Source organism: Anabas testudineus, chromosome 10 (assembly GCF_900324465.2).
Source record: "Anabas testudineus chromosome 10, fAnaTes1.2, whole genome shotgun sequence".
Lineage (NCBI taxonomy): Eukaryota > Metazoa > Chordata > Actinopteri > Anabantiformes > Anabantidae > Anabas > Anabas testudineus.
The window spans coordinates 4,249,120-4,371,015 of NC_046619.1; the positions used below are offsets into that span (position 1 = coordinate 4,249,120).

General features: G+C 40.9%; 13 protein-coding genes and 2 non-coding genes across 19 annotated transcripts in view; 7 read left to right on the forward strand and 8 right to left on the reverse strand.

The window, feature by feature from the left end:
* Positions 1 to 2,494, reverse strand: part of irf2 (interferon regulatory factor 2) — a 10,756-nt gene extending 8,262 nt beyond the window's left edge. Inside the window, exons 1-3 of one of the 2 annotated variants that reach the window (XM_026358602.1) lie at positions 2,261 to 2,494; positions 356 to 448; positions 173 to 272 (exon numbers count right to left, since the gene is read on the reverse strand). In XM_026358602.1, coding sequence (XP_026214387.1) covers positions 173 to 272; positions 356 to 442 — 187 coding nt within the window. In that variant the 5' untranslated portion in view covers positions 443 to 448; positions 2,261 to 2,494. Of the gene's footprint in view, positions 1 to 172; positions 273 to 355; positions 449 to 2,120; positions 2,225 to 2,260 lie in introns of those variants that run through there. The other variant, XM_026358604.1, reaches the window with a different exon arrangement.
* Positions 2,495 to 5,184: 2,690 nt separating this feature from the next.
* Positions 5,185 to 10,373, reverse strand: LOC113161088 (caspase-3-like). The gene is made up of 7 exons (XM_026358605.1): positions 10,265 to 10,373; positions 7,966 to 8,042; positions 7,182 to 7,354; positions 6,418 to 6,546; positions 5,881 to 6,056; positions 5,684 to 5,798; positions 5,185 to 5,551 (listed from the first exon to the last, which is right to left on the reverse strand). The coding sequence occupies exons 2-7, from the start codon at positions 8,028 to 8,030 to the stop codon at positions 5,325 to 5,327; spliced, it is 885 nt and encodes a 294-aa protein (XP_026214390.1). The 5' UTR covers positions 8,031 to 8,042; positions 10,265 to 10,373; the 3' UTR covers positions 5,185 to 5,324.
* Positions 10,374 to 10,591: 218 nt separating this feature from the next.
* Positions 10,592 to 15,166, reverse strand: cenpu (centromere protein U). Its single transcript, XM_026358600.1, has 14 exons — positions 15,060 to 15,166; positions 14,736 to 14,790; positions 14,511 to 14,583; positions 14,053 to 14,278; positions 13,735 to 13,932; positions 13,529 to 13,619; positions 13,351 to 13,434; positions 13,141 to 13,225; positions 12,658 to 12,784; positions 12,402 to 12,480; positions 11,804 to 11,851; positions 11,378 to 11,439; positions 11,055 to 11,211; positions 10,592 to 10,941 (listed from the first exon to the last, which is right to left on the reverse strand). Exons 1-14 carry the CDS (start codon positions 15,062 to 15,064, stop codon positions 10,852 to 10,854), a joined length of 1,380 nt encoding a protein of 459 aa, XP_026214385.1. The 5' UTR covers positions 15,065 to 15,166; the 3' UTR covers positions 10,592 to 10,851.
* Positions 15,167 to 16,304: 1,138 nt separating this feature from the next.
* LOC113161081 (long-chain-fatty-acid--CoA ligase 1-like) lies at positions 16,305 to 29,083 on the reverse strand. 2 transcript variants are annotated; one of them, XM_026358593.1, is made up of 21 exons: positions 29,048 to 29,083; positions 24,037 to 24,304; positions 23,553 to 23,667; positions 23,029 to 23,093; positions 22,207 to 22,308; positions 21,608 to 21,707; positions 21,339 to 21,514; positions 20,950 to 20,982; positions 20,690 to 20,741; positions 20,505 to 20,578; positions 19,716 to 19,793; positions 19,443 to 19,577; positions 19,197 to 19,331; positions 18,796 to 18,891; positions 18,541 to 18,613; positions 18,318 to 18,406; positions 18,101 to 18,217; positions 17,775 to 17,918; positions 17,584 to 17,688; positions 17,340 to 17,411; positions 16,305 to 17,214 (listed from the first exon to the last, which is right to left on the reverse strand). In XM_026358593.1, exons 2-21 carry the CDS (start codon positions 24,229 to 24,231, stop codon positions 17,074 to 17,076), a joined length of 2,097 nt encoding a protein of 698 aa, XP_026214378.1. In that variant the 5' UTR covers positions 24,232 to 24,304; positions 29,048 to 29,083; the 3' UTR covers positions 16,305 to 17,073. The 2 variants fall into 2 exon arrangements, with proteins under 2 accessions (XP_026214378.1, XP_026214379.1); XM_026358594.1 differs by lacking the exon at positions 29,048 to 29,083 and adding an exon at positions 26,151 to 26,172.
* Positions 29,084 to 29,183: 100 nt separating this feature from the next.
* st3gal5 (ST3 beta-galactoside alpha-2,3-sialyltransferase 5) lies at positions 29,184 to 42,242 on the reverse strand. Its single transcript, XM_026358601.1, has 8 exons — positions 42,026 to 42,242; positions 40,763 to 40,876; positions 37,393 to 37,513; positions 35,537 to 35,746; positions 34,505 to 34,638; positions 34,122 to 34,308; positions 33,188 to 33,346; positions 29,184 to 31,353 (listed from the first exon to the last, which is right to left on the reverse strand). Exons 1-8 carry the CDS (start codon positions 42,031 to 42,033, stop codon positions 31,096 to 31,098), a joined length of 1,191 nt encoding a protein of 396 aa, XP_026214386.1. The 5' UTR covers positions 42,034 to 42,242; the 3' UTR covers positions 29,184 to 31,095.
* A 326-nt stretch (positions 42,243 to 42,568) lies between these two features.
* Positions 42,569 to 57,667, reverse strand: polr1a (RNA polymerase I subunit A). The gene is made up of 37 exons (XM_026358589.1): positions 57,591 to 57,667; positions 57,076 to 57,184; positions 56,814 to 56,909; positions 56,432 to 56,581; positions 56,177 to 56,287; positions 55,950 to 56,035; positions 55,616 to 55,704; positions 55,440 to 55,517; positions 55,068 to 55,185; positions 54,669 to 54,810; positions 54,366 to 54,527; positions 54,038 to 54,160; positions 53,711 to 53,938; positions 53,504 to 53,611; positions 53,277 to 53,423; positions 52,951 to 53,142; positions 52,693 to 52,842; positions 52,306 to 52,489; positions 52,133 to 52,215; positions 51,523 to 51,681; positions 51,079 to 51,177; positions 50,785 to 50,937; positions 50,553 to 50,635; positions 50,169 to 50,334; positions 49,198 to 49,321; positions 48,827 to 48,915; positions 48,523 to 48,722; positions 48,075 to 48,242; positions 47,194 to 47,329; positions 46,718 to 46,872; positions 46,476 to 46,602; positions 46,235 to 46,342; positions 44,670 to 44,945; positions 43,969 to 44,169; positions 43,590 to 43,707; positions 43,351 to 43,515; positions 42,569 to 42,986 (listed from the first exon to the last, which is right to left on the reverse strand). The coding sequence occupies exons 1-37, from the start codon at positions 57,665 to 57,667 to the stop codon at positions 42,886 to 42,888; spliced, it is 5,061 nt and encodes a 1,686-aa protein (XP_026214374.1). The 3' UTR covers positions 42,569 to 42,885.
* Positions 49,650 to 49,786, reverse strand: LOC113161145. Its single transcript, XR_003298732.1, has one exon. It is a non-coding gene; the product is annotated as a small nucleolar RNA SNORA5 (small nucleolar RNA).
* Positions 51,848 to 51,984, reverse strand: LOC113161144. Its single transcript, XR_003298731.1, has one exon. It is a non-coding gene; the product is annotated as a small nucleolar RNA SNORA5 (small nucleolar RNA).
* Position 57,668: 1 nt separating the features above from the next.
* On the forward strand, positions 57,669 to 65,443 carry ptcd3 (pentatricopeptide repeat domain 3). Its single transcript, XM_026358596.1, has 24 exons — positions 57,669 to 57,796; positions 57,989 to 58,098; positions 58,510 to 58,562; positions 58,782 to 58,821; positions 58,956 to 59,001; positions 59,095 to 59,163; positions 59,416 to 59,520; positions 59,619 to 59,742; positions 59,847 to 59,950; positions 60,100 to 60,264; positions 60,394 to 60,454; positions 60,705 to 60,784; positions 61,762 to 61,906; positions 62,038 to 62,088; positions 62,202 to 62,291; positions 62,432 to 62,460; positions 62,554 to 62,660; positions 62,736 to 62,814; positions 63,083 to 63,173; positions 63,349 to 63,434; positions 63,558 to 63,703; positions 63,815 to 63,856; positions 64,010 to 64,168; positions 65,265 to 65,443. Exons 2-24 carry the CDS (start codon positions 58,010 to 58,012, stop codon positions 65,308 to 65,310), a joined length of 2,007 nt encoding a protein of 668 aa, XP_026214381.1. The 5' UTR covers positions 57,669 to 57,796; positions 57,989 to 58,009; the 3' UTR covers positions 65,311 to 65,443.
* A 4,362-nt stretch (positions 65,444 to 69,805) lies between these two features.
* On the forward strand, positions 69,806 to 78,529 carry LOC113161084 (plastin-2-like). Of its 2 annotated transcripts, none has more exons than XM_026358598.1 (16): positions 69,806 to 69,888; positions 71,954 to 72,024; positions 72,587 to 72,738; positions 73,221 to 73,350; positions 73,487 to 73,619; positions 73,826 to 73,907; positions 74,077 to 74,242; positions 74,462 to 74,601; positions 74,807 to 74,902; positions 75,028 to 75,214; positions 75,307 to 75,385; positions 75,480 to 75,600; positions 75,916 to 76,049; positions 76,356 to 76,479; positions 76,642 to 76,766; positions 77,427 to 78,529. In XM_026358598.1, exons 2-16 carry the CDS (start codon positions 71,964 to 71,966, stop codon positions 77,557 to 77,559), a joined length of 1,863 nt encoding a protein of 620 aa, XP_026214383.1. In that variant the 5' UTR covers positions 69,806 to 69,888; positions 71,954 to 71,963; the 3' UTR covers positions 77,560 to 78,529. The 2 variants fall into 2 exon arrangements, with proteins under 2 accessions (XP_026214383.1, XP_026214384.1); XM_026358599.1 differs by lacking the exon at positions 69,806 to 69,888 and adding an exon at positions 69,903 to 69,970.
* Positions 78,530 to 79,969: 1,440 nt separating this feature from the next.
* On the forward strand, positions 79,970 to 84,600 carry LOC113161083 (cyclic nucleotide-gated cation channel-like). Its single transcript, XM_026358597.1, has 10 exons — positions 79,970 to 80,058; positions 80,587 to 80,697; positions 80,860 to 81,051; positions 81,131 to 81,241; positions 81,460 to 81,566; positions 81,678 to 82,165; positions 82,241 to 82,519; positions 82,613 to 82,711; positions 83,209 to 83,586; positions 83,686 to 84,600. Exons 1-10 carry the CDS (start codon positions 79,970 to 79,972, stop codon positions 83,869 to 83,871), a joined length of 2,040 nt encoding a protein of 679 aa, XP_026214382.1. The 3' UTR covers positions 83,872 to 84,600.
* A 222-nt stretch (positions 84,601 to 84,822) lies between these two features.
* Positions 84,823 to 86,921, forward strand: LOC113161089 (calmegin-like). Its single transcript, XM_026358606.1, has 6 exons — positions 84,823 to 84,871; positions 85,303 to 85,376; positions 86,049 to 86,168; positions 86,295 to 86,397; positions 86,562 to 86,635; positions 86,734 to 86,921. The coding sequence occupies exons 2-6, from the start codon at positions 85,305 to 85,307 to the stop codon at positions 86,740 to 86,742; spliced, it is 378 nt and encodes a 125-aa protein (XP_026214391.1). The 5' UTR covers positions 84,823 to 84,871; positions 85,303 to 85,304; the 3' UTR covers positions 86,743 to 86,921.
* Positions 86,922 to 87,980: 1,059 nt separating this feature from the next.
* On the forward strand, positions 87,981 to 90,624 carry fgl1 (fibrinogen-like 1). The gene is made up of 7 exons (XM_026358350.1): positions 87,981 to 88,046; positions 88,455 to 88,623; positions 88,767 to 88,926; positions 89,003 to 89,100; positions 89,661 to 89,749; positions 90,110 to 90,297; positions 90,423 to 90,624. The coding sequence occupies exons 1-7, from the start codon at positions 87,981 to 87,983 to the stop codon at positions 90,619 to 90,621; spliced, it is 969 nt and encodes a 322-aa protein (XP_026214135.1). The 3' UTR covers positions 90,622 to 90,624.
* A 1,099-nt stretch (positions 90,625 to 91,723) lies between these two features.
* snx25 (sorting nexin 25) lies at positions 91,724 to 105,192 on the forward strand. Of its 2 annotated transcripts, XR_003298725.1 has the most exons (23): positions 91,724 to 91,932; positions 92,206 to 92,946; positions 93,739 to 93,823; positions 95,875 to 96,091; positions 96,868 to 97,040; positions 97,687 to 97,873; positions 98,280 to 98,350; positions 99,305 to 99,495; positions 99,713 to 99,844; positions 100,149 to 100,298; positions 100,424 to 100,549; positions 100,690 to 100,854; positions 101,089 to 101,220; positions 101,502 to 101,642; positions 102,052 to 102,165; positions 102,605 to 102,682; positions 102,960 to 103,043; positions 103,154 to 103,271; positions 103,405 to 103,471; positions 103,650 to 103,831; positions 103,935 to 104,035; positions 104,133 to 104,578; positions 104,770 to 105,192. XR_003298725.1 is itself a non-coding variant. In XM_026358592.1 (22 exons), exons 2-22 carry the CDS (start codon positions 92,596 to 92,598, stop codon positions 104,196 to 104,198), a joined length of 2,931 nt encoding a protein of 976 aa, XP_026214377.1. In that variant the 5' UTR covers positions 91,724 to 91,932; positions 92,206 to 92,595; the 3' UTR covers positions 104,199 to 105,192. The 2 variants fall into 2 exon arrangements, 1 of the variants encoding a protein (XP_026214377.1); XM_026358592.1 differs by having other exon boundaries at positions 104,133 to 105,192.
* A 1,400-nt stretch (positions 105,193 to 106,592) lies between these two features.
* LOC113161078 (centrosome and spindle pole associated protein 1-like) lies at positions 106,593 to 118,710 on the forward strand. The gene is made up of 28 exons (XM_026358590.1): positions 106,593 to 106,706; positions 107,397 to 107,529; positions 107,613 to 107,685; positions 107,899 to 108,002; positions 108,309 to 108,374; positions 108,570 to 108,880; positions 108,971 to 109,071; positions 109,236 to 109,332; positions 109,497 to 109,554; positions 109,880 to 110,160; positions 110,345 to 110,463; positions 110,613 to 110,754; positions 111,102 to 111,213; positions 113,253 to 113,400; positions 113,489 to 113,665; positions 113,994 to 114,106; positions 114,411 to 114,560; positions 114,697 to 114,840; positions 115,060 to 115,173; positions 115,382 to 115,448; positions 115,690 to 115,816; positions 115,978 to 116,117; positions 116,208 to 116,336; positions 116,452 to 116,495; positions 116,606 to 116,666; positions 117,510 to 117,619; positions 117,739 to 117,895; positions 118,325 to 118,710. The coding sequence occupies exons 2-28, from the start codon at positions 107,425 to 107,427 to the stop codon at positions 118,495 to 118,497; spliced, it is 3,423 nt and encodes a 1,140-aa protein (XP_026214375.1). The 5' UTR covers positions 106,593 to 106,706; positions 107,397 to 107,424; the 3' UTR covers positions 118,498 to 118,710.
* The last annotated feature ends 3,186 nt before the right edge of the window (positions 118,711 to 121,896 follow it).

Consider the following 121,896-nt stretch of genomic DNA (forward strand, 5'->3'; position numbering starts at 1 on the left):
CTGACTGAATGGGACATTCCTACAGGTTGAGAATTATTTCTTACCAGGAAATATGAAGCAATCAGAAGTTTATCTAATTTCAGACAGAACTGGTTTGGTAGATTAGAAAATAAAAGCCCTTGAAAAAGAGAACCAGTGAGTATAAACTCAAACAGTGGAATCTGTGTATTACCAGTATGTATGGCCCATCTCATGAAGAGCGGAGCATCTTTCTCCAGGTCCCAGCCATGGCGTGCAGCATGCATCCATGGGATCTGGAAGATTCGCTTTTCCTGGAAAAAATTACATTATTGTCAGATCTTGATTTATGCTACACCTGTGTGTGGGTCTGTGTATGTGCATTAGTATTTCCTACTTTGTTAACCCATTTGAGTCCAGGTATCTGACAGGAGTTGATCTGTTCCTCCAGCCACGGGCGCATCCTCATTCTCTCTACTGGCATTGTTGCCTGTGGACACACAAAACTATAAGTAATAACACATACAGCAAAATATGTCTGGATGATGACTGCAGTAAGGCTTATTTTAAGTGATATAAACATACTGTTATAATAAAAAAGCTGGGATGGTAACTAGTACAGGCAACAATGAAAATACCAAAACATAATAGTTCATGGTTTACACAGCCAACCATTGTGAGCGGACGCGAACGCTTTTCCCATTGAAACAATTAACCTTGGTGAGCCTGACGACAACAAGGAAACAGTGGAATTAATTTTGTCTGTGGTTGTAAAGATAAAAGTCCCTTTCGTCTCTCGCTGCTTGATTTGTGTTTTAAGGACCATGTGTCATAATCCTGTTCTAAAAACTGCCAAATCATGTCTGCAACTGCAGCCATGTAGCCCACTCCCATCCACAACCTCAAGCTGACCTTCTTTGTTCACCAAAATGTTACTGAGATACTTGAGAGGAGCTGAGGGAGAACATCCAAAAGACAGAAAGATAATGAATACAGCATGTTTATTTAAAAAACACAGAGAGCAAACTTTACCCACCCCACTTGATTTAAGAGCAGGGTTATGATCCTTGCAGTGTGATGTGATAAAAGTCCGATAGGCCAGAGCAGCCCATGAGGCTGACACTCCCCGCGCACATTACAGCACGCCCGACAACAAAGAGAATAAGTTCCCTAACAGGTCAAACAAGGTGACATGGCACAGAATCAAATACAAAATATCAGCCCTTTTTCATACAGGCACAGGACTCAAACGTTCAGCTGCATCCACCTTGTAAAACACACACACACACACAGCATATGACGGAGGAACAGCATGCTCCACAATACTATGACAAATAAATAAATAAACAATCACTTCAAAATTTAGTTTTGTGTCACTGCCTCAAAATAAACTAAACTAGTTTCAGACCAACTCTGCCAGTTGTTATCCTGTGAGGCAATGTGTTTGTGTGCCTGATTGCCCAATGAGGCACATTTACTATCCTTAACCAAAAAAAAAAAAAGAAAGAAAAAGGAGGCAAACTGCACTGGTAGCCAGGATGTCCAAGTTAGGAAAGGTTTTTAGATGGGAAAGGTGCTAGAAAAAGTGCTTACAATGTCTGTGGATTACAATGAATACTTAGGATGTCTAAAAGGTACATTTGTAGATGTAAAATGATCCGAGTTTCAGTAACATTTTGAAGAGTTTCAACATGACTCGTTGGCTCTGTTCACTGAACCTAAGCAAAGATCCAGCCTGTTTCTACTGTCTGAATGACTCCAAAACAAGTCACCTGTGAAGCAGCTCTACTAGCAGACTGCTTACTGTACTGCCACCTACAAAATCATGCACACAGAAGTGATTTTACAAGTTAACTAGCTCATTTAACCTTTTCCAGCAAAACACAATAGCGACAGTGTTTTCATATCTATATATTTCACTATAATCATGTAATATTACCCCAGAACAGTCCTTTGATAACAGTCCTAAATAATAACAGCATGATCCCGACATATTAGCTCCGGGTATCAGCTAATGTTACTGACAGGTAAACTAAGTTTCAACCAGCACTGGTGGCTATGTCAAAAGTTAAACACGGTGTGTTGGGCTGTCTGTCTGTCTTCTGTCCCCCGGCGCGATGCCCCACAAACAACAGAGCCAAAAGTGAAAATAAATACCAAACCTAGTCAACAAACGCGGAGAAAACTGCGGTGCTACTTTCACTTAGCGAGCTGTGGACCCGTCATGTCGTCCTGTAGGAAGTCGGTGCTGCCGCTGTTACTGCTAAGTCTGCGGCGTTCATATGCGGAAATAAAAGCTTACCTGCTCAGTCAGGACGCCCTGTAGCTTCACAGTCCCGCAGTCAGAACAGAGACAGAACGCGACCGGAGTTGGCGAGTTGGCGTATTTGTGGTTTAACGTGGTAAAAGGAAAGTGTGTCCGTCGTCTATTTCTGTTTCTGTGTCCAGACCGAAAGCAAAACAACGGCTGCTCCGGGAAGTGGGGCTCGCGCTGGAAATCCCCCTCCTGCTGGACGCGCTCGCGCTCTGGGTGGATCTCGTGCGCCGTCGCGGAAGTGTCTTAGCCGCGTGCGCGCTCCTCGCAGCAGTCACAGGAGATGAGGAGGTCTCACTCTGCTCTGATTTGTGGTGCCATCAAAGTCAGCATGAGCGTATTCCTTTTTTTTTTTTTTTTTTTTAATTTGTATTCTTTCTTTCTTAATAAGAGCGAGTTACTGAATATCAAACACTACCGAACTTGATGCTGTTGATATGAATGTACCAGTCCAGATTCGTTTTGTGTATGTGTATGAAATATGCTCTGATGCTTGTTAAGTTTAATTCAGCAGAGAACCACTTTAAAAACAATATGTATATTAAACTCATTTCACATTTGTGCTCTAAACTGCAAATAAGCATTGAAATGTGAAAAATATGGAAAAAAAACATTAGCATAACACATTATAGTATTGTGAGTACGAAGGTACCGGCTTGATCTTGTAGTTCTGGTTCAGTACTGTAGTTAGTCCATTCAGTTCCTTGGCTTGTTTGTTTTTGGATTTATGTGATTTGGCTGCTGGATCAACACAGTTGTCTATGGCCTTCTGTGAACATAGACGATCTTTGCGCTGAGGTTCGGTTTCACTTCCTCTCTCAGCTCCTCCCCCTCCCCCCCCCCCACCCCCCCACCCGTCCCTTTCTCTTCTGCTGCTGCTGGAAACGAAACTGGAAACTGAGCAAAGCGTGTTGGTGCAGCCATCAAACAGCCATCAAACAGTCAGCAAACAGTCAGCAAACAGCCAGCAAACAGTCAGCAAGCAGCCAGCAAACAGCCATCAAACAGTCAGCAAGCAGCCAGCAAACAGTCAGCAAACAGTCAGCAAGCAGCCAGCAAACAGCCATCAAACAGCCAGCAAACAGTCAGCAAGCAGCCATCAAACAGCCATCAAACAGTCAGCAAGCAGCCCACCTGCAGACAGCGGATCTTCATGTTTCTGAAGAAAATGTGCACCTGATTACAAATGCAACTGAATCTTATTACTAATTATGCACATGTGTTTATTTGTGTTAGGCTATTCTGGTGTTGTTAAACGCACAGTTACATTAAACTGATAGTGGAAGATTAAAATAGATCAAGCTGCAGATGAAATTCGTTTCTGTCCCCCCCCCCCCCCATACGTTGGACTCTTTCTGTTTAGACTAAAACACAAACGAGACTGAGAAAAAAGGGAAACGAAAATGTGATGTTTGAAAAGTCATTGCCTATTTGCTGAAAGTTGTGTCGGGGGTCAGGGGGGCAGTTATCGCTCTCTGACACACATGTGCATGCAGCTGAGACTGGGGAGGGGTGTGATGACTAGAAAGGTCACAACCTACAAAAACACTAATGGGAGTTTAAGCTGGGAGTGAAGCAGTGCGATGCACACAACAAACCCGACACCTGGCTGTCTTTGCAGACCCAGATGATGGTTCCTGTGTATTGGGACAGTAGATGAGCAGTCTGATGTGTGCCATCATGGCTGTTCCAGGAACAGCGCATCCTCCAAGGACTGCTGATTCACTGAAGGCCCACAGCTGCTACACTCCACTGTCTCTCTGGCTTCCTCTAGTGGCTGCACTCACGTACAGCAAACAAGCTCTCAAACTGTTAATCATTCATAAAAATAAAAAAAAAACCTGCTTTTGACAATATTCCAAACCAAAGTACACAACAGGTTCAGTAACAGACTGGTTATTGCTGCTGACTGTTGCAGTCAGTCAGTCGCTCCTGCAGAAATATAACTGTTTCTTCCAGATTGTGCACACAGTGCATGAAAAGATACAATAAGTGATACTAATTTCCCTACAAATCGTAACTCATGTGCACACACAGTATAATACTAAGCCATAGACCTATTTTACCCCTTTCAATACACAATAGTTAAAGTTTAGCTTAGTTTAGACCAAACCATTCTTTTCTAGCTCCCAGAACAGCAGAAATGTGCAACTAGTCTCAGCTCCAGCAGTCAGTGCTGCTGCATGTTTTAACCATATTCCTGACTTGAAATCACGAAGAAAAGATCAGACTGAGACACGGTCACCAAAAAGACTTCACTGACTGTGCCACCTCCTGTCTAAAGCGGAGGGAGATGAGGTAAATACCACTAATCCAGGTTAGCAAGCATATGGACGACCAGTTTAAATGTAGTTACATGATGCTGGCAGCAAACCAAAGCATGGTGCGTTGACAAAGTGCAGAGTCCACCCTAAAGAGGGCTGCAGTTCACTGAACTATAATGCTACTTCAATGGATGTAACAGGTTAAGAAGTCCACCACAGTTCTTTTCACACAGGATCTCAATGAAAGAGGAAATCAGTCAGTGGGTTTAAAAAAAGACTGTAGCAAGTAAAGAGGTGATCTTTTTTCTTTGTTAAAAAAACACAATGGGTCCTTACACAACAATCTACAGTGAAAGAGTATTTATTAATATCACACAAAGATAACTTTGAGAGTAGGTACAAAGAGCTGTTTTTAAATGGTGATTTCATTTAGTAGGGGAAAGAAGCTGTTCAAAATCGCCTGGCCCTGTGTGAGAAAGTAATTACCCCCCAAAACCTCCAGCCTGTTGAAGGTCGTACCACAGCATCTCAATTGAATTAAAGTCCAGATTTTGACTAGATCAAGTCTAGTGAGGGCGAGTGAGGTCTGCGGTTCTTTGAGTTTTGTTGGTGTGTATGTGTTTCACACATTGGTAAGAAGCAGGACAGTTAGATTGTACAAGGTAATGTCATAGTTTATTCAAAGCTGGAAATGTACATTTAATAAGTCAAATTAAAATTTGTACAGTAATCCCATAAAGAGTTGTAAACACATCTCTGGAAACTGAGATTTCCTTGTTTTTTATCTATTAAGGAAAGTAGACATCTTTGGTCAACATTGATATGATGCAGGGGATCTGCTTCTTGCCGCTGAATCCAGGAATAGTGGAGGAAGACTCAAAGTGTCGCGACACCTTGTGGTTCACTCGGGTCATGATCTGCATCAGCTCCAGCTCCCCACTGTAACGCTGCAACATCTCGGAGAGCGACTGTATGAACCAGGAGCCATTGTATGTGTTTCTCCATGAGTAGTAGCCTGCACAACAGGCGACTAATTAGTATTAGGTTTCTACACAGTGTCAGACAGTCATTCATGTGCCATTATGAATATAATGCAGGGAAAATACATCAGCTGTACATTAAGGGCTTTTCTACCACTGCCATTTACCTGGAGCAGTAGAAAAAGCATACAGGAAATCTGCCTCCAAAGGAATCCTCTGCGCTTTTTCATCCTCTACACTGTCTGTCTCAATCCCACCATCCAGCTCTGTACCTCGGCATGCCTTTAAAAAAACAAAGAATAAAAATGCAGGGATGTGTACAACAACCGTGCTGGAGTTGACAGTAAGAGAAAGAGTTACTAACCTGTATGAAAAAGAGCTTTGGTTTCCCCAGCAGACTTCTGCACTGATTTCCTTTCAAATACTTAGTCAGGTTTTCAAACTTTTCAAAGCCGTCTGTGCCGTATATCACCCCATCATCACCGTGAGACAGAAAGACGCACACAAAGGATGCACTGTTACTGTGGTCCTCCTTGGATACTACAGACAAACATGGGAAGAGAGAGAAAGAACAGATACAAATACTTTTTGCCTTCTCATTTAATTGGTGCATGGCACAGAACCAGGTCTTGATAGTAGTGGACACTACTGATATTTTAGTGTTTACTGCAGTTCTTGGCATGGATGGTAAATTTATTACATACATTAATTTTTTTTTCACAATTTCATTTGAATTACAGTAGTTTCTATCAACTTTTGTGACTGATGCATGTACTGCAGTCTACACTAAAAACAACATGCAGCACACACAGACATTGTAGACACTTGATAGTTGCTTATGAAAATAGGATTCTGCATAATGACGTAAACTAGAGTAATGAAAAAGTGTAGTTTCTGTTACCAGCTAACAGAAGGTTTTTCATCTGTTGCACAGTCATGTTGTTGAACACCTTAGTCTTATAACCAAGTTTACCGAAGGTCTCCGAGACAGATGCAGCATCAACATCAGTCCCATTGCGTTCACTCATATCTAGACACACAAGTAGAAACATACACACACACGCATATTCATTGTCAGCATCTTCACATGTGTGTAACTTCTCTGCATCAATGCTAGAGGTACAAAAAAGCAAATCTCTCTAGGTGGATCTCTCCCATATGAAAGTAATCTGAATAACTGGTGTGATCAGTGTGTGTGTAAGTGCACATACTATAATAGTAGTTAACAGTCTTTGTGTTTGTTTGTTTTTTCATAGTGGCTTCTCTGAACTTGAACTGGTTAAATGAGTGTGTATGAGATCAATAAAATATAGTATTTGTATGTCAACATGTGGCTATGTAGCAGAATTCCCCAACGTTCCTGTTGCACAGGCCTATGTGACATTGTCTACAGCAAGAATTCATGTACCAGGTTATGACACACCTTGTGACTTGTACAACAGGAAAAGCACTATTGTTAGTCAACAATGGTTATGTTCTATCCAACTGGACCAGTTTTCAAGTGTGTGTTCTTGAGAACTTGATTTCAACCACACTCCTCCGAGGCCACTTGGCGTTACGCATATCATCAGTGCAGCAAAGCACGAAATGAAGAAGGAAATGAAAAAGACAGGAATGAGAGGTGTGTGAGTCAGTGCAGATTAATTGGTGTGTGTGTGTATTTACTTGTGCTTTTGTGGAACATCCTATTGTTGATAATAACACAGGTTCCCAGACAAGGGTAGTCCATCTTGTAGCGGTAAATGTCAGAGCCTTGTTCTTTTGTGCTACCTCTGCTGCTGGGAACCTGGTCCGTTTTCTCAGTCATCTTTTTGCTGCCTGCAGGTGCTACGACTACCCTGGAAATGTACACGCACATGCATAAACTCAACAAGTCTGTTTGAAATGATTAAAAGCTTTAAGGAATGTGTTTACCATCACCCATAAACAGGTTTTGACAAATCAGTCGCGACTAAACACGTTTCTCCACAATCAATCTCACATCACACACACAGTTCCTGAGATTTTCTGGAATATGTCAAGTTATCTTAACAAAGCAGTAGTAGTGATATGCAATGTTCTCCCGTTTATTTGTTAACGTTTATTGAGTGTCTTGCAGGCTTTAAACTCTGAACTAAATTCTAATACAAAAAGAAAACACAAAACTCAAACACTTGAAGACATAAATGTTCCACGTGATATTTCGAAATGCCCTGCCCAACTGTGATACACTCACACAGTCATCTCCCATCTTACTCCTCACTTTCTTGTACTAAGCATTACTGCTGCTGGAAGGGTCATAGAAACAACCCTATTTTATGAGCGTATAGGGTCCCTTGACCTCATTTGAAGCCAAGCATAGCACCTGCCCCCCTTTAACCTGAGCAGAGGTCTAACAAGCCCAGTATACAGGTATAGGTACCTAATTTTTGTATGGCTATTCAGATAGTCACTCATGCACAGTAGTTACCTCATTCCAAATGCATCCACAGTGTCCCCTCCACTCTGCCTGTCACAATCATGAGACTCTGCCATGTTCCTGCAGACCTGAGTACAAAAGAGAAACTGATTGAAAAATCTGAAAACCAAGGAGTTGTGGGTTTATAAATAGTTATGTGCACATATATGCTAATTGTTTTCTTCTGAACTGCCTTTAGTTAAAAAAATAATGTGATTCAAGACTGTAAAAACTTTATTAATCCCAGAGGAACATTGTTTTGCCTTATTAATTTTTTTTCTCAACACAGAGAGAAAAAAATGGGACAGGGTAGGTAGGAATTGTAAAGATTGATGGTCACAGGTGGAAAGGATCTCCTGTGGTGCTCTGCGGAACACTTAATGTTGATCAGTCTCTGGCTGAACGTGCTCCTCTGTCCACCCAACACACTGTGCAGTGGGTGGGAGGGATGGTCCAGGATTGAGAGGAGTTTGGACAGCGTCCTCCTCTAAGCTACAACATGTAGATCAGGGGTGTCAAACTCAAATGCGCAGTCGGCCAAAATTAAAAACTGGGACGAAGTCGTGGGCCAAACTCAGTATTTATTAAAAAATTGACTGCAATTGTACATGTTTTCTTATCTCTCCAGATATGTAATGTTCAACCTTTTTATATGGAAACAAACTTTAGTTTTGCATAAACACTGAATCTGAAGGAAGCAAAGCTTAATATTATAAACAAATGAGAAATTCAATTTGAAATAAAACACACATCAGTGGTATTCATTTCCTATTATGTCTCTATCTGTAGTCTTTTGAGTTCCTTTCCACGTCAACTGCAAACAGATTCCTGAGCAGTTCAAATCTGCATTTCTGGGCTTCAAAGTCTGCAAATTGCCGGGTAAACTCGGTGCGGAGCAAGCTTAATTTTTAAGCGAATTGGAATCTTCCGTTTGGCCATTTTTGGGGAGGGGTGGATTAAGTTTGTCTGATGATTAATTGCATGGATGCTTATGATTGTCAACAGAAAAGGAGGGGGCATACACATTTGATATGCGGGCCTGACTTTGACACCTCTGATATAGAGGGTCCAGCTCCACCCCAGAGCTGTTTTCCTTGCTTGATTCATGCCAATACTTGGACCCTACTGAAACAGATGAACAAACTTTTACATGATCACAGGATGTGTCTTCGACATAGTTGTTTAAGAAATGAGAAGCTACTTAGTGCATCAGTTAGGGTTCAATAAATGATTGCCAGCTGAAACATTATCATCCATGCAGTAATCATTACCTATTACCTATCAGCTTAGTTTAATCCTGGTGTTAGTCATCTCCTGTAAGCCACCACAATCACATGGTTTTTCATCTCATGATCGACTGACTAATATCTACTTTCACTTAACCAACATAGTTCTAATATTCAGATGTAGTTTGTGTTGACAGGATTTGTCGTTACTGCCTCCCTGTATGATTTTTTTAATGTGTTGATCATCTGACTGGCAGGTTAAAGTTAGATTTGAACCGAAACTCACCCTGCCACACAAATGCAAACCACCATGGGTTCAAAGTGGCCACAAAACCAGAGTCTTCCAGGAAATATTACTCTGTAATATTAATAAGACTCTGGACTGTAAAGAAAGGTTATGAACACCACATAAGACATCATCTATGCGTTATTACACATTGCGCAACATGTGTAATACCACAATGCAAAGGTATTATTTATGACCCAGTGTTAAAGCTCATAGTGAAAGTACAGCAAGGAAATCATGAAGCTGTTTTTAGCAGGAGCTTCCGGTTTGGTCAGCGAAAGCGAAAATGACTGTAACACGTTTTGAATTGAGCCACAGCTAGCCCCCAATTAACCAGCAGTCTTGCTCTTCAATTGGCCCCCACATGCAGCACAATGTAGTACAGCCTTTATAGAAATAAAATGCACTGGGTAGCGGCATTTATCTATCTTTGTTTCCATTTGAATAAAAGTGAGGATATGTAGTAAAAGTGCGGAGTCATCTGTGACGGGTGGAAACGGTCAACGATAACCAGGGATGCTACTAGCTAACTGTGATGGTAAGGTTACATAAGGTATTCGCTGGTTAAAAGTGACGTGAACCCGAAACAGTAGCTTGTAACATAAGAGCAACAACTTGTTATAGAGCTGCACTTAGTTTGAAACATGTTATGAATATGAAACTGAGCAGCTCGAGAAGACTTGTCAGGTGTTGCCTTCAGCTTAGGTTCAACTATCAACTACCAGTGACTTGTAACAGACAGTCCTACTTATACAACTCAATCATTTCAATAACAATATTTAAATAAAAACAAATGTACCTTTTGTGTGAAGCAGCTGTAAAAATAGTTGCTACCAGCAGACTGTCTTCAGATTAACTAATAACTACAAGGAACTGTCAAACTGTTTAAGAAGAAACTTCCAGCCAATCAGAAAGGTGGGCGGGGAGAAACGTCAAACATGACAGCACACCTTGATGACAGCCTGAGAGCTTCACCTGAGAACACATGTACAGAAGAAGGTCCACATCTGTCAAACCACTTTATCACTTTATTTTACACAAGGTAAACGGGAACCCTAAGTCCAGTCTTCTCTTTCTTCAAGGATTTTACATCACCTCACACCACAATACTTTTTTTGTCAAGGGAAAGAAATATTATGCATCCTTCCTGGACAGTTTAAAAGCGCACAAAAAGAAACCATGCTCTGACTATTTTGATTTCTACATACAATATTATATCTCTTTCCACAACAATCCACGTTTTATGCTTACAATGTGAGTGGGAGAATGCTGCTAGATATGAAATCTGAACTATACGTAACATAAAGTACACAAGAATGTAAAGCAGCATCCGGGCTTAAATAACATGCAAACTTCAGTCTGTATATATGTTGTTGGACAGTATTTTCAAGTGCCATCATTCTTCAGTTGCTGATGCTCTGCTCTCTGCATATGCTTTGCCTCCAAGTGCAGAGCTGGTAAGCTGGATGACCCATACTGGACAAGAGGAGAAGAGCATCATCAAGCATTCACTAAAACACTGAAAAAACAAGGATAAAGATGAGCAAGATCCACAAAATGTGTTTATTATCAGTGTTGTGAGTTTGTACCGTCTCTTCCTCTTTGGGGTGTTTGTCTCTGTAGTCCAGGTACTGTCGGTTGACTTCTTGGAAGTCACGGAGGAATGCATGACCCCGTCTAAGATCAGCTAATCGGAGTTTAAGTTCAGCTTTGTTCTTTTGCAGCAACCACACCTGTCTTTCTGCCCTGGTTGAGCAAACACGCACACACAGTGTAAAGGTAATTACGAATACTTTACACTTTACTTTCACTTTTGGGGAAAGTTAATTATACACCTAGTTTAGAAAGGACACAGACACAGAAACCCTAGTCATGACACTAAGAAATAGAAAACAACTTAACTGCTTCTCACCTCATCAGTTCATTCTTGGCATCCAGCAGTCTCTGTGTCTTTCTACGGATCAAGGAATCTACCTGAGACACACACGTACAAGTTATACCACACTATAAGTGAGCTAAATGGTAATATGCTCACAAAGACAGAGCTAACATGTTGTTAGCATACCAACATGTTGTGTAGCACATAGTACAAATGGAAACATCATTGCTTTTTCTAGGTTGGGGGTACATTGGACCACAGGTGGGACCCCTTCTGAAATGCCACACTCTGTCTGCTTGACAAGAAAGGCCAGCAGATCAGCAGAGAAAGTTGGATACATTATCTGAAAACCAAGAACATCTTTCTGACGCTTTGTTCCAGTCCATCCAGTGGGTGCTGAATTATTACACATGTTCACACTTGTTTCTAGCATGGTTAAACACTGGTTGCCATACCTACCTTGGCATTTTCTCTTTTTAAAATCCTGAGCTCCTTGTAGGAAGAGATCTGCAAGAAACAAATGATATCACACTGTTTACACCAATATTAAAATTCTGCTAAAAGTCAGCATGTTAACATTGATACAGTAGATGAGTTCATCAAGCTGTGAATAGGTAGACATGTTTGCAATAGTCTAATTCAAACTGGGACAGGACATAAACAGATTACTGCTATTAGACATTAGGCTTATACAGTAGTCCTTAACTTTAACCTGCTCAAGAAGATTCATGCTGGCATGGTACCTTGTATAAAAACAGTGAGGCAGCGTGTTGGTGCAGCTCACATGACTTGAATAGGCCGTGTAAAAGCAGCTTATGATGACAAGTAAGTACAAAATTGTTCTTCTGTGGCTTATTTTAGAAAGTGAGTTGTGATGTGGTGCTAGTTCCATACTGAGGTCTATATGCTAAACAAATGCATCTTCTGGAAGCTTCTGATAAGGTTGCAATTAAGCATTGTATCTGTTGGTGGAGGTATAGTGTACCATAAAATAGCAGGTGATCATTTAATTCAACCTCTCGGTGTGATAACAGAAGCACTACTCTGAAAGTCTGACCTTTTCCAAGAGTTGCTCTTTCACATTGTTGGAGAAACAATCAATAGACTGTTTGACTGCTTTAGACTCCACAGACTCCCTAAAAACAACCATATATACACAAATTATGAAACCATCTGTGATTGGAAACATTGCAACAATAATGATTAAAATCATAAATGTAAGGAGCTGCTGTATGTGTGAAGGAAACGAGCTGGATTATAAGTTACAGACCAAAATGTATGTGATGATCAGTTGCTCAGATATGGTAATTTACCTGTACTGTCCACAGAAATCAAGCAAGGCATCCAGGACCACCTCTAAGTCTGTTCTTCCCTGGTGAGCTTGCCTCTTCTTCCTCTGTCCAGAGACGCTGGCCTTATCTGCTTCTTCAGATGCACTGCCTTCAGGAGAAAGAACTGGGCTGAAAAGTCTTATCACAATAATTCTAATATGTTGTACATATGTTATTTGTGTGATTATGTTAAGACGGACTGGTAGGCAGATTCTGTCACCAGGTGACAGAGGTAAAGTTAGTGGTTTCAACACCATCCACTGCTTTCTTTGAGCATTGTGATTAGATTACTGTATACTATGTTAATCATCGCCTAGCTCCTTCATGGGGGCTTTTTTTGGTCAAACTTTCAAAGTAGTCTTTTAAAATGGGATGAAACATAGAATGTGAGATCAAGTTTTTGCTATTTGACTTTAGAGCTCACCAAGAACTCATAACTGATGACAATCTCTTGCTTTCACTTACCTGACTTTTTAGATTTGGTTCTATCAGACGAGGACCTTCTAGTTGTGCTTAAACTATACATCTTAGCCTTCTTCGGACTTGGGTTCTAAATAAATGATACATAAAAAAGAGGGATGAAAACAAGCAAAGAGCTAAGTCAAGACATAGGCCACAAGTGGCTGCTAGACTCATACAGCATGGACTCAGCATGTTTTAAAAGTTAGTACATACCCAACTGGTGTCCTCGTCCACCTCTTCCTCAGAGGACAGGACTTTCTTACGTCTCTGTTGTGCAGTGGCAGACTTACATTCCTCCTGGACAAACACAAGAAAGAGAAGTAGTAGTTTCTTCTAGTCTTGCTGTCGTCATGATATCTTTACTACTACTAAAAACAAACTACAGACTTACCTGCGACTCACTGTGAGAATGACTAGACCTTCCATTACTTGATTTATTCTTTCTCTTCATCTCTTTTTCCACCTGCTTATTTTTCACAGGCCTGATTTTGGAGGAGAAGAGCAGAGGACAGAGGCATCAATTTATCATTATACAGAGCAGACATACACGTTTCCCACTATTTCTTTAGAGTACTGCGTCATGTTTCATGATCTCACCTCACTGCAGACTTCTGTGCAGCACTCCTCTTCTTTGCCGGTTTCTTCCCCACCAACTGTTTGTGACTGTTGGCTGCTGGGGCAGGCTCATCACTCTTCTGGGGGCTGGTGCTTGCGGCCGACTCATTCGACTCTGACTCTGCTCTTTCTTCTCCAGTTTCTCCTTTCTTCTTCTTTGCTACTCTTCGTTTTATAGACCTATTCAATTGTAGACAGAGGAAATTAAGTTAGTGAAAATAACTTACCTCACGTTCACATCATAATACCATTGTATTTATGTGGACAGTAACAGCAGAAAAGAAATTCCTTTGACCTTACCTGCCTTTGTCCGTCTCTACAGTACTTCTACTTTGCTTCCCCCTCTCCTCTTTTGTGTCATTCTCTCCACCCGTCTCTGTCTGCTTCCTCTTCACTGCAGCTCCACGCTGTTTCTGGGTGGGCTTCATTGTCTGGGGAACATTTCTCCCAAGTTTTCCTTCATCCATCTGTTCCTCATCTAAGATGTCTAAATCTTCCTCTACTGCGGTACTGTGCAGAGGGTTACCTAGGCAACACAGGAGTTCTCTAGTGAGCAAAAAGGTTGGTGGTTTGACATTATGCTAGACAAACTGTAACATAAGATCACAAAAAGAACAAAGAAGTCAATACGTTATTAATGCAATTGTAATGCTATTGTCTTTGCTTATGTATTGTGTTTCTTTAACCTCATAAGGACCCACAGATGCTGAGTGAAATACACAGAAACTGTGAGATGTACATGGTCATAAAAAACTCACCATCATTCTTCTGCAGGCCCTCCAGGAAGCTAGCTTTGTCTATTGTGGACAGGGTGAAAACCTCTGAGTGATTCTGGATTTGGACACAACAGATCATGTAAATGCATAATATATCCCCTATGGTCACTCGAGATCTCTTTAACGAGGTGTAATAGGGAAATTACTGACATGAACAATGGGCATGATCAGTGGTGCAAACGCGAAATTGACCATTAATGAACTCACTTGACTCTCATCTTGTTGCATGGTGAGCACTTTAGCTCCTCTGCCCTTTTTGGAGCTGAAAACAAAGAAGAGAGGAGCCCTACATTACGATTTAATTTACAATAACCCTAAGTACAGTAACTAAAGGGAGTTCATGAATCATTTCTTAAAATTGTGCTGCCGTAGCAGCCCCACAGTAGCGACTAACTACCTTTGCTAGCAAACGTTAACCAAGTCGAGTGTAAGGTCATTACAGTTGTCACTGAACATACAGTGTTCATTATCAGTTTTCAAATATGATGCTTACTATAAATATCGGAAAATCTCAGAATTCTTATTTCTCACCCCATTTTCCAGAAAACAGCCACAACTAAATAGTTTAGTAAACACTCGGTTGCTCCTGAGACGCTTCCCGCAAATAATTCAAGTTCCGGACTGTACCATTGCACACATGCAGGGGTGGAAGGTGAAGCAAATTTAACAAACGACAAACTAACGTATCATATTGAGAGTTTATAAATATCAAACAACCATCACTTGGATCTAATATTACAGTGATACAGTATGGTCAAAGTTTATTCAATAAACTTAACTTCATAAAACAAACAAAAACATATCTTCCCCAATCAAATGCGCTCACATTTCTGTCCTACGGAAAGCGAAAGGGTTCCTATCAACTGCACTCCCCTGTGTGATCATGCGGTTTGCAAAAATAATATTAGTGAAAACATGTTTGTTTTTTGTGTATCTGTTTATGCACATTTTAAAAATATAAATATATACTGATTAAAACAGGGATCAAATGTCTTTGGACCTGTGAATAAAATATATAAAGGGTTCAATAAATCTGCACTAAAATTAATTGCCAAATGAATTGATGCATGCCATGTTTTTGGCATTAAGCAAACTAAATACATCTAAGGAGATTGATGAAACTACTAAAACTGAGTTAGGAACTGTCCAATGTTAGAAGGTCATGTGATCTGATGAGTCCAGATTTACCCTGTTCCAAAGTCATGAGAGCATCAGGTTAAGAAGAGAGGAGGGTGAAGCGATGCACCCATCATGCCTAGTGCCTAACATACAAGCCTGTGGCGGCAGTGCTATGATCTGGGGTTGCTGCAGTTGGTCAGGTCTAGGTTCAGCAACGTTATGTGTCCAAAGAATGAGGTCAACTGAATATACTGAATGACCACGGTATTATATCAATGCATTTTTTCTCTCTGACACACACGAGCATATTCCAAGATGACAATGTCAGGATTCATTAGGCTTAAATTGTGAGTGGTTGAGGGAGAAAGAAACATCATTTTAACACATGGATTGGCCACCACAAGGTCCAGACTTTAATCACATTGAGAATCTTTAAGATGCACTGGAGAAGACCTTGTGCAGTGGTCCGACTCTCCTATCATCAAAACAAGATCGAGGCAAAAAAATGAATGAAACTGGAAGGGAATAAATGTGGAGACACTGCAGAAGCTTACTGAAACAATGCCACAGTGAATGTGTGCTGTAATCAAAGCCATCACACTATTGTTTTGATGATTTATTGAAAATGTTTACAAAATAAATCTGAGATGACAACATATTGCAAGACCACAGTTAAAAGTACTTCCATGAAATTAAAACCATAAACATTCAAGAGCATGTTACTATGCTTTCCCTTTCTGTCAACATCATAAATAACTTAAAACACTGACACAGCTATGTCCTGATTGGTCATTAGTACCCAAATCTCCCATGAACAGCTAGATTTGTATGGGGTTGTCTTGAATATGGCGCCCTCTGATGGTCCCAGTGGTCCTAGAATAAGCTTGGACTCATTCAGAAAAAAAGGTCCCAACAGAAACAATCCTGTTATCCACTTGTTATTCACTGTGGATTTTATCTTCTCTTGGACAATTCAAGTATTTAAAAAAAAACAAAAAACACATGTCATCTAACAAAATCTCATCACTGGTCTGAGTGTCCCCTCTTGATCATTTCAGTTAAAAAAAGTGGGTGTGGGAGGTAGTGTGTGTGAATTCCTGAGAAACTTAACGCTACAGAGCAGAAATAATTCCTTAAGATCACTAAATAACTGAATTAACGCATTACTACACACTTTGTACGCAGCTTAGGTAAAACGATTTCATCAATGGACATATTTATTGTCCATTACTAGGTTAGTGATCTTGTTCCAAATGCTCTGAATGCATTAAAAGCAATTGTACATGGCTTACTGTTCCTGGCCCTGATCGGTTTGATCTCATTTGATGTAATTTGTTCATTTGCTTCCCAGTGTGAGCCTGAGATCGTTCTTTTTCTTGATAGACCTCTTGTGTGTCTTCTATCACTTTGCTCTCCTGCTCTTCTTCTACATTGTGATGCCAGCGTACAGCTCGTCTATCTGGGGCCTGAAGTGTTGTCGTATTTCGTTCCTCTTGGCCTTCATTGTTGGAGTGAGCAGGCCGTTTTCGACTGAGAACAGCTCTGTGTTGATGTGGATGGCCTTTACCTGAAAGTTGCATTAAAGAAAAAATAATTAGCTTTCACTTACAGGAAAAACATCTTATGTCTGAAAACAATTAAGAGCAGAGCTACTTATTGATTTAGAGACGAAGATACGAGAAAGTGTCATACCTGCTCAAAGGACTTGAGGCCCCCTTCCTTGCCGAGCCGTAGCATGTCTTCCAAGATGGCTGCCTTGACATCCTGTACAGGGGGAAGAAAGAAAAGAGAAATACTTCAGAAGAGCTCTTTTAACTACAATGACTTGTTTAAATCAAGTCATTAACTTTATTCTTTCCAACAGAAAAATATCTTTGTGTGGGTGCAAGCAGTGTGTGTTCACTTTCTACTGCAGCTAAACTGTGTAAAGTATTACCGCTCTGCCACATAGTTCCTGGTAGCTGCCCTGGAGTCTCAGAGTCCTCTTGGTCCAGTCACAAAGAAAGTCAGGATCAGGAACCACAATTGCTACCAGACATGCCTGGACATTAACACAGTACAAACAAGGTCAACTTATGTATTACAAAATGCAACCTGCTGAAGGAATCAAGAATTTGCTCCACCTACCTGCAGACTGTCTCCGTGCACAAATACCTGTGCCAGTGCATCGCTCCTCAAGTACACTCCCTCAATCTTTTCAGGAGCAATGTACTCGCCCTGTGCCAGCTTAAAGATGTGCTTCTTCCTATCCACTATCTTCAGCGTGCCATTCTGTGTACCCAAACAGAAACACGATTCATTTTCTCAACAGTAAGATAAAACATCAGCAGGCTGTCATAGATCTAGCAATGTGTAATTAACTTCAGACTTAAATAAATGTGTGAGGTTAAGCTGAATGAAGTCGGGCTGATATAAAAGATGTGTGCTGTTGAACTCCAGGAACAAGACTGTACCGGGAGCCATTTTCCAATGTCTCCAGTATGAACCCATCCGTCTGCATCAATAGCTTCTGCTGTCTTCTCCGGGTCCTTCAGATAGCCCTGGAACACGTTAGCACCCTTCACACACACCTAATAACAAAACAGCAAACACACACATATGAATGAATAAAAAAATACATTATCATAAAACATATATAAGAGATAAGGTCTGCGGGTGTTTGTGTTTCACCTCTCCCTCTCCGTTCACAGCCAGGTAGTTCATCTCAGAAACATCCACCAGTTTCACTGAGTTACAGGGCAGAGGAGCTCCGACGTGACCTGGTAACATGAGGTGAAGTTTGAGTTTTATTGAGTTTAATCTGTCAGGTATCACGTGTACAAGGCTACAAACCAGAAACAGAAGTATTAGTTGATTAAAATTAGCTAAATGAAGCAGTTTTATTATTTATTACCTGCAGTCCAGTCCCCAGACATGGTCAGTGTGCATCCAGCAGTACACTCTGTCTGACCATAGCCTTCATAGAACTGAGACAAAGAAAACAGGATTATTATTATTACAGCAGGAGGATAGATGAAAAAAATATCAAGGCTACAGATAAAGACAGTAGCATTTCCACATGTTATATACAATTCAGAATTACAGGCAACACATGAGAGACATAATAATGTGGGAATTAAGGGTTAAACGTGGTGTGTGTGTGTGTTACCTGGCAGCCAATGGCAGCTCTGAGGAAGGTAAGAACAGCAGGAGAGATGGGAGCAGCTCCCGTTATCATGAGACGCACACGACCACCAAGGCTGCTCTGCAGGAGGAAGCACAACACATCATTCACTTTATTTACGCTAATTAATGTTCAAACTCAGTCAGCCTGATGGCATGAACCCTAAAACACCACCTACATTCTCCAGCCTTACTACTTCAGCCTTCTGAATCACTGTGAATAAGGCTGCTTGATGATGAGAATGCTGTTTATATTAGATCCTGAATATTTATTATATTTTTCTAGTGTGGAGGTGCAGCACAGGTAAGCTCGTCTGGCCATGCAACACTAAACTATACAGAGACACACAGTAAGAGGAGTTTTGACTGCGCTGGCTGTGCCTGTACCTGGACCTTCCTGAAGATGAATCGATCCCAGATACTGTCTCTCCTCACAATGCCTTTCTTTATCTCTGCCTCCTTCCTCCTGTAGGCAAATCCCAGGAACCAGCGCTTTAAAGGGGTGTTGGCCTGCCCGAAGATCTACAGAAACACACACCTTGATTAAAAGGATCATCACCATCACTTATGACTAAGATCAGAATATGAGCTTAGTTTGCCGTTTATAAGGCTGCCACCAGCTTGCCCACCTACCTTATCATAAATTCTGTTTAGGAGCCGAGGCACCACAGGGAATACAGTAGGTCTCAGTGTGCTCAGGTCGTCTGACAGCAGGCGAATGTCTCCCTGGAAATAGCCGATCCTGGCTCCATGCACCATAATCACTCCCTGTCAGCAATGTTTCAGAAAGATGATGCAGAAGGGAAGGGTTAAGTTTGCGAAATTAAAAGGCAGGTGACACACAACAGAACGGTAATATATCAGTCAGCGTTTAACAAAGGATGACTACGGGAGGAAAGTACGTACCTGTACTACTCTCTCAAACATATGAGCCAGGGGGAGGAAGGAAATATGGATATCACTGGGCATCAGCGGGCAGCTTTGCTAAAACACATACACGTAGACAGACAGGAAGCCCAACACACAGAGGCACACAAACATATGGAAACACAGACGGAGACGAGGAGGGACAGCAGTCAGCGATAATGTCTGTACCTCCACCACCCTCTCAAACATGTGGGCCAGAGGCAGAAAGGACAGCATGACATCCTCTGAGGTTGTCTGAGTGCAAGACTGGAGACAAGAGGAAAACATTTATTGATGCCCCTCACTGTTCCTCTTAAAATGTGATTTGAAATGTCAATACAACAGACTAGACACAGGTTATTAAACAAGTAATAAGACCCCTCTCCCTTTTACCTGTTGTCTTTCTAACCTCCCTTTCTCATTTTATCCTTTATTTTTATTTATTATATTTATTTTTATCCTTTCCTACATATCCTACTTTCACTGCAGACTGCACTTTCTCTATGTTTATGTCCACTCTGAGTTGCTAATGGCAATGAAATTAAATCTAACAGGAAAATCCAATAGTTACAACAGGGGATTCATGGCTAGCTGAGCTTCTGGAGATGTGTGCTCAGATGTCAGTCTGCAAAAATGTTTTCTACACGTGTATTTCCAAAGCTATGTAGTTTCTCCCTCGTCCTCCGTGTCCTGATCAAACTACATATAAAAAGATGGAAAAGAAAGTAGGAGGTGAAGAAAAGAAAGAAAGGAAGAGGTAGTGAAGGAAACTTCTTTGCTGTAACTCACAATGGTCATTTTGATGAAGGCTGAGCAGTTGGACACAATATTTTTATGGGTCAACATTGCTCCCTTTGGATCTCCTGAAAGTGCACATACAGTATTTAAAAACAATGTAGCAGATATCTAAAGTGTATTTCACACACTGATGAACATTTATTTTGGATGCACTTTTGTGTGGGGGTGGATCTCACCTGTTGTTCCACTGGTGAAACAGATGACTGCCATGTCTTCAGGTCGTGGAGGCTGGGGGGACGGGAACATCAAAAGTCAAACACTGACACTTAACACTTACTATGACTGACATTTTATACACGTGTGCATCAAAATCTGTCAGTACTGAACATAATATGAACATTATCAAACAGTCTTTGAACAAGCAGAATACAAACATACATAGAAACTGAGTATATTGACCAAGTGAGATAACTAAAAGAGGCCAGTGTTTACTTACCACTGGTTGGTGATGGTTGTCCTTCCCCATAGCCTGTACAAACAGATTTAATTAGCCTTTTACATTAATAAAAAGTCAATAAGGATGGCATAGATGGGTGACAAAGAAAAAAACCCAGCAATATAGACAATTTAAGTAAAAAATAACAGAAAAGAATGTTTTAATACTACACATAAGAACAAAACCACCAAAGACTGATGAATAAAGCAAACATTGTTGAGCAAACTACAACGACAAATATTTCAAACTAGAAAGATTTATCAAAATGTAGTATGCATGTTAGCATGTTAGAATAAAATGAAACTTAAGAAAGCACCCAAAAAAAGAAAGTCTGAGAACTGATTAAATAAGCATTATAATAAAAGCATAGACAAAAGCTGCCTGTTGACCTCCATCTCCTGCAAGCTGAGGATGTGGATTCCTGCCTGTTGCCCCCTGTTGACCAGATCGGCGCTGGGGGTCTCCATTAGAACGATGGTTTTCACTGAGTGTTTCTTGTCCGTAACACATTCCAGGACCAAGTTGACTTTATCGACCACATCACACACTATAGTCGAGATGGAAGCTGCAGAAACAATAAGCAAAGCAGGTCACCACCAGTAATACACCCACACAAACTCCAACACACAGGATAGGTGAATGAATTTTTATGGTTTACCTTTGTCTATAATGTAGGCGATGGCGTCCGTTCCGAGCGTGTCATACAAAGGGACTGACACCAGAGAATAGGTGTAACATGCCAGCTCAGTGATGGTCCACTAGAACCACACACACACAAAACGACAAAACTGTTCAGAATCATATACAAAAGCACCTTATATTTAGGCCATCGGTCGTGATAGCAGTGCTTTCATTTATCACTGTTCCAGACTAAATACAAATCCCATTTCCAGAATTGTTTGCTAAAATGCAATAAAGAACAAAAAAGCATGAGGGATTCCCGTGCAATGCTATCTGAGAGCTCGAAGGTCACTCTCACTCTTCCCTGAAGTCGCTGAATCTTCACAGTCTTACGTACTGCAAATGGTCTAAGTGTGTTGAGAAATCTTCTTTCTGAACTGACAGATAATTCTCAAATCTTTTCTTTGTACTTTTGTCAGATCAATAAAGGTTCGGGGGAACTGACGAATGGCAGATTTGAACTTTTATCGCATTTTCTGGAAATGGATTTTGGGTTTAGTCAAAAACAATAAGATTCAAATACTGGTTCAATGGTTAAATGCACTTCTGCGCTGTTTAAAGTGTGGGTCTCTGTACCTCAGGTCTGTTCTGAGAGAAGATGCCGATGTGTGGGTCAGTGGTCTTAGAGTGTCCTTTGTGGAGAAATGCTGAACCAAGATTCTCTGATCTCTCCAATACCTAGAACACACAAACACAAACACAAACACAAACACAAACACAAACACAAACACACACACCTTAAAAACAATGCTGCACCTACAAACTACCTGGACTGAGCTTTGTCCCACCTCATTATTCTGATTGTGTCATAAAACAAAGATAAGACTGGTTTTATTATTTTTTACTTTCAGCACTTTAGTACTGATTATACGTTACTTTTACAGCCGGTATGTGATTTAATAAGTCAAGAATACCTCAGCACAATGTTGCAACATGCAAGATGTTGAAATGTTTCATTGATATTTTACCAAAAATTAAAAAAGCTGAATTAATGTTTTACTATCAATGACATACAATTAGCAAACCTGTTAAGATACCATGCAAACTGTTGATACCCAGGTCATTTAGGTTTTACAGCCCTGGTTTATAACGCTCACTTTCTATTTGAGATCTGTAGCCAAGGTGACAACGAGTGAACGAGTTCCAAACTTGACTGAACTAAGCTTAGAATAGAAAACTGGTGAAACGCCCCTTTAATTATTTACAGTTCAGGGGGAAGTACAGTACATTCAACAAGCCACTTTTTTCTTTTTTTAAAAAGAAAACTCAAGTAAGTGTACCCACTATTCTGCTGGCTTTACCAATACCACAGCTGTGTGTCAACAGATTGTTATAGTGTCTGCTCTACAGCTGGAGACTATAATGTGTCATAAGGTGAGCTGCTGCTGATGACCTCACCTCTCTGTAGGATATCCATTCATACGGCTGTTTTGGTTTCCTGGAGCCCAGAAAAGAACCATTATCTGTCGGATGAATGAGAAGTGGCACAGGGGGGTAAGCCAGAGTAACACAATAAAAAAAAAAAACACAGAAAAAAAAAGAGATCAAATTTCAAGCAAACAGTATTTCAAGATATACCCATGATCACACACACTTACTGTGCCCTGCTACCCTGTATAAATCCCTGACATGGGTAAACACTTACAGTTACAGTAGTGGCAAGATGCAGTTTAAATAAGTGAAGGATGCTGATTCAATGGTATCCATGGTAACAGGATACAGAAATGTATGCTAAAATACAGTTAGCAAAAATAATCAGCCTCCATGTTAGGTAAACATACCATCAATATCTTACTAAACAGTAGGGGTTTGAGTCTGTTATGGCAGGCTATCAAACCCTGTATATGAGGAAAATCTATACTTTGAATAACTCAACTGAGATGAACAAACAAAAAGAGAAAGACAAACACTCATCGACTCACTCGAGACTCTCATCCCTCTGAGGAAGAACTCATACATTGTTCTGGCATCGTCGTAGAAATATGTTAAGTAACTGTCTCCGTTCTGCAGAACTGATCGGCGTGCAAAATCCCCGCCCTAATGGAACAAACACACGTGTTATCAATTTCTGATCATAAATTACTGATCATAATGGGTTTCCAACATGGGATTCAGTCTCGACAAAGATTTGTATCTAAATGGGAGTGTGTAAAATTATTCTGATGTTATAATGTTTGTAATAACGTTGTGTCACATTAAATGTAAATAGCTTTTTTTGCCCTGAGTTTGCTTAGAAACATCACAGTGTAAATTAGTGTCCTATCATTCTTGCTCACAGGAGTTTGGTCTGCTTTGTAAACTTTGCCTGGTGTTTCATATGTGTCTGTTGTAAGTCTGCAGCATGTCAGACATCCCTCCTTTACTATAGGAATACCAGCAGCTGCATGAAAAGAACACAAAACTCACCGGAATCTCAATCGACTGCATGCGGAGGTCACAGACTGGAGGGAGGGCCTTAGGCCGTGTGGCCACGAAGTAGGTTGTTGCAGCAGCCAATGCGCCCACGCTGACCAACACAGGGGTTGAGACATTCCTGATATACTGACTAACATCATCCAAATCTAGCAACCTCAGCCTCTGAATAAAATCCTGGTTCAGCATAATGACAGCGCTGAGTCCAAGTTGAGAGTGTTCTAGGAAGGAGTGTGTTGAACGGTGCTGACCAGGAGGGAACCTGAAATGAGAAAGAGAAGACAGGTCATTCACTTTCACATTCCCTAGTTATATGTATGTTAACACAATTATAACCTCTAGTCACATGCAGAAAAGAGCTGATCTCAGCACTGAGGCTTGACTTATACGCTGTGTATGAATGAAAACAGGACAATGCTAGTAAAAGTGAGGATGAAGATTCGAGCACACTGCTACCCCCTGTATGTAGCCTGTGCGTTATATTTGTGAACAGCGTTTTTGTGACTCCCTATAATACAATCAAAGTCTTACAAGCCCATTTATTGTATGACGTTATCTCTGTACAAATATTGAAAGTGAAAAGAGGCCAGTTAAACAGCCACGCTGTTGATGTGCAAGTTACCCAAGTTGTGTGCACTAATACACCCCCATACCATCACAGATACTTTTGAACTGTACGCTTACAGCCAGTCAAATGGTCCCTCTCCTCTTTAGCCCCACACAGTCTTTCACAGAGTTCTGAACTTCTCCCGATCCTCATATTTACACAGATCCAGAACTCTTAAAGCTTATCTTCGTCATCAGGACGGGTTGGGTATGGTTTAATTAGACTTCGTTTACACTGGCATCTCCCTCAGGCTAAATAAGCAGAAGCCCAATAGCTGCTTCAACACAGTTTGACAAACAGTGACAAAAGCAAGGACGAGAAAAAGAAACGCACAACGGTTAAGTGAAATAATGATTTTTGAAGCTGTGCATGGCTAAAGGAAAGCACCAGATATCTGAACGCCTCAGTCACATGAGTACATTACATTCAGTTTAACTTGGACACTGTTACCAGTGTTACACTTCATTCCCAGTGTGATTTGCCGTTAAGTGCACTTAATGGTTTTGGCAGGTGCAGGGAGCCACGGCAGCGTGTTCCCGGTGGATTCCTCCAGAGCACATTTAGCTCACTGCTGCTATTACTGCTGAATAATAACAGGTGAGCTCATTCAGCTGTGGCTCGCCCTGCAGTATAATTAGATCATATATCACATATTTAACAGATTCTGTCTCAGCAAGTTCAGCAGGTGTCAGGTGTAAGATTCCCATGGTGTGTTTGTGTTTAGTGGGTGTGGAATACAGTTCTCATTGCTGTAGCAGCCACAAACCTGCATACACACACACACACATGAGCTGACAGATTAGAAGAACAGTATAAAAATAAACAGATTAAACACAGAGTGTGAGGTCTTTAGGTGAGAACAGGCCCACCTCTAAGTGAACTACCAGGACGGTTGTTCCGTCTTATTTATCTAATGGCTACATTTTCATCTTTGCATCTTTTCTTCTTTTTTCACTTGGAATATTTATTTGCTAAATTAATATCATCATTAAAGTGAAGCTTTGCAGAACATCAGCAACTGTGGCCACAAGTGACATGTGATCGTAAAGGTTGTGTTACAGCAGCACAAGCAGACCCTCACAATGACTGAAGCGATTCAGTACTGTCATTTTGAAATCTACTGTATATCATTATTAAACAGGAACGCCTTTCACCGCATTCACAAATCAGACTGCGGCTGAAAATATTTAAAAAACCGTTTCACTTTTGGGGCGTTCACAGGAACACATTCACGCCACTGATTTTAACAACCACAAATACCCTCTGTCGCTGTCACTGTGATATAACTCAAACGAAAACTGCAGGTTTACCACATATATGCTTCAAATGTTACTGGGAAGTACCACACCAACCACAAAGCTTGAAAAACCTGTACAACAAACATGTGGTATTTGAAGCTTTTAACAAACTGGTCACAGGGTGAAAGCTCTGTTTCGCCTTTCATTAAGCATGGTGCAGAGTGACTTCTACCGGCACATAATGCAATGTCTTTCCCACTTACCTGCAACAGAGAGCAGCTAGGTGAGACAGTGACCTTCCTTTTTCAGCTGAGCATCCCCTGGCATTAACCCTGGGAGTGCTGTGTTTACTGCAGCTACAGCAACCGCTACAGTCTGCTCTCACAGGGAGGATGCACTGATATAACAATGGCACGAAAGCCTCACACAAGGTGATGTGTAACCTCCACTAATCTACCTATCAAAGGTCAGGCGGGCTGCAGGAAGGGTTCTGATAGGCTAACTGTGACAAAGGCACAGACTGTAAGGACAAGACAGCACGTCTGTCTGACTCAAAGACTTGATGTAAATAATCAGTGAACTCATCCATATTTAAGATCAATAAGATAGCAACAGATGGGGGGGTGGGGGTGGGGGGGCATATTATTGTGATAGTGGATTTAATTTTTATTGCTAACAAAATAAAATCAGATGTATAGCATTTGTAAAAGCATAAAACAACCGTACAGCACACACAGAATGGAGATGCAACTTTCCTTATAAAGTGCCTCGTAAAAGTCAAACGCTTCAAACTGTTGCTTAGCCCCCTCACCTTTTCCCTGGTGACCTACGACCCTGTGCGGTCAGCTGAGATGATTAGACAGAGGGAGATAAAAGCTGATCAAAGGCAAAACAGGACAGTAAGCGGAGTTGTTTCTCTTACGTTGGTGTGTTTACGAGAGTTTATGAATAGCTCTAGAAAATGTCAAAAAAAATAAAAAAGCTGTAGCATTTCTATTGTTTTGTTTTGGGTCTGAATGCATCCACACATTTAGTCACACTGCACTGACATTTTGTTGAGGCCAGATAGTAACCACCACACGCTTCCTGTCAAACACGGATTTACATGTGTGACCAAGACATACGCCTGTTTCCTGTGCTGTGAAATGCATATCTCAGCTTAATCAGTCACTGACAGATTACTTTAACACAATCAGCTGAGTGAGTGAGAGACAAAGAAAAAAAAAAGATTCAGTTGCCCTTGGCACTGCTTTATCTCAACAAAGGTATACCACCGAGGAACTTTGAACTTTCACGTTCACTCAAGAATTGTACTTAAGTGTTTGAAGTAATTTGTATGAAAAAAGAAATGTTGTACTTCCAGTGCATCACTTCATGTGACAACTACAGCTACTGTGACTTTACACTTTAAGATTTTACATACAGACCATTAGATAAGCCACTTGCAGCGTTTCTACGTGTATATGTATCATGGGTATGTAGACGTGACCAAAGTTGCTGGTGCCCTGACACAAAAACCAAAGAATCTGCTATTTTCTCTGAAATAACTACAGAACAACATTAAAAACACAAATCAGACTGCTTTTTAGTTTTGATTCAGCAGACCCCAGTTCTCTCTCTCTACCTCTCACATGTTTCATTTCTGCCCTCTACTGCCAACATATGAAATAAAGGCTAAAAATGTAACTGGGCACTGGGCTGAATGTTTTGCTCCATAATTCCTTGATATTCATGTGTATTTTCACACATGGATTCAAGGCGTCCAGACACCAGGCGTAGCAGCAAACCATACAGCTGAGTCTGCTCTGTGCTGTACAGTAGGTAGTGTTCTTTCTTTTTTTTTTTTTTATTACATTTTCACAGAGCTGATGTGACTTGGTAAAAAGCTCCAGTCTTGTCTCATCTGTCCAAAAGGACATTCTCAGAGAAACACTGTAGGCTGGCATCATGCATTTTAGTACATTTCATTCTGATTGTAATATTTTGCTTTCAGCAGTGGAGTGGTGCATTTAGGCACTGATGTACCTTGACCTCAGACTTTAGCTCCTATCTCTTTGGATCTTGCCCTTGACTCTTTGCCTACTACTCATGCTAACCTCTGTTCAATCAGGGATCGATTTGCATCTCCTGGTCACATCCTGGGAGGCTACAATCCTAACCCTAAATTATAAATACATGTGAATTGAATAGAAGAGACATTGAGCTGCTTGGAAATGGCCTTAAAGCCTTTTCCATTCCTATTTGTCTACAACTTTCTTTCTGAACTCTCTCCTTTGCGTCTTTTGGCCCATGTGCAACTGCTCTTCTCAGTTTTCTCTCTCTTCCAGGACACACGTTGAAATACCACTATAATCCAGTTATCTAAAGACAGACAAAGTGCGCAAACAAATCAGTGCAGGCCATTTTGATTTAATGTATTACTTAAAATATCAAGTTGAATCAAAGCTCTGAATCAAAGCCTGAATATTTGGTATTCTTTCTTTTATTACTTTTATTACCATCAGTTTTGTCCACGTCTGTTTATACCTCCAGCGCTACACCATGGAGGCGGGACCACGGTGAAGAACCAATCAGCGTGGGGTGGGTTCATAGATGTCAGCCAATCAGAGACAATCACCTTTCACCCCAAAACCTGCACTGTGCAAAGGCTCCACATCCAAAGCACTTCACTACTCAGCGAGCGGACGTCTGCGCTTCGCAGCGTCTGTTTCTGTAGAAGATTTATAGTATTTACTTTTTAAACACACTGAGATAACAGCCAGAGACCAACATGCACATCTAAAGTAAACTACAACTAGTTTACCGTGAAGACTCGACCATGTTAACCTACAGTGACGGAAGGAAACTCGGTATAAGAGTCACAACATACACAAACCAATCATTTCATATATTAAATGTTAACTCCACAATGAAGACAGATCATTTCTAGACAGAAGAGGGTTTTCTGTCCGGCTTACGAGCCGTTCGGCACCAACAAGATGAAGTAATGTTAACTTTGCAGCTCATTGAATGGAGTGCTGCTTAACTTCTCGAAACACCACTCAAGCATATATTTTACACCGCTTACACACACGTGTTTATCGTGGCGACTGAAAACTACACCACCAGCTATCATTAAGTGCAATATTACCAACAAACAACCAACTTTAGTGTGTCCCACCTGTTCGCAGCTGCTGTCCCCGGCTTCTACCACGCGCCCCAAGTTTGCTGTGTAAAACACACATCCGGTAAAAACGTTTCAAAATAAAACCCACGATTTACATAACTTCGATGGGATTAGACAATGGCAACAGTAACACGTGTGAAGTGCATTTAAGCTTTATTTTGTTAAAAAAAGTGGTATCAATTCTAAGTACATTTTTACATCTACAATTCAACGTATTGCCGCAGGGAATGAGACATGACATAAAAACCATGTGCCTGTTAAAGAGACAGAATTGGCTTTAGTGAGCTTTCAAATCAGATTCTCAGACATAAAGTTATCTCTTAAAAAAGCACAAAACATTTTAGATTTCTGCAGAAACATTTATGAAACAAGGAACACATCTGAACAATCAACTCCGGCTCAGTGGGGTTTAAAATACTGTGCTTTCTTTGTGGAAAACGTGGTCCTTTGTGTAGTAAGATGAAGAGCATGTACTGTCTTTTCAAACTGTTTTACTTCTGCCACCTTTGCCAGCCATCATACATTTTATTATCAACATGTCTGCATTTTAGTATAATCAGCAGATCTGGGCCACACTTGTCTTCTGGTTTGCAGTTTTATCAACATAGTCTAGTCAGTGTAATGAGTACCTGGTAATGCAATTGGTAATATTTAACTACAAGTGTTTGGGCTCATGTGCACCCTCCTTACACTTAAAGAAAGAAAAGACATTTACTGACTAAACTGCTTTGCAAAGTGCATGTCACAGTAAAAATGTGAACCATTTGTTAAGTAATTCACATTTTCTAAACCTAAATGCTGAATGAAAGCAGCTACAACTGGAGCTGTGCACTGATGTGAATTGTGGATTTATATATAGATGGCTGATTTAAATTTAATGGTTAACAAATTATGACATAATACATTAATACTTACATTTGAAAAAAGCTATTGGATAATTATTCACATTCCAATATACCACTCAATTACTCCCTGTGTAGTAATTTGCTGAATGTAAATCTGCTTTGTTTTATTCTGATGTCAACTGCAATGGCTATAAAATATAAAAACAAAACAAAACAAAAACAATTATGGATTCTCTCACTAGTTATGGCCACTGGAAGAACAATATGCAGTGATAACTGAGATGGATGTAACATGAAGCTTCAGCTTCAGAAGCACAAACACGTTATCATTTTAAATGTAACAATGCAGGTGTGAGCAGCTGAACAGTTATTCACTCGTTACAGCAGAAAACATAGTTCATAAATAACACCGTTCATTTTCAGCTTTTTATAAGACTGAAAAAATAAGCTTTAAAAAAACTTGAGCATGAACCATGGCCCTAAATCAGAATACAGAATAAAAGTCACTGAAATTGCAATTAACAATGACAACTGAATGTTTTTATAAATAAGATGTCACAACATTTGCCAGTTAAAGGACATTTTTAAAATATCAGCATACAAATATTGTTTCATATCCTTTACCTATTTGACTTCTTTAAAAATGTTCTTCAACTTTAAATAAAGATCCAGTGTACGTTTAATAAATATATACTGTACCATCTCTTTGCATTAAAACCTGTAACTGTCTCATATCGATGATCAAAGGCTCTGTCAATCAATTTGGAAGTGGTACAGCAGAAGAGATAATTTGGCTCAGTCAAAGCCAAATGATGCTACTGTTGGAACTCAGTGTAATCATAATAAGATAATACTGTTTTACTAATTGGAGCACAGGTATGCGAGTTATCCATTTATTAATACTACCAACACAAAAATACTGTTTGGGTTCATAATTGTGGGTGTAGAGTACTGCTGTAATACAATTAGCATCTGATGAGATACTGGTCACTTATGTTAATGCGAACTCTCTGCATTTTATAGGTTGGATTAAAAATCTTAAAAGTGTAATAAAGACACAAAGCCTGGTGGATACTCATTTTCACAGTTACCTTCTTCTTTTTGTTTTTGTTGTTCTTCATGAAGCACTTTGCCATACATGCCCATATATACTTCATTGTTCGCCAGGGTCTTCTATTGCCCGTGCATGTCCGTGGGTCAGCTGTGGCAGAAGGAGCAGTGAATACCCCCTGTCAGATCAGTGATGGCTCCGTTTCTGACGAGGACTTTTAGGAGTTCAGTCTCTCTATCCACATTGTGCATCTTCTGTTGCCACATGGCACTCATGGGCAGCTCTTCATAGTAGTGCAGTGGGGTCCTCTGCTGGGAGAGATTGTAGCCAAAGCCTGCCAGGCTAACCTCATCACACAGCAGGCTGGCTAAATTCAGTGCACACACACCCAAGGTAGGGACATTCTGCCGAAAACAAAGATCCAAAAATTCTTCACCATTAAGCAAAAATCTGAGTTGCTATACTTGTTTCACTAGCTGTTATTTTGTCAATATTTAAAAATGTTTCAACAATAATCTTGTCTGAAATGTTATTAAATTCCAGAATTTACTGAGTGAACAGCATTTGCACTTTAAATTGTTACAAGTGTAATTCACAATTCTAATTCATTACACATTTCATTATATCCAGCAAAATCCTCCTAATGTCCTCTAGTAGTCCTCAGAACATCTTGTGTGGTTGTTTTCAGTTGTGGCTCTCTAAATAGGGGAAAAGACATGCATGCCAAGAGTGCGTGTACTCGTGCACAGCAAAGAGAGATAGACAGAGGGCGCATCCCAATTCCCTTAATTGACCGTTCCTCAATCCTTGCTCGCCCCAAAGTTTTTCCGCGCCTCCATTTCGAAGGATGTCCCAAAGCCTCTTATTTCATTCTGAGGATCAAGGAGCGGGGAACAATGTTTTGGGAGAGTTAAGTGAGGATACACCAAACCACTCTTTGCTCAAGTCTTTTACCAGACTGTCACACTATGCTTTTTCTATTATAATTTGGACAAACGCAGTGGCAAGAAAAAGTATGTGAACTTCAATTTCAAGGTTCTCTGCATTAATTTGTTATAAAATGTGGTCTGATCTTCCTATAAGTCAAGAGTATTAACAAATATAATGTGTCTAAAATAATAAAAGGATTCAGATCTTTCATGTCTTTATTAAGAACAACCATGAAAACCTCATAGATGTAGTGGAAAATGTACGTGAACCCTTGGAATTAATAACTGTCTGACCCCTCGTTGGCAGCAATAACCCCAACCATGCGCCAGGCAGGGTCCTGTATCTGTAAAACTGACCTCGTTCAGGAGGAATTTTTGTTCATTCTGCCTGCAGAACTGCTTTAGCCCTGTCATAATATTTGGACGTCTCATTTGTGTGACTCTCTTAGTTGTTTCATAGCATCTCTATTGGGTTGAGGTCTGGGCTCTGACTTGGCCACTGCATAAGGTGGAGTTTGTTTTTCTGAAACCATTCTGTTGAGGACTTGTTCCAGTGTTTGCTGATTTTCCTGTAGCATCACCCAACCTTTACAGAGTTTCAGCTGACGTACAGGGATTCTTACATTATCCTGAAGAATTTTTTGATACCTTTGGGAATTTAGTGTTAGAATAGAGTGTTAATGTGCTCCTTTGCAAACTTGAGGCATTCAGTAATGTTCTCTTTAGTAAGCACCAGCTTCCTTCACGGTGTCCTTCCATAGACACCCTTCTAGTTCAATGTTTTACCTACTGTAGACTCATGAACACAGATGTTAACCAGTTCCAATGATGCCTAAAAATCTTTGGCAGTCTTCTGGCCCAAAGTCTCTGGTAAATCAACAATTCTTGACAGTAAGGTTCTTTTGGCAAAGCATAGCTCACATAAGCATATTCCTCTTTTGCAGCGCAAACTCATCAAGTGGGTTTGGTCAGTCAACGTTGCTCTAGTCCACACCTCCAAACTAATTTCCTTAAATTATGGAAAGGTCATCACATACTTTTTCCACTAGCACCAGGAGTTTTTTATGGTTGCTCTCAAATCAAATTTTGTTTGTGTTATTATTTTAGGCCAATTTACTATTTATTTTGGTCCACAACTTGTAATATCTTTTAAATAACCTAATGTACCTAAACTAACATAGCCTAACTTGAGCCTGGTTCTAGTAGAGGTTTCTTCATAGGAGTCCTAGGGAGTTTTTCTTCTCCACCGCCGCCTAGTGGTTGCTTAAGAAACATCAGAAACAGACATTGTGGCAGATGTGTCTATTACCTGGTCCCAGCCCCACAGGCGTGATCTGGGTGCAGAGTATTTCAGTAGGTCTAATGCAGCCTCTCTGATCACATGCGGGTTTACAAGTCTGAACCTCTGGGGCTCAAGGGGGATTTGATCAGGAACTTTCTGCCAGAAGAACAGCCAGTCCCACAGGGGCTGCAAGGGAAAGTACAGGTATGTAACAGCTGGGATCTCACAGCGAAGATTTGTTCACAAACTGGTTTCTAAACACCACAGAACACATTTTGATTTGTGAGCATGAAACTGTGCTTTTGACTGCATCAAGATTACAACAGAGCCATAATGAAGTGTAGAGTGACAGCAATCAAGAGGCATGAGGCTGTTCAGCATGACAACTCATTCTGAGCACTAGTAATATGATCACATAAAAAGTTTCACATCAACAGGGGAAGTTCCTGAATCATGTAAAAGAATCTGTGTTGACTGAAGTGGCGTGTCTGGTCTGGTCACATACATTTGAAAGCAACTTAATGTGAAGCCAGTTCTGTCTCCATTTGCCAGTTTTGCATATTATGTTTACAGACTCTTCCTATTTCACGCTACTTTTATATGATTCAAGTGATTTTATTTCTGCTGTTCATGTTCATTTAAATATAAAGAAATGCACTTATTGGCAAATGAATGTTTATTCTTTCCATTAATCTTTAAGTGTGCCCAATAGTTTATCTCAACTTTGTATTATTTCAATTATTTCAAGTTTTTCCAAATACAGATTGGATAGGATTAGGTTTTAATTCTTACTAATCCTGATTTTAGACCGATAAATTAATCTGGATTGTTATGTTTTATTTATCATCAAATTTATTCTTAATTGTTTTTGTTCTCTCCTATTTGATCATCATTAAAGACTGGTTTTATTCAATCGATACAAAACAGACATGTACAAACACACTCATACTTCAATACTCACCACAGTGAGATTGCGGATCATAGCAGACATCCAGCTGATGTCCACGCCTTTATACACCACACCTGCAAACACAGTTTGTGGGACTGTGTCAACCCAGTGCAGCGGTGTGCCCTCTGGGTAACTCATCCTGATGTTGGTTTTACTTCCTACATCAATACTAAACTCTCCCAGAGGACCGCTGTTCAACCTGAATGCGCAGGGACACACACACATTCACAGATCAACTGATTTTAATGTAGTAACTGACTTGTGGCTCTAGACTGTTACAGTGAAACCAAAATTCTAGTTGTACTAGTACTTTTACACATAATTTTTTTTGCCAAGTATGTTTTCCAATGCCAAGGATGAGTACGTCTAAAATAGATCAGATTTCTGCTTCTAACCTAATAATGATGTCAAAACGGTCTATCAGTGAGCCCAGCTCGAGCCCTTTGAGAATTCCTCCATTTCCCACGACCACGCATCGCTGACATTTAGCTGATGTCTTCTCCGGCTGTGGCGTGACAGAGTGCGGGAGCTTTTAAACAAAATACACAGACAGGGTCATGACATTCAACTCAAAAAAGAACTGTAAATATGCAGTTTGTAGAGACAGCAAAAAACACTACTATTAAGTTCCTCCTTTTCTAGTCACAGAAAGATGAACCTTAATAGAGCTCAAAAACAGAAATTAATTAAGAGCTTGGATCTCCCCTTACCTTATCTGATTATCACTCCCCATATCCTTGAGCTTTCACTGAAATGTTCCTTATAGCTTTTACCTCACTCCACCCCACCCTCGTTAAAGTATTATTTATAGATTCCCCAGAGGAAATCCATGTAGATTTATGATTTCTGTTTTTACTAGGCATGAATACTGTTGTTCCTTATACCTCCTGAACTACAGTTGCAAGTTGCAATTGTTTGCAGCTTCTTTCTAATCTTGCCACACAACCACCTCACCCAGCCTAAAATAAGGCAGGTCAAAGTCATAATTGTACATCTCTCATCATTTGTGTTACTATTCCTTGGCGATGACCAGGTACTATTTTGATTTCTGCTTAATTAACAAATGAACACTCTACTGTTAGTACTGTAAACAAATCTCGTCTCCTTTTGAAAAATGTCCCGCGAGTTCGCTCTAGAAACTGGTCACGCCCAATCACCTTTTGTTTGTTAACGGTGTTGATGCGTCTCATTTACGCAAGTATTCATTTCAAGCCCTCAGAACGTGAACAGGTGCATTCTGTTTGCTTTAATTATCTTGTGCCTAGAAACTGATTTGGCTCCACCTGCAGCAAACTGGTTACAGCCCTGAAGGCAGAGACAGTTTCAAGTTAGTTTAGACTCCTTTGGTGTGTTTTGCTATACATGTTGGGATTCTGCAAGGATCCATTAAATGAATATGGTGACAAAAAGAAAGAAGTTGCATTCACCAGCTTTATCAGGTCCTCCACTTTGCCCTGAAGACCTCTGAAGCCAAATGGTGGTGGATACAGGAAAAGGTCATCAGGAAGTGGCTCATCACTCCACAGGAAAGGCTTGGTCTTGAGACTGGAAGCAGGGAGTTGGGATAACAATCTCTGCCTCGTGCTGCCGGAATGACACTGACCCTCCAGAACTCTGTGCACATGCTCATGGACATGCTGCAAGTAAAACAGATATTATGAAAACAAAATATAAGCTCCATGGCAGTATCATATTTACAGTCTAAATGACAGTGAGAAACAGTTTGACTGCAGTCAGCCTTCTAGTTATGATACATAACAATACGCATTGTAGAACCTTTCATATACTTCTATGTTCCCTGAGATGCATAGAAATATGTAAGAATAAGAGTTTTACTGGACATGGAAAATATTATCATACACAAAATGTTTTTGCACATAATATGCTGAAAGTCAACTAAAATCCCATGCCATTTCTCTCACAGTCAAAACAAGTGACAAGTGATTTTCAAGTTAACTGTTAATATTTCTACTTATTGTGTAACATGGTTGTCATCTTAGTTTGGAGTGTTATAGTGAACTCTAACATTAGTACCAAACACTCAGTATAGTTAGGGCTGATGGGATTGCGATTCATGTACTAATAAATTAAACTGTTGACCTGATGTGGCCTCTAAAGTAAATATTAAGGGCTCAACAAAGTTATTAGAGTTGATCCTAAAGGAATTGTGAATTTCTGTACCAAATTTCATGGAAAAAGGGATCAAGATATTTTGCACCAAACTCTACAGTGACTGTCTGTACAAACTGTAGCAATAGGTAGAAATTGAGATAGAGCACTGACGGTGGCAATAGAAAGTCAGATGATCATGGTCATCTAATAGTCAGTGAGATATTTCTGTGGTGAAGTGATGATAAACTAAAAGACATAATTTACATGGGTTGCGTAGTTAATTGTTCTGGAATGATTAGAGGTTGGGGAAGTGTTGTGAGCACAGTCATGCTGACCTTAGTTTCTTTATCATACAAAACCACCAATCATTCTGTTCCCACTGCCATGCTATTCATTTGAAGAAACATTTAATTTAGGAGTATGACTTCATTTAAGTGAACACCAAGTCATTTCAGGTCTCCAGACTGTGAGTGATCAGATGCATTTTGTGTCAAAAATTTGCGGTGTGACTGATTTTTATCAAAGACGTTTTTAAACGGCTGTCCTAAAGTCACTAGACAGCTGTGACAAGCAGAGGAGCAGACTGTCACTCCGTTTTTAGAGGTTTGTCTCCCCATGAGCCATCAAGCAATCAGTCCACAACGCACTTGTGCTGAACAAGATGCAAATGCACGTTGCACTGAAGTGAACACAAAGCCCTCATATGCCACAGCAGGTATGAATAAAACCAACTACTTTTTTTTGGAGACGGCTGCTGCTGAACACAATCCTATGGGAACATTAGAAATGTGTTGGTTGTGCTGATTTTTATCTGTATCAACTGACTTCAAGCACCAAACTTGAAAAGCTGCACTGTTTCAGCATGAGGCACAAATTATGCAGAGACTCCTGCACTGCTGGTAAAGCAGCTCCTCTTCCCTTATTTTTTCTGAGAAAACAGAGCACTGCCCATGCAAGTAAGACAGCTCATTGGTTTCATAGTGAGAAATCACTGCTATGCAACCAATGATGCAACATTATACACAGTGCCACATCAAGAACCCCAGCTTAACATTTTCTCTGCTCTATTCTGTTTTGTAAACTTTTTCACTCCATTATACATATTTCATGACTTGTACTGGCTGCTTTCAGTATTCAGTCAATATTAAGCTCTGCAGTACCTCATGCTCACCCTTTTATGTGTGGGGTTGACCTTCCACTCCAGAGGTTTGCATGGAGTTTTTGGAATTAGTAGAATCCAGAATATCGGTAAAGCCAGGAAACTTAGAAACAGGACCACTGTCAACACACGCCTGGAAAAAAACACACACACATACACACACACACACACACACAAACACGACAGGACAGGACAGAACATCTTTTAGAGTATGAACTAGTATGAAATATGGAGTATGAAATGACTTAAGAAAAAACAAACAAACTAAACAATGCACTAGCATGAGTTGAGTTGAGTTGAGAAGGCATGGTGACAAGTCAGTGATAACATTACCATGGCATAGATTATCAGATCAAATTGCAGTGAGACTGGGTGTGGAGAGTTCTACTACATAACTCTAAAATAGTGACAGTTTTGTATGTATAAGTGATGGACTCTGAAGGCCAAAGCATTTCATGTCCATCCCCTATGGAGAGATGCACAAAAAGCAGTCCAAATGTAAATAATCAACTCCATGTATGAGGAAAATGTTTACATGCACATATATGATACCGTTCAACTGACTACCGGTACCTATTTTAAGGATGCGTGCAAAGCCTTGCAAACTAGACCTGAGAGCCTACCCTAACAGCACCACAAACCACAGCCGTTTCAGAGATGCTTGTTGCTTTGCAGATGCAGGTAAGAATAAATGTGAGACTGTACAGGGTTATATCAGACTAAGTGACCATTCGAGACCTGTTTTAATTTATCAGACATTAAATCGAACAGGAATAAAGACTTTCACGTATCGCAAATGCTGCTCTTGAGTTTCAGAAGGTTAGATGCAATCTGAGTGGAAATTTCTGATGAGAAATGCTTTTTTGTTTTGAAATTGTGTGGGAGGGTTTGTTTTGAAATCCTCCATCAGCTAATGAGAAGTATGCATGAAAGCTATGCAACTTAAATTTCATGAGGGTTTTGAATCAATGCAGGGTGTTTCAATGCAACTCGCAGCCTACACTAAAACAGAAACGGAGATAAAGATAAACTTGCTAAATGATATCGTGTGGTTAGTATCTGCACTACGCTGCACCCTGTTTAACCAGCAAGCATGCGTTAGTGATGATGGCTCACAAAGCAGCTGGTCACCCACATCTGAATATGATTCTGTTGCAGATGGTTCTAAGCACTGCACCAGCTGATCAGTGACACAATGATAAGGATGCAGCAACAAACTCTGTGTATGTCAAGTGTGGATATTAGGAATGGGCTGTTTTCCAGTTTCATGGTATACAAAGGTTTGACAAAAGCCACCATCTTAGAACTGCTAACATTTTCCATCATGCCATTCCTGCATATCAGTTCATCAAAGACAGAAAGTGCTGTCTCCCTCAGGTTGTGTGCAGCGTACAGTATATCATGACCCTTCCCCCTCCTTTTGAAGAGACCAGTCAGTCAGCTATGCATGATGGTCAAAGGAGGTAAACCCACAATCTATCCTGAGACAAAATAGACTGCCACAGCGTTGAAGGGAGGTCATCTCATTCACAAGATGTGTTTGAGAGGAGTATCTGCTATACAAGACATAATTAATAATAATTAAAATATGATTTTACTACTAAAGGAGCACTTCTCATAACTCTTAACAAAATGTTAAGTAGCATGGTCTTGTAATGAACATTTGCAACCAATTACAAGAGTTAACAAGTCTAGTATTGGCTATATTGTTTATATATCTGTTCAGTACCAGTAAATCCAGTACTACATGAAAATGTGAAATTTAATATGAACCTTTCTGTCAGAATGTCATTGCAGCCCATGCCTGGTGCGTACAGGACTATTGTTCCACTAACTACACTCTCTCATTAGTCATAAAGGAAATGTTTCACACAACCCATGACTAGTGATTTAGAAGAGCACATATAGAAGAGCACATATAGAAGAGCACATATTGAAACCACAACTTCTGTGTGCACAAATATAGGACTCTATGACTCAAATCTCTCACTTAACTAGCTTTTGTATTTGAGTCTTTTCAAACTGGTTTTCCACTCAGTCCTTCATACTGATCCAGCTTCACTCAAAAGTAGAAAATGTGCCTTCTGGTCTAGAACAGAATAAACATTTCATGTTTCACACTCCTGGCCTAATCAAACAGCATAATCTAACTTCACCAGTTTGTCATTTGTCAACAGATGCCACTTATTATTTACAACTTTACAACTTTTAATCTTGACAAATTATACCCTGAGGTTAGAGTTCTGGATACTGGATATTGTGTTGTTATAGGAAATTGTCTTATGTGGATAAGACTACTCAGACGTTGCTGATCAGCTCTGTGGGATCCTACAGCACCTATAACCTCAGCCTCAGACAGGAGCGTGTGCCGAAGTTCTAGCAGAGATAGTGTTTCGTGCCACTTCTGAAAAATTTTTGTCTCCAACTATTCTAAATGACCAGTCACCCTCACCTCACACATCATGAAAGTTCTAGAGAGTCTAGTACTGAACCATTTGAAGCCTCTGGATGAAACATCTTTAGACTCACTACAGTTTGCCTATTGTATAAAGTGCCATTTTCTTTGCTGCTGTCTGCTGGGTCAGCAGCATCAGATCCAGGGACAACAACAAACTAAACATACTGCGCAGACGGCTGGCTCTGTGCTGGGGACTTGACTGGAACCCTTGGAGCAGGTTGTTGCTCCAAGAGGATGTCCAACAAGCTGTTGAACATCCTCTTCACAGCCTGATGGTCAAACAGCAGAGCAGCTTTAGACAGAGACCTCTCCAGCTCTTTAATGGCTACTGCAAAACCAGAATTACCTTTCTGGGATTAATAAACTATCTATCCATCTATCACAAATGAATTCATGCTGGAAATTGCTATTTACGTCACTCTTCCACAATGGCTATTCATCAGTGTCAGTTTTTTGTTTTGACACTTTCTGACTTTCCTGTTTCCACAAATAGCATACTGGGTGCAGCAGTAAACAGTTCCCTCAATAAGACACCTTGACATAGACAACGGACCGACTAATATGTCTAACAACCAGCTAACTGTTAAAGACTTACAACGACTTCTTCGTTTGGGCTAGGCTAGTAAAACTAAAGACTTTTTTTCCTGTTTCTCCACTGAGTAAAGTCAAGCAGCATAAAGATCCTGTAACAAAAGAATGTTAATTGTTCTAGTACAGGCCACTAAGCTAGTGAAACCAGGCGATACTTCAAATGATCAAGCCGCTTGTTCAACTGTTTGACGCACATTATTTATTCATCTGTACATCCTGTCGTTTTCTGGCCATGTTTACTCTTAAATCCCGAGTAGACATGTTTATCTACTATCACAACTGTCTGCATCAGAAAACAGCAAATGCCTTTTAGCTGTGTTGTACGAACGTCACCTGTGTGGCGGCCATCGTAGAGGATGCCTCATGTTCTCATTCACATGAGATCTCGGGAGATCTTGTGGTTTCTCTGCTGAAGCCTGAATCCCCCTGGCTCTCAGAGGTCTTGTCCTGGATACACAGGAATAGTAATATAGTAGTAGAATAGATACACTCTTTAGATCATCAGATAACTCATAACTAGCCACAAAATGTTATGTTGCTGAAGAATTAGCTCTCATCTGTATTTTGTGAAATTGTAAAGCTCAGTACCGGTAATACTGGTATGTAGGTTACAGCTAATTCTTTTTTCTTTTAAAACTCTTAACTGGTTTTACTGGGGAACGTATTGTACAGCATATAATTGATTTGCATTGCAGCTAATACCTGCACATCCTTTTATTGTCATGGGTAAAAAAAGAAATTCATTTTTATTAAATAGATGGTGCCTCATTCCTGTTACAAGTAAAACTTGTATTAGAGAAGAGAAAAGCAAACATGTAATAAAACTAAAATGTATTTAACATGTAAAAAGTATGAGTAGCAGTGTGTGGGATGTTGCATCATTGAATTCTTACTGAAGGGAGACTCCGTATTTTAGGTTGGGGGGGGGGGGGGTGATTATGAGATAATTCACAGTTTACAGCAAATATAGCTGCATACACGTTTGCAACAGAAACTGACGTTTATCAGACCTCGTTTTCTTTTTGCCCACCGCATACTGAAGCCGAAATCTGGCATTTCATGTCAACAAGCTGCGGTTAGTTTTAATTTGTTACAGGCCTCCTTCAAACGTGACTACGGTCAGCTGACATCTCCAGCTCACCAGGTATTCGGGTTGTTTATCGGTACATGTTTCACTACACACAGCGGCAGGTTAGTTAACTGTTAACTTGGTCACAACGCAGGCTGCTACACAACCGTTTGGCTAATTTCACAGCAGAGACGCACTAAACTCAGCCTAACTTTAGCTAGTCGACACACTAATTTTTGTAGCTGGAACAATTCGTTGTTGCTCAAATTTTGATTTTTTTATTTTATTTATTTATTTATTTTTACCATTGCGGCATTTTGCCGATTTTAGGAGAACATTAAAGTCGGGTCGGTCACACATATTTCATGTTAACTAGCTTACATGGTCGTGTCACTTTGCTAATAGCTATCGAGTGGTCACCGTTAGCCTGTGTGCGACCACAACCGTTAGCACACGTCGTCCCCCCCACAATTTTTTGTCATTTCAGCTACAGCTTCTTCTCATTATTTATTGTTTAATTTACTTGCCTCTCCATTGGAAGTGCTGCTGTACCATGACGAAGCGTTTCGAGAGGTAAACCCCCCCCCAGGAGAAGGATCAGTCGGTCACTCCGCAGCTGCTCATCCCAGCGCTGTTTCCCAGCCTCCCCACGGACAGACACACAGAGCGGGCACTGGGAGACGGACACAGGGACAGCCAATCAGCGGCCCTCACACACCCATTTCCGCCCCACGTCATAAAGGCCTTCAAGCGCGCGCACACACACACACACAGACACACACACACACACAGACACAGACACACACACAGACACACACACACACACACACAGACACAGACACACACACACACACACAGACACACACACACACACACACACGTATGAGGACTCATGTTCCGTCACCCTGATTATAAATTATTTTTATTTCTGTCATCTGGACTACAACATTTAGAACACTTACTTGCCATTTCTTTTTCTTGCGCCACTCATGGCGTTGGTCACAGCAAATTCACGTTAACCCATTTAAAAAGGAGGTTGTTAAACACTGGTAAATAAAAACGTTGCGAAATAAACTTTTCACAGTTTTGAATTTTATTATGAATTAAATACAAAGAGGATTTTGCAGGTTATCCACCTAAATGTGTTCTCTGTGAATGGCATAGTGTGCTGTAAGCTCCACTAATAGGACATGACATTGCTGGGTTACTTACAGTTCCTTTTTTAATGTCAAACTTAGCCACATGAAGACAGCAACGTCCACAGCGTTAAATTAGTTTGTTTTTTTTATAAGAAGAAGAGTGGTGTAGGAGGCAGCAGAAGTGAAAGCAGACTCTGTAGGCATATCAGGACACTTGAGATTTCCCTCTTGGTCACATTCAGCCACTTCTACTGCAGAGGTTGTTTTAGTTCAAACAGTCCCGTTCCACCTTTCACCACCTTACCAACCACAAGGCAGGCTGAGGGTGACACCAACTGATCATATGATCCTGAAAAAAAAAAAAAAAGAAAAAGGAAAAACAGCCGTGAACAACACGAACAAAAAGATAGACAGTGGCTGGGCAGCTGTAGAAAATGACTCAAGAATAAATTAATTATCAAGCCAATATATAAAACAAACAAACTTGACACCACTCTAAGAAACATGCTCATGAATTGATAATTAACTCCCCTCTCCAATCTTGACACACTATTATACATCTATTGAGAGAGAGTTGTGAATGTCTCTAATCACTTTCAATCATGTAAAAAAAAAAAAAAAAAAAAAAGGTAGATTTTTTTTGCCGTTATCCAATAATAATAATAATATTATTATTATTATTATTATTATTATTATTAGAATCCTTTCCTCACCCAGCATGGTCGCCTGTTTGAGGAATTTGTAGCTGGTCTCAAAGGTCATCTGCTGCAGAGGGGAGGAGTTGGACCTGATGGCGTGCCTGTTCAATGGCTTATATACACCTTCAAAACACATGTAGTCTGCCACCAGCGACAGATGCCTGGGGTCAACCTCAATACCTGGAGACAGAAAAATACAGGTGAAGTTTCTGAAAGCCTTGTGGTCTGCATTTTAATTGTGTATGTGTGTATACCATAGACGGCGAAGACATCTTTGATCTCCTTCTCTATGACCTTCAGAGCCACTTCAATCCCATAGGTGTTAGCCATGGCGTGAACCTCATTGGAGTACAGCCTTTTGATATCCAAGATCTGAAGAAAAACACATATGCATAGACTCAAATTTAAACTGTCTCAGCTTTGGAAGACCTGAATTCACTGACCTGATTTGCATTTGTCATATTATGAATGATGCTATTTTAAGTCTAAGCCAGATCAGATCTGCCAATATAATATTCAACAGCCAAGACTGACTTAGATAGAACCGCTAGTCAAGATCTGTGACACATAGCAACACATCGGTTATCTGTCAACCGGTTTAATACATTTTAGCATGAAGCCAAAGCTGCGTACATCACTGTGCCGGAACATTTCATGCATGTTGATGCCTTCTGTGTTGAGAATCGTCTCTTTTTCTCCCGTCTTTGTTGTAGTTTCACTCAGCAGGCAGCGAGTCAGGCCCTTGGTTTCCATGATGACAGCGTTCTGGGCCAGTGTGGAGAGCACCGAGGTCAGGTCGAAGTGCACCTTGCTCACTGGCAAGACCAGGTCGACCTATAAACAGGGAGACAACATGGGTGGGTGGGAGAAGTAAACCCTGTGAAATGATCTGGCCCAGTGGTTCCTAGAGATCCGATACGGGGCCCAGAGCCAACGCGCTGCGAGTAGGAACTGACGGACTAGTACTAAGCCAGGGTTCACGCAAGGTAAGCTCTGTCAAATTCTTTCTTCCACAGAGAATGCAAATGAAATGTTAAAAATGTCACAAGGTATGATAATATGTAGTGTATCACTTTTTTTGTTTGTTATTTTGTCACAACAGCAGATCATGGTCGGCACATGTAATTGGCCAAGGTGTCAGAATGGATTCATTTCCTGACATAACCCTCCAGGACGTGCACAGCTTTAAGTGGTTTTAACAGTTTATGTATAGCATAGAGGAATACGATATGTGAGACTGTGGCTTCTGTTGTTAGTAGGACTAATCCCTGTTGGTATGAGAGCTATGAATAATCTCTAAATCTCAGTTTTGGTGCCAACACGCATGAACACACCTCACACCAGAGTTCATGCTGGTGATCGTAGCAGTATCTCTCTATCGCTGGGTTGGACTCCAGAACAGAGTTCACTCTCATCTGGCTCAAGGACTCCTCTCCTTGTCCACCTTGTTTTGCTCTCTTCTTTTTCTTCTTCTTCTCCACCATTATTTCTGCAGACTCTGGCAGAGCCTCTTCCACAGTGCTGCTCTCCACTTTCTCCTCGTCTTCTTCCTGACCTTCTTTATCTTCGGCGTCATCACCTACGTCCTCCTCCTCACTCTCATAATCCACCTGCAGCAGAAAAAACACAGACAGGCATTAGTCATCTCATATACTGTATATATCAGTATGTAGCATATGTTGCTGTATATATCATACACTGTACAATCATGATTTAGTAACCAACAACAGAATTCTTAAAGTCATAATCTTGGGCTTAATCTTAGTAAGTGTATTATTTTTTTACACAGTCACTTCCTGGGTTAATGAACCTTTGCAGATTTCTAAGAGAAAAGGGGTAGTGTACACAGTACTCAGAAAGACTAGACGCTGCAAAAGGGGAACTTTAAAAACATGAGGTTAATTTACTGTCTTGCTGGGTTGCATTTATATTAGAGAGTAAATGATGTTAAAGGTATTCAGTGTGCAGTATTTCAATGCATGGCCTCTTGGTCACAGGTATATTCCTAAACTAGAAAGCTTTTATTTAGAGTACAGTTACTAGATAGGTGATTATACCATTAGTTGATATTTAAAAAAAAAAAAAAAACTACACAGGTAGCAGTCATTTCCAAAAGCAGTTAATTGTTTTACTGCTTGTTTGGGGAAAATGCAAGACACATAAATTAAATCTTAGGTTATCTGTGACAAACAGAAACTAATTTTTACCTTGTATTCTGTTTCACTCATAGATAAATGCTTCACAGCTTCAAAAACATATCTGCTTCCTCAACTGGATGATATTGATATTCATACTCGCAAGCTACTGTTTTTCTTATTACAACTGTTAAATACACCAATTCAATTTTCCTCAAAATTTTAAAAACAACATCCCATAATGTTAAAGTGAAAGAAGTTTGTTGAAAATTCTTGCATATTTATATAAAAATAAATAACAATTAAAAATGACATGAATGTGAATCACATCCTGTGAACACTTTCTGGATGGATTTAAGGAACAGTCAAGTATTCCTAGTAAGTTTTGTGATCCCGACTTCCACTCTACATATATTAATACCTCAACACCTAATAAAGGGGAGAGAACTGGCCACCTTTACCCTAAAGGCTCAGGTTGAGGAAGGCTCCAGGATATAGTTCAATAAAGTTCCCGAGTCAAAAAACGAATATATTAGAGCCACAGGGTGAAATGGTAGAACTGTGGCCATTCTTTAACTTTACTTCTAGCATCACCATCAGGCTAAAATTGTGTTTGTGCGTAGCTAAGATATGAATGTTGAGACAAGGCTGTGAAGCCTGACGAACAGGAGATCCATATCTGAGCATTCCTTTTCCAGGGATTCGTCTTTGAAAACATGCCACAGCATAAAACATTCTTTCAGGTAATTAATCTGTCCTCATACCTCCTCTTCCTGTTTCCCTTTTCTCTTGGTGTCTGAAGCGTCAGCGTCTCCTTCGTTCCCCTGGTCATCAACGATCTCTCTCTCCTCTTCTCCTTCCGCATCATCTAACTGAGGAGACACAATGTGACAAAGACAATTCAAATTTGTTTGGTTTATGAGGAGAAAGTTCAAGAAATCAAAAACATTCCTGCTTAAAACGCTCTCGGGGAGACTGCTGAAGACAAGCCAATTAGAAACAGACCCCTGCTGCAGCCGTGCCATCATCATCGGTATCTTTATCTTTGGGCGTGGCCTTCCTTGTCTCCACGGCGATGGAGGCCAGCTTGGCGCTGCGCTTCTTGATGGCTTCGAGGAGGAGACGGAAAAACCTGCAACAGAGGAGGAAAAATGTTATTTCTTAATACAGGGGGTGCAAGCAAGCATATGCATGTGCACGCACGTGCACACACACACACACACACACACACACACACACACACCTACCTTGTTTCCATGTAGTGGAGGATCTGTTGGGGCGACAGCAGCTTATCATCACAGTAGCGGTCATGAGGCAGGAAGTGAAAGGTGACTTTAAATGTCCTTATCTTTTGGTGATGGTCAATCCGCAGAGACTCGACCACATCAACCTTCTGCAGCACCTGCCCTTACACAAGCACACGCACACGCACACACACACACACACACACACACACACACACACACACACACACACACACACACACACACACACAGACAGACAGACAGAGTGGCGAGTGGTGGTCTAGGTCACACTTCCATCAAAAGGTCACTGATGCAAAAGTTTCATTTAAAGCCAACAATCAGAGACCTCTCTGAACCCACAGTGAGGGAATGACTGAGGAAATGACAGGGTGTGGAAAGTAAGTCATAAGAAAGTGGTATGAAAAGAGGACAACAAGGATGACAAAACCCCAAAAACCACAAGAGGAGCTCATCTTTACCTCAGCCAGACACACCCTGGTGAGTTTCTTACGGAGCGTCTTGGCCCTCTTCAAAGCTTTCTTGTTGTTGAGCACTGGAACACTCATCATGGGTGTTTTAATGTTGGAGCTGGCCACCATCAGAATCTCCCTCAGTCTGTGAGACACATGAACACACATGCAGGATTCATCTACAGGTCACAGCATTCGATCGTATTGTTTGTTTGGGCGACGCCAGCAGAGCGACACATCCGCTGAGCGTCTGTTCTCCTGTGTTACTTTAATATGAATCAAAAAGGAGAAGTGCACACAGGTGCAAGCGTGTCACATTTCCTAAAGCATAAGCGAAACAACAAACTGTGACTCAAATACCTCAAGATCTGTCTGCTGTAACAGTGGTTCGTTAAAGGACTCACTATTTCTCGAAAACGCTTCATCAGACATCACTCCCCCGTGCTCCTAATGTCAATTTTATTTCCAGATAAACCACAATGCCACGTCTTTACAATAAAAAAAACTATGGCAGATACAGTTCTCTGTGGTGTGTGGCCACAGACATGAGACACATGCAATTAAATAGTATCTGATGAGGCAAGCAAATGATTCACCACACAAAACTCTAGCGTCACCAAAAAAAAAGAGGATGTGAAAGTTTAATTTAATATAACAACAATATTAAGTACTGATTGTGCATATCTGTGTAAATAACTAGCTGTGAGCAGGAACTTTGTGTTTCACACACACAGTCTCACACACACACACAAACACACACACACACACACACACACAAACACACACAAACAAACACACACGTAGCACTGAACGTTTCCCTACATGTTACCCTCTGCTTATAGTACACAACACATCTAGAGGACTCCCGTAGCTTTAAGGGGTGGTGTTACCGAGGTATTCCCAACGTGACGTTCATCTCCCCTCTGCCAGCAAAGTGGAAGGTGTTGAGGGTCATCTGGGTGGAGGGCTCGCCTATAGACTGGGCTGCCAGCAAACCCACAGCTTCACCTGGATCACACAGTGATCGCTGCCACTTGTAATGCAGCAACTGGCGAAGGCTGCGGACACACACAAAAGAATGATACTCTACAGCACAACCCTCTGAAACACTAAACTAAACATCTGATATCCACAAAGGTCGGGTTTATTAGAGGAATGCATGACCGTTCAGTGAACCCCAACAGCCGGCACAAAAGTACTTGTTTGCTTTTGTGTAAGAGCTCATAGGAAGTCGTGTAAACTGTACTTTCATTCAAAATCACTGATGTGTAATTAGTACATTTACTCTGAAAGACTTCCTAGATCACGTCATTGTCAGTATTTGTAGTAACTCTGTACCTATGGGTGTCCAAGCTGTCTTCACTCGTCTGGCCTCGGCCCTGCAGGTATTTCTCTGTGATGTTGTGGAAGTTTTCGGATACTGATCCGAAACAAATGTCCGGTCTAAACAAGCCCAGAGAGGGCTCTGGGCAAGGCGACGACTTCTTCATGTATTTTGACCTGCTGGCTTCATCCATAGAGCGCCACTGCTGCACGACCTGTGGATGGAGGGTGGTTCCAATTAGTTTAGCCAAGTCAGTTAGTCGGAGATCAGCGACACTAAAACTTTAAATTCCTTTAATAGTTAGGTTTTGTTGTGTACCTGTGTTATTGCGGCGTCTCTGATGTGGACGTCAGACTCTGTTTGTTTCAGTTTGGCTAACTTCTTCTGGGAAAACAACAGGAACGCTCCTGACACACAAAGAACACACATACTGAATGTACCAACACTGAGTGACATCCAGTATATTCACACAGACACGTTAGAGTATGTTCAACAATCTACTGTGTATTCCCTCCATTATCCTAGATTCAATAATCCACTAATGCAATTAAAAATGTGTTTTAACACATGTTCTGACACATGAGAGCACACAGAACCCACAGCAGCACCTCCTCTTACTGATGGTCAGTCTAATGATAATGTCATTGAGCTTGGAGCACTACAGATGTGAGGTCGGTTGCAGTGCGTACCTCTACGTGGACATGCCAGGTCTCTCTTTTCCTTCCAGCGCTGGATGGCTGCAAAGTGTTTAGCAGCAGACTGAGGATCCAAACGTGCCAAAACCTTATCCAGGCCCTGGGACCTCTTGATGACCTATCAGTTGTATGGAAATTAGTGCTGCATTCAAATGCATGAAAGGGCATCATTGTTTGAAGCAGGAAGAGCAAACTGAATGCTGAACTGTAAATACAGGTTATTATGAGCTTTCTGCGAATGAAGGTCCAGTGAAAAGAAAAGGAAGTAGAGGTAAAGAGCTAACATATCTGTGTGCAAAGATAAAAATATCGACCTCCAGAGGGTGTTAGACATTCTGTTAGCCTTATATGCTTTAACTAACAGCTAATGACCATGTGGGCCTTCACACAGACAATCTAACTAGTGGAATCAAAGAATTTATCAATCACAACATCATTTCATTTGTGTTTGTGTGTAGCACGTGTTTATCCCCAGCAGCCATGTTGAAGCACCGTGGGGCCCATGAACTACACCTTCACTGTAGCAGCCATTTTGGCCAGTGGCATCCACCGAGGAGGAAGCACTGAATTTGACAAAGCTGCCATCCTTCATAATACTTATTACTGTGAGCTGCAGACCAGTCAGTAGTAGTTTAGCTGTGCTTTGGGATTCAAGTGCTGACGGGAATAAAAAGAAGCGTCACCTTAAAAGTGAAGCTGTAGTTCACTGTAGGCATATTAAACTTGAGGCCTACCTCACTGACCACACGCCATCATGAGCGTCAAGGCAACGTAAAAGTGTAAGTAAAGTTAACACAATGTCACATTTTCACATTTCTTAAGTTTAAAAAATCAAATCAAATCTGGAGCTGTTTAAAAGAACAAAGTTGTGCTTCAGCTAAAACATGCAACAGTGCAGATGTATTCATTGTTAGCCTGACGATAAGTTAACAGGAACATCATGTTTGCGTGTTGAGACGTGTTACCTCATAGTTCTCCTCTATGAAAGGGAACTGCCTTGGCTGCAGGAACTGAGTCTTGGGGATATCCAGCCCGTCTTCACCGTACAAGAACTGGATGACTGATCCATCGCTGTCCCTCACCGTCAGATCGTACTGTACCACCAAACCCTCCAGATGCTTTATGACACATCTGCAGAGGAGACGTGTGGAAGGACAGGAAGGAATGAGGGACTAGATGACCAGAAGGAGGGGTAGGTGTTGTGCTGTTTGCATTTGAGAAGCTGAGTGCACATGCTGACGTGTGTGTTTCTGTTCCAAATGCAAATCACTAAATGCATATGTAATGCTACCCAAGGATCAGATGACTACAGCCTTTTCTGGTCTATTAAGCAGAAAAGGTTGCATTACCTCTGCAGGTATCCTGATCTAGAGGTTTTCACAGCTGTGTCAACCAGTCCCTCTCTGCCAGCCATACAGTGGAAGAAAAACTCCTACACACAAGCAGAACACAGACAGGAAAAGAATTGGGTCATGAAGTAACAAGAGGCGTCATACCATTGTCGTTCTCATTAAAATGACTCACTAGAGATACAGAAAGCTTTCTTGTGCTCCATTTGGCGCCCCACTTTCTTTTACGTACCTGTGGTTTGATGCCTGTAAGGAACCTCCCAGAGACAAAGCCCCCAGCGCCCAGTGAAGGGTCATATGGCTGGAAGCATGGCAAAAACTTCCCAGAAGGCATTAGGGGGGGCCTACGGCCCTCCAACTCAATCTGACCTAGTAGGCACGAAATCTGAAACACACACACACACACGCACACAAATACAGCCACAGACAGGTCCGGGTGTTTGTCAATTAATGGTTCCAGAGGTTTTATTAAAGTTGGGTGTGAATAGAGAAGGGGTGGGCGTTAGCAGTGATGGAAGTGGGATACCTGCATAGTGTTAACAGTGGATCCCTTGGCTCCCGATTGGACCATCAGCTGGAGGTTGTTGTCTGGGAAGGCAGTGTGGAGTCCAACTGGCATGCACACCTGTGGACACACAAACCAGTATTTAGTAGATAACGACCATGTGGACTGCACTTGTTCAACATGTATTTGTGGAGGACCTGACTCCTTTCTGGGCTGCAGCACAATGGAGAGCTGAGAGAAGATGAGGTCACCTGCCAGTATCTTGTAAGTGATCTACTGCTCCACCAGGATGCCACATGTCTCAAACCTGAATGTAACCAACCCTCTGCCTTGTTGTTTGCTGCTGCTGCTGAATGTATTTACCTCTTGTTAAACCTTGCTTCCTGCTCAGCCCCTACGAGCTGCAGGCTTGCGGTTCTGTGTCTGATCATGACTTATCACTTGAGAGTGTGGCTGATAGGTTACCTTGTTGACTTCATTGTTCACTTGGTTAGCCACTTCTTTGAACTTGTGGTCTGCCATGCTGAAGTCTCTCTGGTCTGGGTTGAGGTGAGCGTCCTGCCAGCGGCTCTGAGCCTCTGCTTGATCAACATTGGGGGGCAGGTTGAATGCTGCCTGTAGAGCCTGAGAGATGGAAACACAGAATAAATGAAATGTTGTTGCCCTCTAGTGGTAGTTTCAATAAACGACAATACAGTGCAAGTCGGTGCTAATAGGGGGTTTTCATGTGTGCAGTGTTCACTGCATTATTTCACAGATTCTCAAATAATGGAGAGGAGATTTGGACAATATCTGTGTGTAGCACGTGTTTATCCCCAGCAGCCATGTTGAAGCACCGTGGGGCCCATGAACTACACTTTCACTGTAGCAGCCATTTTGGCCAGTGGCATCCACTGAGGAGGAAGCACTGAATTTGACAAAGCTGCCATCCTTCTAAATACTCATTTACTGTGAGCTGCCTGTATCTTTTCTAAATTGTAAATTTACTGCTTAAAGCCTCGAAGGCCTTCATCAATAAACCCTATCAGACGGTTTCAGCAGAACAAACTCTGCTACAACTTGTGCTACAACTTACCTTGGTGCCGATCTTCAGTGATTCTTTAATTACTTTCTTCCTCTGTTTATTGGCTCCCGGTTTCACCAGGATGTCCTCTACACCTGGACACAAGATTTAAACCACAGAAAGATCAAGATTCAAGAACAGACATCTGGCCTCATAGTTTGTGTGTTGTATTTCTGGTTTCCTACCCAGAGTAAAGCCTCTGTACAGCTGCAGGTAAGCAGTGAAAAGTCGGGCCAGGCAGCTGAGCAGTTTGCCGCTGGTCTCGCCTCCATACAGCTCGTAGCAGCAGTGGACCAGCCCGTAGGCTGAAGAGCCGTAGTGAGCTTTGTCAAGAACGCCCACCAACAGCTCCCCTTGACGAATCAACACCTGGAAAACAAAGTGAGGACGAAGAAGGAAAGCTAGAGTTGAGATGTTGAATGCTGAGTCACGGACTTCACTTTGTTGTCTCAAGTTTCTTTATTTTCTCCTGAGACAAGCTTCACTGAGCCAAAAAAGGCAAAATAACACAAATCTATGTCATTGTTGACTTGGACTGAGAAGTGAATTGTTGCCGCGGTGTGTGTGTGTACCTGTGAGTCACACATGCTGTCAGGTTTGTATCCCGGAGCTGCACGTGGGGGGACTTGGATCCATGCTTTGCTGGGGATTTTTGATTTGCCAACCAGATTGAGAGGCACAGCTTTCTGTGGGATGACGTTCAGCAGGAGCGTGGACACCACCTACCAGAAACACCAAGATATTAGAGTCAATGAAAGCCCCCCCCCCTTATTTCCTCCTGAGGGAGATCAAGAGCGTTTACTAAAACTAAATTGTGACAGTGCAGTTACCTGTTTTCCTGTCCACAGCTGCTGTGGTTTGAGTACAGCCGGCGGCAGCAGTTTAACTCTGCCTGGTCTGTCAGTCAGTCCTCTGTACACCAGCTCCGTGTACTGGTCCCTGGTGAAGAAACAGCCGCGTATCGTCATCCTCGTTCCTGACACCATGTGATCCTGGATCAGACCTGCTAAAGGTTTTCCATCCTATGCACATAAAGAGAGATATTTTGGATTCAAGCTTCAAGTGTTTGCAGCTATTTATCTAGATTGCTACAGTTCCACACTGTGGCACGCTGTATTCTGTAACAACTGCCCCTCCACAGTGTGTACGTACCCACCTTGGGAACGAGGTATTGCTGGTCGGTGCTGACTAACGTGTAGGCCTCGGCCCTGCCCAGTTCGCTCTGGGGGAAGTGAGCATTCATTTCGTCTCCATCGAAGTCAGCATTGTATGCCTTGCAGTTGGCATAGTGCAGCCTGAGCACCTGTAACATGAAGACAACGTGTAATGTGTCTTGTAAAGTTAAACTCAGTGACAGAGACATGACATTAGATCAAACCTGACCTTCTCTCCTGGTAGGATTCGGGCACAGTGGGCTTGTATGGAGGGTCTGTGCAGAGTTGGTTGTCTGTTGAGTAATAAAACATCTCCATTCTTTATGTGACGATTCACCTAGACACACAAGGAGGAGGAGTGGAAAGTCAATCCACAGGTGGTCAAACGGTTTATGTCTATAACTGGCTCCAACTAGGACTAGGATATATAACTCACAATCTTCATCGGCATCTTATGTGGACCAGGACATGGCGTCAGCAGCTGTTTGGCAACAGCCTCTCGCTGTGTGAAGTTCGTGGCTGATAGGATGGTTTTCCTGCCATCCTCGTTTATCACCATGGATGCGCCAGGGTGGACGTTGGGCCCGTTAAGGACCGCCTGACGCAGCTCCTTCACGTTCCACGGAGTGACAGGCTGAGGGTAGGTCAGCTTGGTGGCAAACACCTGCAAGGAAGCACAACAGTGATAATGACTTTGGTTTATTGGAGAGAGAACTATCGGCCTTTCACATCAATGGGGACCAGAAAGGAGAACCAGACGTACCATTGGGATTCCTATCTCGTTGGTCCCTATGTACATGTCTGGACAGATGACAGAGCGTGCTGCGTAGTCCACTCGTTTGCCCATCATGTGTTTCCGGAACAGTCCGTCCTTCTTCTCCAGGATCTGAAGCAGAAAGAAGACAGTTACAGATGACTAGTGTTCACATCTGAGCTGGTCAGCTGCACTGTTCCATGTAACAGATGTCATACTATCTTTACACTGATGTTGAAGCGATAGCTGAGGGGCAGCTGGAAAAACACAGTCACCCGCAATCCACTCTTAACCCGTGAATATGTTCCGTTACCCTGTGAGGTATCTGATGTCATACCTGTCTAATTCCAGGGTACTTCTCGGTCATCATTTTGTCCATGTCGCTGTCGAAGACGATGTTCACGTGTGTCTGGAGTCGGATCCAGATGTTGTAGAGTTTATCCGTTAATGTCTGCCCGGGTATCATAGACAGAAACGACTGGTCCGTCTGTTCAGGAGCCTGACACACAGTAAGAGAGGACAGGCTGATTCTGTGGTTGATTGTGCTTGTGATTAATAAGATGACTTCACTTGATCTGCCCTGTTGAGCCTTTTTATGCATCAACGTGAACTACAGTTCATCATGTGCACAATATCTTACCTCTTCTTCCTGAGTGCTCTTTTCCCCCGCTATGAGAGCCAGAAGTTTCCTTATGATTGCACAGTCCTTCATGACAGCCTGCATGTTGACTGTCTGACCATTAGTAAACATCTGGTCGCCCAGTCGATTGATTGGTCGATACCTGAGAAAGAGAGAGAGGAAGAGATAACCCTAATCTCACAGCCTTATCTTAATTTCCTTTATGGATTAATATAGTTTATCTTATCTTACCTTACATTAGCTGTCAGCATATGGGTCTTTTCATATTATTAACTACTGTACAATATGGTGCACATTTATTTAACTGTTTGCAACATTAATTCATAGGTTTTACTTCTGATTAAAAATCTAGCTGCAGATGTGAGTATTGCATGCAGATTTATATTTTAGCTCCAGTACCTGCAAGGAGGGACCACCAGCATCTCCAGAAAGAAGAGGTCAGGATAGAAACCCTTCTCCCCCTCCTGCGATGTCGTGACCTCCTCCAGCCCAGAAAAAAGACACTTTAGGAAGACACCTGAAAAAATAAATAAATAAAGAGGGGGAAAGGTGATTTTTCCAAAACTATTGCTTGTCAGAATCACAATAGATGAGGTTTTAGCTTTGTTTTCACTACTCTGCAACTGTATGTCTGTAAAAAAGGACTGATTAAGACTGTTCATCTGCACATGTTCAAACCTGGTGTGACCTGGTTCTCACAAAGCACACTTAAGAAGCAGGTTTATACACTTGGGGTTGATCGTACAGAGGACAGCTGTTCTGTTTGTCTACCTTCGTTCTCCCATAGTTTGTTAGTGTGATCTCTGGCAGTGCTGGCAGTCAGGTACACTCTCTTCCCAGCAATCAGATCTTTTGCAAAGACAGAGAAACAACAAGCACAGATGTAATCACTGCATGCACACACAGTATACACAACAGTAATAATATTCTTTTTTTATAGCACTCACCATCAGTATTGTCGCTTGTCTGTACTCCTGATGGCATTGTGACGATCAGCTTACTGTTGTGTTCGCGGCGCACTGTGAACCTGCCACTCCTGCACACCCACACACACAAACGCCCATTCAGTAAGCTCAATTTAATTATAATCATACATTCAACAAGCCAAGTAAAAACTGTTTTTACAAACATTTACTCCTTGTATTTAATTGTTGAAGTGAAACATAAGGCATAAAGGTGAGAGTAGTGTCTTTGTAAGTACTGCACAGCTAGCTCCATAAGACCAAGTTTGATATAGAAAGCAGTAATTAAGTCCGTTGCATCATCATTGTATCCAGTTACCTGCAGTAAGGACATTTCCTAGTTTTCATGTGGACCTTCCAGAAGTCATTTATCAAACTGCTTTTCTTTTCAACCAGGTGTTTAATCTAAAAAAACACATACAAACACAAATTAAGCCAGTGTGCTTCAACTGAAGCTGCAGGATATGGTTAAAATGGACAATGATCACAATACAGTTTGTATATTTTAGTGCTGATGTGTCTGCATGTACGTTAGAGTGTACTCACTGGTTTTATGTTCTCTGAACCGTCAGCGTCCACTGCAACTACTGTGTTCGTGAATTCCTTAAGCACCTGCTCAATCTCGTCTCCAGTGGCTTTGGGATTCTCCTCCAGATGCTAACACAAACAAACAGAAGGTTCACACAAACTCTCTGATAAAGTGTAACCAGAGAACAAGTCTTTAATCTGCATTAATCAATTATAGCGTCTTTAATTTTGTCTGTGTGATCCTGCCAGAATTAGTCTCCACTGCAAACGCACCTGATTGAGAACGTGCTCGATTTGGTAGACCTCCTGCATTGCTCCATGGTCCACTAGTTTGAGCTGGTTCAGCAGCAGGTGGATAGCAGCTCTGGGACATGTTAACATGTGACATGCCATACAGGAACCACGAATCAACAGGTAGAGTTTCTAATGAAGGAGAGTGGCAAAAAAGAATTAAAGCACTGGTAAAAAAAAAAATAAGCAAAGCAACTAAACTGGAACAAGTTTTAGGAAGAGATTTGGAAGAAGTCAGCAGGGTTTGATCAAACCTTAACTCCTCTGACTGGTTATCAATTTTATACCCAGTATCATTAAATTTAAACACATACATGGTGCATGTGTTAGTACAAGTCTGTAGAGTATTTGTGGACAGGCTTACATCAAAGAACAGTGGGTTGTATACAGGCAGAGGCAGCTCTACATGCCCCAGGTGTCCGGGACAGTTGTTGAAGTCCTGACAGCAGGTTGAACACACCTGGAGAAAGTAACAGCACAAGAAAATGTCATTTGTTTAATATTTGTTTAAAGTAAATGCTGTAAACTTAACAGGATAATACACAAGTCGAGGACAGACACATATATTGCACAGATTACTGTAGAACACACAGAATGAATGTGACGTGATTTCAGTAGAGACGTACCTCTTTGCTGTCTGCTGGTCCCAGGGCCAGATCATACAGGCTGTTTGGGGCCACATTTCCAACGGAATCGAGGAACCTGGAGTTAGTAATGGCCTTCACACTCAACTTCCTGGACAGGAGATGACAGAAATACACTATTATACTGCCTGATTCCCACATTTATTATGGATTCCAAGCTTTTTCATATCTGTGCGTCCTTAGTTGTGTTTACAGTATAATACAGAAAACACAGGTAAAGTATAATTAGATCATATAAACATGTATTTAACTTGTCTTACCTTCAGAGCTGCTGCAGAAGAATTAGGTTTGGTGCAAAAACAGATAAATACTGAAAACTAAGTCATTGCTAACACTGACAGAGCAGCTCTGTTCTTACAATGTGTGTGTGATTTGGTAATAAACCTAACACATTATAAGATTACAGCGTGCTGCCATGAGCATAACGTTGGCTACATGTTTTGAACTGCTTAGCATTAGCATTAAGCCAAAAAAAAAGCTAACAAGCTTTCTCTCACCTTATCTCTTCCGAGGAGTAAATGCCAAACGACATGCCCTCCAGACGTCGCCATGGCACTTCTTTTCCGAACAACATTTTGGAGAACGATCCTGACTTTTTGTGGTTAATGCTCTAACTTCATGGCGAAACATTTGATCCACATGCGACACAAACCTGCTCTGGTTTCACACGTGGGACCGTCTGACCAAGCTTCACTTCAGAGGGGTGACACAAAAACAGATATCAATTCTTTTCTGCAAACACACTCAATGTGTAGCTTTTAAAATATAATATATATTACTCATCATTAGAGTTACCATTATCTAAAGAGAGTGTGAAATCATAATGTTTCGTCAATAGATATTTAGTTCTACTTGTATCCCCCTCTTGCTTGTCTATATGGTTTCTCCCTCCCAGAAGCCCTCAGTTTGTAACAACATGGCGGCGCCCGGGAGGCACGTAGGGCATTACATCCAGAGAAACAGCCGCTTTTTTCTTAACAACCTTGAGCAGTTGTGGGGCCACAGGTACTAAATGTTTGACATTTGTGTTTAATTCAGAATGTCTGTCGGCCGACTTCATAGTCGTGAAATGTTAATTGTTATTTCAGTCTGAAAGCTGCAGCTAGCATCATCTGACAGGAGGTCACTCATTCAGGAGCCAATGCTAGTAAAATATTGACATTTACGTGCTACTGTTTAATGTTTACTTCACCTAAAATGTAGTGTCATATAATGTTTTTAATTAAGGACTTTAACACCTAACTTTGATTAGAGGATAAGTGATGTCTGCCACTGAATATTCTCCTGTAGCTGTTATAATGTTGTTGTGTCGTAATTAGCTTAATCTAACGAACAAGCTATAACAGCGTACTAGAGGAGTGGAATAGCCCTTTACAAACTGCATCTCTCTGTATTCACACTTTCCTTTTTCTCCAGGAGTTTTGGTTGGTCTCCAGCTCTGCGACAACAAGCTGCCCAGGCTAATAAAGGTAAGGCGGAATAAGAGTTTTGGTCATGACTAAAACATTTGTCAATACAAGCAACTGCAATGCGAAAAAATCTATTGTGTCAAGAACTCTTTAAGAAAATAAACATCTGTGGAGATTCTCAGTCACTGAGCAGGAGACAAGAGAGATTTAGGATAAACTGTACTTTGACCAAATCACTTTCCAACAACAGCTACTTTTTTTTCTTCAATTGTGTTGCAGACTCTACAGAAACTATTGTCATACCCAGGAAGAAAACATGGTAGGTGTCCATGTATTACATGAGGTGCCATATAGCCATGTGGCCAACCTCTCTCCTTAAAACTGATTTAACAAGTATTTGCCCTTGAAAAGATCCCAATAATCAGTCTAATAATATTTTTTCTTATGAAATAGGAGCAAAGAGGCTGTTTTGGAGGCTCTGGCTTCAACTGTTAACAGGGTGAGGGTTGTCTCTTTTGTTTCACGTTGTTCTGTCAGTGTGATATGAAACTGTTTGTGACTTATCTAAACCTTTTTTTTCTTAATCTACCAGGACCCTACAGCATATCCATACCAGTTCCAGGATGACCCTTATCTCTCCCCCAGGAACAATAATGAGTTTGTATGTCTTTCACTGTCTTACATCGATATTACTCAACTGCATTTTCATTTGCCTAGTTGTTAGTGTTCCACTTATTGCTGTCCCCATTCTTGTCTATAATGTCTATTCTATGCGTATATATCTACTTATGTAGCATCATTAACACCCACTATGCTTTCATAAAAATACTTTTGTATTCTCAATGGGAATAAAGAGATAGAATGTGTCAGATGTTTTGTATTTTATAAATCACTTTCTCTTTTCTTTCTGCAGAAAATGTACTCACTCTCCCTGGAGTCTGGGAGAGCCGCAGGCAAATTCTTTGTCAATAGCAACCCCAAGTTCTTTGCCAAAGATTTTGCTGAGCCACATATACCAGTAAGATGTGCGCACAGACACACACACATCTGAAAGTATATTTGGACGCAGTGTTGGTTTAAATTTTGAAAAACTTGTGTGTTTTTGTGTGTGTGTAGTGTCTGATGCCTGAGACAGTGTCACCATGTCTTGAGGAGGTGAGTGAGGAAGCACTGAAGGAACGAATCAACCTGAGGAAAGTTACAGCTGCTGTTGACATGTATGATCAGCTGCTCCAAGCCGGTGAGAACACACACACAATACATTTATATATAAATTTATGTTCCCTCTATTACAAATGTTTTTAAATGGAACTTTACTAAATGTCTTTAATTTAATCCATTCAGGCACTGCAGTCTCCATGGAAACAACCCATGACCTGCTAGACCTGATCTGTCTTTACTGTGACAGAAACCCTGTCCAGGAGGGGGGTCCACAGACAGAGAACACAGTGAGTTATCCCTTATCCAAACCTCAGGGTGAATTTCAGTGACTTGACTGAATGTAGAACTACATTGGCCTTGCTCAGATTAGGACTTGTTATTAATGCTTTTATGTATTTATATATTTTATGGACTGTATGACTTTGTGTGTGTTCAGGAGGAGTCAGGAGTGGAGACAAGAAGTTCAAGAGGAAGGGTCCGTCAGGTTTCAGACTTCATGAAAACCACGTGGAAAGAAGGCAACAACGCTGAGAGAATCTTTAACCTCTTGCCAGAGAAAGACACACGGTGTTACTCAGCTCTGATCAGAGGCATGGTGATGGTATGATCAGACTGATGACTGCTGTTAGTTGTTAGTCTTCGTGTTTGTCAAGACAGTACAGTGTACTGCAGTGGCAGAAAAATGCTAGTGGTGATGCATCCCTGTGTTTTTTGTTCTGTTTCTGCTCAGCATGGAGCCTATGCAAAGGCCTTCAGCATGTACACAGATCTGCTTAACAACAGATTGACTGGTGAGTTGCAACAGGAAAAGAAATAAGGTCATTAGTTGGGTAAAAATACACTATGCTGGTTTAAAAGGGTGTATTTTCTGTCATTGATGTTCCTAATAGTAGCACCAGATGGTGCCAAAGAATGAAATACAACCCTCTAAACTCTGCAGACAACCAAATATATAATTGGTGTCTTTGCATTTTTTGTCCATTTCCTCTTGAAGTTTCTGTGTACTGGAAGCAGGATACTAATTGCTCCCTCTGTCTCCAGCTGATGTCCACATCTTCAACGCTCTGATCTCAGCAACTCCAGATGTCAGAGAAAAATACGAGAGATGGGAACTCATCACTGTAAGAGCCTTTACACTGTTTTGCAGAATGTTAAAGTTTTTGTGCCAATAGTACAAATATATCAGCAGGTTGGGTTATTAAAGACATAATAATCAGTGTGGTTAGGACAATTCTCCATATCCACACTTTTTCTTTTTATTTATTTTATTTAATTTTTTGAGGGGGGCACAAATTACCTACACTCAGTACTGTCCATGAACACAGCATATTTGCTGACTTGGTAACTTAACTGACTTAGTGTTACTTTCTTAACTTAAAGCTCACACTCAAAACAAAGAAAAATATCAAATTTCTGGGATATTGTAGTGAATTGATGATAATCCGGGATCATCAGCCAATATTGATTGTTGGTGTTGTGGTTTCAGCCACACTTTTCAAACTAATACATCCCTAATTATCATATCAATATACTGTATAAACATTTGACATCATGATAAAGTCATTAACATACTATAAAAAAGGTATAATGGAAAAAATCTAACTATTAAAACTAAGAAATTTGACATTTTAAACCTAGATTTTAATATTATTTCACAAATAAATGGCTCGTGTTTAAACTGTATTATGTTATTTACCCGTGTGATTTTTCTATACTTTCCATACTAATTTAATCAAGAACTCTTTTGGCCTCTCTTTGCTCTATGGTGACAAAAAAAGTGAAGAACTTCTAAAGAGTTATTATATCAACATTTGAACTAAAAAAGTTTTTTTTGTTGTTGTTGTTGTTGTTTCTTTTAGTGCATTGTTGTTACATACTGATACTCTTCAGTATGTTAGAATATTAACATGCTGTTTGCCTTTTTAATAAGCTGTAGTGTGAAATCTTTCAGCCATGTGTGGCACTAATCTAGTATCATAGTTTTCTTTTCCACAGAGCTGGCACAGCTTCACTGCTGTGTCAGCAACAAATTAAATATTCTTACACTTGGTCACCCAGTAAACCCTTTTTACCACTGTGTCTCTTTCTTTGTCTGCAGGATCTGCTGAACCAGATGAGTCAACAGAAAGTTCAGCCCAACCTGCTGACCTTCAACAGTGTCCTTAAAGCTCTGAGAACCTGTGGCACCTTTCCCAAATCACAAGCTCTGCAAACTCTGAATGAGATGAAGGCTGTAGGAATAGGTACTGTAACTGTGAACACACACACGTGCTACAAACTCATTCTAAAGTGACATTTAAGTGGAATTGCACACCATTATTCATATGTTATTATAATAGTGTTTCATTTGCGCGTGTGTGTTTGTATTTTTTAGCTCCCAGCCTAGCTACCTTCAACCACCTCCTGGCAATCTTTTATAAACCAGGTAAACACAGCAGTAGAGTCTGATGGTACAGTACACTTGAATGATAGATATACAGATTGTGTCACTTTTAGTTTTGTGCTAAATCCTCTTAAGCAAGTGTGTTTTGTCTCCAGGCAACTCTGGGCAAAGCAGTGTTGACATTTTACAGGAAGTGATATCACAGCTGGCTGGATGCAGTCTCACCTGTCAAGACCCTGATGATGGTATGTTTTAGAGTATGTGTATAATGAGTTGATTGTACACATTTCAGAAATATGCCCACTTTAATAAGTTGGATAGTAATATAAAAACATATGAGTAGTTAGAGGTGTGTTTTACTGACTCCCCCTGTTCTTCTCTCCAGTCCGCTTCCTCTCTATTGCAATGAAAATAGTAAGTCATTTAATTACTAGTTTGATAGAAATATAATTGTTATGAATATTTGTTCAGTTTTAATATGTTCTCTGCTCATCTTTGTCATAACAGTGTCTGGACAGTAAAGATCTAGAGCTGGCTTATAAAGTCCAGAGCCTTGTAGAAGTGGGGGAGAACTGGAGGATGCTGGGAGATTCCTACCAGAGCAGTATTTACTAGTAAGTAATGAAAACCAAATAAACTTTAATAAATAAATGTAATCAAAATTTGAATCAGTCCTTTCTTCTCTCCAGTGGTCGCTTCTTCAACCTGTTGTGTTTGATGGAGCACGTTGATGTGGTGTTGAAGTGGTACAGACGGCTCATTCCCTCGGTCAGTAAACCTTTCCACTAAAATCTCTTCAACCTCTCAGTAAAGTGGCAGCTATGGTGACCAGAATATCAGTATAGCTTTACATTTGTTACATCACCTACATTATTAATTGTGTATTGTATTTACACCCAAACTCATACAGAGCACTCTAGTGTAAGTCTTGAGTCACACCAGTGTTTCCTTTGGTGGAGACAGGTATTGGATCTGTTTGTGTAAGTTGCTGTAGTATTAAGTATTGCATGTTTCAAATCTTTTTTTCTGTTTCTAGTTGTACTACCCGAACCCACAGGGACTGAAAGACCTGCTGCAGGCTCTGGACACAGACAGTCGTCTTGATTTACTGCCAACTATATGGAAAGGTGAGTTTTCATGCTGCTACAGTTGTAGGAATGTAATATCACTTCGTACATTATCTCCAGACTGATCTCCAAACACAGTGTAAGACTGGATAAATGAATTACACTGGATAAATCATGAGCAGTCATTTCAGCAGTATCTGTTTTCTGTTCTGAGTCTTGTGCACTGGTTTTCCAGATATACGCTCCCTGGGTCATGATAATAAACTGGATGTTGTGGAGGAGGTGCTCACCCTGATGGCCAGAGAGAAACACAGTCCAGAGGTCTGTGCGACAAACAAGCAGCATTCAATTTTTAAAATATTCTATTAAAAACTATCACTAGTGTTATCTCAGTGTTTTCCTGTTTCTCACACAAAGATATGAAGTTTGTCTGTGTGTCTGCAGGTTCAGGAATCTTTTGCACAGTGTGCTCTGGATGTAAAGAGTGTGTTTGATGGCGAGAGTGGGAGGCCCAGTCTGAATTGGAGCACCTCCGCCCTCTCACACATCACCTCCCTGTTTCTGCGAGCCAACAAGACTCAACAGGCCTGGTGAGAGAGGCACCTGTATATCAGTCACAGGAGATCTTCTACGTAGTCTGACTCATAATGCTCACTGTCAAATGATGTTAAAGTGTCTCCCATCGACTCCTTTCTCTATAGGAAAATGCTACAGCTCTTCAAATCCAACAACAGAGTCCCTCCGTAAGTCTGCCTAAATCTGAACTACAAAAGAAATCTCTATATGTAGTACAAAGTTTTCAAGTGACCACAGAACAGTAGCTTATGACATGTTCATTAATCGTGACATGTTCATTCAAGCTGTTTGTGACTGTCTTTCATGCTGTTGTTCTCCAGTGATTGGCTCATGGATGATTTCCTGTCAGTGTGTCGCACCGATGGTTCTGCCCAGGGAGCAGTGGACCTGGTTCAGCTGTCTGCAGCTTTCTGTCTGCCAGCAACAGCACAGCTGGCAAAGAGAACAGTGGCTGAGTTTGATCTGACTGAAGAGCAAAGGTGAATAGCATAGCTAGACTACAGAAAGACCGCAGTAATCGCATTTGTGCCTAAAGAGCACTGAAAAAGCACTGTTTACCATTGTTAGGTTTTCAGTACTAAACAAATCCATTTGCAGCTAAAAAAAAAATCATGAGCACCAATAACACACAGGGTGAGCAGAAAAGGCTTTGTTCACTCATTGTGCATGTCAGACATTTAGGGACTGTGCAGAGCATAGGTCTGTTGTATTTCAGAAAAGTCCAAAGCCAAATGGCCTATATGGTCTTTCTCTGGGATTATCTGTGAAAGAGCATCTTGTATATTGAGAGAAAGACGAATAACTGTCTACAGTAAGCATGTAAGTAATGGAACGAAGATAAGATAAAAGATAGATTTAATTTCAGATTATGTGTGGGGGGTGTACAGAAGACACATTCAAAAAAAATTAAAAATAAATGCATATCTTTATTCCATTACTTACGAACCGGACTGTAGATTTACAAAATAATGTATCACAAAAATGAAGAAAAGTAATCTGAACTTAAAACAATGAACAAAAGAATTAGCAGACAGATTCAGCATTCATTTCTTACAGGTGAAGCTGTTTCTGTATACAAAGCACCACTTTCATCTTACAAACACAAGATCTACGGTGTTGCGTATTCCTGCCCAGTTTTCTTCAACAGTCCCATCTTTGTTGTTTGGAGATGACAGGTGTGATGGATGAACAAATTAGCAAAAGAAAAATGAACAGGATCAAATCCAATTTAGCTGTTAAAGACGAGAAAACAAAGAGCAGATCAAAGAGAAAAATATCATTGTGTTGGAGATTGAAATCACATTTTGATTGCAGTTATCTAAGCTCTGCACCTTACATGAATCTAGAGTATTTAAATTGAATTTGATCTGCAGAGGAAAGGTTTCTGGTAGAACCTCTTCTAAAAGCAGCAGGGCCATCAGGCGTCTAAGTCTCCTTGATGTCTTAGTGTATCACATGTTTTTATTTTCTGACCCCCCTGTTCACACACACACACACACACACACACACACACACACACACACACACACACACACACACACACACATAACTATCTTGATCTTTGTCTTTATTCAGAGCCACTTTATTGGAACTGGATTCTGCAGGAGAGTCATCTGACTGAATGGATCGACGCTGGGATGCTGACAGGTCTATTAAATAAATGTAAAATCCATGGAGTGAAAAATCAGGCACATTCATAGTTTACTCTTTTGTCTATCTGCATAATAAACATATACAGTAAGTGACAAATACAACCTAAATGTCTCCTGATGTGTATTTTTTGTTTTTTTTTTGTGGGTCAGCTAGAGGTCACTATTTCTCTTTGTTTACGAACTCCTCAAGTTCACAGTAGAGCAGAAAGTGTAATTTTTCACAGGTTCTTTTATACTTTTTATGCATTATATGATTATTTTCAGCTTGACTTTTGTGGAATCCAGACTGCTCATCGTTATAATAAAACAGTTTTTACAAAGCATTATAAGGAGCATCATAAGCCTTTTAAAACCAGTCATTCTGAAATCTTGACTGTGAAATCCTGTGCCAAGACCACACGAGGGGATTAATATTTACTGCAGAATCTATGACTATAAAATATGTGGTCAAGTTGGGAAGACGCAGATGCAAATTATTTTTGGTAATAAACTGACCAATTTCCTGATATCACTGATAAGCTGCTCCTCCAAATGCTGCATGTGTGTCACTTTCAGGGGGCTTGGAATGCTGCTTTCAACTTCTCATTATCTTAGTGTCCATCCTCAATCACCTACAGAGGACAAATACAGGATATTAAGATAGTCTGTGTTTGCAGATGCAGGTATGCACTGTGTGGCTTTTTGCACACTGTTTTATGGACAGCTTGTCTAGACAAGATGGGTGCCTCAGGTGTGTGTGTGTGTGTGTGTGTGTCTGCCTGCTCTCAGATAAAACTAGGACACATTTATTACTTAAAAACATACTTCAACATAATGTAATATTATATTTGCTGCAGTCAAACTTAATAAATATTGAGGAATCATCAATATCATATCTATACCTGTGTGTACACTGTGTGCGTGCACACATAGGTGATGCTGACAGTGGCTGGGCGTGTGTGCAGGCCTGCACAGGTGCGTGTTTCTCAAACAGTTCTTGTCCTCGACCAATCACCAGCCGAGCTGCCAGTGTGACCAAATAAGGACAAGTGGGCTAAAATAAGTGTAGGTGGGGGCACTTTAAGATGGGCGTGGCCTTGTGGGCAGAATGAATTGTTCTCTAGAGAACCTGCCTGAAGCCACGCACGAGTCTACTCTCTGATACACTCATAAACACATGAGTGTTGCCTTTCAGACCTAATGCACAATCTTTTGATTATTGACCTGGGCAAGACAATAAGAAATCACACTCTTACCATCCGTAATACATAATAATATAATCTTACTCTAGGATAATGGGAGTAGTTCAGGAGTTTTGGGACTTGATTTGCTTGGATGAAAAGGCAAATATTTTATAGAACAGTTTGCATTCAGCTTCTATGACACAACACTGGAAGTGGCCAGTCACAAGCATTCCTTTATCCCATTCTCCTTTATGCATCATACCTCTGCTTTAGTAAAGTGGGGGAAGAGGTCAAAGCTGTTCACAAGCAGAGGAAGTGACCATTTCCTGGTGCTGTGAATATCTCTCATACTAGGAGATATGTTCCTTCATTATGAACAACAATAGTAGAACTAAATCCCCTCAGCTGAAAACAGTCCCCAACAAACACAGTTTACATCTGTTTGGGTAACTTTGACCAAATAATACAATGTCCATATATTTTTTAAAATGAAAGCTATTTTTTTTCCTCTTCATAGGAACCAGGAAACAGTAAGCTTATTGCCGGTGAGAGGGATGTTTAAAAGCAGGAGTGGCCAATCCTGGTCCTTCATGTGCCAAAGTCCTGCTGTTTTCCAACTGCATTCCATTTAGGTGTGTAAGTTTTAGGACAGTAGTATTGCTTAACCTAAATTGAAGGAGTCATCAATAATGCTATTGGTGTCATGCTTGACCTGGCATGACAGCAGAAAACCTGTGAAAATGGGTCGATAATGAGAATAAAAAGAAACTGCTGATTGAGTTCACTAAGGGCTTCTGGGTACTTAAGTCCAGTGTGCCAGCTTTAATGTTATGTAAGTCATAACAATTAATTAATTTAAGAAAAGTTATATTTGTTTTTTACACGACATTAAAATTAGTTTTATGCAGTGTCATACAGATGTGATTCTACATGTTGTGTAGTGATTCGGGCCATTGTAATGTAGCTTCAATGTAGTGTTTCAAAGTGCAGTGTAAACAAATATTTATGCAGTTTGATAAAATATTCAAATTCATTCATTCAAATGGATGGTAGTCACACTGCATCATCTCCTAATCTTTGTTTCTGCATGTGTTTGGTTTATGAGTCATACAAGCATGTGCTTAAACCATTTACTGCATCCTGCCAAAAGAGCACAATGTCAGTCTTTCATTGAGTCTGTCAAACTTTCCCTTTCTACCTGTCTGTCTCCCTCATTGGTGCTTGTCTATGGCTCTTTCTGTCTCCATTTCTGTTCCATTAGGAATGACAGTGAATTGACCAACAGTTCACTTAACTTGTTGACATATACAAGTATTATCACATGAGACAGTTTGCAGCCCTGGTTAAGCACCAGGAGGCAAAATCCAGGGTCTTTGTATCACATTCTACATGTAATTATACATTTAACTATATTGTGACTTAGTTTAAAAATACTGAGACAATTTATCAAGCTACAGTAAAGCCAACGTAGTTATTGTTTTGTATGGAGAGAGTGATTTAATCCTTGTATACATATAGGCATTGTACAATGGTGTGAAAAAAGATCATCCCAATAGGAATCTACAGATCTTGTTGTGCATGACACTAACAGAAAGAAAATTAGTTTTGATAAACAGTGTCAGCATGGTTCAGTATGAGTAAAACAAGTTCTGAAACAAAGTGGTCCTAAAATTGAACCCTGGGGGACACCTTATTTGTTCAGTTAGCAGATTTTAAAACCAAAACATTGTTTACTACAGAAAAGTATGCAATTATACTTGGAAATAGTTTAAGGAGGATATCAGGATATTAAGAAGAACCTCATCTTTTTTTTTTACTAATATCTGTTTCTACAGCAGATGTGAAAAAGATTTATAAAAGTATGTGTGTCAACACTTATTCTGTGCTATTCAGTGACATCATTGTCTAGTCCTCTTTTTAACAGGACAGAAAAAGGTGATACACACTATTGGAACTAAAATGTCTCAAATGGAGCATTTCTTTTAACCCTTCATGAATAAATGAAGGTTAGAAAAACTCTTGCATTTAAAATAAATAAAAAAACATCAAACCTGGCAATATATCATATATAACTTAAATTTTATTTCCACCCTTTTTGTGAATACGTATTTGTTCATTACAGCTAGCAGGATCAGTCTTGTTTAGTGAAATTCATGCTTTAAGTGAATAATTATTCTGCGGCTGTGTACTGTGTGATGACAATATTCGACCACTCTTTTGTTTACTGCTACACTGAGGAGACATCTAATGAGACTATATCAAAAGCAAACAGAGCCTTCTGGAAATTTCTCCCTTCTGCCACAGATGAGGAATTTACTCTGACAAGATTCAGCACATCACTCCAGGGAGAAACAGAGAAACACAAGAGGAGAAGGGAGGAAGTGGGATTGGAAGGAAAACTATGACAAGAGTAGAAAAGTGAGGAGGAGGAAGAGAGGAGGAATTCCTGCATGTAGAGACTAGTAGCACCAGCAGGTCTCTGACAGTTCACACACACACTTAAAGTTACACTCACTGACAAGGTCTGTTTGCAGAATGGACAATCAGCAATCTGCTGCAGATTACCGTCCAAAATCACAATCTACCTCACCGTGATACATTTTATAATTATAGGTTACAGTTACAGTAAGACACTTGATATGATGATGCCTTCCTGCTCCAGGCTTTAATGGAGGTATTTGCCGATTAGGTGCTTTTGCTCATTAGGTGGTACATGGGTGAGGCTGATCCTGAGGGACGATGAAGTACATTTAAGTACATTAACAAACATCCCCGCTGCCTATATTCTTGAATCTTCAGTACTTTAAGAAGAAAAAAAAGCATCCCTACAAGTGACAACGTGTTCAGTACAAGAATGCTTGTTGCTTAATATCACACACACTTTGTGGTGTAAAATAGCTGTTTGTTAGTAGATAAAGGCCTTTAGTACCTTTGTCCGTAAAGCAGCTACCATGTGTCCTCCAAAACTCTTCTTTTTAATCAGGTGCATGTTGCATTTTGCTTAATAAGCTGGAGTCTTATACTGTTTTTTATGAAGCAGAACAAATTGCCCTAAAAAGAGCATTTTTAGGAAACTTTACATTTTTCTCTCATCCTTTATCAGTGTATCTTGTTTTATTTGCTGTTTTTTTTTTTTTAACGTGAATCTATCAAATGCCATAAAAAGCCAGTCTTCATTAAACATTTGGGTGTTTTCCCCTGCCACAGCTGATGGGAGGGAGGCGGAGGAGGGTTGGATAGGCACGGGGGGGGCGCCGCGGAGGGGCGGGGCCGTCCTTCTAACCGGGCGGTGTCAGCTGAAGAAAAACGGGGCAGAGCAGCAGGAGCAGCCCGCAGCAGGTACTCCTACCCCCGGGGAGATCTCACCAGAGCAGCGGAGTTCAGGTAAGAAGAGGCGCCGCATCAGGGCGTCTTCTCCGGAGTCACTGAGGGGGGACAGCTGGGAGCTGCACAGGGGTGCACCGAGGTGAAGGCTAATGATCTGAAATGCACCTAGGCTCTTCTAGGTGTATATGTAGCTTTTTCAATTAAAAACCAGATTTAACATGTATTGAATAGGACTGTATTTTAAAGACAAGTTTACATGAATGGTGAGTCACACTTATTTTAAATGAAACTGAATTTCACGTATAACCATTTATTTCAATTCAATTAACAGACTTTCTACTATTTTATAATAATTCTTGGCATCTTCTTTGAGGGACTACTCAGACCACATCAGCCAGGACACATCCGAAATTCCTTCACAATAAAACTCTGCCCCCTCATGGAGGTGGTTAGGAAAAAAAAAGTGGAAATTCTTGTTTCTGGAATCCAACAGTTCTGCAGCAGCTATTAGTGGTAGAAATATATAAGGGTAAATGCAAAACCATGAAACACAGTCATGTCTTTATGAACAGAGCCTGGCTATATTGCATTATGCATGGACTCATCATGGCTCCATGCTTTCTGTGAATCAGTAATCATTGTTTTCAGATTGTTAAAGCTAAAGTGTATATTGCCATGTGTATATTGTGTATAAAGGCCTGTTTTGCATTAAGAAGAATGTTTCTCCATTCCTTATTCAAATAGCCATGTGAATATATAACTGATATTTGTTATGTGCCATCTGACCTCTGGTTTTATTTTCTTACCGACTGAAGCAAACTGTGTTTATTTATTTAGGTGTTTTTGGAGACATTTGTGGCTCTGTGAGGGCCCGCTTACACATTTGTGTGCATCTGGCCTGGCTGCACGGCCGCTCTCTTTGCATGTTTGCCCTGAAGCATAGTCTATTTGTTTACTTCCAAATGTTGCAACATGAGCGTGTCACACGTCAGACATTTGTCAAAGGATGGAGAGAAGGAACCTGCCTGGGACTCAGTGAATCTCACAGCAGATAGCCAGAAGAAAAAACTCCACACAGCTTATTTGTGTGATATTTGGACTTAGGTGACATTGATATCTCAGACTAATAATTCTTGATTTGTCTGAATGGCTTCCAAGTCTTGTATTGATCGTGTAGTGGATGTAATACATCAAGTTGCCATATCTTCTAGTACCAGCCAGCAGGGCTCTGCTCTCTCTGAATAATCTGATTATCTACTCTTACTGGGATTGTATATGGAAGTTAATATTTAGTATGACAGTATTGAACATACTGTGTGATAAATGAAGCTGCCAAGATACTGCTTTTTGCTACTGAAAGCATCATCCTCAGCTAAGACAGTTGATTTGTGACTACATGCTGTAATGACTATATTAAGCTATGTTGCATTAAAGGAGTGGTAAAGGCTCAATTAATATTTGACTCTTCATATTGAGGTCTAAGGAAGACACATTATTTTTAATGTCTGTGGCTGATTTAGTGGCAAACAGCTAGGCTGCTATATCTACATATGCAGATTTGTAAAAACGATATTGTAGTAATCAGTGCTCTGTAAATAGAGCAGCTGGATTATCAGACGTTATCTGCATAATGGCTCTATTACAGAATCATATGTTGTAAGGACAGCTGGGCTTATGTAACTGTAATACTAAATGGTTTTGGGTATAATAGACCCAGCCTCTATCTACTGTAGTTTCCTGACTGAGTTAAAGGAGCTCTGGTGCTTGAGAGCTTCACTGTGCTTCCAGGCCAACTCAGACACGCCACAAATAATGAGATAAGAAGCTGTCTTATCTGATAGAGCATTACTGAACTAACAGAGTCTGGAGCCATAATATTTAACAAATATGTGTTCGTCATTTCCTAAGATCCAAAAATCATTAGTATTCACTAACTGCTGCTCAGTGAAAAGTCATTTTCATGCATTCCTTTCACCTGTACTTTTATGAGTTTTATTTGCCTTAATTATATTAGGATCCGTCAGATCGACATTTACATTTTTCACGGCTAAGCAGATGTTACTAAAATTGTGTTCTAGTACCTAACTGCAGCATTTGCCTGTGTTCTGCTCTGCGATTTTAGAGGTGCCACTATGTCACATAAGGTTGGCGCAGAAGAGATGGAGGAGATCAAGGAGGCCTTCAAGAAAGTGGGTGAGTACAAAGTTATGTGTGTGTGGATATTGCAGTGGGGTGTGTGTGCATTATCTGAGAAATGTTTATTGAGAGAAACAGAAATTTATTGTAATTTTTGTAATTTAATGTATTTTTTTGTATATTTCAAACCAGATAATTATTTAATTAATTTGATTCAGCACATGTCTGGACTCTCACAGTCTGCTGTATTATTTTGTAACAAAACATTGTGGTTGAAGTTGCTGCTGCTTTTCATTTTAAACAGAAAAAAGCAACACAAATGGTGATATCTCAATGCCTAGCTCCTAGTATGGGTTGAGTTCCACAATGCACATCAGGGACATAGTGCATCCTTCTGATAACTGCTCACAACTCTAAATCATCAGATCATCAGGATGAAATCTATCCTAGACTCAAGTATCCCATCACACTCTTTATGTATAGAATAGCAAATGGAGAAGATACTGTGTGAATCCTGATAGTGCAGAAATAGAGAGAAGCTACAGTGCATGGTCTTTGAATAAAACATTGCTCTTTCTCCAAAATCTCTGTCTGTCCTGCCTCCACCCCACCTCTGCAGATATCGATGGTAATGGCTACATCTCCTCCTCTGAACTCAGTAGCCTCTTCCGTGAGGTGGGCTGCCCTTTGCCTGGATATCAGATCAGAGAACTCCTTCAGAAGCTGGACCGAGACAAAGACAGTAACATCAGCCTTGAAGAGTTCACGGCTGTAGGTAACACTAACTAACTAACTAACTAAACAACTAACTAACTTATGTTAAAATGAGTGGTGATAACTGACAACTGACTTAATTCAACTGACAAATCAGCTGCTTGTGAAACTAATTGAAAACTAACATACTAACGTTTTTAATCCACTATCAGGGCTTTTATGCCAACAGAGAACCGGTTGGGTTCTTGTTCACAAACCATGTTTTGAGCATTTCAACCAAAACTAGTTGGGTTCAGAACCTAGAACTCTGGTGTCCAGATCGTAATGGGAACTGTGATAACATCGGCATCACAGGTAGTAATGTACTAAACCTGCAAAAGCAAAAAAAGCTAAATGAAGCTCTCTTCTAACCAGCGTTTGTGTGTTTCAGGATGTTTGCTTCTGCTGTTCACAAACTGTGTCTGTCTCAAAGCTGCTAATCTGCCACCACACTGTGACTGACTTTAAAGCTTAAAGTGCAATTTTGTTTTTCTATGTAGATTTTTCAGGACCTGAAGGATGACCGCATGGCCCAAGGTTTCAAGAAAGCCCTCAACAAGAAAGAAGGCATCGTAGCCATCGGGGGAACGAGCGAGATCTCTAGTGAAGGAACTCAGCATTCGATCTCTGGTTAATAAAGCTGCGTTACTCATCTAATCACTAACACTGACAGTGATCAATAATCTGCCAAAACAATATATCCCTGTTAGATTTTGACTTGCACAGTAAGTGAAGTGACTCTTGTATTGTGTATCCTGTATTTCAGAGCAGGAGCGTATTGCCTTTGCAAACTATATCAACTCTTGTTTGGCAAATGATCCGGACTGTAAACACTTCCTGCCCATCAACCCCAATACTGAAGCTCTGTTTAAAGCTGTGACAGACGGCATCCTGCTTTGGTAAACCTCAAACTTCATTGAAGCACTCAAATTAAATGTTTTTCACCCCCAGTCAATTGTTATGTGTATTTGTCTATTCATTATTTACATTTGTATCTGTTAACACTATTTTTTGTGTAATATATATATCCACTGTAACCATGTCTGGTATTAGGCATTATGTCAGTTCAGTCTGCCAACGTGTTCTGTCTCATGTGTGTGTGCAGTAAACTCATCAACCACTCTGTTCCTGACACCATCGATGAGAGAACCATAAATAAAAAGAAACTCACTCCTTTCACCACTCAGGTTGGTTGGTGGCTTAACTAGATAATCAGATGTGATACAACATTATAACCTAAATCATGATTATCAATTGGGAAAAAGTTGAAGTTACTGTGCATGCTGGGGCTTTTAAAAAAGCATGCACCCATTTGAAATTAATTAATTTTAAAGCACAACTATTTTTCACCAACAGGAGAATCTGAACTTGGCTCTGAACTCAGCCTCAGCCATCGGCTGCCAAGTTGTCAACATTGGAGCTCAAGATCTGAAGGAGGGGAAACCTCACCTGGTGCTTGGTCTCCTGTGGCAGATCATCAAGATTGGACTGTTTGCTGTTATAGAGCTGAGCCGCAATGAAGGTACAGCATGTACAAAGACACACAGTCTAAGAGTCTGAGGTTATAGACCTTTGAAACATGAAAGTGATGTATTTACACATGAAAACATATCACAAAAATACACAAAGCGTTAGCAGTATGACACACTCGCCCTCAGCATTTTTTTACAACTGAGTTTATCCACCGGTCATTCTACCCCCACAACCCACTGTCGTGCTTGTCCTGCCTCCTGTCTTGCAGCGATTGCAGCTTTGCTAGAAGAAGGGGAGAGCCTGGAAGCGTTGATGAAACTCAGTCCTGAGGAGCTGCTCCTGCGCTGGGCCAATTTCCATTTAAAGAAAGCTGGCATGTCCATATCAAACTTTTCTGGAGATGTTAAGGTAACAGAGTGCTCCAGTGATGCCTGAAATTCCTGCTGTAACTGTTCTTGGCCCATGAGCCACCGACCAGCCATCATTCAATATGTCAAAGAATATATTTCTCCTGAAATCGTTATGTAGAGTTAAGCATTGTGTTATTTGAATACTTAATGTGATATGATTTAATGGAATTGAATAAACATTTTTGTTCTTTCTCTTGATGCAGGACTCTAAAGCGTACTTCCATCTGCTGGAGCAGATCGCCCCAGACGGCAGCAAAGAGGATGTTCCTCGGATCGAGATCGATATGACTGGTCTATATGTGAGTTGATAACATTTTTGTGTCTTATCTGAAGGCTCAAACCTATGGGAACTGCATGCTGATAATATGATGTGTACTGATGGGCACATATCAACCGTAGTGTTTGTCTCCCTGTATGTTTCTAGGAGAAGGATCTTACAAAGAGAGCTGAGTGTTTGCTCAAACAGGCCGATCGCCTCGGCTGCCGACAGTTTGTAACTGCCACCGATATTGTGACTGGAAATGCAAAGCTCAACATGGCCTTTGTAGCCACGCTCTTCAACAAACACCCAGCTCTCACCAAACCTGAGAACCAAGACTGGATTCTAGAAAGTGAGCATGGGCGTCTACAATTCCTCTATAAGTCAGACACACTCTCATATGCAGGGAATTAATAACCTCTGTCTCTTCTTGTCTCTATCTAGGTGAGACCAGAGAGGAGAGGACGTTCAGGAACTGGATGAACTCTCTAGGAGTCAATCCACGTGTCCACCATATCTATGGGTCAGTATCTTTCTGTCTGAAATGACTTCCTGTAGTGATTTTATAGTCACAGTTCACTCCTTACATGCGTGCGTGTGTACGTTTACATCTGCAGTGATCTGCAGGATGCCATGGTGATTCTCCAGCTTTATGAAAAGATTAAGGTACCAGTGGACTGGGATCACAGAGTCAACCATCCTCCATTCAAGGGTGTAGGAGGGGGGCATTTAAAAAAGGTAAATATATCCCCTGCTTTCCATACTGCTCCAGTATGTGGATATTTATGAAATATGACTTAATCTTCCCTAAAAAAAGCTGCATGATGCCGCAGACACATGTAGAAACTCTATATATTTCTTTAAGACTTTTAAAGTTTAATTAGAGTACCTTTTTCTGTATCAATGCACAATGTATGTTACTGTATGTAGGAGTTATGATAGAGGAGGACACAATTTCCTATCTTATTTAGAATGCTAGTAAGTTTAAAACATGCTAACTTTGTGTGTGTGTGTGTGTGTGTGTGTGTGTGTGTGTGTGTGTGTGTGTGTCAGGTAGAAAACTGTAACTATGCAGTGGAGCTGGGGAAGAAGAAGGCTGGTTTTTCCCTGGTGGGAATCGCTGGCCAGGATCTCTACGATGGAAATGCAACTCTAACCCTGGCACTGGTGTGGCAGCTGATGAGGAGGTGATTTTCTCTTCTGTTACATCCATTACACAGTAATTTTGAAATGTTGAGAAAACTAGGACGAAAAAAAAAACACTGAGAAGAAAGTCAGCATCTGAAGCTGCTGTACTGCACCGATCAGGTAGAGGGCGCTGTTCTCTGAACTTCTCTTCCTGCCAACAAGTTTATCCCTTTATTGAAGCCATGGAGGAATTACCCAGAAACACGGAGGAAATCAGTGTTCAGCAGTTTATGGGAAATGTAGTTTTAATCAAATTAGCAAAACATCAGTGGTGTAACTGTATATAATATCACATACATATGCAGGTACACACTGAATGTTCTCGAAGACCTTGGACATGGGCATATCGCCGGTGATGATTTGATCATTTCATGGGTCAACAAGACTTTGGCTGAGGCTGGGAAGAGCTCAACTATCAAAAGCTTTAAGGTAAGTGAGTCTCACTTTCACAAACATAAATATGCCTCATAAACTAATCCGTTACACTAATAGATGTGCTTTGAGCAGTTTGCCTTGTGACATTAACAGATAACAGCTGGTTGTGGACCTGTGTGAAAATGTGTATTTATCAGTGTGTGTCTCTCTGTTCAGGACAAAGCCATTAATACCAGCATGCCAGTCCTGGAACTGATTGATTCCATCCAGCCAAGCAGTGTGAAGTTTGAGCTGGTTAAAACAGGAACTCTGTCAGACGAAGACAAACTGAACAATGCCAAGTAATTACATTATATGCTTCTCTTTCAGCTGTATTTCTATTTGTAGTTGTTGGGTATTAGTAGGGTCAATATATTTGTGACTAAAAGTTGGGCGTGCAAGTGTGTGTTGGGACCACTGGAAAGGGATGTTTTGCAAAGAATAAAAAGAATAGTTTAAGCAAAGAAGAATCCAAAATGCAGTCCTATCATTGGTACACTGGTAACCTCTGACAGGGTAAGTCAGTGTTCAAATAGTGAAGCAGTTTAAAGCACTTTACATACTGCAATCACAGAGCAGCATTAGAACTACATTCAAAAACTAACTCTGGCTTTCAGTCCCTGCCCCTTCACTCTCTCATTTTACCAATTCAACTCTCTACAAAATACAGTTTGTATGGTTATAAAATATCTTATTCATGATGAAAATGTCACAAATGTGACTCCATATTTTAGTTTTTCTTCCATATTAGGAGGTAAAATGTAATGAAAGAATTAAATGTCATTAATGGATTTTTAGTAGTAACAGTTGCATCTTTCATAGGCCACAGTCAAGTACATACTGTAAGTGATAAAAGTAAAAGTCAGACAGAAATCAAATGCTTAGACTACGTAATGTGAAACTATTGATCTGATATGTTTACATAGTGACTTTAACTACAGTATGAATTCCTCCTGCACCAGATATGCCATCTCCATGGCCAGGAAGATCGGAGCCAAAGTCTATGCCCTGCCTGAGGACTTGGTGGAGGTCAACCCTAAGATGGTGATGACCATCTTTGCCTGCTTGATGGGGAGAGGCATGAAGAAGGTTTAAAGAAGAAGCAAGCTGACTGTCTTTGCCTGTTTGATGAGACATGAAGAGAGTGAACATTCCAGTAGTTAATATGTCCTGTTTTTTTAAGTGGTTACTCTGTGTTAGCTGAAATAGAAGTGCCTCTGAGGGCTCAAAAGAATTTCTAAGACTTCTATAACAGCTACATGATAGATATTTGGGGTTTGGGTCTTTTTCTGGATTATAGTTTTGCTTTTGCACAAGAGAGGTCACGTTACTGTACATGGATGTATGAGTGTGAATGTGTCTTATGTGGTTCAACACAGGGTCTGACCAGTGCACCAGTGATCCTGAATCAAGGTTCTATTTCTTCATGTAAGGACATGTGAGACATGGGAAACCTTATCATACACTGACCACTCTCTCAGCCCTGTTGAAAGTTTAAAGTAGTGACTTTTCTTAAGCATTTCAGGGTTAAGAAAAGTCTGCACTACTGCTTTCTTTCCAAATACACGTTTGTTTCAGCTGCATTGCCTCAAGGTTTCCCATGTGTCACTGCCTCGTGATGTACAGACTAACTCCTGCTGTGTCTTCCAGTGTGCCAGCTATAGTTCGCAGTGTGAGCATTTATTGTTCTTAAGACATAATATTCTTTACTGAATACCTTTTAGCCTTTTTATTTAGCAATGATTAAGGCTAGATTAAATGTCTTCATGCCACTCATTACAAAATATAAACCTAAAGAGTTTATTTTGTTATTGTTAGCAGCATTTTTATTTCAATATAATGATGCAGACATCTGCAGATGAAACATATCAAATCCGCTGAGTTCATATGATCTTAACAACACAGAAGATGATGTACATTATGTCTGTACTCTAACAAATTCAGAGGCCATTTAAAAATGCTGTCTCAATATTCCCAGACCATTCAGACCACCTGAATTTGATGGCTCTATATTCACATCAGTAATGTTATATAATAATAAATAAATAGAACCTTTTTGCATTTATTGTTCAGTTTCTGTCTTTTTTCTGTCCCACACTGAGTCGTGAGTGCACCACGGAAAACATAATGATGATGTAATTACAGTAACTAGTAAGCATTTCTGAACTAAAATAAAACTCTAAACACTAAATTAGACATGGTTTTCTTTAAAATAAATACATGTAATCATGTCATTGTTTAATTAAGATCCAGTGCACATTATGATTACAATTTTGCTGTTGTTAGTATGAAATCAGTCATTAATACATTAATAGATTAGTTCAGTAAACGCATTTCTTAAATGACTGATTGTGGTGTGGTTAAAGCTGGTGGTGGCCAATCCTGGTCCTTGAGGGCCACTGTGCTGTTTGTTTTTTTCAGCTATCCCTGCACTACCCACTGCTGATTCCGACACCCCCCCCCCCCCCTCAAGGTTAATGGGTACAAATCAAACATAGTCACATTAAAAAAAAGGCAACAGTGGTATCAGGCTGCTGCTGTCAGCGCATCATAATAGTGGTATGGGTGGTTGGAATCAGTGTTGAGAGGCAGCTGTTGAGTGTGCTTGATGCGTCCTGGGTCTAATTCAACCAATCATGTGTGTTACTGAATGTGTTTTCATCTCTGGTGTACTGTACGTGTGTAGCTGCTTCTTTTTAGTCATTTCAGAACAGAGCACATATTAGTCTCGTTGCATTGAACGATTCACTCCACAGCTCAGTCTGATGCTGGATTAGTAGGTATGTTTTTCATTTTGGGTTCAAATCCACTTTGTGCACAGAGGGGAAATGAAAGAGCATGTACATTGACATGCGCAGGTGTGTGCAGAAAAACACTTCTGTCCCTCGGTAATCAGGAGAATGGACACACACGAGGACACACTTGCAGTTCAGAGGCCACTTCAAACAGGGTTCTTGAATTCAGATGAGCTTCACTGGTGAAAAGGAAAACACGCGCACAGACACACAATTTGCAATTGAAACGATGCCTTTGTCGAGTACCATGTGATCGTCCCCTTTTTTTCCATTTACATTTGTTCACTTCAGCCATCCGTCCGTTCATATCAGCATTAGTCTGTCCTTCCTGATTAATAACTTGCTGTGTGAGTAGATATCTAGAGAGATAAACAGCACTGGTGGATTGATGACCTGAACTGGGACCTGAGGACATTTGGAAGGTTTGTGTATCTTTTTTTCTCCATCTGATGATCTGTTGTCATCACTACTACACAGCTTGCTGCTTTGCCATCTGGTTTCCGTGGTGATGCTGATACTGGTACTGGATGACCTGGTGCTGGATGACCGTCCTGTTCAGACTGGTGCATGTGTGTGCTGGTTAGTGGGTTGCGTGCGCGCACGTTTGAGCTGTTCTATCTCTTTAACGTGTTTAAGTTACTGTTTCTAGTGTGTCTGTGTGTGGACTGGTGGTGGTGGTCATATTACTTAATGAACAAATTGTGTGCAGTATGGCAGGTCCAATGCAGGATTCACACAGGCTGTCTGTGAAAACATGGACAGAAGAGGAGAGCGAGCGAGCTGACAGCACACTTAGCAGGTACACACGCGTTTTGTACAGCTACATTTTTCTGATCCACTGAAGTAATGCATTTCCTGGCTCTTTACTCCAACTCTAAGCACTGCAACTAGGTGTCTAAGCACTAACCCTGTCCTAACCCATTACCTCAACTCACAACAGAGTGTGAGTGAGGACTTAATCCTTGATGCAAACTCACTCATTGCCATAGATTCCTCTTACATCCTTGTTACACATAGGCATCAGATGAGTCCCCGACCACCTCAGCAAGAGGTTTGAGTGATCAGATCACAGTCCATCTTTGTGACATGTTTTAAAATCAAGTGCAAATGGTGCTTGGTCAAAAAGATGAGCCTCCAACTTTGTGGAGCTTTCTGTTGCTGGTAAAATTAGTAAAACAAGTTGTAAAGTTTACATGCATAATAATTAATATGAACATGTCTGTGCCTCTGTCACAGCTTTGTTTAATTTAATGAAGAGTATTTGTACTTTCCACTTTGCTGTCTATGAATTGTTCTTGCTTTGTATCGTTGTGGTGTCTGCGTGCAGAGCACAGTCCATGTGTGATGACAGTTCTTCAGAGCTGCAGAGAATGACAGCCGCTGACAGGAGAGACATTAATTCCCAGAATTCCTTTCGAGGGCGAGGCGCTCTGTCCAGGTCTGGTAGCTGATAGTTGATGGTCTGACTAAATCCTTTTAATTTTTTGTATGTATTCATTGTGTAAGTTGTCATTTCAGTAAAAAGAGTTCCCAAATTCTACTTTAATAATATTATTGATGTTGGACTCTGCTGATCTTGACCTAAATGTTATGTTTGCAGGATAGTAAGTATGGTGATGACTCTGAGAGAATGGGCTCAGAAGAGTCTGGCTGAGGAGACAGAGCGCCCCGACTCCTTCTTAGAGCGCTTCAGAGGCCCCGCCCACATGGACATACAAGCCCCACCCAGTCGGTTTAGCCACACCCACACCGGCTCTGATGCTGATAATGAAATCAGACAATCCAGGCGCACGTAAGAAAACACACACATTAAAACACTAGATGGCATCTATATATTAGAAGATAAAACTCTTTTCCTCCCTCTGTGTCAGGAGGAGGAAGTGTAAGATCGTGGTCTTGTGTCCATCTGATGACGCGTACTACCACTGGCTGATGGTGATCGGTACTGCGGTTTTTTATAACTGGACCCTGCTAGTTGTCAGGTTGGGATGCAGTATTTTGAATACTAGTATTAGTGGCTGCAGTACAACTACTATTAATCCTATTGTACCATTTTACCATGATGACTATTGATGCATTTGGCTAAACCTGAGCACAGGTCACAGCTGACTATACTATTTGGCCACAGGGGGTGTATCTCATTTCCATCAGAGGAAAGGTTACCTCTGATGTCTGTTTAAAAGTTTATTTGTTTCCTTAGAGCCTGTTTCGATGAGCTCCAGATGAGCAACGTGCTGGTGTGGCTGGTGCTGGACTATGTCTGTGATGGAGTCTATATTCTGGATATAGCAGTTCGTCTCCACACAGGTCCTGAGAATAATGCCACTCAAATGCTGATGGCACTCTGACTTGTGTATTTGCTTGTACAGAGTTCCTGAACTGAGGCTTTAACTCCCTCATTCATTTATGTTTATAAAGGTTTCTTGGATCAAGGCTTGATGGTAAAAGATGTGCGGCGTCTGAGAGAAACCTACGTCCGAACCTTACAGTGTAAACTCGACATCTGCTCCATCCTCCCAACTGATCTCATATATTTGAGCGTTGGCATTAGCTACACGCCTCTTCTTCGATTCAACCGGCTGCTGCGCCTGTCACGCCTGTTTGAGTTTTTTGAACGTACAGAAACACGGACAGGCTACCCCAACGCTTTCCGTATCTGGAAACTGGTTCTCTACATCCTGGTCATCATTCACTGGAATGCCTGTGGGTACTACAGCTTCTCCAAAGTCCTGGGACTGGGCTCCGATTCTTGGGTTTATCCCAACGCGTCGGATCCTGAGTTCGGCTCCCTGACCAGGAGTTACATATACTGTCTTTACTGGTCCACTTTAACACTGACAACCATTGGAGAGACACCTCCCCCTGTTAGAGATGAGGAATATTTGTTCTTGATATTTGACTTTCTGGTAAGTCACTATGTACTATGTGGATCAGCTGCTCTTAGTCTATCAAAACAGCTCATTCTGGTATGTCCCTCCTAGGTTGGTGTCCTGATTTTTGCGTCCATTGTGGGAAACGTTGGATCCATGATCTCAAATATGAATGCCACAAGAGCAGCCTTTCAGAGTCGCGTGGATGCCCTGAAGCACTACATGCACTTCAGGCATGTTAGCAAGGTGCTGGAGCAGCGCGTCATCCGCTGGTTTGATTATCTCTGGACCAATCAGAAGACGATAGATGAACAGGAAGTGCTGAGGAGCCTGCCTAATAAACTGAGAGCAGAGATTGCGATTAATGTTCACCTGGATACACTGAAGAAGGTAATGTTTGGTTGTATTTCTGGTGTAACTCTCCTCATCTTGTACCATCTTGAGCAGACTTCTTTGTGTTTGTGGGTCTATGTGGGGATATAGGTGCGCATTTTCCAGGACTGTGAGGCTGGCCTCCTTGTGGAGTTGGTTTTAAAACTTCGACCACAGGTTTTCAGTCCTGGAGACTACATCTGTAGAAAGGTCGGTATTACTTTTACTGTTGCAATTCAGGGACATGTTATCAATTGCTACAGCTGTAGCACTCTACGTGTTGAACTAGCAATGGGTTGTCCAAACATAGCAGCCCATTAATTCTAATTAAAGCTGGTCGCACAACACACACCCACGGCCAAGCCTTTCGCTGCGTCTTATATTGCACATTTCTGTCCCAGGATGAACAGTACAGACTGTATATTTAGTGTGTTTCTCTGGTTCCAGCTGCCCACCTGTGTGACCATGAACGACACAGAAGTCATATTTCAGACATTTATTGCATATCACACCACCTTTCTTCCTCTCTGTTTCGTCACTATTAATGAATGCAATAAAAAATGCAGTAATATTAACTATTAACTACTACTACTACATGATTATTGATGCTATAATCGTGCTATTTTCAATTTCTTTTTTCAGCCTTTCTGTTTAAAAGACACTATTGATCTTAGAAGTTCTGACTTCAATGTTCTCTCTGTTTTAAGGGAGACGTAGGTAAGGAGATGTACATTATTAAAGATGGACGACTGGCAGTGGTAGGGGAGGATGGCGTCACCCAGTTAGCTGTTCTGACAGCAGGAAGCTGCTTTGGAGAGATCAGCATCCTGAACATCAGCGGCAGCAAGATGGGGAACAGGCGCACGGCTAATATTCGCAGTCTGGGATACTCTGACCTCTTCTGTCTTTCCAAACAAGACCTAATGGAGGCACTTCAGGAGTTTCCAGATGCAAGGGCTCAGCTGGAACAGAGGGGGCGGGACATCCTGCAGAAGGAGGGACTTCTGGAGGAAGTCAACGTGTCTGCAGGGGAAGATGTCGAGGAGAAGGTGGAGAGGCTGGAAACCAGCCTGGATCGACTGCAGGTCTGTACTGTTAGTTCAGTATTACACACAACTGCAGCTGTTGGTGCTGTTGAAATGTTCCAAACACTCATACAACGATAATGATAACGTTGATTTCAGACATGTTTAGCCCGTCTGCAGAGTGAGTTCAACTCGTCCCAGCTTCGAATAAAACAACGAATCACAGCCCTCGAACACAACATCACCACTGTAGTAACAGGCAGCGGCTTCCTGTCAGACGCCGACGGCAACGAGAGTGTCTCCGGTGGTGAAGGAGCACGCAGTGAAATCAACATCCGGCTCTGATGGAAACATCACAAAGCAGTGTTCATTTCTTCAGAAAAACGACAAAAGACAAGAACGCACCACACTCATCTCATTATGTTCGGTGTTGACTGTTTATTTTGAAGCTGCCTTAATACCTGTCAGTTTAACTTACTACAATAACTAGATCTTAACCAATCAGCTACGGTGGGATCATTGTTAGATTAAAAAACAGTTTGAACAGCTGTACCCAATCATATATTTATCCACTAGGGGGTGTCAAATCTCTGTCAGTGCTGGAACTTGCCTGACTGCTGTAACATGAACTGAACATGGCTGTCAAATGACATTAAATCATCTCTTACTCCATGTGATAGAGAATTTCTGTCAAATCCAGGGGAGTAAAACACACTGTTTCATACTATCACACACCACATACAGTATTTTTTCTTTTCTTGCTTGTCAGAAGATGACTTGTCATTGTCATCCACTCTAATTGAAAAGCCTGGAGAAAGTTTTCACATTGGCTAGAGGGCCTACTGATGATTAGATGCATTGGATTACAGCTTAGAATATGGCTGCAAGTGAACCAATAAAAGCTATTTATAATTACCTGTGTAAAGCATGGATTACATTCATGTGTTTCCTTACCTTAAAGTGGACTAAACTAGAATCCTTAGTGAATCCCTTTTTAAACCCTTCTTTCTTTGTCTATATATTATGTTTCATGTCATTAAACCTTTATATCAACTGCCTGTTATTAAAATACTTCTAAATACTGTGTAAACCCTGACTGTTAATCTTTAACATGACAATGATACTTTGAATACAGCCGTGGGAAAGACTATGAGTGTGTGTGTGTGTGTGTGTGTGTGTGTGTGTGTGTATGGTATTAACTAGTTCATGCTCATCTAATGCGCCCATAGCATGCTCTGCAGCATGTCAGCAAGTTGCTTGGGACCAAAGTCCAACATCACATGACTTAAACTAAGATTTCAGGAAGCGACTTTGTGGTGAACTCGTGGAAAGTCAGTGTTAGAAGGTAGAAACACACTGTCAGGTCTTTTGCTTCCTCTGTTTATTCTCTTACTTTTACTCTCACTTCTTTCTCTTTCTTTTGTTTCTTTGCTCTGTCTCTTTTGTCTCACTCTGCTTCCCCTTTTTTTCGCCGTGCATGCCTCTTTTCTAGCATTGAATTATGTTTACATTATCAGAAGCCTTTTAAATTCTATCCTCTTTCTTTCTGTCTCACAGTTCCAGCCTGATTGTGTGTATAATAAATCTGGAAACGAGGATAACAACAGAAAGCGTGTTTCTTTCTTCACGTCTCAGTCAGTGTCTGTGATTATCGTCTTATCTGTGGACTTATCTCTATGTGTTTCCTGTGTGTCCATGCGTGCAAATACAGCATATTGATCATTACTCTATGTCTGTGCGTGTGTGTGTGTGTGTGCATTAAAGTGTGTGTTTCAGAGATGGGGATCAGCTTTGTGTTGCTGTGTGTGACTCTTATAGTCACTGTGACACCAGTGTCTGCTGCAGCAGAGGTAAGACTGGTGTTTTTCATTTGGAATAAACGTTATCTATGAATCATTGGTAACAAAAGTATTTTCCCTTGTAAAAACCTTTTTGACACTGACACACAGACACAAAACATATTCTTTTATAGTTTTTTTTTTTAAATCTTTATGGCTCTGAAATGTATTGTAACGTTACTAAACTTAATAAATGTATGAACCAGGTTGAGACCTTGACTACTTACTATTCTGTAATATTTCTAAGATCCTTTTTTGACATAAAATGCAAGAGCGTAACCAAAATAGACACCTTTGCTTTTACTATTCTTAATCTTTGAACTCTCCACATAACCATAACCAGGGTCCTACAATTTATCATGGACCAAAATACAACACATCTCTTTACTTTTCTCTCACAATGATCAAACTGCATTTAGAAAAGCATTGGATAGTGTTTATAGTTTCTCCACTGACCGTACTCACACACCACCTAATGCTCAAATGTATAATGCCCACAAACAAATGAAGATGATTTAACTCCGACCATGGAATTTATGGGCTCCCTCCTATGATGCAGACACCTGATTTTTGTTTTTGGTCACCATACTATTTGTTTCGTTGACATTTTTTGTAACTTTGCTGTTTACAAGTAGTTTTATGCTGTGACTACTCAATCATAAAATCTTTGTTTGTGCACTCTAGCCAGGTATCATAGAGAGCCTCCTTCTGGCCACCCAACAGCGCCCTTGGCTCTGGGGTGTCTATGTGTTCACCGTTGGACTTCCTGTAATTCTCTTCATAAGCTTCATGTGGCCTGACAAGGTACAGAAAGTTTGCTCATGTGTGTTTGTATAATTTTCCACAGAACTACATGAGGCGTCAGCTGGTCTCAACCTCTAGTGTGAACCAAATGGTATGAGTGTGTATATTTGTATGAATGTGTTGCAGAGGTTTGGGCCCCCTGATCAACAGTATTACTATAAGAAGTCTGATGATGCTCAACCAGATGATACTGAGTTCTCACCGCTGACACAAGTGGAAGATATCAAAGGTAGTACTTCTTTTTAAATATTCAATTCAATATATGTATCCGTATTAGTGGTACAACATCAGAAGTAGTAATAGCATGGTGGTAACGAGTGTGATGGTATCCGTAGTGCTAGTATTGGCAGCAATTGTTTCAGCTCAGTGATTCATTTTTATTTCTCGGTTTAGAAAATGCAGATAAACCTGTAACAAGGAGGAGAGACGCTCATAATAACCAGAGGAAGTCCGACTTAGACCTTAAGGTGAGACTAAACAATTAGTGTAAAAATAAATGCAAATCTTGATGTACGTGTTAGTGAAATGGTGAGTGAAAATAGATTCTGTATGTTTATGTGTTCAGGTTCTCTGATCACTGCTGCAAACTCAGGAATGGAAGCTCTGCAAGATCACTGCGGATTGTACAAAACCAGATCTTTGGCCTATGACCAATGGTAGCTGCTAAAACCGGAGGAACATACGTCCGTCATTTAGGGCTTCTAAAAGATAACTTTGAAATAAAATAATCATGTTTTTCTCATTAATGTGTTCGGTTGAATTTGTGCATTTGTGTTTATGTTAAGGATTCTACATTTTGTGAAATGTAATTAAATTATTAATAATAGAAAGTAAAATGTTAAACTATATAAAAATTAAAACTAAGTAACTAAGCTAACCTGCTACTTTTGCTGCATACTTATCATATATGAGTAGGAAATAAGTGCATTTCCCAAACTGTACTGTATACTTTATATCACGTGTGACACCTAATGCTCCACATATAACACAATACATGCCTGTCAATATCCAAACCTGTGTCCACCTTGCTATTGAAGCCCGTCTGTCTTTGGCAGGAAGAATATGTGTTGAATAATCAGTTCACAGCCACATGACGCACCTTCCTTTGCGATCCTGCGAGCATAAAATGCCTCTGCCTCGTCCCGCATTGTTCAGACCTGACCTTCAGTGGCATTCAGCTGGTTGCTGATCATTTATCTGAAGCGGCACAATGTCGCTCGTTACAGAATGACTACTCCAGTCTTCAATGGCACTCACTGACAGTGCTGGACATTCAGGCAACGGAAATAATCAAAGAGCTGGCAAGTGGAGAACAGAAGACAGCGATGAATAAAAAGAGGATGAGACAGATGTCAGAACACAGATAGATATGTGAATACAGTGCAAACACTGGAAAATTCCCTTTATGATGTGTCTCCTTTAATAAAATGCATGTTTGCTGAAGAATGTGGTTGGAGTTTTTTTCACATTAAAAACTCTTAACATGAAAAAGTCATACCTATCTCAGTTTTCTTCTATATTGTATTACATAAGCCCATAAAAGGAGTTTAAAAAGAGTGTCTTGTTGGCACATGTGCATCTGTTCTAGACACTCCCTGCATAGTTTAAAAAAATATATTTTATGACTGTAGAGAATCAGGTATTTGGGTGGTTTCTTGTTCTCTTTGGCCACAGCTTTGTTTGCCCCATGTGTGAAGAACAATCTTACAAGGCTGCTGGATAGAAATCAGATAAGACAGACAAAAGTGCACTCGGACATGTAGAAGACTCCTTCGTCTTCCTCAGACTTACAGTGTATAGTGTAGTTAGACAATGGGGAGCCCAGTGCAGCTGCTCGCAGGACTGATGGTCATCACAGCTTGCTCTCAGCCTCTCAGTGTAAGTACCCTGCAACGAGGCTCAGTTAGATTTGATGGTTTACAAAATCATCTCAACTAGACTTTTGCGAATCAGCTCCACAGCAAACGTTTGTGTTTATATCTTAATGTATGGTAGTTTCTATAGATGGTTACATGTGTTTCTATGTGTGTATCGTGAAAGGATTTATGTAGGTTTAATAACCACTGTTGTATATTTAAACAATTCAAGATATAAAACAATGAATTTTGATCCATATTTATCCAAACTGTATGTCTACATTTTCAAATATTCAAATATTTTTCCGGACTTAACATGAGAGCTTCCATTTGTTCACTCTTTGCATTCCCACTGTGTTTCATATCAGTGTGAAAGAATGAATATGAATGAACAAACACTTCACAATAAACTCTGTTTGTACGAGTGTAGGCGTCAGACAGTTGCCAGGAGGAGATTGCTCGTCTGCGGGGACAAGAAAAGCTTCTGATGGACCAGCTTCAGAAGCAAGAACTCGTCCTACACAGATTACAGCTGCTGAACGAACCTGGCAACAAGTACAAAGGCAGAGTTAACCAGAGCCAGGACACCCAGTACTCAGGTCAGCGAGGTCCTCAGCCTCAGGAATGAAAAAACAACATGTGAAAACCAAGTGTAAAATATCTGCTTTTAGGTCTCATATTACTGAAACACAAACCAGACAATGTGGAATATATCGTGTGTTTGTATGTGTATGCTTGTTAGACTGCTCCCAGCTCTTTAAGTCTGGCTCCAACTCAAGTGGTTTCTACAGAATCAGACCCCACGGCAGCTCTTCTCCAGTCAGAGCCTACTGTGATATGAGTGATGGAGGCGGTTGGACCGTCATACAGAGACGGATCAACGGTGTAGAGAGATTTAACAGGTGTGTCTGAAGCCACAGAACGGTGTGTGTAAAATAAATGAAACAAATCGTAATCTATCATTCTATATCTGTGTAGGTCTTGGGTGGAGTATAAGGATGGTTTTGGAGACATGAATGCAGAACTAGGAGAGTTTTGGCTTGGAAATGACAACCTGCATTACATCACCACACAAGGTGATCACAACTTCCAAAAACCATTCGCTGAATGTTGTCCTTTAAAGCTTCACACGTAAATTTCTTATATCGGCTATGGGTGCTTACTAAAGGTCTAAGGCATTTTGTGGAAAGAACGTTTTTTATGCAGTGAAACATGAAATCATCCAGTACTGTATTGGCCAATCATGTTCATCCAAGTGTGCGTTCATGGTGTGTTATCTGATATGGTAATATCATGAAATGTCATATTTCTGCTATGTACAGTACTTTTTCTGTGTCATTCTATTGATAGTCACACTAAAAATAAAACAATTGTCACTGTATTAAGTTGTGAAGTATTACAAACCACTGTGACATGTTTTTCACGTGATGTGCTTTAAAAACACACATCTTAAAGTAACACACCATCACCAACCAACACAACCATTTTCATTGTTTTAATGTGAAGCGAAGGTCTGTCTAAATGCAGCCTAAAATGCTGTAGATTGTCTACATCTGCTCCCCGTGAATAAATGCTTTAAAGAAAACTTGAAAAACACCAAACCAAAATGAATGTAATGGGACCCTTTCTGTTCCAGGAAATTATTCTGTGAGAATCAACCTGGAGGACTTCGATGGTAGCCAGCGCTATGCCGAGTACAAGAACTTTAAAGTGGCGGATGAAAAGGTGAAGTTGACGCTGACTGATCACTACAGTGTAGAAAACGCTCAGATATTAGACTGAATGGTTTGGTTAGGTTGATTTTGCTAAGGCGCCACATGCCTGATAATGCTGAGACAAGTGTCTGATGTATAATAATTACTTGGCACATCTAATGATCCTTGATGATGGTTAGATTGGTGGTTAGACTGGTAGCAGGAAGAAATAGCTAGCTTTTCTCTGTCCAAAAGTAAAATATCCACCTACCGTTGTCTCAATAATAATCAGGATGAACCATTAAAACATGTCTAAAATGTGATTTACCAAAATGTTGAACTATTCCTTTAACATTTTTACTAATGCAGGTTGCTCTTTTTTCCCCTGCAGGATCATTACCGACTTACTTTTGGAGACTATGCGGGCACAGCTGGAGATGCTCTGTCTGGAAATTATTACGTTGGTGTGTCAGAGTGGGCCAGTCACCATGGGATAAAATTCAGCACATATGACCAGGACAACGATAACTACAAAGGAAACTGTGCCGAGGAAGACAAAGGAGGATGGTGGTTCAACAAGTATGGGTTTTTGTAATTAGACAGTCTGCTCTTCCACTAGACAATACACATAGTGTGTTGTGTATGCAAACACATGCAGCCAAATGACCACAGACATTCGTTTCTTCTTCTCTCACTTTATCAAGGTGTCACTTGGCCCATCTCAACGGCATGTACTACCCCAACGGTCACTACAGCGCACTGACAGATAATGGTGTTGTTTGGTACACTTGGAGAGGCTGGTGGTACTCTCTGAAGACCAGCATCATGAAGCTGCGACCCATCGACTTCACAGTGGATCCCATTGATGACCCCAATGCTGTTAATCACAGACCGCATTCCTAGATCGCATTGAGCACATGTCAAATATTTGCTTTTTGGGTTGAAATATTCAGTTCTGGTATGTTATTCATCTTTTTACAATTAAAAACATTTTAAAACACACTGTACATGTAAAGTTATGATGCACTTGTCAGGTTGCACTGAGAGAAACAGTAACCAGACACAGTACATATAACCCAAACCTGCCTCTGAAAGGCTAAATGAAACTGATACATCACCACAATAGTGAATATGTAGCTGACTCATACTTGTTGCTTGTGAAACTTTCCCCTCTGATTTAGAGACATGGATGTTTGAAGGGGAAGTAGCATGCACAATGTGCGTTTTAATGGAAAAAAGGGAAATCTGATGTCAGTGTGTGTACCAGACACAGGCAGAAATGTTAGACTGAAGGCAGTGAAAGGACACGTTATTATGTCATATGGCTGTCAGTAGGACCTTGAGTTAAATCAGCATTTTAATCTATAAACAAATTGTCTATGTATCATGAAGAATTTGAATAGACATCTGATTACTTTGATGCCAACACAAAAACCCTGAGTTATTATTTCTGATTTCAGTAGACTCCATGTCATGTACTTCATGTCACTCTTACAATCTATTAACAACCCAGCTTGTGATTTTACCATTTACCTTTAACTCTGGCTCTTTGCTCTTTGCATCATAACCACAATTCAAGAAATAAAACATAATTACACTGTGATGATTGAATTACTTCATACAAATCTATGCATGTCAAAATGTCCAGGAAAGTCATGTCATTGTGATTATACGGATGATGATGCTTATTGTTGACAACAACAGCAGTTGTTCAGTATATTCTGTTGAATAAAATCATAATAAGAAAGCGATTTTTAATGATCTCTGACATTAAAACACAATCAACAGGAAAAAGCAAACGTCACAGCAGAGAGGCAGATAGGGCTCTGGATTCTTTATCTGGATGTATACTTGATTATACCATGTAACTGTCCAGCTGGGCGGTGTTTCTCCACTATGGCATAGCCACAGCAATGCTGACGCAAACCCCGCCCACACAGACGGTCTCAATAGCTAATACGTGCGCACCATCCCTGGTGAACACCGCCGCTGATTGGCTGACAGCTCTCACGTTAGTCTGAGACCTTTGCAGTCAGCTGGAGCTCGAGCAAAATAACAGTCACTCGTTGTTTGTATTTATTTATTTTTTTTATCTGTCGGGATTTCGGACTTGACACATTTTGTCGCTGCGTGTGTGACAAAGCTTCCGATACAGTTTTTTACACAGGGGGTGGCGACAATGTAGCGTTGTTACCGCACATCCTTTAACGATAGGTAAGTAAGCTAACATTAGCTTATGTTGAATTGGTTACATAGCAAGCAAGCTAGTTAGCTCCTTTTAGCTGTCGTTATGGCAGTGAACTGGCTTTGTAGCCCAACTGTAAGGCTGTTCGAGATTATCTGCTGGCTGTTATTTTGTAGTGTATGCATTTATGTTTTATTTTAACGCAGAAAACACTAGCTTACACTGGTTTCCCGGTTTAGCGAAGCTAGCGCAGTCAATTAGCAACAGTCACTAAGCTACTCTTGCACCCATTTGTCTCCAAGGTGACGGTGATTATTGCTCCATCCATCCCATCACCCCGGGGCGACTCTCTGTCTCCTTTCTGAGCGACTGCCAGCTCCTGACGCCCATTCCAGGACAAGCCCGGTGCTTTGGTCGTTTGCCTGGGGTACCCTGTTGTGAATGAGTAAGCTGCCAGTGCCCCGTGCCTCCGGCTGTCGGGAGTGTCGATGCTAGGAGCGGGGAAAACATAGCCGTGTGTGTCGGTGAGGAGATGTCAGAGCGGGGATGCCTCTTCTTGGAGACAGGGTTGTGATCGAGGGTATACACGAGTGTACACAGTATACCTGCCGCTGTGCCCTGGCATATGGACTAGGAGACCGACTTTTCAGCCTAACTACTAGTGACTCATATATGGATGGTGGGGTCGCAGTATGCTTACCCTTTCTACTACCACTACGCCATTGGCTGGAGGGAGCAGCAGTACCGGAGAGGAAGAGGGGCCCATGCCTGACACCTCCACCTCTTCTGCCAACTCCTCCATCCACTTCGTCCCGGCTTTTTGCCTGGGCGTGGTGGCAGCAGTAGTGTTTCAGCTGTTCTGGGGAGGCCTGACCCTCACCTCATTCTTCTTGAAGTTGTTCATATATGTGTCATTCGCCCTGCTGTGTTTCCTGGCTGGGAGCTTTGTTTTGCTAGTCAGAAAGAGTCCTCTCAAAGTCAGCTGCTTTGACAGAAACAGAAGGCAGTCGGCGGCACAGCTGGAGTTCTTCAACAAGCTCATGGTACGATACTTGTTATCTCCTAGTTCAAACTCACTGCTCATATACAGTTTATCTTTAGTAACACACACTCACACACACTCACTCGCCTAGACCTCTATGATGTCAGAGCCATACTACATTATTAATCATGACCTCACGTTCCAAGTACTGCTGGAATTGCTTAACAGAAAAACATCAGTCGTGTACAATTAAGTGTCACCCAAATCTCTAATGTTGAAAATACTCATTAGAGTTCAGTATTTTTTTCGTTGTTGCATGCCCAGCTGTCTGCCTTTTGCTGCTTCATCCTATTCCCTCTCAACTATTTCGCCCCCCCTCCCCATCTCTCTCCCCTCTTTCATCTCCTCTCCCTGCCCCCGGATCGTCACTGTGTTTTTCTATAATAAATGAGTCGTGCTGCTGGATTTAGACACACTTTAACACACACTAAAACATGTGCACACACACACGCATTTATGGTGATTTATTCTTCACGGAAATCGTTTGTGTGCTTGCAATTGACTGGCAGCTTGCCTTCATAGGCAGGCATAGCCCAGCAGCTCCTGCTGTGCACTGATGACTTATTGATGTTGACAGTGCAGAAATATTGTCACAAGCCCCACCTAGTCGACATGTTGTATGTGCTACAACAAAATTGGTTTGCTTTGTTTTTTAGGATTTTTTTTAGGCTTATTAAACATACTGCTCTTAATCTTTCTACCCTTTGCTGTTGCTGCCCAATATTTCCTGATCTTATGCTGTCATCCCTATCTGTGATGGAGGTGAATTGATTTTGCTCCTGCTGTATTTCAGGCTCGTTTTTCAGTGCCGCTTCAGGAGTTAAGCCAGAGCAGGAGGGTGGTAGTGTCACACAATGTGGACAAAACTCTGAAGGAAGGTAACAAGTTTACTTTTTTTGTTTTATGTCTATCTCATGTCCACATTCATGTAAATAAGTATGGAGGCACCTCATTCTTTCCCTCTTGCGAACAAAAAACTTCTGTTTTTGTGAAAACTGCTGACTGGTCAGTCACCATGAACTGTGTCCCTCATCCCTTTCCCACTCATAGTGGATTACAACAGTCGAACAGCATAAATGCATAAAATTCCACACAGACATGCAATCAGGCACAACTAGTAGAACATGTCAGTGAAGCTTGTCAGACATCCAGGTAGCTTCTTCAATCTAAAGGAACTGGATGAGTGGTGAGAAATGTTTCAACCTAACAAGAAGGAAGTCCAGTTGCCATGACTCAACTTCCAGATAACTAGTAGAACAGCATCTCTGGCTGCCAAGTAACAGATGGCTTCAGGATTTACAATGCGGGTGTGTATTTTGGGGTAGCAGTTGGCTCTGTTGGTAGAACAGTAGTCTATAAATCGTTACTGGTTTAATGCCTGGGTCCTCCTCACTATATGTCGAGGTGTTCTACTGTCCCCCACAGTAGCGCCATCATCTACTGCAGCTGTCCAAACAACAACTTCCCCAGCTGAATAAATAAAGTATGTCTTATAACAACAACAACAAAAACAATAATAATAATAATAATGATGATGATAATAATAATGATAATAATAACAATAATAATTGCACATGCTCCCACGAGTGCTTTGAAAAGATTCTTCTGGTCATAGTGTGATAAAGGTTTATGAAAACAATATAAGGCTCACTGTCAAAAAAGTCACTTGTAAAAATGTATCTTTGAGATTTTTGCAAGATTGGCTGTTGTTTAGATTGCGTGTGAGAAAAGAATGTATATCCACCACCTGGTGTATTGGTAACCTACACAATAAGAATGAATATACCGGTAATTACAGCAATGTAATGATCATATGATTGAACCTCCCGAGCCTTGCTGTAACCATAGTGCCAGATCCAATAACATTATTTGCTCTTTGGTTATTTTTGGAAACATGTTAAGATCTCTTGAACTAGATACAGCTGAAAAGTTGAAAATGTTTTCTTTAATTACCAGATAGAAAAGGAAGTATGATTTATGGAATTCTACTTTTTGTTATTTAAAGAGGAGTAAATCTGAATTAGTACCATCAGTATGATGTTATTACAGCATCAGTATGAATTGATATAATTAGGATTGATCCTATCCAGATAAAAAGATGGATAGGGGAGTTTCAGCTTTTATTACTATTTTCAGGGGACTGTATAAACAGTGGCATGGAATGAAAACTGTGGCCCCTTTACATGAAGCAGTTTAACGATTAAGCTAGTGACTGCTTATCATATACACAGTGTGTCTGTGTTCATTTAATTTGTGACTTTTACCTTTTCATATTACATTCAGAGTTTAGACATAAAACTATGCAGTATTTATAACACTAGATAAGAGGTTGAAAAGAATTGATCTACAGTAACTGAGTCACCACCACCCACCTGTGGCCTTTCCGTGTGAGTCTGAGTTTGCATGTGTTCTGCATGAGTTATTTATGCATTGTGGAAGGACTGTCTAAAATGCTACTGGTTTTCTCCCACAGTCTGATAAAATGCAGTTCTGAATGGGAGTGTGAATGGTTGTCTTTGTCTGAGAGTCTAAATGTGTCAGTCCTGTCATGGTTCCTTGTGTGGGGTGTACTTAACCTCTCTCCCAATACATGCAGGAGTAAACTCTGTCCCTTATAATCCTGCACAAGATAAACAAACTTAGATAGGGATGGAAGAAGCTTCTACTACTTTTCAATGGCTGCATCAGTATTGCAGCACCTGGGGTTTCAGGAAGTGAAACTACTGCATACACACATTGGGTAAATCAGGGGTCTTGGAGAGCATTCACAACTAAACAGAACCGAGACATTGATCTATCGATCAGCAATACTTCTGGGTACAAACTTCAAATACATAGAATAGATAGAATCAAATATTTGTATTTCTTTCCTTTTACTGTCTGTGTGTGGTATTCTTAATCTCATAAACTCTACTGTTCTCTCCCCCAGTTTTTGACTATGCCTACAGAGACTACATTCAGTCATGGTACATTCCTTTGAGCCGGGATGAGGGCCAGTTGTACGCCATGCTGTCAGAGGACTGGTGGCAGATGATTGTGCAGTTGAGACTGAGACTTGCTAACATAGACCTTGTCAACGTAGTGTGTTATGACAGCATCCGCATCCTACACACACACTTCACAGACCTCAAGGCTGCATCTGCAAGGTACACAAACACAATTGTAAACATGTTGGTGAAGATTCTCAGTCGTCCAGGTGAAGTTATCTGGAAGTTGAGTCATGGCAACTGGAGTTCCTTCTTGTTAGGTTGAATGGTTGTTCAGTCAGTCATGACTCAACTTCCAGACAAATGTAAACAATTAAAGCAACATTAGCTTAACTAACCCACTTAAAACTACTTAAAAATAATATATTCATATGCTTGTAATGTTTAGTTATCAGCTCTAGTACTAGTCATGTGTTACTAAAAAGAATTCCTTTGAAATTATAGCAGTTCAGTGCAGCTTAAATAACATTAATATCCTCCAAAGTCACTTTCTTCCACCCTAGACAGCATCTGCAGGGTACAGAAAGAGCACAGACAGACAGAGTGATGATTCACACATTATCTGGTTTCATTATCCTGCCAAGTCAGGCGAGACCTATGATTTGATCACACCACAGAGATGTCTGGCTGCCCTCATCTTCAATAGTTTAGGAACAATGTAGCAGCAATGTGTCCTCAGTCAGATTTTGGTAGCAAAGGCAGTGAGACGTGACATCGCCAAAGCCTGAATAAAAATGACAGTGGCATCTCATAATACGATCACAGGCTGTGCTAGAATAGTATTTAAAATGTTCTTTCTCTTTTTATATCTCAGTTTTAATGTGTGTGTGTGTTTGTTTGTCTGTGTGTGTGTGTGTGTGTGTGTGTGTGTGTGTGTGTGTGTGTGTGTTTGTTTGTCTGTGTGTGTGTGTGTGTGTGTGTGTGTGTGTGTTCAGACCAGAGGAGTGTGCTCGCCCATTTCCTCTACATCCCTGTTTGGTCAGTGCAGACTCAGAGCTGGCCTTCCTCCGCTGTGTAGCCAGAATACTGCTGTTATGTCTGCTGCCAAAAAAGGATGCCAAGTCACATACACTACGCTGCTGCCTCACAGAAGTCATCACTACTAAAGGTAGAGTGTGTGTTGTGCCGAGTGCTGTCACTGTGCTGTGCCTGTACTTGGGTCAGCTGCTGACAACAACAAACTCTAAAGTCAGACATCCTTTGTTCTTCCCATCTTTTGTTGTTGCCATGGCCATGGTGGGAAAATAAAGAAATGGACTTGAATGGCTTGAATCAATGTTCAGTCAGGTGTTCCACTTATAAGGCCTTACAGTGCTATTGTGCATGTTTGACCTTTCAGGATAGATTTTGTGGACAGTCCAAAGGAATGTAGGCATTGATAATGTTATTCAGTACACCTGCTAGAACAAGTGAAAATGTCTGCTGAGAAAAAGGTCCACTGTTACCATTTAATCACTGACAAGGTTGAAAGGTCAGACCAGTGGAGAGAGAGAGAAAGACAGAAAGAAGAGCTATTAGAGGGATGGGAGTGTTGAGACCATGAAGTAACATGGGGGTGGGGTTCATTGCAGTTCAGCGGCATACAGATCTATTTTCACTGGGCTGTATGTGTCCACACAGAATTAGTCTGTCTGTTCATGTCATGTGTTTTTCACTGAAGCTTAACAGCATTTCCTTGAAGTTCCTTGAATCTGAGCGGACAGCGATTCTCACTCGGTTAACATCTTTATATACCTTTTTACATCTGTGTCCAGTGTTGAAGCCTTTGGTCGAAGTGCTCAGTGATCCAGACTCCATAAACAGGATGTTGTTGTCTCAGTTGGAGCAGAGGGAGCAGCAGGCTGAGCAGCAGAAGAAAGCCTACACCTACGCTGCCTCCTATGAAGACTTTATCAAACTAATATCAACTTCTGCTGATGTCAATTTCCTCACACAACTCAGGCACGGCAGTAACAGCACACACCCACGTACTGTATATACACTTGCACCGTCCTATTAAACTGACCTGTTCATACAAATAACTCCTCAAATGACTCCTACTGTGTACATAGACAAACATGTTAACCAGACAGTGCTAACAACTAGTCTATTTGCTGCTGCAGGGTTACCATGGGAACAGACTGTGTCTCTGCAGCAAAATACTAGATCTAAATGCAGCGTAGATATTTTGCTACTATATTGTCTTGTTTTAGTAGGAGAAATATTGTCTCAGTTCAGATTTGTTGCTGACGTATTTAACACATTCAGAAAATTTAGGATCGGTTCTAACATAGATTACATTATGGAATCATACTATAATAAAATGGCATAAACTCATTTATTTTAATTATCTTTTTTTATTTTTTAGGTATCAGATAGTGGTAGAGATTATTCATGCCACCACCATCAGCAGCCTGCCTCAGCTCAAGAAGCAGAAAGGTAAACAAATGAAGAAAAATTCAACCTTTGAGAAGGCTCATTTACAGTGCGCACTTCACCCTTTGTATTCTGAAAATCATGTTCAATTTATTTTGGCTTCCCTGTAAAACGGGAAAAAAGTCTTTCAACAACTGTGATTGTCGCTGGAGAAGTGGGTGGTCAGGTCTGATGTGACGTTTTGGCTATGTCCGCCACTTCTAAGGTGGCCTGTGAGTGCACCTTCCTGTCAGGTTAAAGACAGAGAACTGACGATGAAAACCGAACCTGAGAGTAAAAATTCAAATGGCATGTGAAACAGGCTGGTTTTCTTACATGTATTAATAAAGCAAGGATTCTGTTTCTTTTTTCGCGGATTGTCTCATGTTTCCACAGCGGACCCTTAGTCCACTTAAGCCACCTCAGTGACTGGGGTCTTATTTTCCATGGACACTTTGACATATGGCCAGGAAGCTTGTGAAGTCGTTACTGCCCTTAATACTGTAGAGTCAGAATAATTAATACATTTCTATTTATTGTGACTTGACCCTTGGTAGCACATTTTTTTAAATTTAATTTAATTTTTTTGCCCTAATTTGTGAACTGGATTTTTACATCACAGCAAAGAGACAGACTAAACCAGTTACTGAGACAATGGATTACATTTGTTGTTAAGCTGATTAGTATTTACATGTAGTTTTGGGCTACATAAATTACATAAGTATGTTTACATATATAAAAATAAACTTGTATGGAACTAGGTTTTGTCTTGTTACTATGCTGAAAATACTTATTCATAACTGATACATATTTGAAAAATTACTTTAAGAAAGGTTTAAATATAAATGTACAAGACTAGAATCAGAATCAGAATCAACATCTAGCAATGCTATGTTTACTCCACACCAGGTAGTTGCTTTATTGTGGGACAAAAGCTAGTTAAGTTTTCCTTTCAACCACTGTTTCTCTCTCCCTCAGATCGAAAAGGTAAAGAGTCAGCAGCCATGAAGGCAGACCTGCTGAGGGCCAGAGATATGAAACGGTATATCAATCAGTTGACTGTTGCTAAGAAACAATGTGAAAAGCGAATCCGTCTTCTTGGTGGACCAAACTATGAAAACAATGAGGAAGGAGGGGGTGATGACACAGATGAGCCTCAAAGTCAGAAGGTAGGACTCATACAATGTGGAATGGTGTGACCTGTGTCAAGTGACCACATTTAGAATATGTCTGACATTGAAAGTTACAATTAGTATCTTTTTAGAAAATTCTTCTAGGGAGCATCACTTTACTGTGACTCTGGTTTAGGATTTTCACTGTGGATCAAAATATTAAGTTTTTGTTTTGTGTTTTTCTCTCTTACCCCCCACCCCCCTCCAAATCCAGATTCTCCAGTTTGATGACATCTTGTGTAATCCAGGTTACAGGGAGCATTTCAGACTTTACATGGAGAAGGTTGATAAAAGAGCTCTGATTAGCTTCTGGGAACTGGTGGAAACTCTGAAAACTGCCAATAAGGTGACCTTCACTCACATTCCAGAGGTTTAGCTCAACAAAGGCATCAGTTTACTGTATTAGGAGGATAATAACATAGTAATGAATGAAATGTACTGGCACTAGCGTGCAGTACAAGTGCTGTGCCTGAGTGTCAGACACTATTGACAAATTTTCATGAGTCTTTTTCATGTTTGTTTATGTACAATGTATCAGCTGTTGATTTGTAGTGCTGTTCCATGACATTAGGGCTGTAATACAGCATATTAAAGCAACGGAGAAAGCACATGAGTGTGTGTTTTCTATTTGTTGTTGTTGTGTTTGACAGAGTGAAGTACCCCAGATAGTTGGGGAAATCTATCAGAAGTTCTTTGTGGAGAGCAAAGAGATTCCAGTGGAAAAGCAGCTTCTCAAGGAGATTCAACAGAGTCTGGTGGGAAACAGAGGAACACAAGTCTTTGTTCGACTACAGGAACAGGTAACTGCTGCTTTTTTCAGTAACTAAGTGTTATAGCCATGGCACCAACTGTGGCCTTAGCAAAGCAATCGTCAATCTTGTTTAAAAAAAAAACAACAACTGATTGATAAACCTACATTTTCTAGGTGGCTGAAACAATGAGAGAACGTTACTACCCCTCCTTCCTGGTTTCTGACTTCTATGACAGGCTGATCAGGCGCGATGAGCAGCACAACGAGTCACAGTGTAGCACTGAAGAAAAAGAGGAAGGGGTCAGACACGCATACATGAATAACGCACATAGACATACTGTACTTCTGAATATCATTTCTTTCCTCATTTCATTTTGTCATTTTAATATTTGTAATAACAAATTAGTCTTTACTATTGGTTTGTATCCCTCTCTATGTAGTGCCAGGGTCTAGATGCAGGTGAGGAGGCTTGTGATGAAGGCACTAAAGGAATCAACGAGCAGGCCAGCTATGCTGCTACTAAACTCCGCCAACTCTATGACAAACTAGAGTACAAGCGTCAGGCCCTGGGCTCCATTCAGAATGCCCCCAAACCAGACAAAAAGGTAACAAAGCAAGCAGCTGTGAATAAACACACACACACACACACACACCCATCAAAAGTAGTGAATGTGCACCTCTACCCCCTCCTAGCATGAGCCTCTAAACTTGTTTGCAGTGTCTAGATTTTGCTGTTTAGTTAGACAGGAACATAACTTAATAGTTGATTTGTGTTTTTGCATTGCTTTTACAATATGTGCAGTACAGACTGTTTAAATGTGTCTCATGTATGTTTTTAGATACTAAGTAAACTAAAAGAAGAGATTGGAGCCATGGAGAAAGAACACAGTGAACTTCAGCAACATATCATCAGGACTGACTGGTGGTGTGAAAACCTGGGACACTGGAGGGCTGCTATTACCTCCGCAGAGGTAATCTTTCTTCTTGGCATTAACATGATTTTTGATGGCTTGGACTGTAACAAGTTAGAGCAACACATACATTAATTAGGAGTGTAAAACTGTCAAGCCTGGACATACATACCATATACTTTATTACTTTTTACATGTGTAAATTTAATACCAAATAACTCTAAACTTGTTAAACCTGATCATTCATGTAAATGTGTTTTCCCATGTTGCTCTCAGTAGATCAATTGTATGAAAATATTATTAAATGTGTACAGTTGTCACTCAAACTGTGTGTGTTGCAGGCAACAGAGGAAGGTGGTGAGACTGTAGCATGCTACAGTGTGTGTGTCAGCCTGGTAGAGGGTGAGGAGACCACCAACAGTCGCTGGAGCGTCCAGAGGAAGCTCACTGAATTCCAGATGTTGCACCGCAAACTCACTGAGGTAACACAGCAGCACACCTGCACACGTACAGGTGCGGTTTCCTTTAAATGTCAGTAAGCAGTCAGCAGCACTTGTTGTTGGCTCATTGCTTTAATGCATGTACCATTAGAAAGAGACTTTCTAAACTGTATTGCAATATAAAATCTCTATTGATTTTATAATAGACTTATTTTAGGTTATACACTAATAAATCCACATGACAAGATGCAGATGCAGCAAAGTGTGTATAAAGCATTTCCAGTCCCTATGTGTAAATAAATGTGTCACCGTAAATTGACTAAAAGCTGGTGACAGTATTGTTGAGTCAGTAGATCTACTGTAATACCCTGTAGTGTTTTTAAATAATTAGAATTTTAATAATATTATAATTATTGTAAAATCCCATTTGAACTTTGTCTCTCTGTCACAGTGTTTCCCGTCATTGAAGAAACTCCAGTTACCATCACTCAGTAAACTTCCCTTCAAATCCATTGACCAGAAGTTCTTGGACAAGAGCAAAACTCAGCTCAATGCCTTTCTCCAGGTAAACAAACAGTGCATCTAAAGCTATATCGCACTATGCTATTTAAACATCTAATATACTACTAATTTAACGACATAATAAGTTTAGTGCTGCCCGTACTTTTTGTCCTATAAAATACTGTACTTGTGTCTTTCTAATTCAGTAGTTTATCTATGTCTTTAAACTATCATTATCTAGACTTCATGGACAGTGTTACAGCTGACTCAGTAGGTCAATATACATTAAAATTTAACAATCCACAACCACCTTAATAGTCTTTCTCCTCTGGCAATAGCTTCTATCTATAATTGTATCCTCCAGAATACAAATGGATAGGAATCACTCCTTCAGTCTACAGCTCAGCCAACGCCCAGCTCTGTGCTCACACTGCCCTTCTCTGGTTAACGAGACCAACTAAATGATACTGTTGACAATTTCAGCTCTGTGTCTGTGTTTATAGCGTCTGCTGACAGATGAGCGATTATGCCAGTCTGAAGCTCTCTACGCGTTCCTCAGCCCGTCCCCAGAGCACCTCAAGGTAACCAGTTTTTCATGCTTTTTAAACAGGACCTTACATTAAGAAATTAGCACTGGGTTTGTGTAGCAAGTGTAGCTTGAGCTGTCAGTCAGCTTAAGCTCAGGATTAGTACGCTGTGTATTTCATCAGTGCTGTGAGGTTGTTATTTGTGTTTTGAAAGTGCTCAAAACTCCCAAAAGTAGCGTTTAGCATTTAACAAAACAAAACGACAGGGATGGGATAATATGATTCCATGCAGTAAATTGTATATTGATAATACACTGATTGATGTTTGAAGGTGATGTCAATCCAGAAGAAGTCGTCTTTCTCTCTGGCCTCTTTCCTGGAGAGGCTGCCTGGAGATTTCTTCTCCCATCCTGAGGTACTCACTCATGCATTGCCGCTGAGGCATCACTACATTGTGGACTATCTTAGCTCTGCAGCAGTTTTGTCTCATCATATGGATTACATGATTGTAATTGCTGTCTACAGGAGGAGGCTGATGATGACAGCGACCTGTCTGACTATGGTGATGAGATTGATGGGAGGAAAGATGCACTGGCTGAACCCTGCTTCATGCTCATAGGAGAAATCTTTGAACTCAGAGGAAGTGAGTGGTGCACTCCTGTCTTTCTGACTAACACTGTTTATCCCAGGTGTCTTTGGACCCATTCAAGATTCAAAAAACTTTATTAATTAATGCTTTCATTTGTAATTTGTCTATTTGTCTTCCTTCTGTTCAGTGTTTAAGTGGGTGAGGAAGACTCTAATTGCACTAGTCCAAGTAACATTTGGACGAACTATCAACAAGTAAGTAGTAGCAAATTTGTAAGGTGAAACAAGTAACAGCACCACAACTTGTGACTTGTTCAACACATATAGTGTAACTATAAAATAAACTGTAGGACTGATTTGTGCTAGATATTGCTTATATATGAATTTTTATGACGTCTGCTTCAAAGTTAACATGTTGTATGCTTGATTTCAGACAGATCCGAGACACAGTAAACTGGATCTTTAGCGAGCAGATGTTGGTGTGTTACATCAGTGTGTTCAGGGACACCTTTTGGCCCAACGGGGAGTTAGCACCACACATCAAGGTCCGAACTGACTCCGAACGCAGTGAAACTAAAGAACGGGCACAACAGAAACTACTTGACAATATCCCAGGTAGGAAGTGAAACACAAACAAACATGACCTGTAAAACTTAAACGATTGAACATCCTAAATGTGACTCATCTCATTTGTTTGTTTTAATATGTTTCCTATCAGATGCATTAGCAAACTTAGTTGGCCATCAGAATGCACGCTATGGAATCATCAAGATCTTCAATGCCCTGCAGGAAGCTAGTGCCAACAAACACCTTCTCTACGTAAGTGTATAAAACATCATTGTCGTAACAAATATTAAATAGAATTCATAGTGCAGTATGTAACAACAAGCTTTTCTTTCTTCACTGTTCTTGATAGGTGTTGATGGAAATGTTACTCAAAGAATTGTGTCCTGAACTCAGCATGGAAGTGGACAATATGTGAACATGAGCACACACCCACACACACTCACACAACTGTCTGTGGATGAAACTGCTGCCCTGCTGGTTCATCTTTTAGGCCTTTCTGTAGCTGACCAGTCGTAATCTGCCAAGCTAGACAGGGAGGCGGCATTTTGGTTAAACCTCAAAGAGACCAGCGGCTGTGTTGGCCAGAACGTACACACTGATGCTGCTGGTAGAACCTTTCTGTGAAATAACGAAGAGCTGGGCTGACACCACACTGAAAGCAGCTGATGTTTGATCTTTGTTGTGGTGCAGATCTAAACATGCCTGTCTGAATTGGGAGAAACCTCACAAAGTCTGACTTCTTCCCATCTAGACAAAGTGTAACTAGAAGAGTCCACGGTCACAAAAGAACAAATGGTAATTTTAACACTACGTGATCCATGTCTGCAGTTGTTTTCTATTGAGTAGCACTGAAACTTGAGATCTGGACCACAAGACACTGATGTGATTTTTTTGTTCTCATGTAAGTCATTGCAGTCTATAGATTAGAAGGCTGAGTAACAGTTTGTGAGTATAAACAACTTGATCATGTGGTCTTCTGTTTGCAGAGCTGATAATGAAGAGACGTTAGATAAAATGCAGCAGAGACAGCTGAAGGTCAGATTTTCAGTGTGTGTCAGTGCCCACGGACCTCTGAACATTCCTCGTACACACAACCTGAGCAACAGCACTTGTGTTCTGTGATTCTTGTTACAGCTTATAATTGTGCAATATAATGTCATGTAAAAGTTATCGTGATGATTTTATTTATGATTATTATTGATAGATTTTATTTTTACCAAAAATTGTTTAGAAAGCATTTATATGAGCAATAAATTGCAAACAAGTTGAAGTAGCATTTTTTTTTTGTCTTAAAATGGTCCCTGTAACCACACGACCTAGAATTAAATATTTCACATAAGTAATACAATTGGAATATTACCTCTCTCTGAAGTTACTCTGCACTTGAGAAAATAAAATGGTTAAATTGACTGGAAGATGATGTGGAAAACAATACAATGACACTGATGCAGAACGCTAAGGGAAGAAACACACTTCTTTAAGGACGGCATGAAAATGACGGGTGAAGGGAAGAAGTCTTGTAATAGAAAGCAAGGTCCCCCACAAAGAATGAATCAAATAAGTAAAATGGATAGAATTAAATGAAGGATAAAGTTATTGGTGCCATTTTTAAACTAGTACTTTACCTTTATCACCATTGTGGTAGATCTAATCATCTAAACACTGTTTTTCCTTGTGCACTATTGTCAAAATCAAGCTTCAGGAGGCAGGAGGCAGTCAGCTGGGGTGGTTTTCAATCTAAAAGTGTTTAATTGGCAGTGTTTGAAACAGTCATACAGCCAATAGCTTTTTCTCTTTACATCTCTACTCATGGCATTTCTTTCTCTTTTCTTTCTTTTTTTTTCTTGTGCTTACTACATCATTGCATGTGTCTTATTTAATACTTGTAATGGCATCAATAATACTAAACTATCGAAGTATAACTGGTAGTGTGTAAAAGGTAATGGGATATACCTTTAAGAAAAGTAACATAAACATTGCAAAAAGAAATAGTCATCTGTTATTTATTTATTTTTTATTTCTTTGGCATCTACTTCATGAGAATATCCAAAAACACAAAACTGACCACAGCCCCGCTCCAATATGGCGGCGACATAGACGCTGGATGTAGCATCTCTATGCAATCTAAACTTGGGAACAAGCGACTGGATACAGCTGAGCTGAGATCTGTCAGGTTAGAGAGAGTAAGTAAGAGGACAGGATGGAGACCGGAGCGTTCCCCTCAAAATAAGAGCAGGAATTGTGATGTTTAAAGACATCCGAGGGTCCTTCTGGTCGTAAAAGAAGAAAACTGAAATGCATACAACTTTCAAATTGGTGATTTGATTCAAATACTATAATTGAGCACCTTATATAATTAAGCAGCTTCCTGCAGTCAGTGAGTCAAGCAGGTGTTTACAGAAAACAGAGAAAATCTGATTAGAAAGGAAAACTGACAGGCTAAACAAAAGAGAGAGTAAATCTATTCTGAGGCTTAAATGGTATACTTACAGTTTCAGTGTTTCTGAAATAGTAATTGTAGCAGAGCATGCCTGCCCTAATAGATGGTGGCACGAACATTAGCCACCCCTTTTAGGTAGCAATTGATAATCAAGGCCTCATCATATTATATTTCATAATATTATTAATAGTATTTCCAGAGCTTCTAACGTGCGGCTCTCCTAACACCGACACATCAAGATGATCGCAGCCTCGCAGGACTCAGTACTGACGTGGTCAGTAATAACTTCAGTGTGTGGGCTCAGCTAACAGCTCGGCCTTTCTCACACGGCTTCTATTTTGACACTTGAAACCGGAAGTGCTGCGATAACGCAGCTCGTTACGCGCGTTAGGCTCAAAGAAGACGAGCAAAGCACCGCCAACATTTGCAAGCTAGCAACCAGTGTCTTATCTGATACCGTCAAGATTCAAACTCCGCTCAATGGTAGGGTGTTCTTGTTTTTGTCAAAGTTGGCGACAGTAGAGCCTACATATATTTAAGCTAGTAACGACTCATTAGCCGGCCGAGAAGCTACTCTAGAACGCTAGCTCAGGTTAGCTTTTTTAGTTTTTGTGTTGTGAATGGCTGTAGTTTAGGTTTGCCTTTCTTTTATTCAGAGCCAACAAGATGACGTAATATACAGGGCTACTCTGCCTGAACGAGCATGTTCCATAAAGCGTGTGAGACACATTATTAGTTGTTATACTATCAGTAATGGCATTGTTATGATAGCGGCTAAGCTAATGCTGTTAAGGGGCTTAATGCTACCTGTAAGGTATGTGACGCTATCGTGTTCATTGTGGTTGCCTAACAACGGACAATTAAAGTGGCAGTAGCATTGTCTACAGACTCGGCCGTGTGTCAGCATATGTTCAGGGAGACTGATGAGCTTCAAAACAAATGGAAAGCTCACCGACAAGTGGCTTAAATTACTTAGCACGGTGTTGGCAGCGACTTGTCGTCTCCTTAACGCCCTTGCATCGTGTGAAGGCTACTGTAAGAGTGACAGCTGCAAGCACTGCTGGACGGCTGAGCACTTCTTGAAAACAAAACCAATCTGTAATTTACGATTTGTTTTTCTTTTAAATTATGCCCTATTTTAAGTAATAAGCAATCACGATTTTGTGTTCCCAGCTACATGTAGCTTGTATAACTTTGCCCGATGGAGATGGATGATGAACTAGCAAACTTCATCAGGGAGCGCAAGGCGAGGGTGGCTGAGGATAAAGCCAGTTTAGAACAAGACCCTCCTTACATGGAAATAAAGGTGTGTTTGAATGATGATTGCTAGGTTATTTCTTCTGAATGTCTCTGAGCATTTTAATGCATTGCTCTGTTTTGTTATGTTAGGCAAAACCACACAGAACCTATGGGTCTACTGTTAAGGAGAACATCCCTCCCAAGCCCTTTACACAGGCCAAAGGTACAATACATCATCAAATTTTCCCTCCTTTAAATGTTATGTTTTTGCAAGATGATTCTTTTCATAAAAATCAACAAATACCCTATATTCTAAATCTTTAATAGTAACCCATAAAGTGTCTTGTGTGACTGCGTATCAGTGTACACGCTGTCTTGTTTTGTTACGAAACTCTTCCGCTTGTGCCTCTATTAAATATTGATTGTATTTTGTCAGAGGAGAGTTACAGCGTGGGGCTGCCTCTCGGTGTGGAGTATGAGAGGAAGAAACAGAGGCTGCGGCATGAGCTCCGTATGGACTACAGGCGCTACATGGCTCAGGTGACTGTCACAGATATACCTGTTTAATAATGCTATTGGCTGTAGCAGGCGATCTGGATGAGCATCAACTACACTTATTGTTATGGATATGTTGTTAATCACAAAGTGAAAGAAATGCAGGATAGAAATATACAGTACTGTCTTTACAGTGAACCTGTGTTCAGGTTACATATTGCAGTTTAAACTTTGTTTACACTACTATTATACAGGTACATTAGTACACATCTCTGTGTGGGAATGTTTATTAGCTCAGGATGAGTACAATTCATAATGATGTATATGAATATAAATAATATTATGTTACAGAAAAAACACTTTGAGCCTGCAGATTCTGGACCATTAATCCATCTTGATAACAGGAGATTTGTCAAGGTACATTTTTCTCCTTGTGAATGAATGATGTAATTGCATGTGAAAATTCTGACTTCACTGGACAGGATAATGTTTTCACAAAACATGACTCAGGTCTTGCCTCTTATAGGAAAATGACTGAACATCTTTATTATTACTTGACAGCTGCACAAAATCTACACAGAAACCAAGTGTTGTCTGTCTCGTTATTTCCAGCAACACCTGCTTGAGGACCAGACAGGCATTCTTTCCAAACAGTGGCCCACATCAGTGAGGGATGCAGCCACTCTGACAGAGGACAACAGGAGCATGCATAGAGATCTGCGGCTTGCTGAGGTTAAGACACCCAGCCCTGAAGAAGAAGAGGAACATTCATCACTGGCTATGAGGCAGCGTGACAGGCTGGGGAGACTGGTGGACCAGGAATCAGAGGACGAGGAGCTGGAGCTGAGGGAAGGCAGAAGGGGCAGACGTACAAGGGTTGAAGTCAGTTATGAAAAAAGACAATCCAGCAAGACTGATAGCGGGTATGTTTATGTACATAAGCATGTTAAAAGAATGTTATAAAATACCACGTTGTTTATCTTTAGCACTTTATCTTTATTTGACTTTTCCAGGGAGAAGAGGGATAATCTAGTAGGCGTTGCCAGAGAAGGCAGGAGATTAAGAGCACGGACCAGAAATGAGGATGCTGAGTTTGCTACCGGCCTTATAATAGGTCAAAGGACAGTTTATGTTAAAAATCAAACGTCACATATTTATTAGTGAGAGATGCACAACATTGGTTTGATGTGTTGTTACTTCTGAAAGAAGGCTCATCCTTTTCTGAAATGAATTCAAATCATCAAATGATGATTGTGATCTTTTTATGTTTTTTTTCAGGTGCCGCTGATACAGATGAAACCTTACAGAGGAGAAAGGAGCGCTATAGACAGGAACTGCAGGAGCAGATTGCTGAACAGCACAGGAACAGGAAGAGGTCTGTCATCACTGATCCCTGTCTTTTCATGTGCAGCAGGTCAACAGAAAAACTAACTGAGAGCCTTATGCATTCAAGCAAAGCTCTGAGCCTGTTAATTGTCCCTGTGGAGAAGTGTCATTAAATGCTTAGTAATTGTAACTCTGCGAGTTTCCTGGTTGCAGGGAGAAAGATTTGGAGCTGAAAGTTGCTGCGACTGGAGCAATTGATCCAGAGAAACAGGTCAGTTGGAACAAGACAAACAACTCTCAGTTGGATTAAACCGATTATTTTTAAACTCACAGTGGGTGGATACATGTTCCCTAATTCACCTACAGCTTGCAACCAAATTTGTAGAAGACAATCTGAGAGATGGAGTGTCTTCCTCAAGATGAATTGTATTTTTGTTTATAGCAAAGTCTCAACAATATTGTCAAAGCATATACAAACTGTCTAAATACGAAGTAGATAGTAGAAAATATGACAGAGGATATCAAAGGCATTTTTGCAATATCCAGTATAGAGTATATTTGCTGATTTTTAAACTTTGACTTAATCCACAAACTAGCCGGACCGAATCAGACAGTTTGGACTCAGCCGAAGAAAAGATCAACAGTTTTTGGAGCCCTTAGCGACCGGAGAGAGTGAATTATCCTCGAGAGTTCTACCCAATAACAGGAAGATTGGTGTAAGAGAAAGAGAAACGCCTCCGCCCGAGCAACCCCACGTTGCTTTTCAGTCCCCACTGCTGGAGTACAGCTCTGCTCTAGGCCTGGGAGTAGGAGGAGGCCTGTCTCCCAACAGTCAGCCTGCTGGCCCAACCTTCCCCAGAACAATGGACACTCCCAGGTACCAAACAGTATCGATTAATACAAAAAATTGTGATAATAGTTTTAGCCACATTTCCCAGTAAATTGATTGTCTTTGTAGCTGCAGTGTAATACGTAACACCTAATCAAAGTTTTGGGTTTACAAACTACCGTGTTAATTTTATACAACTGATCTTTGATGTTCTCCTCACCTCCTAATCCAGACTTCCCTTGTTCCCACCACATCCTCCTTCAACACTCGGCGAAGCCTTTAGGAGCTCGTATGCAGAGCCCCATCACTACTACACCACCAGAAACCTGCTCGACCCAAACGTGGCCTGTTGTAAGTACAGGTGTAAGAAGCAAAAACATTCTTGGGGTTGTGTCTGCGTAATATATTGTATTTGATGGCCATATTGACAGTAGGGTATACAGAAATGCTACATTCAGAATTAACATGATTTTGGCATGTGTTTATTTTTTTATGTCCAGATGGTCACTTGTCTGTTCCTGCTGCTGGCCTTCCCATGCCCTACTGGAATGTCCCACCAGGGGGGGCTGTGGCTAGCCAGTTGGATAACCACAGCCCTCACAGCCAGCACAGTGGAGGCAGCTTCCCCGAACCTCAAATGCAGTAAATGTCTTCTGTTCACTTTTTGGCTCAGGAAGTGCAGCCACAAATGATGAGCTGCCAATGTCAACATGGCAGTAAATTTATCTATCCATAACTGCATTCAGGCATCTAATTAATCATCATTTGGTGTCTTATGACATCAGACCCAGTGGAAAGGACATGTTGCCAATACCTGCTTGTGTTTTGAAGAAGAAAAAGGCTTTTAATGCCCCATAATGTAAATAAATGGCTAATTGCTACAATAGAACCAAGTGATAAAGTAACATAATGACACACAGTTAAAGGTATAATAACAGTTAAGCAAAAAACATTGTCTGAGCAGTGTTGTTCTGCAACTCTCCTGGTAGGCCCAACAGTGAAGCTGCTACTTTTGACTCACAAGCCAGGGTCTTCCCTTCAGAGAGAGTGAAGTCATCCAAAGACAGGATTCTGAACTACAGAGAAGCTCTCAAACATCAGGTAGGTCTATATTTAATATTTACTTAAATTTATACACTGCCCGTCCAAAAAAAAATTCACTAATATTTGGTTGGACCACCTTAAGCTTTGTTTACGGCACACATTCACCATGGCATCGTTTCAATAAGCTTCTGCAATGTCTCAACATTTATTCCTGTCCAGAGTTGCATTAATCTTGTTTTGATGATGGGAGAGTTGGACCACTGCGCAAAATCTTCTCCAACACATCTTAAAGATTCTCAGTGGGGTTAAAGTCTGGAATCTGTGGTGGTCAATCCCTGTGTGAAAATGATGTGTTATGCTCCCTGAATCACTTTGTCACAATTTGATCCTGATGAATTCTGGCATTGTTATCTTGGAATATGTCCATGCCATCAGGGAAGACAAAATCCATTGATATAATAACCTGGTCATTCAATATATTCAGGTAGTCAGCTGGCCTCATTCTTTGTGCACATGATGTTGCTGAACCTAGACCTGACCAACTGCAACAACCCCCGATCATAGCACTGCCCCCACAGACTTGTACAGTAGGCATCCCATCACTCTGGAACAGGGAAAATCTGGACTCATCAGACCACACACTTCCATGAAGATGATGGTTCTCCACTATCCTTCCAGTTTTTAATAATGCCTTGGACAGTTCCTAACCCAGTTTTAGTAGTTTCATCAATCTCCTTAATGTTTTTTATTTTTGCTTGATGCCAATAATTTGACGCTTCTGAAACAGATTAACATCTTTTCCACGACCACAGGATGTGTCTTCAGACATTGTTGTTTAAGAAATGAGAAACTACTCCTTGTATCAGTTAGAGTTAAATAACTTGTTGGCAGCTGAAACATAATCTTCCATGCAGCAGTTATCCAGTGGGAGGTTCTTACATATTTGCTTAGTTACATCAAGGTGGTGACTTTCTTTTTTTGTTTTTGTTTTTTGTTGACGGGCAGTGTATTACCTTTTTCCAAACTGGCTTAATCCCTTCTACTACCTATCATCTATAGGAATCATGTCTTCTTTGTTTCAAACTTAAAGAACTCTCACTTTTACACATGCTTAGCTCAAATGAGTGTATGATAGTGCCACATCCAGCACGTTTTAGGTGAGGTTACTGATTACTAAGGGTTATCTTTGTGAAGTGAACACTGAATCAGAACAGAACAGAGATAAATGTGGATGTGTGGCGACTTAAATCATTCAGAGGCCACATCAATAAAAAAATAAATAAATCACACAAATAATTTTTGTTAATTCTTAGTGTTACAGAAAAGGACTGTTGGACCAGTATCACATTGGAACTAATCTAGCAAAACAACACATATTACTTTAGTGATTTATTCATCACGTTTAGTCTGTGATATGTTGGCAGGAAACCTCCAGGAGAGGGATCAGCGGGTTTTATAAGGTAAAGTTCAGACTGTAAAGATATAGTATAAGATAGATTCTGTCCTTAGTTCTTCATTAGTGTGTTGGGTTTGTCAGTAGAGGTGCTGCTGAGCTCTTCCCATTCAGTTTTTCCTTTATGTTCTTTTTCTGCCTCAATCCCGTCCCAATTCCTCAGATCTTCCCTCCAAATAAAGCTACAAAAATCCTCCATACCATTTCCGTAGCATTTCTATGAACATATACATATGAACACTGCTCTTCACTGTAGTTTTTTTTTTTCTTCGATTCCTGGTAGAATCTATAAAGATGCTGTAGAACAGATGGCTCGAGCACCTGCAGCCTACAGCTAACACGTTTGAAGTTAGCAAGCCTAAGCAATTACAACCAAAACAAAGAGGTTTTAGTTTTTGGTGAGGGTTTTTTTTTTTGTGGCTGTATGTTAAAAAACACAAGATAGATATATATTTATCTGTCTGTGAATTTTATTTTATTTTTTAATATACTCTTTCAAGCATGATAAAATAGTTATTTTCTTCATTAACTTGAGCTTGTTCAATTCATATTGGATTCAGTTGGAGATAATTGTTCCTATACAAACATAACAATATATGCACATAACAGTTTGATGCAATAGTGAAAATCTGTTGCTACACAGATCCAGGAGCAACAGGAACGCAGGCGTCTGGAGAGGGAGGAGACGGAGCGTTACGAGGCTCAGCTGGAGGCTGACATGAAGAACCACCAGCCCTGGGGCCGAGGGGGAGGCGGAGCCCCTCTGCGAGACAGCACTGGAAATCTCATTGGTACCTTCTTTTTTTTTTTCTAAATCATCACTGTCTAAACAATATAAAGACTTTGCTTGGATCCTAACTTACTGCTCCTGTTGCCCAGCTGACCTCAACCAGATGCACAAGCTGAACGAGGAGGCCTACATCAACCCCGAGCAGTGGCAGAGAAGAGCCACAGCTGCTATTACGGCCCACAGGGCAGAGCACTCTGACCCCAACGAGAGGGTCTCTGGTCCCGTAGCAGAGTGCAGTATCCATGACTCTAGTGACAGGCTCTCTGGTAGCGTAACAATCTTTCTTTTCAATGTATTAAGCAGTGTTTTGCCATCTTTTTTGGATCTGTATGTGATACTTTACAATGATAAACAATAGGGAAAAAAGAAACAAGACAAAGGCTGCCAGGAAACCATTATGGTGTGAAAATATGAGGGATATTTTAATCATTCATCCCACACAGTCGCAAAGCACTGTAAAGGACACATGATGGCTCAGAGAAAGTCTGGACCACATTCCGGTTTGTGTTTGAACTACTAAATGTTTCATTCTTAGCTAGGAGATGAACAAGCTCCACAACATGGGCTTCCTTCATTGTGTTCTACTTTGTGTAGGTTTCACCCATGTCCACACACCCCAGTTTGCCAGAGGCAGCGTGTTTGCCAACCAGCCCACCCAACAGCAGCTCCAGGAGCAGGACAAGTACAAAACATACCTCAAACAGCAGGTACTGCTTCAGACAGCCAGAGTGCGTCTGCTGTTTCATGGTTGGTCTTCTGTGGTTTTATCATACGTCTTCTGTGCTGGCAGCCGTTCATCCTTTGGATGATCTGTTCTCTAGCAGTGTAGTTTACCATTTGGAAAACAGTGAGAGGACCAAGTCGATTTCAGTTGACCTGCACAAGCCAGAAAGAGGATTGTTTCCTGCCTTGCTGGATACTGTATTTGCCTAAGCCTTCCAGGCTGCAAATAATAAGCTGTTGTGTTGTTAACAGGCTTATGTTTTCTTGTTAATCTGTTTTTGTTCACAGATTGAGGAGAAAATGCGCAAAAAGGCAGAGGAGAGGGAGCGGATCAGGTTGGAGGAAGAGAAAGAGGAAAAGAGGCTGGCAGAGCAGAGGGCTCGCATCCAGAGGGAGTATGAGGAAGAACAAGAGAAGAAGAAACGAAAAGAAGTGGAAGTGAGTCCATTTTTTGGGGGATTCAAGTCCTCTAATTATTTGAAAACACTAGACTGAAGGCATGTGTGGCAAGTTCTTCACCCCAAACCCTCCTATTCTCATGCATCACAGCCTTGCTCTGCTTGTTCTCCTTCAGCAAAAGGCCAAGAACGAGGAGCTAATTCAGCTGGCTGAACAGCGGAAGAAGGAAGCAGAGAGGAAGAAGAAGGAAGAAGAAGAGAAAGAGAGCGCAGCACTGCGGAGGCAGTATGAGAGGGAGAGGCAGGCTCGGGTGGAGGAGGTTTGTTCACAGATGTCTCGGCAAACACTTTTTAGTTCCAGTTAAAAAAAGAAAACAACACACAATTGTACTGTTTAATTGTGATGATGATGTTTTGTTTGAAATGAATGTAAACCCACCAGCTGTCAGGTAGCATGTCTCTGTTTTTTCTTTTTATTCCTCATTCCCTCCTCAAATTACATCACTAGCTGTAATTTTAAAACCGTTTTCTGGGTTTAGGTCCACAGGGAGCCCTCGCCTCCAATCCCCACCCTGCAGAAGAAGCATGGGCTACACCAGCGCACACCCAGACCCCCTACTGTTGACAGCCAACACTCTACTGCCCCCCTGTCTGTGAGTCACACATATTGTTGTGCTGTATTCACAGGGTCCTCAGACAGTCGACATAGTGCCTAGAAAGGGACCCTACATGCCAGTAGTGTGTTTAAAATACATTTTCTGCTCCAGAAATCTCATTTGTCCACTTGAGAGAAAAAAAATTTGTGTCTGAGTATAAAAGAAGATATTTTCTAAGCAAGGTTTATAATGTGTTTTCTATCAGGAGCGCTCTTTGTCTGGTCTCCAGTCCCCACCTGTACCTGCTCGTAGGAACCAGCTCCGAGCTGCAGGTACTGTGTACATCCTCACACGGACAAATAGGTTTTTTTCTCACATTGAGTGATAGGTGCCAGACAAGCTACGCAGTTAAAATGTTAATTTGATCTGGCAAGCCATTTCTGCATGGTCTTTAAATGCAGCAGTTCCATGGGTCCTTGGATATTGACTAACAGTTCTTTAATAGTATGTAGTAGTTTAAATTGATGTTGAAAATTCAGAGTCAGATGTAGCCTGTATGTTTGACTTTACCAGGTGATAAGCATGACGTGTTCAGTGAGCTGTCAGCGCTGCGTCGGCAGCTTCGCAGTGAACAAAGACGACTGGAGGGTCGTCTGCAGCACGGCGACTGGGAGGAGTTGGAATCTCCGCTGAGCGACAGGTCAGGCTCAGCCAAATGCATCAGTCTAATGCACTTAGTGGATATACTTATACATGTACATGTTCCTTACCTTGACTTCTGATACATACATGTGTATACTTTCTGTATATTACATGCTCAGTTGATTGGTTTTGTGTGTACATTTATCCTAATTCCTCCAGACATCGTGAACGCCCCCTCGTGGATGTGTTCGATATGGCAAGGCTGCGACTCCAGGCCCCGGTCCGAAGGCCCAGCTCCAGAAACCTAGAGCCCAGAAACCTGCTGCGCATCCATGATTCCCTTCAGCTCAAATACACAGGTATTAAACCTATCCCACAGTCTTTAACTGGACTTCTTGCAGATCAGCATTTGCAGATACAAACGGTTTGCTTATATATTTGTGTCTCAGATGCAGAGTCCAGGCTAGGCTTCCGTGAGGCTCCTAAGGTGGAGGAAGCAGATGTGTCCAGCAGGAGGAGGTGGGACTACAGGGAACCGTATCACCAGTCCAGCAGCCAGAGGTCCACAGTCCAGGACGGTCAGAGCTTACTTAAAATATAATTTATAAAATGGCTATATATATGGCTAATATACCTGACATTCTACATGGACCTTATTGTTTACAACTTATAGTAGACCCCTTTGTGTTTCAGATTACTTTGACTTGCCGCCACCACCACAGCTACACGATGATCTGGTGAGTTTGGTTTTAATGTGCTCCAGAAATTCTGCCACAGCAATTCTCTACCTGGCTTCTATACTTTAGTGTCAGCTAATTGCAGTTACTGGAATGTGTTTATGTTGCAGAGGAGCATGACGGGGGAATTTGCAAGGGGATCTCTTCTGGAGTCAGAGAGCGCCTTCATCAGTAAGACAGACATGATGGAGTTTATACATTCAAAGCATCTACTGAAATCATATTGCACAACATTTTTGTTTGGCACAATTGACTCACAGATGTGACACGGGTAGTTTTCCCACTACACAACCATCCAAAACTCTGCTTTATTACAACTTACAATTGATACAATTTGTAGCCTGTCAGTCTACGTCCATCACGATAAAATTAAGCTGCTGAAACTGGATCATGTGTGTTCAAACAATTAGAAGCTGAAAGATTCCACCTCAGATGAGGGTGAAGTGAGAGGTAAAGCGATGTCTTCCAGCTTCTGATTGACTGAACTGACTTTAGTTCATTCAGAGGCTTCTCCTCAAGCCACTCCAGTGTAATGCTTTGGGTCATTGTTGTGCTGAAAGGTTATCAGCTCCAGGAGTTGGAGGCATCAGTCGGGGCTTTAAAAATGGTTTTATACCCCAGCTTTGATCTAGTTTTATCACAGAGGTCTGCAGATAGTTCTTGATCTTTGTGACTTGGTTTATGTCCTGTCAAACAGTGAGAAGTGTGGGGCCTTAAATTCACAGGAGTCTGTCTTTTTATGCTCAGTCAGTTCAATTTTATACGAGTGGACTCCAGTCACATTCAAAGACATGAGGAGGCCACTGTTTGATTTTTAACATGATCGTGTCTATTTGAAAGTAGATTGATCCAGTTTTATCATTTTAGGTGTACAGACAGTGAAGATGCTTTCTCAAATGCAGCATAGTAGCCAAGTGGGAAGAACAAAACAAAATGCATTGTGTATTCTGAGTTTGTGTAGTTGAGATGCCTGGGGCTGATTTTTATTTCTGTGTGTTTCTCTGATGTGTTGAGATCCCCTGGGCGATGCCTTTCCAGCGCCCCATGCCTCAGAGCTCGAGAAGACTTCCCAACTTTCAGCCAGAGAGAGAAGGCGGCTGGCCAAACAGTCAGAGCGCCCCCAGGTAGTCTGCTTTACACATACTCACACACAAACTGTTCATGGATGCACATATTGAACTGTCTGCAGCTATGCGACTTGCGTATGTGCCCTTGTGTGCCTCATGTTCTCCGGTTGTTTTAGGGACGAGCTGCTTCCAGTCACTACACTGGCTACCGTGAGGAGCGCTCCAGCCACACAGGTGACAGGCTGCAGCTGGAAGCAGAGCCCAGAGGACAGGGGAGGGGCCGGGACAGGACAGGCCGTCTGAGGGCTCTCAGTCATCGTGGCAACACAGCTGGTACAACATAAAAGATGCAGTTTTGCTGATTATGTTTTTGTCTAATTATTTTAGTTTTGTTGGCCCAAAGTAAAACTCAGCACAGCAATTTCTCAGGAAAGAAGTAGAGTATTTTTCATAGATGTCAGAATTAGAGCTTTAATGCGTTTTAAAAACCCAGGAGACATTGGATTCAGCCTGCATTCAGCCAACCCTGGAAACTCTTGGAGGAAAAAACAGATAATTTTTCTGCAAGAAATATTTGTTTGCACACAGTTGGTTCTACAACAGTCTATGCAGGGTGATACTGTGCTATGACTATGAGACATCCTGTGGTCGTGGTGATCTGTTTCAGAAGGGTCAAATTATTGACATGAATTAAGGAAAGAAAACAGACTGATGACGCTACTAAAACTGTGTTAAGAACTCCTCCTGTTTGTTTTTCTCCAGGACCTGGCGATCTGTCTGACGACGACACCTCTCCTCCACGGTTCTCTCTTCACAATCTTAACCATCAAAGTTCTCTAGAAACAGTTGCCACGGACCCCTGGATGCGTCCTGGAACATCAGATGCACTTAAAAGTTTAGACCGTCCATCGAGGAGGGAGCGGTTGGCGACATAGCAGCCTGTCCCTAATGTAGACTCTCCCTCTGCTTTTAAATGACAACATTATGGTTTGTTTTAACTCGAGGCTTTTGTGACAAATGATGCGTCAGCATGATTTTCTGAAAAATGAAACTTATGACATTTTAAAAATATTGTTTACATCAAAAAAACCTCAATGTCTGACCTCACAGTGAGAATTCACGTTTCTGTTTATGGACTCTTATTTTATTAGGACTAAATTATGATGAATTAAAATATATTTTAAATATATGAGCTGTGTATTTTGATGATACATCCACAGATTTACAACTATAATTTACTGTAAGATCTCACCTACAAATGAGTTTTACTTCAGTGTGTCCCCACTACAGCAGGAGGGAGTGTTGAGCAGCTGAAGTCTTGTATCCAGCAACAACAGACAAATATATAGAACACCTCCTCATCCTCAGATCCCAAATGATAACAATATGTTGACATGTAACAAAGCACAGTTTTAGTTGTTGTTGCATTTTTTGGAAAAAGGTCCCAGCATTCCTGGAGATGGCGTTTGTAGTCAGCTGAGTTTGGGTTTGATACAGCGAGAGCTCAGACTGGGGTGTTAGTTGTGCTGTATTGAGTTTGTAGCGGCTGAGCTGAGCTGGTTGTCACATACACAACATTTATCACAGTGTTGTGAAGCAGGTCGGCTTATTAAAACTGCATTGTGAAATGTGGAATACATGGATGACAGAAGGTTCGGGGGCCACGGTTGGAGGATCCCAAAAGACAGCATTTTATTGCTTGAGCACACATACGTACATGTTTGCTGCTTCTCTCTGTCTACCTCGTTTCTCATCCTCCTTCCGTTGGTTTGGTCGCCCTCTCAGTACCACTGCTCTGTTCTCTGTCTCGGTCATGCTCTCCTGCTCTCTCACGCACACGCACAGACTTAGTCACACTCTCTCTTTCCCGCCTGCCATCACTTGCTCGCTCTCTCTCTCTCTCTCTCTCTCTCTGTCTGTATGAGTGATGACCTTCTCCAGCACTGGATAGGAAGGAGGATAGAAGCCATCTAAACGCTGCTGTGCCACCATTACTCAACCAGACACCCCAGTGTCAATTTACGCACGCACACACTGCATCCCACTCAGCATTACCCTGACTCAGGAAGGCCACAGCAGCATATGTGGCTAGCAGCTTCATCTGAGAATTGATTGTCCAGGCAAAAAAAGAAAAACTATGGTCTTTAACTTTGTAGCAAATCTCAAACAACAAGAGGACACCAGGAAGCTCTTTGCTGCGCCTTTCCTCTCAATAAAATAAAAACGGTGCTCCTTTTAGCTTTAGTTTTGGTTTCCACCAGGCCTTGTTCTGTGTGTCTTTCTCTGCTGTTTGGTGCTGGGCAGATCGTGAGCAGTGGGTTTAGTCAGTGAATACGTGTCCACTGAACTTAAAGATGCAATTGTTCTCATTGGGGCTGAAGGGAAACTGCAGGTGAAGATAGCATGAGGGGTCACCAGCATCACTTTTCACATCACACAAAGTCAGCTGATCATCTCTCAATAGAGAAAATATGATTTCTAGTTGTGCCGTTACTAGGTCATTTCTCACAGCCAACTTAGATCTATTCAATATGTGACTTTCACTATTGGATGCTGAAAACCTCTAATTTGTCCTTTTTAGCCTCTTATGGCCACAGAGAAAGTCATTAGTTCTTTATAGCTTACAAAGCTCTCTGCACGGAGAAGTGTTTAGTTCAAATCTCCTCCTAATTTATAACCAAAAGGCAGTGGTGCGCTCAAATGACCACGTAATACATCTACCCACCGTACTGCACTGTACTGTACTGTAAATAAGTGTGTTTATATTTGTGGATCATCATCAATGAGGAGAAAACACAGCTTATGTAAACGAGTTCAGCGCTGGTCTCGGACGGCGCGCGGAGGATCCCATTCGTTTTGGTCAGCGTTATGAATCCTTGATAAGGCTAATGAGCACCATAGCTCACTTATGGTAATCGGGCTCTTGAATTAGCCACTGGAGTGGCCTATTAGAGCAGATCACAGCAGAATGGATGAGATTAAGGATAAACTGCCCACTATGGTGTGTGTGTGTGTGTGTGTGTGTGTGTGTGTGTGTGTGGGTATATACTGTATGAATGTGTTGTGTCTTTGTGCAGCTACAAAGTAAGGAACAGCTGAAACATATTCTGTTCTGTTATTATGTGTGTGTGTGTGTGTGTGTGTGTGTGTGTGTGTGTGTGTGTGTGTGTGTGTGTGTGTGTAGAGGGGTGTCCAGTCTCACCACAGGGTGGCAGCAGTGTATCACACAGGCCTGCTTAAGACAATTTAAAGGGGTCTTTTCCGAGGGGTAATTCTCAAACTGTGAGATAACATATTCACACCCATGAGCACGGCGGGGCCTGTTGTACCAGCCACAGTGAGCCTGATTAAAAAGAAGAGAACTGAGATGTATTCAGATTGACACACTCCGTGTCTTTTCCCCCCCAACACTCACCTCCTTGCTTCCTCTCCTCTCTTTCTCCTCCTTCTCCCCATCCGCTCCTCGTCAAGTTCAGGCCACAAAGCATCAAACTTAAAAATTGGATCAACTGTTTGATCATTCCATACAACATCGCTGCTACGCCCAATTTAGCTCACGCACACGCACACGCACACCCACACCCACGCAGCCACACACTGGTGCGGCCTATCCCTCGTGTTACCTCAGGGATGGAGCTGACAAATGACAGCGCTGCTCGTCTGCCAACCCTGAGCCTCTTGCTCGGCAGGGTGCGTGAATGCATGTGTATGTGTGTGTGTGTGTGTGTGTGTGTGTGTGTGCTGGAGAAGGAGAAATCGTTGAGGGACACGGGGAGATGGAGGGGAGCGTTGGCAAGATTCTTTCTCTCTGATTGGTTGAAGTAAACATCCTGCAGATTTATGGATTTCTGACAGAAAAGATAGTTTGCTTCGACCATGTTGCTCAGCAGACTATGAAAAACAGGTTATTTTCTTTCTCTCCGAGCGCAAACCAAATAATTGTACTGGTAAAATCTGCTGTTTGGCCATTTATAGATTTGTTCCAGTGGTGTACAGGAGCAGAGGAAAACACTGGCATATGAAAAGAGAAGGGGATGAAGCTAAGAAAAAGGGAAGCACAGCTGCAAAAACCAAAGCCATTTATATCCAAATATGAATGTATGAGCAGGCTAAATGTCTGCTTCCTGCTTATCCTCAGACATGGAAACATACTGTTTACTGTAGGAGCATTTTTAAGCCAGTACAAATCCATTCTCGGCTTTTCTCACCTGACACGTCAGATTCTCAAACGTCCATCCATCCACTTACTTCTCATTGGCTATTTGGTGGCACTTTCTGGTTGATTCTGAGACATTTCTAAACCACGTGGAATATTTCACCCTTCCAGCATATTG

Excerpts from the sequence above, each read along its gene's own strand:
- cenpu (XM_026358600.1), bottom strand. Across the intron at positions 14,279-14,510 it reads GGGCCTGCAGAAGAATGATG|GTAACCCTCTGCACAGTACC; the intron begins GTGAGTTTTTTA and ends TGTGTTGCCTAG. Across the intron at positions 13,933-14,052 it reads GTAGAGACGGACAAAGGCAG|GTCTATAAAACGAAGAGTAG; the intron begins GTAAGGTCAAAG and ends ACAATTGAATAG.
- LOC113161088 (XM_026358605.1), bottom strand. The coding sequence starts at position 8,030 with ATGGCAGAGTCTCATGATTGTGACAGGCAGAGTGGAGGGGACACTGTG. Across the intron at positions 7,355-7,965 it reads GTGGATGCATTTGGAATGAG|GGTAGTCGTAGCACCTGCAG; the intron begins GTAACTACTGTG and ends GTACATTTCCAG. Across the intron at positions 6,057-6,417 it reads GAAAAACCTTCTGTTAGCTG|TATCCAAGGAGGACCACAGT; the intron begins GTAACAGAAACT and ends GTTTGTCTGTAG.
- LOC113161083 (XM_026358597.1), top strand. The coding sequence starts at position 79,970 with ATGGCAGGTCCAATGCAGGATTCACACAGGCTGTCTGTGAAAACATGG. Across the intron at positions 82,166-82,240 it reads TCTTGATATTTGACTTTCTG|GTTGGTGTCCTGATTTTTGC; the intron begins GTAAGTCACTAT and ends TGTCCCTCCTAG. Across the intron at positions 83,587-83,685 it reads CCAGCCTGGATCGACTGCAG|ACATGTTTAGCCCGTCTGCA; the intron begins GTCTGTACTGTT and ends CGTTGATTTCAG.
- ptcd3 (XM_026358596.1), top strand. The coding sequence starts at position 58,010 with ATGGCGGCGCCCGGGAGGCACGTAGGGCATTACATCCAGAGAAACAGC. Across the intron at positions 59,521-59,618 it reads TTGCTGAGCCACATATACCA|TGTCTGATGCCTGAGACAGT; the intron begins GTAAGATGTGCG and ends GTGTGTGTGTAG. Across the intron at positions 62,661-62,735 it reads TACCAGAGCAGTATTTACTA|TGGTCGCTTCTTCAACCTGT; the intron begins GTAAGTAATGAA and ends TCTTCTCTCCAG.
- polr1a (XM_026358589.1), bottom strand. The coding sequence starts at position 57,667 with ATGTTGTTCGGAAAAGAAGTGCCATGGCGACGTCTGGAGGGCATGTCG. Across the intron at positions 55,705-55,949 it reads AGGAAATGTCCTTACTGCAG|GAGTGGCAGGTTCACAGTGC; the intron begins GTAACTGGATAC and ends GTGGGTGTGCAG. Across the intron at positions 52,216-52,305 it reads GTACAGAGGCTTTACTCTGG|GTGTAGAGGACATCCTGGTG; the intron begins GTAGGAAACCAG and ends TCTTGTGTCCAG.
- LOC113161081 (XM_026358593.1), bottom strand. The coding sequence starts at position 24,231 with ATGCTGAACCAGGATTTTATTCAGAGGCTGAGGTTGCTAGATTTGGAT. Across the intron at positions 22,309-23,028 it reads AATGGATATCCTACAGAGAG|GTATTGGAGAGATCAGAGAA; the intron begins GTGAGGTCATCA and ends TGTGTGTTCTAG. Across the intron at positions 19,794-20,504 it reads CCTTCATCAAAATGACCATT|CAAAGCTGCCCGCTGATGCC; the intron begins GTGAGTTACAGC and ends TATGTGTTTTAG.
- LOC113161078 (XM_026358590.1), top strand. The coding sequence starts at position 107,425 with ATGGAGATGGATGATGAACTAGCAAACTTCATCAGGGAGCGCAAGGCG. Across the intron at positions 109,333-109,496 it reads CAGCACAGGAACAGGAAGAG|GGAGAAAGATTTGGAGCTGA; the intron begins GTCTGTCATCAC and ends TCCTGGTTGCAG. Across the intron at positions 116,496-116,605 it reads CACAGCTACACGATGATCTG|AGGAGCATGACGGGGGAATT; the intron begins GTGAGTTTGGTT and ends TTTATGTTGCAG.
- LOC113161089 (XM_026358606.1), top strand. The coding sequence starts at position 85,305 with ATGGGGATCAGCTTTGTGTTGCTGTGTGTGACTCTTATAGTCACTGTG. Across the intron at positions 85,377-86,048 it reads CAGTGTCTGCTGCAGCAGAG|CCAGGTATCATAGAGAGCCT; the intron begins GTAAGACTGGTG and ends TGTGCACTCTAG. Across the intron at positions 86,169-86,294 it reads GCTTCATGTGGCCTGACAAG|AGGTTTGGGCCCCCTGATCA; the intron begins GTACAGAAAGTT and ends AATGTGTTGCAG.
- st3gal5 (XM_026358601.1), bottom strand. Across the intron at positions 34,309-34,504 it reads CGTTTTGACATCATTATTAG|GTTGAACAGCGGTCCTCTGG; the intron begins GTTAGAAGCAGA and ends CTGCGCATTCAG. Across the intron at positions 33,347-34,121 it reads TGATCCGCAATCTCACTGTG|CCCCTGTGGGACTGGCTGTT; the intron begins GTGAGTATTGAA and ends TTTCCCTTGCAG.
- fgl1 (XM_026358350.1), top strand. The coding sequence starts at position 87,981 with ATGGGGAGCCCAGTGCAGCTGCTCGCAGGACTGATGGTCATCACAGCT. Across the intron at positions 88,624-88,766 it reads CCAGGACACCCAGTACTCAG|ACTGCTCCCAGCTCTTTAAG; the intron begins GTCAGCGAGGTC and ends TATGCTTGTTAG. Across the intron at positions 88,927-89,002 it reads GGTGTAGAGAGATTTAACAG|GTCTTGGGTGGAGTATAAGG; the intron begins GTGTGTCTGAAG and ends ATATCTGTGTAG.
- LOC113161084 (XM_026358598.1), top strand. The coding sequence starts at position 71,964 with ATGTCACATAAGGTTGGCGCAGAAGAGATGGAGGAGATCAAGGAGGCC. Across the intron at positions 76,050-76,355 it reads GTGTGGCAGCTGATGAGGAG|GTACACACTGAATGTTCTCG; the intron begins GTGATTTTCTCT and ends ATACATATGCAG. Across the intron at positions 76,767-77,426 it reads GACAAACTGAACAATGCCAA|ATATGCCATCTCCATGGCCA; the intron begins GTAATTACATTA and ends CTCCTGCACCAG.
- snx25 (XM_026358592.1), top strand. The coding sequence starts at position 92,596 with ATGCTTACCCTTTCTACTACCACTACGCCATTGGCTGGAGGGAGCAGC. Across the intron at positions 92,947-93,738 it reads AGTTCTTCAACAAGCTCATG|GCTCGTTTTTCAGTGCCGCT; the intron begins GTACGATACTTG and ends GCTGTATTTCAG. Across the intron at positions 96,092-96,867 it reads CTCAAGGCTGCATCTGCAAG|ACCAGAGGAGTGTGCTCGCC; the intron begins GTACACAAACAC and ends GTGTGTGTTCAG.